General features: G+C 40.4%; 1 protein-coding gene across 1 annotated transcript; it reads right to left on the bottom strand.

Annotated features, from left to right (window-relative positions):
- Window positions 1–35,366: 35,366 nt before the first annotated feature.
- TMEM200A (transmembrane protein 200A) lies at window positions 35,367–121,819 on the bottom strand. Its single transcript, XM_027551523.1, has 2 exons — window positions 120,826–121,819; window positions 35,367–38,357 (listed from the first exon to the last, which is right to left on the bottom strand). Exon 2 carries the CDS (start codon window positions 38,339–38,341, stop codon window positions 36,866–36,868), a length of 1,476 nt encoding a protein of 491 aa, XP_027407324.1. The 5' UTR covers window positions 38,342–38,357; window positions 120,826–121,819; the 3' UTR covers window positions 35,367–36,865.
- Window positions 121,820–144,179: the final 22,360 nt, after the last annotated feature.

Below are 144,179 nucleotides of genomic sequence, written 5' to 3'. Positions count from 1 at the left end.
TCATGTATTGGAGAAGGAAATGGCAACCCACTCCATGTTCTTGCCTGGAGAATCCCAGGGACAGAGGAGCCTAGTGGGCTGCCATCTATGGGGTCGCACAGAGTCAGACACGACTGAAGCGACTTAGCAGCAGCAGCAGCAGCATGCAGATAACCTAGGTAGGACGTAACCCATCTTAAGTTCCTTCTTCCAAGATCCTGAACTTGGTCATATCTGTAAAGTTCATTTTACTGGGGAACATTTACTAGGTTCTAAGGGTTAGAATCTGGAGAAGGCAATGGCACCCCACTCCAGTACTCTTGCCTGGAAAATCCCATGGGCGGAGGAGCCTGGTAGGCTACAGTAAGTCCATGGGGTCGCTAAGAGTCGAACACGACTGAGCGACTTCACTTTCACCTTTCACTTTCGTGCATTGGAGAAGGAAATGGCAACCCACTCCAGTGTTCTTGCCTGGAGAATCCCATGGACAAGGGAGCCTGGTGGGCTGCCGTCTATGGGGTCGCACAGAGTCAGACACGACTGAAGCGACTTAGCAGCAGTAGCAGCAGCAAGGGTTAGAATGTGAACATCTTTGAGGCTTATCATAGTGAATAAAAATCTAATGTGCTGGTTGGAAAAAAAAAAACACAATGATTAGAAATCATCTGTGTTGTTGAGAATGTGGAGATATGAGAATTATCCTACACAACCCCTAAGTAATGATGGATAGAGAGGAAATATAATCAAAGTCTTAAAAACTTGTATTCCCTTTCAACCAATTTAAAAACACATTCCTCTGACTGTTCTGCCATTTTAGGTGCATGGAAGGGAAGGAAGAGCAAGACCATTTTCCTCACTTCTCTCAGGAGGCACCTCATCATTGTTTTCCTTCACTTCTCTTGTGGCTTTGTGGCTTTGCTCCTCATCTTCTCTAAAAAGCAGTGGCATTCTCTGCAGTTCTGTTTGTGACCGTTCTTGCTCTCACCATGTATACCTAAAAATCTGTGGTTTTGGATAATGGCGCTGTGTGTAGTGGTCCAAATTTATTTGTCCCTTTTCTCCACTTTAAGCCATACAAGTTAGAGCCCTGTTTTAACACTGTCCACAGAGTCCATGTGTACTAGTTAGACTGTGTTTGGCTACAAGCAATAGGACACTGAAAGCTTCAAGCAATCAGGATTTTATTACCCCCCAACAAGGAATCTGGGGTAGATTAATTTGGATAATAGCTCAGAGATACCATCTGGCCCAGATTCCTATTGGCTGCTCCTCCTTCCTCAACATGTGGCCTTAGCCTTATGGTGGCTGGAGGACTACTGCACTTCTCAGCTTCTGAGTCCACGTCTCAGGTGGGAGGGACACGAGCCAAAGGACAAAAGAGAGAACCAGCTTGCCTGTCTCCTCTGTAATGTGTTCCCAAAGCTCTTCTTGGTGATTTCTTCCTGATTTTCACTGGCCAGAACTGGATCATATTGTCAGTTCGGATAGAAGAAAGCCTGGGTAGGTGGGTGTTTGGCTTTCTGGATTTTCATGTGGTGGTTAGTCACTAAGTCATGTCCCTTGGTAACCATAAGTTTGTTTTCTATGTCTGTGAATCTTTTTCTATTTTTTAAATAAGTTTATTTCTATCATTTTTAAAGATTCAACATACAAGTGATATCATATGATATTTGTCTTTCTCTCTGTCTTATTTCACTTAGTATGATAATCTTTAGGTCCATGCATATTACTGCAAATGGCGTTATTTCATTCTGAAATTTTATTATTATTATTTTTATTATTATAATTTTATTTTATATTATTATTAGGGCTATTTTACTGGTATAGATATACTCCTCTAATTTATGTAATTATAATTCTGACATATTTCTAGATACTTTGGCAATCATTATCAAAAACTGATTTTTTTCTAGGCATCTATGATGGAGGCAGGATGACCATCAGAGCAGCCTTTGGTCTAAGATAAATTTAGCTCCATTTCAGAAAAAGTTGTAGAGCATGCTGATGCAGATGCTATGATTTGGCTACCCACAGCCACAGCCCACTGCCCTTTCCTTTTTACCCTCTATCATGAGAATCCAGGAGACCCAGGTTTGATTCCTGGGTCAGCAAGATCCCCTGGAGAAGGAAATGGCAACCCACTCCAGTAGTCTTGCCTGGAAAATCCCATGGACAGAGCAGCCTGGCAGGCTACAGTCCATGGGGTTGCAAAAGAATTGGGCACGACTTAGTGACTGAACAACAACAAGATAAGGAAAAAGAATCTGATGTATATGTATATATACATACATACATATACATATATTGGAGAAGGCAATGGCATCCCACTCCAGTACTCTTGCCTGGAAAATCCCATGGATGGAGGAGCCTGGAAGTCTGCAGTCCATGGGGTCGCTGAGGGTCGGACACGACTGAGCGACTTCACTTTCACTTTTCACTTTCATGCATTGGAAAAGGAAATGGCAACCCACTCCAGTGTTCTTGCCTGGAGAATCCCAGGGATGGGGGAGCCTGGTGGGCTGCTGTCCACGGGGTCACATAGAGTCCGACACGACTGAAATGACTTAGCAGCAGCAGCATATACATATATATATGACATATATATATGAGAGAGAGGACTGAATCACAGTGCTGTACACCTGAAACTAACACAACATTGTAAACTATGAGTTTTAAAAATTCATTTATACCATTATGCTATGTCTTGGCACAACACAAAAATGAGATTTAAGGAGAGAAAGGTGTTTCAGAGGTTATCCATATGTACTCTCTTCTTTTGCAGATGAGGAAACAGATTAGAATTTGAAGGGGGGACATGATTTTCCCAGGATCACCTCAGGGTGGGTAGCCGGAGCCCCTTCTCCTAGTCATGAGTCGCCTGAGAATAAGCCCCACATACCAATGTGGAGGATGCTGGGCTCTACATCTTATCTGGGAGTTATACAAACAATGTGTTGTATGAACTCTGTCTTTCTTTTCTTCCATACCTAGGAAATAATTTCATGCAACTACCGCCATTTCAATCAAGACATATCCTATTTATATTTTCATCAATGCAAATTTTGTCTTAAGGGGGAAATTTCAAAGCTAGAAGTGAGGAAATTCCACTGTTAGTGACTCTCTTAATGACAGCTAAAATATGCTCCATAGACTACATATCTACTTGCTAAAAATGTAAATAGGAACATCTTGAGACTGTTTATTTTTAAATATTGAAGATGCTAATGTCTTCCGTGAACCACAAAGTTAATACATATAATTTTTCTAAGCAATGTTTCCATAGTTACTTTAGATTCAGGATCAACTTTGATGTTCTCATATGCTCAATTTTTTTTTCACTCTAATAACTTTTATTATTGTTTTTTTTAATTAATTCAGCACCTGTATGATATGCCATCTAGCTTCCTGTCAGTTATTAAGCAGAATAATCATTACAGTTCTCTGTTTTCTAAAAGAATGATCCAAGCAGTGTCAAAGTACTAATTTCTCCTTTGACACATCCTTTTTTCTTTTTTTTTAAGCAAACTGATTCAATAGTCATTTATTTAAAATATGGCTATAGTCACTGTTGAGAAAAAAAATCAAAACTGTATAAATCGGTAATCTGGGTTCTATTCCCATGTCTGCCAGTGTAGCTGTGACCTCGATGGACTATGGTTGTAACTTCATGTCATTGGGTTTCAGTATTTCATCAGTAAATGAGATTAGCGGATAGATTGACTCAACTGTGCCCACAATCAGTGTTTCAAAGAGAATGATTTGTGTCATCTTTTGATCTTGAATACTGTTCTCATGGTGTCAATCCCAGAAGCTGAACCTCTTAAGAATTAAGGGACAGTAGACTTATTACTGGAATTAGACCTTTCACGGGGATCCCCAGGTGGCACTAGTGGTAAAGAATCTGCCTGCTAATGCAGGTGACGTGAGAGATGGATCCCTGTGTCAGGAAGATTCCCCTGGAGAAGCGAATGACAACCCATTCCAGTATTCTTGCCTATAAAATCCCACGGACAGAGGAGTCTGGCGGCATACAGTCCATGGGGTTGCAAAGAATCAGACATGGCCGAGTGACTGAGCACACAGACCTTTCACAATTGTGGAGAGGGAGAGGGCACTGGGTAAGTGATGGTCTCAAAGGGAGGCAAAAGACAACAGAGTGCCTGACCTGTTTACTTGAGAAGCCAAACACAGGCAGGCACAGAAGAAGCCAGCTGAGGGGGAGCTGTTGGAGGAGTCTATGGGAGAAGTCGATGGGGCCACAGCAAGTGCCTGGAGATAGACTTGGGCCGCAGGGTGAAAAGTTGGTCAACAGGGTGAAAAGTCAGGAAGGACAGTTGAAGAAGCAGCAGAAAAGAGTGAGTTGAAACTGGAACTGGCTGCCACCTCTGATCACAAAAGATCCAGAGAGGGAGGCTGCTGCTAAAGCCTACCCCTCATATTTTATACCCAGTTCTCTTACAGCCAATTCTAACCTGGAACCATCAAACAATGGGAGTTCTAGGAAATACAGCTGCAGTTTAATTAAGCTGATAGCAGAATGATTTAATACAAACCCTGCCCAATAAAGGGATGGGATCTTTGTTCTGACTCTCTCAACTATTTATTCAATCTTGCTATAGTCTACATGTTTTTATAATTACTCTCAAATCCTTGGTGCAGAAAGTTAGGTAATGAACACTTTAAAGAAGTATGGCTATGAAAACATCTGAGGCTTTGGGGACCATGTGGACAATCTCAAAGTGAAGCTTTTGGTCTAGAATTAACCTGACTGCCTGCTCACACCAGCCCCTCCCTCCTCACAGATGCCCAGGCTGTGGGAGGAAAGAGTAGGAGGTTCTGCAGAAATGGGACACAGAGCCAGACGGGGAGAAGAGGCAGTGGGAGGAAGTGGCAGGTGGGGATACAGGATTGAGAACGACAGAGAGGGAGTTCAGGATCAGGGAATAGGAGGTAGAGGAACAGGAAGAAGCAGAGAAGAATGATGAATGTTGGAGAAACGACACTGAATGTACATCTGGCTGATTGTAAGATTTACCTTGGGAACTTCTGTTTTCCATTACAATGAAATAGTTTATATATCCCAAGGAATATGAGTCACAAATATTTTTTAAAAATGATGCACTACACTACACTAAATGTCCACCACCCAGCTTAAAAAAAAGAATACTGCCCACAGTTGAAGCTCCATGGGTACCCTCCTCAGGCCGCCTTTCTTGACCTGGAAAAGAAGCTTCTATCCTGAACCTAGAGCCCAGAAATATGAACCTTTCAAAAACTACAAAGAAGAGTAAATGATGTGACTGAAAAGGGAATGGGTGGGGTTCCACTGAACGCTTCTTTCTCAAAAATTGTCATGGAGTTTTTGTATAGTCTGACCATAGTCCACTGGGTGGGCTGGCAGGGGTCATTCTTCTCACCTGATTAAAGTATGTTACACTTCAATGCCTTTTGCATTTTTCCCTCAGCAAAACTCAAGTCCTAGGGTTATTCCACCTAAGCAAGCAGAGTAACCTTATTTGAAAATAGAAACTGTCTAGAAATTAGAGACATTTGCTGAGATAGTTCTGGTATATAGAAACTCAGTATTTAATAGCCCCATTGAAGGCTGTTTCTTTGTTAATGATAAATTACCAGAACCTCCCTATAAAGAGGGATATTGTTCTGTTGCCCTTTCTGGGACTTCTAGATTAGTCTCTTTGGCTCTTTTTTAGCTTCTTAGGTCTTAAGCAGCCAATAAATAGAAGTCAGTCATAAGGAAGGGCTTTTCAGGTGTTCGAGGGGGAAGGTAAACCGCAGAGAGAAGAAAGGCAGAGGGAGCTGAGGCTGTGACTCCTTGAGGAAGGAACAATATTATGCAATTTTCAATCCTTCCCTGTGTCTTACACTTTGTCTGGCACAGAACCCTTTGTTGAATTGTTGAGCTGAAATGAAACAGACTTAATTGGTCAGCAAAGCCTCCACAGCTTTCTTGTTTAACCATGCTTTTCGATCATCTACTTTGATTCAACACTATTTCCGAACTGCAAGTGGAGTTGAAATCCACAGAGAAATCTTCCCAGCATCACTGTGTCTGCCAAAGGCAGTGATGACTCAGGAGTGGCTGCAGAGAGGGCCCATCATCCTTCAAGCCTCTGAAGATAATTGCCTCCAAAGGGTCAGAGTTGAGCCAGCATTTTCCACCCTACATCTTTGTACCCAGGTTGTCAGAATGCTCTGTAGTAAACTCCTAAGACTAAGTGGACACGGAGGAAAGTGGAGTGAGTGATGAGCAACCACCAACACCAGCTTGACTTGTAGGGAAACCGCAAACTGAAAGCAGAATATTCTGAGTTTGGGCCCCAAGTCTGCTGAGGTCAATGTGGTTATAGAGCAGAGCCAGTATCATTTTGAATCATAACTCTTTGTTGTGGGGAACAGGGCTGTGCATTGTAGCATGTATAGCAGCATCTTTGACTTGCATCCAGTAAATGCCAGTAGTGCTGCTCCCCATTCTCACCTCACCAAGTTGTGACAATCAAAAATACCTCTGCATGTGTGTATGCTAAGTTGCTTCAGTCATGTCCGACTCTTTGCATCCCTATGGACTGTATGTAGCCTGCCAGGCTCCTCTGTCCATGGGATTCTCCAGGCAAGAATACTGGACTGGGTTCCCATGCCCTCTTCCAGGGGATCTTCCCGACCCAGGGATAGAACCCAGGTCTCTTATGTCTTCTGCATTGGTGGGCAGGTTCTTTACCACTAGCCCCACCTGGGAAGCCCAAAATAGTTCTGCTGCTGCTGCTAAGCCGCTTCAGTCATGTCTGACTCTGTGCGACCCCATGGACAGCAGCCCACCAGGCTCCCCCGTCCCTGGGATTCTCTAGGCAAGAACACTGGAGTGGGTTGCCATTTCCTTCTCCAATGCATGAAAGTGAAAAGTGAAAGTGAAGTCGCTCAGTCGTGTCCGACTCTTCGCAACCCCATGGACTGCAGCCCACCAGGCTCCTCCGTCCATGGGATTTTCCAGGCAAGAGTACTGGAGTGGGGTGCCATCACCTTCTCCCAAAATAGCTCTGCTGCTGCTGCTGCTAAGTCACTTCAGTCGTGTCCGGCCCTGTGTGACCCCATAGACGGCAGCCACCAGGCTCCCCCATCCCTGGGATTCTCCAGGCAAGAACACTGGAGTGGGTTGCCATTTCCTTCTCCAATGCAGAAAAATGGAAAGTGAAAGTGAAGTCACTCAGTCGTGTCCGACTCTTCGCGACCCCATGGACTACAGCCCACCAGGCTCCTCCATCCATGGGATTTTTCAGGCAAGAGTACTGGAGTGGGGTGCCATCGCCTTCTCCCAAAATAGCTCTGGACATTGTCAAATGTTCCCTGAGGGAAAAATTCACCTCCAATTGAGAATGCCTGAGTATAGAATGTGTCTACAGCAGTTTTTCTCAAAACATTTTTCTAACCTATTTGTCTCTGAAACACCTGGTATGCTTATTAGAATACAGAGTCCCACAGACCATTCCAGAATCACTGGGACGGTAGCATTTGTATGTTTGATGAGTGTTCTAAGAAATTCTTATACACATAAAATTTGTACTGTATGGTTTTCACTAATATTTGAAATGGGGATTTGTTTTGATAATTCAATAATATTTGGCCTGTAACTAAAACTGGCTTAATGAATTTCCTTTAAATACAGGATTTTGGTTAAGAAGACATTTCCATGTCTCAAGGTCAGGGCTTGTTGATATCCTAACTAATCCTTGCATGGTCCCTTAACATATTTTCTAAAATAAAATGCTGTTGTCTATTTGGCTCTAACATTCCTTACCGCACTAGTCAACATCTCTCCTACTCTAGTTGCCCATCATATCCTGCAAATCCCCTACCACTGGACACATGTATGTAAATTTGGGCAGGGAAATTCCCTGTTATTATGAAAGAAACTCTGTAAAACTTAGTCCCATTTAGTTTTAAGGCTGCAGTCCATGGGGTTGCTAAGAGTCAGACACGACTGAGCGACTTCACTTTCACTTTCCACTCTCATGCATTGGAGAAGGAAATGGCAACCCGCTCCAGTGTTCTTGCCTGGAGAATCCCAGGGATGGGGGAGCCTGGTGGGCTGCCGTCTATGGGGTCGCACAGAGTTGGACACGACTGAAGTGACTTAGCAGCAGCAGCAGTGCATGGAAGGATATAAAAACAGATCTTTAAATCTAGATGAGATGTTTTCTGAGCTTTGAACAAAACTTAAACTTTGGAGACTAGACAATCTCTGGAGATACTTCTGTGGAGACCACTTCAGTCAGAACCTTCTTTGATTCATGGAGGCCAGGTGCTGTGTGCCTGATTAACTCGGGGAAGGAGCTTATGTTATGAGGCTTGGATGTGGCGGTTACTGGGAATGTAGTATACAGACATTCTTTTGGACATCGGAGGTTGAAAGCTGCCCACTAAGGTGTGGGAGAACTGAAAGTAGAACAAAAAGGCTCTAAAAGTTAACAGAGCCTGCCTTCCTTTTGTGCTTAAGGCTGACTCTGCCAATAATAACAGGTAACATTTGTGATGCCTTTACTGCATGTTTAATGGGTATCATCTCATTTAATCTTCTCAACAGCCCTAGGAGGCAGGCACTCTTCTTATTTCCTATGGCAGATGAGAAAACTCCAGTTTAGAGGTGGAACCATGACCTGGATGCAGACCTCTCTTATCAAATCAGTCCTCTCACTAGACACCAAAGAATTAGACTTGAAAAACACCCTGGAGGGAAGAGAGGTTCACAGGCTTCTGTGGGTCCAGCAGTCACTCTAGTATGTGAGCATGGCTTTTGATTTGGTTCACAATCGGGGTTTCTATTGTATCTGCATCATATCTGCCTGCCCAGATTGCCGTGGGTGGTGGGATGAAGGAGCAGAGCAGTCCCAGGGCTGAGGCAGGGACTGGAGGAATGCGAATGGGGTCAGCTGGACCATCCCCCAGGGATGGGCAGCAAGTCAGGCACCCCAGGGCCTGTGGAACAGAAGGCAGTTCTCCCAGAGGCTGCAAGCATGAGCAGGAGCTCTTCACACAATTCAGAGTCCTCCAATTGCTTTTCTTGTGCTCTGCCTTTCTGCTGGAGCCTTCATTTTGTGCCTTTCCCCTCTAAGACACCCTCTTTCATTTGAATTTACTCACTTAAAAATGGAAAGGAAATGAGGATGATTCCAACTGATTTTTCTAGCTCTGTGTTCCCACAGGGAAAGCTGTGTCTCTGGTTCTATGGAGACCCCAGAGGAGTCTGTGAGCTGCCAGTCACCACTGGGGAGAGATTAGGTGAGGGCTGAAAGGGAGTCAGCTGTCAGAGCCGAGTGTCTGAACAGAAGTGACTGCAGGCTTGGCTGTATTTAAAACGGGAGCCAGAGAGAGAACATGTGATGTTCTTATAAGACCACAGAATCTTAAACTCCATCAAGTGGATTAACATTAGAATTATTTATATCGGTATAGTCTGTGCCTCCCTGATTCAGTTATCTTTTCTGTCCTTTGTGTTCGCTCTCTCTTCTCACCTGGTCTGAGAAACTGGTCTGGAAAACTGGTACCTCCAGAGGCAGGAACTTAAGACCTTGACAAGGGGAGTTTTCCAGTTATCAGCACATCGTTACCTGGTTATCCTGCCGGCAATCCCCAAAGTCCCATCTCCTCAAGTCATGTAGAGAATGTCAGTCAGAACATAAAATTGAGATATATCTGTCTTCAGAACCTATTGTGCCCCTAAAGTAGGACATAGGGCTTTCTGGGTGGCTCAGTGGTAAAGAACCTGCCTGCCAGTGCAGGTGACACAGGAGATGTGGATTTGATTCTTGGGTCAGGAAGATCCCCCTCCGGAGGAAATGACAACCCACTCTGATATTCTTGCCTAGGAAATCCCATGGACAGGGCTGTAGTCCATGGGGTCAGTAAGGAGTCAGACGGGACTTAGTGACTAAACAATAAGACAAAAGTAGGACACACCCCAGAGAGGACCAGCACTGGCCAGAGGTCACAGACAGACCTGCCGAGGAAGAGGGCCACCCAAAGGCTCCTTTTCTCCTTCATCCTGTAAGCCACCTGCAAAATCCAAAATGCTGCGATTGAAGGCTTTTCTAGCACTTCCTTCAGGGTCTCTTGACACTTCAGGCTGGTGCACTTATGTTTATTGTTGGGGAGGATTTAGCTCAAATTAAACCACTAATACCTGTTTTCCTTTGCAAAGTGCCAATTGGTGGGAAGGATGAGCTTTCATTCCAAGGCTCTTGTGTCCTGTGCTGCATGAACTCTTCACTCCGTCAAGTATATTCGTGCTTCCATGTTTGGGATGCAGACATGCCCGTTACACAAGGAGAAAAATGCTTAAAGTCGAAGAGAAATATAGGAGGCAAAACCTGGCTTCCACACAGGAAGTGACTTGTTTTCTGCTCACACACACACATACACACACACACACACATGAAAGTGGAAACCTTAGTTTCCATTCATCCAGGAGATAGCAGCCACTACCAGGAACCCAGACACTGGAGCTTGCATTCATAAACCAACATGCTTTTAAAGAATCATATCAATCTTGTTTATTGCAAAGGCTTTGCTCAGGGAGTGTCCACTCTGAATAGCCACTTCAAAGACAAGGTGCTCCCTGTAAGAGAACTGAGCTAATTACATGCATGTCTAATTCAAATGATCTTTTATCATGATGACAGAAGACTTTGAAATCAGTTTGAGATTCTATGGGGATTTTCCATAATGTGAGCACAAAAACGTCACAGAGAAGCAGACCTAATTACTGTATCCCAACACTGGCAGTGTTTCATTGTCCTCCCCATGCCCCCTTATAGGGGAAGCACTGAAAGACAAAATAGAGTCTCTTAATTGTTGAGTTTCCAATTTTGGAGGAACGAGCAGGGACTCAGTATGGAATTCATTTTGTATGGCCCTATTTTCACATTTGGAGATATCCACTGTATCTGAATTATGGAATACAGTAGAAAAATTCAAAAGTTTGAATGTATGTCACCTAGGTGATCGCTATTTGTTTTGTTTTTTTGTTTCCAGTTTTTTTTTTTAATTGTTGCTGTTGCTGCTAGTTTTAGCTAGTTCTTTGGGATCACTTTTCTTTTTTAAAAATTTTTATTGTATTGATTTACAGTGTTGTTAGTCTCAGGTGTACAGCAAAGATAACCAGTTATATGTACACATATATCCTCTCTTTTTTAGATTCTTTCTCCCTGTAGCCCATTACAGGGTATTGAGCAGAGTTCCCTGTGCTGTACAGCGGTTATTATTAGTTATCCATTGCATATATAGTAGTGTGTATATGTCAATCCCAATATTCCAATTTAAGAGCTCTCTGTTTAAAACTGTGCCGTTCGGCTGGACTAAAGTTTTCCTTCGATATTGCACAGTGTCCTCTGAGCACCTGGTGTGTAAAGACTCTCTTCTGAGTGCTCGACTTCACTAAACTTTGTCTCCTCAGCCACCAGGCATGAGGTATGGACACTTCTGAATTTAGTGGAGGTATTGCTCATTAGAGGACAGTCTAGGAGTCCTGGTGCACACAGCAGTGAGACCCCACAAAGTGACTCAATGTTAATGGTTCACTCTTGGTCCACATCCTTTCCCCTCTCTGCCCCCCACCCCCTGCAGCTTTCCCTGCCTCCTATCCCAGAGATGATAAAAACAGGTTTCTAGGAGGATTGTGCATCATTCTGTGGTACCATTGACATCCTTTGGCCAAAGAAAGAGAAGGGGCCAATTTTGTGCATGATCAGGATGGAAGATGCTTCCATGGCACGATTTTTTGTAAAGCCTAAGAGAACTATCATTTTAAAATTTATCAGTCTAATGGGTTAATCGTATATTTTAGAAGACATGCAGGATGAAAAGAACTTGAAGAAAGGATGCAGGGATACTGACATCATTAATTCAAGGGACCAAGAATCTATAATTTTGCTCCAGGCCATCTTTCAGAAAAGACTTTCTTCCACCCTTGAATCCCCCTAGGTGTAAGACAGTCTGCTTGATTTCATTGTTCTGGAAACTCTTTCTAGGAAAATCCTGATAACTGATACAATATTTATGACTTCTGATGAAGGCAGGAAAGATCAGAGACTTTTTCTCATGGACAATTCACTCTTGATTCTTTTTAATTTTGACATAATTCAGAAACTTTAATTCACTGTCTGTTGGGCTTAACTGATATCTCTGTTTTAAAGAATATATAAAGTTATACTTAATATTTATTTTCTTTTCCCTTTAGGGAGTTATACTAGACCTATTCAATCTATTTCCATATATTATATATGTATATATTCTAAATATTATATATTTCCATAATGATATATTATGTATGTTTAAAGTTATCATGAAAATAAGGATGCAAATACCAGGAACTTATTTAGTCAGCAAAAACCCATTGGACCGAAAAGCCTGGTAACATAGAAAAAAAGGACAGAGTTGTCTCAGAACACTTTTGTTTGTAATTCACTTACCTGAATACAGATCAGTAATAATACTTGGAAGTGGTGAACTGGTTTTCTAATAACAGCAATGAGAAATTTATGACTGAGACTTAATGTTTCAGGATTACCCTGCCCTTCCAACCATTGGAGACCAGCCAGTGCTACAGTGAAAACATAAATATTACAGTTGCCATGGAAACCGAGATCACCTAGGAGATGATTAATACCCATAGGGCTAACAGTGGAGGCTGCATTCACATCATTTCTGGCCAAATTAATCATGATCAAACAAAGAGCAACAAACACTTTTATAAAGGCACATAAGCCCAAATCCTCTTTTGCAGACCACTTAAGTATTATTGAAACGGAGCAAGACCCTATGGTCCTTGTCCCCTGTGTCCTCTGCTTGCCTTTTGTCTGTGGAAAAACTTTAGCCAAAGAATAAGTTTAATCGGAGAAGTGAGAAAATGCAGAAACAAAGAAAAACAGTCCAACAGACTAAATAATAATCATTTAATCATTAAGCATAGTCAAGGACCTTTAGTTCCTTCTCAAGGGCTTTAGATAATATTCTGAGCTAATCCTGTGAGCCGTGGTATACATACTGAAACCTCTATCCGGTAGAAGTTAACTACATGATGACCAGACTGTAGCTATGACACAAGCTGCCACAATTCCGAGATTTGACCTCAAGAATATGGGAACAAACTGATCCTAGAACTGAAGAGTAACTATACTTAAAACAATCAGAATGATGCTGATCAGACCAACGAAGAACAACTTCATGATGACTGTCAGAGTTAACGGTTCTGTTTCTAGACATAATCCCCCCACCCCCGCAACCAACTGGCTAGAAAAGCTCTTGACCCCTGATTTCCAGGGCAGCATAGAGGGTTGATCTTTTGACAGGCGTCTGTCCTTTCTCCCCTACCCTCAGTTGCCCACATCCAAAATAAAGCAAATTTCCCTTTCCACTAACCTTAAGTGGCAAGGAGCTGGACCCCACTTTTGATTACATTATCAAATTTTGTTCTCTATAAGTAAAGAAGTCTCCTGGTAAACAATTGTATTTCCATCGACTGAACAACTATTTTCTAGTTCAAATGTAGGGGGTATTTATTAAATGGTGCAGAAAAGGAAGTCCACCTCATAAAGGAAAACTCTCAAGCTTATTTTTCCTATTATTGTTTTCCTTTTGCTATGAAACCTCATCTTTTGAGAATCAGGTGAATTTAAATTATTATGATACTTGAGGTTTTAAAAAATTTCTGACTTTTCCAGAGGTTGCCCTGCTTGAGAGAACTTTACCAGAACCATCAAATACATGATGATGTTATCAAGAAAGTTTATTATGGAAATTATTACTGTGTAATAGTAATGTTCAAAATTCTCCAAGCCTGGCTTCAGCAATAAGTGAACTGTGAACTTCTACATGTTCAAGCTGCTTTTAGAAAAGGCAGAGGAACCAGAGTTCAAATTGTCAACACTCACTGGATCATGGAAAAAGCAAGAGAGTTCCAGAAAAACATCTATTTCTGCTTTATTGACTATGCCAAAGCCTTTGTGTGGATCACAATAAACTGTGGAAAATTCTGAAAGAGATGGGAATACCAGACCACCTGACCTGCCTCTCGAGAAATCTGTATGCAGGTCAGGAAGCAACAGTTAGAACTGGACATGGAACAACAGACTGGTTCCAAATAGGAAAAGAAGGGCATGAAGGCTGTATATTGTCACCCTGCTTATTTAACTTCTATGCAGAGTACATCATGAGAAATGCTGGGCTGGAGGAAGCACAAGCTGGAATCAAGATTGCCTGGAGAAATGTCAGTAACCTCATATATGCAGATGACACCACCCTTATGGCAGAAAGCAGAAAAGAACTAAAGAGCCTCCTGATGAAAGTGAAAGAGGAAAGTGAAAAAGTTGGCTTAAAGCTTAACATACAGAAAATGAAGATCATGGCATCCGGTCTCATCACTTCATGGGAGATAGATGGGGAAACAGTGGAAACAGTGGCTGACTTTATTTTTCTGGGCTCCAAAATCACTGCAGATGGTGACTGCAGCCATGAAATTAAAAGATGCTTACTCCTTGGAAGGAAAGTTATGACCAACCTAGATAGCATATTAAAAAGCAGAGACATTACTTTACCAACAAAGTCCTATCTAGTCAAAGCTATGGTTTTTCCAGTAGTCATGTATGGATGTGAAAGTTGGACTATAAAGAAAGCTGAGTGCCTAAGAACTGATGCTTTTGAACTATGGTGTTGGAGAAGACTCTTGAGAATCTCTTGGACTGCAAGGAGATCCAATCAGTCCATCCTAAAGGAAATCAGTCCTGGGTGTTCATTGGAAGGACTGATGCTGAAGCTGAGACTCCAATACTTTGGCCACCTGATGGGAAGAAGTGACTCACTGGAAAAGACCCTGATGCTGGGAAAGATTTATGGTGGGAGGAGAAGGGGATGACAGAGGACAAGATGGCTGGATGGCATCACCGACTCAATGGACATGAGTTTGAGTAAGCTCCGGGAGATGGTGATGGACAGGGAGGCCTGGCGTGCTGCAGTCCATAGGATCACAGAGTCAAACACGACTGAGTGACTGAACTGAACTAAACTGAAATAAAAAAATTCTTAACAGGATGTTGAGACAAAAAAAAAAGTCTTTGTCACTGGGCATCATTGGTTGAATATTAGAATGTCCTAACTTTAGAGGACAATAAAATTATTATCAATAATGTTTCAGTCATATATTCCTCTCAGAAATTTAAATATCAGAAAGAGAAATAATAACAGAAATAGTTGTGCTTTTCAGGTAAAGAAGACTACATTAGGAAAATAGTATTAAAATTGTTAATGTCAAAGATGATTATTGAGATGCCTGTAATTTACTTTATAGTACTTTCTCCTGGACAAAGTGATATTACTATAGGTATATTAATAGTGGTAAGTAACATGGCTTCTGTAGCAGATAATCTGATCAATCACAGGGTTTAATTCAATGAAGATTTTTTCTCAATCCCTACACAGTCCAATTTTAACTGTTCACTTCATCTTAATGTCACTATTTGGCTAAAACTCAGTTTTTTCCCTGTCTATGTAAGGAAAAACTGAGTTCTTCCCTATGTGTTTCTCTCCCCTGTGAGTTAACAAAACACTTTACTCCTGATCAACAAATCTGTGGAGGTTTTCCCCACACCAATAATTCTCTGCAACAACAGCCAAGTGTACTACAGTTTAACATAATTCTGAACCTATCTACCTGGAGATGGTGTCGGGTACCACAGGTAATGTCTCAGTCTTACAAGACCTCCGTCACCTCCCCCATACACACTTTGGATGCCTGTGTTTCTAACCAACCAGCTGTAGGTCAGAGGTTCCAAAGACCCCCCTGGGGCTCGACTAACTTGCTAGAGAAGCTCGCAGAACTCAGGGAAACACTCAAGCTTACCAGTTTTTGTAAAGAAATGATAAAAGACACAGATGAACAGCCAGATGAAGTGATATATAGGAAGACATCTGGGAAGGTCCTGAGTGCAGGAGTTTCTGTCTTCCTGGAGTCAGGCTATGTCCCCTTGGTGCGGATGTGTTCAACCAACCTGGAAGCTCTGAATGCCCCACTATGGGAATTTTATAGAGGTTTCTTCATGCAGCCCTGATCGATTATTACCTCCATTTTCACCTCCTTCTTTCCTCTCTAGAATATGAGGATTGGGGTTGAAAATTCCAAGCTTCTGATCATGACTTGGTCTTTCTGGTGACCAGTCCCCACCCAGGAGTCACCCAGGAACCCACCCAGAATTGCATCATTAGAACAAAAGATGCTTTTAGTGTTCTTATCACTTAGGAAATCGTAACACTTTAAGGAGCCCTGTGTCAGGAATAAGGTCAAGTCAAAGATAAATAGTAGACTAAGAGATGCTCTTAGTACTCTTATCACTTAGGAAATGATAAGGGTTTAAAGAGCTTGCTGCCAGGAGCTGGGAGTAGAGATCATTACCTATATTTCTTGTTATTGCAATTCACAAAAAAGTGTCCATGCATTTCATGTGTCTCCTTAAGGGGATCCAAAAAAAACCTCACTCCTAACAACCCATACACAGGACATATGGGGCAGAGAAACTTGTCAAATAATGCCAGAGGGATGTAGTCAGCTAAATCCAGAATGTGGAAAACAATATGGGGCAAATGGTTTATTTCCTTCAACAAAGAAATTGCAAGAGGGGAAAAAAGGAGAAATCTAAAGATTAAAGGAAGCTTAAAAGACACTATTCACTTGTAAGGTGTGGATCTTATTTGGATCCTGATATGAGGAAATTGACAGAAAAATCTATGGAACAACTGGCGAAATTTTAATATCAAGTGAGCATTTGATAATATTAAGACATTCCTGTTACGCTTTTGGTTATGATAATGATGTTATCAGATTAAGATGAGATAAGACTCCTTTAGAGATAAATGCTGAAACACTTACAGAAGAACTGGTGTTTCTGGGATCCGCTCCAAGGTAGTGTAGAGGTGGGGTAGTTGCGGTGAGATCTTTGCCTTTTTGTTTTTTCAGTCTCTAGAACCAACTTTGTTAACTAGTATTATGATATTAGAAAGGAGCCTCCATTGTTAAAATCAGTGGCTTTCTAAAAGCAAAATGGCTGTGAAAGATGAGCTCTTATTTACGAAATCTGTGATATTCAAGACAAGGAGATTGGCTGAAACATTTTGGAGTTTCTCCTACACTTTTATGAACAGGTTCTAAAGACTTGAGATACCTTTTATCTCATTCTTCATCTTTTACTCATAGGGATGGTGCCTGAGAATTTTATTTTTCAATATCCAAGATATTGATTCAGAAGATTCTAGCTACATCTGTTCTTTTACTGAATTGTAACCGCAGATGAGTGATTCTGAAAGTATAGTTCATGGGCTTGCCTGGTGTTCCTGTAGTTAAGAGTTTACCTTGCAATGCAGGGGACACACGTGTTCGATCCCTGGTCTGGAAAGATCCTACATGCCATGTAGCAAGTAAGGCTATGAGCCACAACTTCTGAGGGCTTGCATTGCAACTACTGAAGCCAGAGCAGTGTAGAGCCTGTGCTCTGCAGTAAGAGAAGCCACTGTAATGAGGAGTCTGTGCCCATGACAATGAAGAGTAGCCCCTTTTCATTGCAACTGTGAAGACTCACCACAGCCAAAAAACAAAAATACATAAATAATAAATACATAAACCTTTTTTTAGGGGAAAAAAGTACAGTTTGGGGACTTCTGGGGACTCTAGAGACTGGAAAGAGGTCCATGAGGTCAAAATTATTTCCCTGATAATAAGGTTCAATTTGCTTTTCTCATTCTCATTCTTTGATGAGTACACAGTGGAGTTTTCCAGAGACTCCATATGTGAAAGCATCATTGCTCTGAAAACTAGAGGGAGATGTCTTTATATTTATTTAAGTTCTCAGTTTTATCTTCCAATGCAACAAATAACCACAAATATAAGACACATAAACAAAATCTCTTTGGAGTCTTCAATAAATTTAGAGAATGTAAAGGATTCTTGAACCCCAAAAGTTTGGGAACCCCTTCTTTAGATAACCATGTCTGCCTTGAGTGAAATTATCATGGAGGATGTTGAGGGGGTTCAGGACATGCTACCCCAAAATATGGCACCTTGGTGTTTTAAATATCTTAAGATGGAGAAATTTGAGAAAATGGCAGAAACAGGCAGGTCACTGCGATATTCCCCACTCATATTATTTTCCCTGAAAGCAAGAGATAACTGTCCCATGTGAAACACATCCTCCTTGTTTCTGGAGGAAGGGGGAAGGATAGGGAATACTGAGCTGAGAAAGCTGAATAAACAAACTTGTTACTTTATCATTTACTACCCCAGTCCAAACCCCTTTGTCGTGTCAATTTTTCACACATTCATTGTTTCTTTGTCTAATAGGCTATGAAGGCTTCCTGCTCTGATCAGATCTTCAGGTGTCTTCATTTTCTGGTGAAGGTTCCCATGCATATATAAAAATGTATTAAAACATCTGTGCTTTTCTCCTGCTTGTCTGCCTTTGTCAGTTTAATTTCAGACCCAACCAAGGACTCTCAGAAAATGGAGGGACACTTTTTTCTGCTATGGTGTAATAGGAACATATATATTTTGGAAAAAATTTGAACTTTATCCAACTTACAGAACAGTTTTTCCTCTTATTTGCTAATTAATGTCTATCTTGTCACACAACTCAGTAAGAGACTTGCCTTCATTATAACTTGGTAGCAAGAAAGAGACTACTTGCTCGGATCTGTAGCTGTTGGTGAGAACTTCATGGTTATTTGTGCCCATAGCGGCTTAGATCCTCTATGTAGGAATAATGAAAACCATAAAGCTAATGCTCAGGAGACTTGGAATAGAGACTTAGGAAGTTGGAGGAAAAAATAAGGCGAAAGGATGAGAAGAAAGAATGGAGTCCAAACTCAAGAAGAGAGGAGGAGGAGTTTGGGGAGGGGCAGTTCTAGGTCCTAGAGGGAATGCGGAGGCTGTTCTAGGTCCTAGAAATAGCACGTATTCTGGGACTTCAGCTCCTTCATTCCCAGGAATTCCTGGACAAGTTCTCTGGTAGCTAGCCAGCCTGGCTTTTTCTTCTTGAAAAAGAAGTTTCCAGAAGAAGAATAGAGCCTGCAGAAGTATTATTTTCCTCTGCCCCAACTTCTTGCAAAGACTGGGATAATTCAACTGTAGAACCAAGACATTCATCCTACAGTTCATCAAAGTGTCATCAATTATTAATAGTTAAATAGCATAAATTTTCATTTTAGATCTTCTTCTTTTAGAAGCTCAGAGGCTGGAGGAAGTTGTTCCAAAGAGCCATGTGTAGAGATAGGAAGAGGAGAGTCACAAAGGCTGAATTGCAAACAGACATATACTACAAATTTCCTAGGATCCTCTTGGGTTGGGTCAAATAGCCCTCCTTGCCTGGCTTCTTTTTCAAAGTGTAGTTAAGACGATGCATTCCTCTGCTTCTCAAGTTTTGAGAATATTTTGCTTTATACTAAGGGACTTAAAAAAATTTTTTTTTAAGTTCTGAGAAGATCTGTCACTGAGAAAGAAAGAAACAGAGTATACTCAAATCCATTTAAGCGTAGGTGACATGACAATAATTTTTCAGTTTCTGGATCATCTCAGAAACAGTCTTTTCAAAACTGTTTGCATTTGGTCTTCCTGGTCTCATCCAGCCTCTTCACTCTGGGTCCATTGTTTCCACCTCCTCAGCCTTCATGCTGTCCACAGAGGGTGCTGTGCATCTGCAGGGCCAGAGCAGGCATCCAGAGTGGATGGTTAGTGTCCAGAGCAAGGTATGAGCTAAAGGTCACAGCGCAGTGGCTATTCCTGTGCAGCAAAGAGGTACTTGGTTATTTGAGTTTGTAAACTCCTTGAAGGTCAAACCATGTTTATTTTGCTTTGTTTCCATAGTACTAATCACAATACCTGGTGCCCAGTAGGCTCTCTAAAAGTGATTTTTGCTGTGTCTATCTGAGGATAGGATCATGGGAGATATTGCACTTTCTAAGTTATACAGTTTCTTCTTTTTGGGATATGTGTGTTTTTTACAATAATGACTGCAGATTATTTCCAAACCAGTAATGTCATGCAAATAATTTTAGATGTATGAATAATAGTTCAAGAAAGTCTTGAAAGCAAAGGTGAAGCAGTAGCTTGGGGTGCTCAAAGCTAAGGGAAAAACCCTAGACAATGTTGAGAGATTAAATAGACAGAAACTAATAAGGGGCACAAAGAGTAAGAGAAGGAGATGTGGAAGACAGAGCTCTGGTTGGAATCAGCATCCATTGTAAAATGAGTCAGAGAGGTAAATTCAAGTTATGCCTTGTGGGGCAGAAAAGGAAGAGCGCATGAGACAAGTTCAGTTCAGTTCAGTTCATTTCAGTCGCTCAGTCGTGTCCGACTCTTTGCGACCCCACGAATCACAGCACGCCAGGCCTCCCTGTCCATCACTAACTTCTGGAGTTCACTCAGACTCACGTCCATCGAGTCAGTGATGCCATCCAGCCATCTCATCCTCTGTCATCCCCTTCTCCTCCTGCCCCCAATCCCTCCCAGCATCAGAGTCTTTTCCAATGAGTCAACTCTTCGCATGAGGTGGCCAAAGTACTGGAGTTTCAGCTTCAGCATCATTCCTTCCAAAGAAGTCCCAGGGCTGATCTCCTTCAGAGATCAGTTGGATCTCCTTGCAGTCCAAGGGACTCTCAAGAGTCTTCTCCAACACCACAGTTCAAAAGCATCAATTCTTCAGTGCTCAGCTTTCTTCACAGTCCAACTCTCACATCCATACATGACCACTGGAAAAACCATAGCCTTGACTAGACGGACCTTTGTTGGCAAAGTAATGTCTCTGCTTTTGAATATGCTATCTAGGTTGGTCATAATTTTTCTTCCAAGGAGTAAGCATCTTTAAATTTCATGGCTTCAATCACCATCTGCAGTGATTTTGGAGGCCAAAAAAATAAAGTCTGACACTGTTTCCCCATCTATTTTCCATGAAGTGATGGGACCGGATGCCATGATCTTCGTTTTCTGAATGTTGAGCTTTAAGCCAACTTTTTCACTCTCCTCTTTCACTTTCATCAAGAGGCTTTTAGTTCCTCTTCACTTTCTACCATAAGGGTGGTGTCATTTGCATATCTGAGGTTATTGACATTTCTCCCAGCCATCTTGATTCCAGCTTGTGCTTCTGCCAGCCCAGCGTTTCTCATGATGTACTCTGCATAGAAGTTAAATAAACAGGGTGACAATATACAGCCTTGACGGACTCCTTTTCCTATTTGGAACCAGTCTGTTGTTCCATGTCCAGTTCTAACTGTTGCTTCCTGACCTGCATACAAATTTCTCAAGAGGCAGGTGAGATGGTCTGGTATTCCCATCTCTTTGAGAATTTTCCACAGTTTATTGTGATCCACAAAGTCAAAGTCTTTGGCATAGTCAATAAAGCAGAAATAGATGTTTTTCTGGAACTCTCTTGCTTTTTCCATGATCCAGCAGATGTTGGCAATTTGCTCTCTGGTTCTTCTGCCTTTTCTAAAACCAGCTTGAATATCTGGAAGTTCATGGTTCACGTATTGATGAAGCCTGGCTTGGAGAATTTTAAACATTACTAGCATGTGAGATGAGTGCAATTGTGCGGTAGTTTGAGCATTCTTTGGCATTGCCTTTCTTTGGGATTGGAATGAAAACTGACCTTTTCCAGTCCTGTGGCCACTGCTGAGTTTTCCAAATTTGCTGGCATATTGAGTGCAGCACTTTCACAACATCATCTTTCAGGATTTGAAATAGCTCAACTGGAATTCCATCACCTCCACTAGCTTTGTTCGTAGTGATGCTTTCTAAGGCCCACTTGACTTCACATTCCAGGATGTCTGGCTCTAGGTGAGTGATCACACCATCATGATTATCTGGGTCATGAAGATCTTTTTTGTACAGTTCTTCTGTGTATTCTTGCCACCTCTTTTTAATGTCTTCTGCTTCTGTTAGGTCCATACCATTTCTGTCCTTTATCGAGCCCATCTTGGCATGAAATGTTCCCTTGGTATCTCTAATTTTCTTGAAGAGATCTCTAGTCTTTCCCATTCTGTTGTTTTCCTCTATTTCTTTGCATTGATCACTGAGGAAGGCTTTCTTATCTCTCCTTGCTATTCTTTGGAAAACTGCATTCAGATGCTTATATCTTTCCTTTTCTCCTTTGCTTTTTGCTTCTCTTCTTTTCACAACTATTGTAAGGCCTCCCCAGACAGCCATTTTACTTTTTTGCATTTCTTTTCCACGGGGATGGTCTTGATCCCTATCTCCTGTACAATGTCAGAAGCCTCAGTCCATAGTTCATCAGACACTCTATCTATCTGATCTAGTCCCTTAAATCTATTTCTCACTTATACTGTATAATCATAAGGGATTTGATTTAGGTCATACCTGAATGGTCTAGTGGTTTTCCCTACTTTCTTCAATTTCAGTCTGAACTTGGGAATAAGGAGTTCATGATCTGAGCCACAGTCAGCCCCCGCTCTTGTTTTTGCTGACTGTATAGAGCTTCTCCATCTTTGGCTGCGAAGAATATAATCAATCTGATTTTGGTGTTGACCATCTGGTGATGTCCGTGTGTAGAGTCTTCTTTTGTGTTGTTGGAAGAGGGTGTTTGCTATGACCAGTGCGTTTTCTTGGCAAAACTCTATTAGTCTTTGCCCTGCTTCATTCCATATTCCAAGGCCAAATTTGCCTGTTACTCCAGGTATTTCTTGACTTCCTACTTTTGCATTCCAGTTCCCTATAATGAAAAGGACATCTTTTTTGGGTGTTAGTCCTAAAAGGTCTTGTAGGTCTTCATAGAACCATTCAACTTCAGCTTCTTCTGCGTTACTGGTTGGGGCATAGACTTGGATTACTGTGATATTGAATGGTTTGCCTTGGAAACAAACAGAGATCATTCTGTCATTTTTGAGATTGCATCCAACTACTGCATTTCAGACTCTTTTGTTGACCATGATGGCTACTCCATTTCTTCTGAGGGATTCCTGCCGCAGTAGTAGATATAGTGGTCATCTGAGTTAAATTCACCCATTCCAGTCCATTTTAGTTCGCTGATTCCTAGAATGTTGACATTCCCTCTTGCCATCTCTTGTTTGACCACTTCCAATTTGCCTTGATTCATGGACCTGACATTCCAGGTTCCTATGCAATATTGCTCTTTACAGCATCAGATCTTGCTTCTATTACCAGTCATATCCACAACTGGGTATTCTTTTTGCTTTGGCTCCATCCCTTCATTCTTTCTGGAGTTATTTCTCCATTGATCTCCAGTAGCATATTGGGCACCTCCTGACCTGGGGAGTTCCTCCTTCAGTATCCTATCATTTTGTCTTTTCATACTGTTCATGGGGTTCTCAAGGCAAGAATACTGAAGTGGTTTTCCATTCCCTTCTCCAGTGGACCACATGCTGTCAGACCTCTCCACCATGGCCCTCCTGTCTTGTGTGGCCCCATGGGCATGGCTTAGTTTCATTGAGTTAGACAAGGCTGTGGTCCTAGTGTGATTAGATTAACTAGTTTTCTGTGAGTATGGTTTCAGTGTGTCTGCCCTCTGATGCCCTCTTGCAACACCTATCATCTTACTTGGGTTTTTCTTACCTTGGACATGGGGTATCTCTTCACGGCTGCTCCAGCAAAGCACAGCCTCTGCTCCTTACCTTGGACGAGGGGTATCTCCTCAGCGCTGCCCCTTCTGACCTTGTATGTGGTCAGAACATGAAACAAGAGTAAACCATAAATACTTATCTCAGGCTCCGAAATGAAGAAGTGGCTCAGTGGTTCCCCAGGCATGCCATTTGATGTTGGGCAGAGGCAGGTATCTGAAGGAACAACATCTAGAAAAAAAGGCACACACTGTGGGAAACCTTGAAACAGGCAAATGCCTGTTGTGTTCAATGATCAGGAAGGAAAATGAATGGGTGTAGCTGAGCAAGCCAGGTAGTAATAGATGAAGATTGGAGGTATTTAACAAAGGGCAGGCTATGTAGGTCCTGCCAGGGTTGAAAAGCCACTGCAGGGCATGAGGAGACAGGTGACAAGATTCATTCAGCTGCCACGTGGAAAGCAGACTACAATGAAGGATGGAAGTAGGAAGACTAGTTATGTGAGTATTTCAGATTTCCAGGTGAGATATTATGATGAATTGAAACAGTGGAGGTGGGTATGAAATGTCAGGATTATAGATATTTTTTGAAAGCAGAGCCAATAGCATTTGCTGAAACATTGGATGTGGGGAAACCAGAGTCAGTGAAGGTGGTAAGGTTGTGAGTCCAAGCAATTGGAATGATGGAGTTACCAACAACTGAGAAGGGGAAGACTACAGACAGATCAGGTTTAGAGAGAAAAACAGGAGTTCAGTTCTGATATGTTAAATTTAATTTGTCTAGTAGGAATCCAAATGGAAAAGGGAGACTGTAGGAGTCATAGACATGAGATGGTTTAAAAAGCTATCTGATCACTAAGTAAGTGAGGATAGATCCAGAAGAAAGAAGAACCAGGGACAGCCCTAGGGCACTCCAGTGTTAGTGAAGAAAGGGAAAGACCAGCCATGGAGATTTAGAAGAAGGAGCTAATGAAGCAGGAAAAAAAAAAAAAAAATCAAGATATGGTGTCCAAGGAACCAAAGATGAGGGAGAGAAAAACAGACAAGTAAAGCTAGCAAATTAATAATATGATGACTGAGAGTTGATACTTCCCTATTTTCCTTGCTATTACCTTGAACTAGGTCCCAAGGTCTTTCTCTCCTTGCTTCCAATACTTCCCAAACCTCTCTGCATATCACCACAAAGCATATATTCCAAGGAAACCTTCCTCAGTGTATTTCTCTTATTCTTAGGAGGTCTTGTCATGAGTCTAGAAACCAGTTCCTTGGCCTGGTTTTTGAAGTTACTGTGAATGTGAACTCTGTTCCTTTGCAACTTATCTTCTGTTCTCTTCAGTTCAAACTCAGTACTTCAGACAGGCCATGAGTCTTGCAGGCTTTATTCTTCCTGGTTCTAAATCTTGACCGTGGCTGCTATTTTCCTCTAAATGATTTTTCTTGAGATAGTTCTTTGTTTTATACAAATCCTTCAAAGTCTACCTCAAGCTGTTTCTTCCAGAGAGCATTACCTTCTCTTTGATATTCTTTCAGGGTGTTAAGGATAATGCAGTTCTCATAATTGGTTCCCAAGGCCATCAACAGCATCCCAAGAATGCAATATAAAATATTTGCATGTATGCATGCTAAGTCACTTTAGTAGTGTCCAACTGTTTGCAAAACTATGGACTGTAGCCCACCAGGCTCCAGGGAATTCTCCAGGCAAAAAAACTGGAGTGGTTTTCCATGCCCTCCTCCAGAGGATCTTCCCAACCCAGGGATCAAACCCATGTCTCTTTACATTACCTGCATTGGCAGGTGGGTTCTTTACCACTAGCGCCACCTGGGAAGCCCATGCAATACTTGAGATTTTTTTTAAAGTCAATTTCTTTACCTTTTTAATAAAATGAGTAACATCTGAATTTTTTCTCACATAACTTGGAAGAGGGATATTTGCATCTTAAATTTCGATTTTCCCATGCTTCTGGTATTCGCTGTTAGCTCACAGGTATAAAATCTCATTAAGAGCAAGTTTCTATTTCAGGTTTATATCTATGAAATGAAGATAATTTGCATGTTGAGGTAACGCTGGAATTCCTGGGAAACTTGAGAATGAGGAAGATGTGCCATACCAATCACAAGACCTTGGTAAATGGATTATAACCTATGGTTCTCTAGAAACACTAACTGCAAATGATCATTTTGACATATAAATTCATGAAATTGAATTATTATGTACACCAGGGAACTGCTCCATTGATCAAATGGAAATATCTGCTTTATTTCAAATAGAGCTTGGGCATTAAAATTAAAAAGCAAGTATATGGCAGACAGATAATAAAAAGTTAATTTTCTTTTTTTTTTTTTTTTTAAAAGTTAATTTTCAAAAAGGCCATTGACCAGCTCTGCAGGTACTGAATTGCTTTTGCATTTCTAAAATAGCTTTTCTATGTTCTTTGTTTTTGGAAAGATAACCTAGCTTTTGAAATTACTTTCCTTATTCATCCTAGGATTAAAGGACCAAGAATTCCACTGGACTAATTCCTTCTTCACTTCTAGCAACTGGTTTACAGGCCGGTTCATGCTTTATTTTCCAGTAAATATTGAAACTTAAAATTTAATTTAAAGTTAAATTAAAAGTTAACATTTTATAATCACTCATGTATGTTCTCCCTTTCTTATCATAGGGTCTTTGGGGAACTGACCCTTAAGTGTAGGACACTGAAATATAACCTTTATTTTTCACTCATGAAAAAAAATTTAAATTAATTCTATCAGTGTCCGCTGGGATTCTAATAAGTACCAACACTGTGCAAGACTCTGAGGCATCTTGATGAATAAAGTCTGAAGTCTAGAAAATTAGAAATATTGAGAAGAGTCTACAAAGAATATGTTAAAATCAGTTCCAGAATTTCCCAAATTTTCCCATATATAAATAATTCAATGACATACCTGAATTGACAATAACTTCTATTCTGACCAAGAGTCAACTCTTGGTAGACTGTGGCAACAAGAGTGAAAGAACAAAAATAACAAACATAAAATACATATTTTGAGATAGCCCCATTTTCTCAGATGTTCTCTCTTTGCTTCTACTATGAACCCATGGCAGTGCTACTACTCTGTTGCAGAATGGTCAGTATTCATTGTTACCTCTCCTTTAACCTGTAGTCCAAAGAGGACATAACCATAACATTATGTTAGCGAAAGTAAATAATAAAATACACAGATATATTTTAAAAGTTGAAAGAGAATGTGAATAATCCACAGATTAAACACTAAATAAATACTTGAGGGTAGGCTATGCTTGTTGATGGCATCACTGACTCAATGGACATGAGTTTGAGCAAGCTCTGGGAGTTGGTGACGGACAGGGAAGCTGGCATGCTGCAGTCCACGGGGTTGCAAAGAGTCAGACACGACTGAGCAACTGAATGACTGACTGAGGCTGTGCTTGTAGGACTAGGCCCTTTTGGTATAATTTTATAAACACATAATAATTTTGTGTCAGAATTTCTTAGTGCATATCATTGCCAGACCTCTAGAGTAAGAAAAAAATGGTTTATATGAAATTTATTTTGGAAGCTGCTGCATATTTTGTTAGCCAATATAAAATACAAGGTAGTATTCACATGCCAAAGTGAATATATTTCACTTAGATTAGTTCATAATTTTTTCCCTGTCAAATAATAATGAGCATGGTACGCTGTACAGGACAATTATTTATAGCCTATATTGAATATGATCCAGTTTCTAAATGTTCTCCATATTTTTTGCTCATATATATTTTATTTGACCCTCTTAGTGCCCTGAAACAGTAAGAAACTATAATAGTGAACTCATAAAATGTAAGAGCCTTTGAAAGGTATTTCCCTAACTCTTCAGCTAACTGGCTGGAAAGTCAATATGCCGTCTCAAGATATTAACATTATAACTGATAACAGAAGGTAACACATTGGGAGTTCGGAAATGCTTTAAGGAAAAATATATACTTAACGAACACAGAAAATACCTAAGTGCAGAAAAAAGTGATTTTGTTTTTAGAATAATAATTTCTGAACATCTTCTAGTTATTGATGACTCATTAGTTGACAACCTCAAATTAATGATTAATTCGCAAACCCTGAGGGTGACTGATTCAAATGAGCTGTATAACAAACACTATTAATGTGTACTAAAATGTATTTAAAATCAACTAAGAATATTTCCTCACTACTTCAGTGATTAAAAATTATAAGCTTTCTTTTATTCCAAAATAAAGTATAAATGGAATGCCTTTTGCTGGGCATGGGTTTTTAATAAGCAGAAAAAACATATGGCATTTTCTCCTCTCCCCCAAGTCCCATACTTCTTCCTGCCCTCCTCCTTATCTTCCTGTCTTTCCTCTAGTACATGTGGTTTATTGAATATGGATGCAAATGACTCATTTTAGTTCCATAGATCTTGTTCAAAGATAAAATAATGGCTCAGAAGAGCTTAATGGCATAATTTTCATGGCAGAGTTACAAAGTTAATAAATCAAACACAAGAAGTCAAACTATAAAATAGGTATTGAAAATTCTCATTCCAAACACTGTGCTTTCTCTAATGTTAGTCTCTAGTATATCACCACACCCCCAACAACCCCTCCACACACTTCTAAGATGTAATGAAAATTTCAAACTATAGATTCTGGCTGAAATTTTAACCAGTTCTAATAAACCCAAAATCTATTCATCAGATTTTGAATGTATGTTTTTAAAAAAATCTTTAATTGGAGGATAATCACTTTAGTTTTGTGTTGGTTTCTGTCATACAAAAATGTGAATCAACCATAAGTATATATATATATTCCCTCCCTCTTGAGCCTCTTTTCCACCCACCATCCCACCCCTTTAGGTCATTACAAAGCACCAGGCTGAGCTCCCTGTGTTATACAGCAACTTCCGCTAGCTGTCTATTTTACACCTGGTAATGTGTAAAGCTACCCTCTCAATCCATCCCACTCTCTCCTTCTCCACCTGTGTCTACAAGTCCTTTCTCTACATCTGCATCTCTATTCGTGCCCTGCACACAGGTTATCAGTACCATTTTTCTAGATTCCATATATGTGCATTAATACATGATATTTGCTTTTTCTCTTTCTGACTTACTTTCCTCTGTAAGACAGACTCTAGGTTTGCCTCTCTCTCTCTCTCTCTCTCTCTCTGTGTTAGTTACTCAATTGTGTCTGACTCTTTGTAACCCCATGGACTGTAGCTCCCCAGGCTCCTCTGTCCATGGAATTCTCTAGGCAAGACTACTAAAATGGGTTGCCATTCCATTCTCCAGGGGACCTTCCCATCCCAGGGATTGAACCTGGGTCTCCTGCATTACAGGCAGATTCTTTACCAACTGAACCACCAGGGAAGCCTTATATATGTTCATTAATATACTCATCAATATATGATATTTGGATTTCTCTTTCTGACTTCATTCCATGTAACAAGCTCTAGGTTTGCCTACCTCAGTTCAACTAATTTTTTTAAAAAGCTGGATTTGATTTTAATTGACATTGATACTGGGAATCAGTAGTCCTGGATTCAAGTCTTGATGCTGCCATGAACTTGTGTGTTCCACTGTGCATTAACTCTTATGTTCTTATTGCTTCTTGATTTTAGATTTGTATGTTTCTATTAGCAAGTATTTTATCTTTTGTACCACAAATACTGGGACCTTGTCTAGATTGTAAACCATTACACTGCTAACAAAATCTCTACATCTAATTTCTAGAGAATACATGTTCCTGGAGAGTATATAGTGAAGTGAAATTCACTCAGTCATGTCTGATTCTTTGAGACCCCAAGGACTATAGAGTCCATGAAATTCTCTAAGCCAGAATACTGGAGTGGGTAGCCTTTCCCTTCTCCAGGGGATCTTCCCAACCCAGGGATCGAATCAAGGTCTCCTGCTTTGCAGGCAGATTCTTTACCGGCTGAGCCACAAGGGAAGCCCAAGAATACTGGAGTGGGTAGCCTATCCCTTCTTCAGTGGATCTTCCTGACCCAGGAATTGAACCGGGGTCTCCTGCATTGCAAACAGATTCTTTACCAACTGAGCTATCAGGGGAGCCCTTGGAGAATCAATATTACTTGGTAATGAGAAGGAAATAGAAAATTAATACAAAATCTCAAACTACTAAGTAGTGAATTAATAGGGGAAGAGACAAAAATAAAAGTAATTTTCTCAAGCATTTGTGGTACAAAACAATTGCTGAGTCAACCAGTAGTAGAGGGAAGCAAAAAAAGAGAATAAATGAATTTTAAGATTATGGAAAAAGCCAACCTGCGGTGAGAATGACAAGATACTATGTACAGAGGTTTCCTATATCTTCTTTATGGCTTATTTTCTCTTTTCTTATACTATCTTACACACACACACACACACACACACACATATATATATATATGTATATATGCATACATATATTTTACATACAGGTTTACTATATTTGTGTTTCAAGAATATGAATTGACCTATTAACACATGAAGGTTGAGTGATCAAATTCTGTCATGTTAATGAGCCCTATTCTTGGGCAGGTTTGACTTTTATTACTAAAAAAAAAAAAAAGTTTTAATTGAAATACAGTTCATTGAAAAAGCTGGCTTAAGACTCAACATTTAGAAAATTAAGATCATGGCATCCAGCCCCATCACTTCAGGGCAAATAGATGGGGGAAATGGAAACAGTGAGAGACTTTATTTTTGGGGGCTCCAAAATTACTTCAGATGGTGACTACAGCCATGAAATTAAAAGACACTTGCTCCCTGGAAGAAAAGCTATGACCAACCTAGACAGCATATTCAAAAGCAGAGACATTACTTTACCAACAAAGGTCCATCTAGTCAAAGCTATGGTTTTTCGCATAGTCATGTATGTATTTGAGAGTTGGACTATAAAGAAAGCTGAGCGCCAAAGAATTGATGCTTTTGAACTGTGGTGTTGAAGACTCTTGAGAGTCTCTTGGACTGCAAGGAGATCCAACCAGTCCATCTAAAGGAAATCAGTCCTGGGTATTCATTGGAAGGACTGATATTGAAGCTGAAACTCCAATACTTTGGCCATTTGATGTGAAGAACTGACTCATTGGAAAAGACCCTGATGCTGGGAAATACTGAAGGCAGGAGGAGAAGGGGACGACAGAGGATGAGATGGTTGGAGGGCATCACTGACTCAATGGACATGAGTTTGAACAAGCTCCGGGAGTTGGTGATAGACAGGGAATCCCAGCGTGCTGCAATCCATGGGGTCTCAAAGAGTCGGACATGACTGAGTGAACCGAACTGAACAGTTCATTTACAATATTGTGTTAGTTTCAGGTATACAGCAAAGTGACTCAAATATATGTATGTGTGCGTATATATATATATTTCAGATTCTTTTCCATTATAGGTTATTATAAGATACTGAAGATACTTCCCAGTGTTATACAGTACGTCCTTGTTCTTTATTTTATATATAGTAGTGTGTATCTTTTAATCCTAAACTCCTAGTCTATCCCCTCTTTATCTTTGGTAACCATAAGTTTGCTTTCTATGTCTGTGAGTCTGTTTCTCTTTTGTAAATAAATTCATTTAATAGATTTCACAAATAATTGATAACATATAACATTTGTCTTTCTCTGTTTGACTTCCTTCATTTAGTACGATATTCTCCAGATTCATCCATGTTGCTGTAAATGGCAATATTTCATTCTTTGATTTTTAAATTATTATATCAAGATGACATCAACTATTTTTAAAAAGGCACTTCAAATAAGTGGGCCTTTACGCCTGTGCCATCATCCTGGGAGAAAGAGCATATACAGAGAAACCAATTGAATTATTTCAGTTTGAATTCAGATCACAAAGGATTAAAACCATCAAATGGGGATCTAATATCAAGTTTATGTGCCTTATAATTGATACAATGTCTTAAACAGAATTACATGTAAGGTGGGTGAAGGGGAACAGGGCAATTCATTGAAAGTATGAGATAGAGTAATCTATGTATGGCTTTTAGAGAACTAGTGATTAAGACCTTTGAACAAGCTAAATACCGTAAAAGTTGAATATATTCCACTGGACAGGTCAATGTTTTAATATTTAAAACACTAAAAAATTTTGGCAAACTGGTGGATCTTTTTAAGAATCTATTCTACTTTTTTTTAGTTTTTCATGGTGTGTTCCCATAAGGATTAAAAAAGATTATATTTGTACTGCTAAAACAAGTAGCTAAAAACTCATCTTCATCTAGCAAATTGTTAAGTTCTGGCATAATATCCATTCTGAAACAAAGTTTCAGTAAAATGTTTTTCTTTTTACTGATTTCTACTGACTACCAACCAGTCCATTCTAAAGGAGATCAGCCCCGGGATTTCCTCGGAAGGAATGATGCTAAAGCTGAAACTCCAGTACTTTGGCCACCTCATGCGAAGAGTTGACTCATTGGAAAAGACCCTAATGCTGGGAGGGATTCGGGGCAGGAGGAGAAGGGGACGACAGAGGATGAGATGGCTGGATGGCATCACTGACTCGATGGACGTGAGTCTAGGTGAACTCCGGGAGTTGGTGATGGACAGGGAGGCCTGGCGTGCTGCGATTCATGGGGTCGCAAAGAGTCGGACACGACTGAGCGACTGATCTGATCTGATCTGACCACTGTTTTTTCTAAAATTATGTAGATAGAAACACTAATTTGAGCCTGAAAGGTTTTATAATTGATGGTTGCTCCTAAGTAACTATTGTGTTTTTTGTTATGTATCAAAATCAGTAATTCCTGCTTCAAAAAAGCTCTACTACTTTAGTTTAAATGATTACACTTACCTTATCAGTGTTGACATAAACCTAAAATTGATCATACATTGATCACATATGCCACATACGCTTAGGGCCATCTGCCATCACCTGGTATGAGTCTGCTTATGACCCTGCTTATGAGTTTGCTGGAAGAAGGAAATTGCAGTGCACTCCAGTATCCTTGCCTGGGAAATCCTATGGACAGGGGACACTGGCAGGTTAGTCTATAAGGTTGCAAAGAATCAGATAGAACTTACACATACACATATACATCTGGTAATTAGCCGCCGCTGCTACTGCTGCTAAGTCACTTCAGTCGTGTCCCACTCTGTGCAACCCCATAGACAGCAGCCCACCAGGCTCCCCCGTCCCTGGGATTCTCCAGGCAAGAGCACTGGAGTGGGTTACCATTTCCTTCTCCAGTGTATGAAAGTGAAAGGTGAAACTAGTCCACACAAAATCAGTGGGTTAAAAGAACATGTATGTACTCTCTTACAATTCATGAGGCCAGAAGTCCAAAATAATTTTCACTGAGCTAAAGTCAAGGCCAACCAGCAGGGCTGATTCCTAGAGAGGCGCTGAGGGCAGAATCCATTTCCTTGCATTTAGCAGCTTCTAGAGTTTTTCTCCTTGCATTTTTTGGCTGGTGGCTCCTCTCTCCATCTTTAAAGCCCAATCTTAGCATCTTCTGTTCTCTGGCTGCTTTGGTCATCTCAGCTTCTCCTCTGCCTCCTCCTTACAAAGACTTTTTCATAACACTGGTCGCACCTGAGTAATCCAGGATAACTTCCCTTGCTTTAAGATCCTTAATTTAGAGTTGTAAGTCCATTTTGCTATATGGGACATGGACATGTTTAAAGGCCTTTTATTCACCCTACCACAGGGGCATAGGGTGGGGGCAGCATGAAGGTTGAAAAGCTCTTAGGTGATACTTTCAGGCAGTAATAGTTTATTTATGTTGAATGTTCACTATGGGCCCATTCAAGCACCATCCTGGATTCTCTCTGAGCATTGAACCATTTAATATATAACAATGGATCTTTATCCCATGGCACCAAAAACCCTGGACGTTTAGAGATAGAAAGTACTTTATAGTTTATGTTCTTACTCATCTCCACTGCCCATTTGAGGAACGAAGTCTTGAAATAAAGGAATTAGTTAAAATTGTATTTATCAAGATGCAGAGATTAAGTGACTTATTCAAGGTACACAGCGGGGGTAACAATGCCATCGGGAGCATACTGTGTTCTTGTCATCTACTCCAGGCTAAGAACACTCAGCTTTCCTGCTTCTTAAGGGCACACCTCAGTTGATGGGCACACCCCCCAAATTCATATGTTCCGTCCTAACACCCTGTACATCAGAATGTAACCATATTTGGAGACAGGGCCTTTTAAAATGTAATTAAGGTGAAATAAGGTCTTGAGGGTAGGGCCTGAATCCAACATGACTGGTATGGTCATAAGAAGACAGAGACACACTAGAGACGCACAGTGAAAGGGTGGACTTCTGTAAGCCAAGGAGTCCAGCCAAACACCTTGATCTTAGACCTCAGACTTGTGAGAAAATAAAGTTCTATTTTTTAAGCCACTCAATCTGTGGTATTTTGTATGGCAGCCTGAGCAAACTAATATAACCCAGATAGGCCACAGGCCTTAGAACATTTTTAAGCTGGAGGCAGCTAGTTCATGGTCCAGATTTACTAGAAGAAGACATGGGTTTACTAGAAGAAGACATGGAGTTTATGAGTAATCTGCAGTATTTGTAAAAGACTAAGGGAAATGTTCAAAATATAGTCTAACTAAAATTCCAGTTTCATGGCTTTGGGGTGGAATGACATCAAGTCAATATGGCAACATCAGCTACTTCACATTTATCGAAAGCTTTACTTGGCAATATGCATTTTTGATTAATTTAAAATAAAATTATTTGTTGTTTAATAAATTGATTTGTTTGGAAGTAAAAACTCAGGCTTTTTGATGGAGAGGAGATTGAACGGAAATCACTGCTTGAGCTCCCTATTCCTTTTTTTAAGTCTTCCAAGACCCATGCTGTTTAATCCTCTTCAAATTGCTAGAGCTCTTTCAGGGGCGAGCTGAGCAAATTATATTGCTTTAGTCATTTGTCACATCAGGGGTGTTGTGAGCCATTGTTTTCAAATCTAGGAGTATCACTGACATTTGCTGGATGCTATGTATCTGGTTATTTTCCTGAAAGTCAGAGAAATTTTAAGTGAAAATGATCCTCAGTGTTTTAGTCAGGGTTCTCCAGAGAAACCAAACCAATAGGAGATATTAACAGATATATATTTTTAGATATATATACATATATTTATTATGAAAGATTACCTCTGGAGCCAAGAAGTCCCACTATCTGCCAGCTGCCTGCAAGCTAGAGGCCTAGAAAAGCAGGTGGTAGTTCTAGCCCAACCCAAAGGCCTAAAAACCAAGGAGCCTTTGGTTTAAGCCAATGGTACAAGTCCCAGTCTGAGTTCCCAGGAGCACTGATTTCTTAGGGCAGGAGAGAATGATGCCCCAGCTCAAGTAGAGAGAGGGAATTCATCCTTCCTCTGCCTTTTTGTCCTATTCAGGCCTTCAGTGGATTAGATTATATCCATCTGCATTGGTAAGGGCAATTTACTTGCTCTACTAATTGAAACGGTAGTCTGTTTGCGAGACACCTTAATAGACACACTTAGAAGTCTGAACATCCTTTAGTCTGCTAACTTGACACATAAAATTAAGCATCACATCCAAATAACAAAATATCAAAATAGCTTAATTCAATAGATGGATGGACCTAGCTCATTAATCCAAAAATAAAAAAATTTTTAAATGAAAATAAAGAAGCCACAGTACCCAGTGCAGATGTTAGGGTATCAAGCGCCTTCAGTAGAATGTATCTGAAAGTTTGAAAAGCAGTACTTTAAGCAGAAATGTATTTCATTCAAAAAATAATAGCAAATGTATGAAGAGCACACACTTATATTAAGACTGGAGGTTTATTAAATGCTTTATCATAAAATATTAAGCCCACACTATTACAATACACAGGCTCGATGTTCTAACAAGTAACACTGTGCCTCAATCGAGGGAAGTTCATGATGCCAATACAAGGTGGAATTGTGGGGAATTACAAATACAGAGATATTTTCCTTTTCCTCTTCTACAACTGCAATACTGATGTTCAGAAATGTTTACACACTGAGAAAAACTTGTAAAATTTCCTGAGTGTTCCATTAAACAATTTTTTTAAATTAGGTTACCCTAATGGAAAACATGAAAATTTCCTGGTGGAAAATCTATTTTAATATTTATTATCTTCAATAACTGAGAACCATAATCCTAAATATTTATTATGCCATAAGAAAGTCTTTGGAATTATCATAAGGCTTTCTAGAACAAGATAAATTCCAAGGCAATGTACCAAGGACTAAATTTTATTCAACCACCAACTTAGTGATATGCAAAGATAAAAGAAAAGTCAAGGTTAGCTGATTTTCTTCCAAATAACAGGAACTAAGAAATATTAGGGGAAAACAAGGATGTAGGAATGAGTGGATATTAGATGAGGAGAGAGATGGCTAGGGAAAGGTACTGAGACTAGTTAGCATTTACTAGCATATATTTTCATTCATTAGTCAACATTTTCTTCATATATATATAATTATTTCAAGATAGCACTTCTAAACACTAAATTGGTTCATTCATTTTTCAACTCAGTTGCAAAGAAATTTCAATCCAGAATATCTAAAGTTAAAGCTAAGAGCATTTTGATACTTACCCCTAAGAATATCTGGCATTCTCAGCTGTAGCTCTTGAATACATGGTTTCTTAATAAAATATCACTAAAATAGAACTGATGTTGAAAAAATACAACCTACCTAGAGCTCAGGGTACTAGTCACAACCAACTTTACCAATTCATATCAGTTACTTACACAGAACTAAACAAGTTTAACCAATTCAATTATTTAGTTTGAACAGAAGCCAGATATTTTGCCTTTTAAAAATTTAACCAATCCTAAAGCAATTTTTCAGAAAATGACACCTAAGATTTGCATTGAATTTATACTTCCAGTCCACACTTTGGTACCCTGGCTTTTCTAAATTGGACACTTTGCTCTATGTGTGATCATCAAGATGAAAGAATATGATCATCGATCAAAGAATATGTTCATCAATGAAAAAACTTTAAAGTAAAGAAAAGGAACTTTAATTTGGATGGAAATACTTTGTATTCATATTAATAAAAGAGACCATGCTTTTGGAAAAAAATAAAATCCCACGTAGTATACAGAGTATTGCAATAGTAAATAATCCAAACATATAACCATCTCCATTACACAGTTAAGCAGCCAGGTCTAATATACTACAAACCATTTGATTAAAAAGGCTTGTAACCAAAATTTTAACAAGGAAACACCAGTGAAAATAGGTTTAAAATATATATATCCTTGTAAAATAAGATATGTTTTCCACATTAAAACCTTGTTTCAGAAGTTCCCCGCTTCAAGTTGTTACTCAAAAACTCATCATGTTCAAAACTCAAATTATTGTGAGATCTTGAGATCATAAGAAGCTTCTCCTTATTAGTAAAGTCTTTCTTGATTGCAGCCTGGGGCACAAGCAGCCTCTCCATTGGGTCCTCTTTGTTCTCTAGTTTCACATATCCTTTGCTGTTGCTTCGATCCAACCGAGGCCAGCTTGGATGTTTTCGTTGTTCTGCCTGAACGGTTAATGTGGAATGACCCCGCTCTAAGTCTAAGGATTTTGAGTGTGATGACAGCAAATGCAAGGATGTGTTGGAACCAAACTGTCTTCTAGCAGCCCCAGGAGACAAGAGCTGTCCAGCTCCAGGTCCAAGGGCCACAGAGGACTTGTACTGACTTGACAATGACTCCCCAACGGAATTATTCCTTGGGAGCATCAGACTGACTGGCTGGAAAGGCTGACTGGGATTGGGCAAAGGGACCATAAGGGAGTCCATTGACAAATTCCTTGACCTACTTTTGAGGTTATCAGCATCCTCAGTGATGTTATCTATACTGGGCTCATCAATCACACAATTATTAAGTTTGATCACAGGTAATGTAAAAGCGCTGATGGACGATGACACGATTGACTTGGTTTCACATTTCTTAGGGCCACTGGTTTTATCATCAGTTGTCTTGGAAGGAGGCGGATAGAGGCCACAAACAGAGGCAGAGCTGTCAGAGAGCAAAGGTGGCACAAGATGCCCAAAACTCTTACTTTCATTCACCACAAGCTCATCCTCCTCGACAGAGCTGTCCATCCGAAAACTGCTCCTGAAACCTGAAAAAGAAGCAATGGTATTTGCTGCCAGTCTCGAAGCACAGGAGTTCCCATTCTGCTTTACTTCCGTTTCTCCCATTAAACCAGTGTAGATGCCATTCATGTGTTTTTGCTCCTTGATTCTCAGAGTGTGGATGTCGATGACTGTGGAGTAGATGTCCCTCATGTGTATGATTTTGGTTTCTTTGTCACGGTTCTCGTGAAGAATGGCATTAGCACAAATGAAAATGAAAATGCCAATCCCCATTGTGAAAGGGCCAAGCATTTTCATTTTATCAGAATGCAAATGTTGCTCAAAGAAGCGAACCACTACACCGCCTTGGTTCCGGATGACCTGAGTTTCGTTTGTTGACAATGTCGTCTCAGCATCGATAAAATGTTCTTTTTGAGGCCAATATCCAAGGACTGCCATTGCGATTCCTACAATGGAGATAAGGACTCCTAAAATGAGGAAAAAACCAGATGGGGAATAAAGCCGGATTTTGCCTCGAACAACCACAACATCGGCCCGAGGTCGACGCCTGACTGGTTTCTTCTCCTGGGCAGCAGGCGACGGGCTAAGGTTGACATGATGCTGTGATCGGGCAGAGTCTTGCCTTTTCAAGGCAGCCAGGCCAGTTATCACTCCACCAGTTGCTATCATAGCTTGGTCTTTTATTCTGGAAAGAAGAGAAAACGATGATAAATCTGTGTTCTGAGGTACACTCATCATTTCAGCAAGTGTTTCTATATTTTTGTTGTTGCTGTTTCGTGTAATGCAATGGGGCAGAAGAATGTCTTTTTAATCAACATAATTTGGGTAGAAGTTTTGTTTATCAGCTAATATAAAATTCTAGAGATTTCCTTTTTTGGCTGAATTAGTGTTTCTATTATTAGGGAAATGTGAGCTCAAGGTACATTTTCCTTAAGTAACTTTATCAGTTAAAATTATATTTTATTGCTTAAAATTATAAAACGGTTTCCTGGCCACAAGATACACATATTCTTTTTCTCTCTCTCTTAAACACACACACACACCATCCTTCATTATTGTTTTAAAGAAATGAAAATACCCAAAACACCTAATAGGCCCCAAACAAACCTTAGGTTTACAAATAGAATACATTCCATCAGCTCACAGTTCTAACATTACTCTTGCAAAAGCCACCCATGAACTCTCAACTATCAAATTTAATTTCTCCTGCTCAATTCTCATCTTCCTGACTTCTCTGTTTCCATGATATTGCCCGAGCCCTCCTTTCCTGAAACTTGCTCTTGTCCAGCTTTTTTTATGATACTGTGTCTTCATGGCTCTTTCCTGACCTCACTGACTATTTCGATTTGAGCTTATTTTTCCTCACCTAAAAGTAGACAAGCTTCCCCCAAGTGTCCTGTCCGTGGCCATCTTCTGTTTATGCTCTCCCTTGGCATTCGTATTCCCTCCTACACCTTCCACTATTTCCTTAATGCTAATGCGTCCCAAGTCTGTATTTTGAACTGTAGCCTGAGTTTTAGTTTCACACTTCCAGCTCCCCATTGGGGAACATATTTACGCACAATCATGCTTCTCCAGCAAAGTTGAGCTCCCCTCCATCCCCTCCACACAGGCTGGACTCACCTTCTACCCACCACTTGACTTGTCCGACTTTTTCAATGGCCTCAGTTCTTGTGCTTGACTCTTCATAGCTACCTTTAAGTCCTCCTTTTCTTCTGCCTCTTATCCTCTAATCAGGTTCTAAATCCTAAAAATTTTCACTATAGAATGTCTCTGAATTCTACTCCTTCATTCCAATCCTATTCTTCCCAGCTTAGTGCTATTCTTATTAACACTTACTAGACTATTATAATGACCTCCCAACTGGTCTTCCAAACTCCATTTCTCTTCCTCCACAATCAAGCTTAGATTAATTATCTAAAAATATGGTTCTGAAGTTGTTTACAGAGTGGAAGAATAGGTAAAATATTCTCATTACTCACCAACGTTTTAATCTGGGTTTTCAGACCCATGGAATTTAGCTTCATCTCCAACTACTCTCTTTCAGTTACATAAAACTAAAACCGAATCATACTGCCTGAACTCCATACAATGTTTCTGAGACTTCATTAATAGTGTTTCATCTGTCTAGATCCTCTTTTATCTCTTTCACATATTTCACATATTATCCTCTGGCTAATCTATAAAGCTAATATTCCATTTCTTTATAAAGCCTTCTCTGGTTAAGCAAATCCCACATGAGTTCGTGCCTCAGAGCATTTTAGCAAATTTTCTATGGCACTCACCATATTACAGTGTCTTAGTTCTTCCACTACTTGTGGTCAAACATTAAGTTTAACTCTCATTTTTGTTACCAGAAATATTTGATATAATACCTTACACATAGTTAGTGTCAAGAAATATTTGCTAAAATGCTCAGTATGGGAATAATACTTCTCCTGAGATTTCTGTATGACCACAGGATTTTTGTACTAACTTTCCTAGTTTAAAATTTGAACAAATGTAATGCCAAAACAAAAAGCAACATTTTGTGAGTTGGTAAAATATTTGTCATTATTTGTAATGAATAGTTCTCAAGCTGCCAAATCTGGCTAGTAGAAAGCAGAGAATATTTTAAGACCCACAAGGTCTCTGGCAAATTTCTACAAGAGTTTCTTCGTGGTATCAAATTCTGTCTTGTGAAATCAAGCTCTCCTTTTGGATTTCTATTTATGATTTCTGAATTGTGTTTAAATAACATGGTGGTGGATGGTACCTACAGTTTTAGTTAGCTGAACAAGCTGGTGAATAAATCCATCCTTCATTGGAATTATAGCTTGGATTAAAATAGTTGAATGTTGGAAGAACAAACCATGATCTAACCCACAGCTCTAGCCTATGAAGTTTATCAAAGTATGCACACTACAGTTGAGGGCACCCACTAAACCTTGGGTAAAACAAAGCTGTGTCCATCTATGTTTTATTGAACCCAATACCAGTTCGAGTGTTTGAAAAAAAATGCTTAGATTAGATAACAGCCATCTAACTCAGTTATTTCCATTTAGGAGGATAAGGATTTCGTCTGAAATCTTTCTGAATAGAATGAAAACAAGGGCAAAAGGCTTGCATCTGGTTTAAAAGCAACCACGGTGAATTCCCACTCCATATACATTCCGAGTCCTCCCCAACTTGTTAAAACATTTTCTCCTTATGATGCCATTTTCTATTCCTAAAGTTGATAGAGGAAAGGGGGATGGAAGAGAAAAAAAAATATTTTGAGAAATACAGATGAGGAGAGAAAGCTGGAAAAGAGCAGTGGGGGACTGGGTTCTTTTAGGAAGAACCAATGCTGGTTAGCAGGACAGGAAGAAAAAGCACAGGCTGAATAACAGTGTGACTGAGAGAAGGAAAGAAACCTGGAGGAGTACAGAAATTAAGTCCAGAATGAGGGGAAAATAAAAGCTCACACAGTTTCTTCAGCCAGACCACCCTGACCAGCCAGCCAGAGGCACCAAAACGCCCAAGAATTAGCAAGTTCAGGTTGGATGTCAATGTCCTCCCTTGATTCCATTCAAAACAATTCAACACTAAATGAGCTTCTTTCAGGACTCAGAGCGCCAAAGTGACCCGAAAGGAAAAGCAAAAATGCGCACACTCAGTCACTGCTTCAAAGGGCTTGAAAGCTAATGAAGGGGCTGGTATATCTACATAGAACAGAATGTGATAACCCCTAGAATAAAAATTTCCATCAGGCAGGACTTTTACAGCAGGCTTCACACAGATGAGAGCATTCTAACATTCATCAGAGTGAAAGAAAGCAAGTGAATGGCATTTCAGATAAGGTCAAGAAAGAAAGAAAGACTAGGGAACAGAGCTCTGGCTGGCCTTAGCACACAGCACCAAGGGAGGGAACCAGGCTGGCCTAGAGAGAGACGGAGGGCCAGGTCTTGAAAGGTAGCAATAGTCATTCCCAAATGCTTGAATGCTAGACTCATGCTCAGTGGAGTTAGAGGAAGATGCAAAATACATTTGTTGTCATCTTAGGAAAATTAATCTCAACTTGTACATGAGGGGTTGATATTGGAAAATCACAGTTCAGTTCAGTTCAGTTGCTCAGTCATGTCAGACTCTGCAATCCCATGGACTGCAACATGCCAGGCCGCCCTGTCCATCACCAACTCCTGGAGTTTACTCAAACTCATGTGCATTGAGTCTGTGATGCCATCCAGCCTTCTCATCCTCTGTCATCCCCTACTCCTCCTGCCTTCCATCTTTCCCAGCATCAGGGTCTTTTCAAATGAGTCAACTCTTCGCATCAGGTAGCCAAAGTATTGGAGTTTCAGCTTCAGCATCAGTCCTAACAATGAACACCCAGGACTGATTTCCTTTAGGATGGACTGGTTTGATCTCCTTGCAGTCCAAGGGACTCTCAAGAGTCTTCTCCAACACCACAGTTGAAAAGCATCAGTTCTTCAGCACTCAGCTTTCCTTATAGTCCAACTCTCACATCCATACATGACTACCAGAAAAACCATAGAAACCTAGTGAAACTATAAAATCTAGAAGCAGTGAATACACAAGCCTCAGCAGCATCAAACTGCACTGTCAACTTGACCCAAAGTATTCAGTATACACAAAATAGCCTAAGTCTACTTGTTTATTTATTCTGCAAAGCCACATCTCCTCCATTCTACATTTTACCACATTTTTGGCTGGAGGTGAAGGGATGGGAGAATCGGGATCCTGTAAACTACAGCCTTCTTACCATAACAAATCATAGCATCCTTCTAGGTTTTAATAATAATAATAGTAATAATAGCTAACACACTGGTCACAGTCAGGCACCATTCTAAGTGTTTTGGTATAAGAACATACTTATTATCACAGCAGTTCTGGAAGTGGACACAATCTTTATGATCTCTATTTTGCAGATGAGAAAACTAAGGCTCAGGGAGTCTAGGTAAGTTGCCTAAGGTCGCACAGCTCAGAGGTGGCTACAAAGCCTGTGCTGTTACAGAATTTGAGATGACATGGGCCTCCACATTTGCTTTCACTTGAGGTCTTCTTTACCTGCCCATTTTTCTTATTTTGATTCCTGTTTCTATCAGAACACCAGACCCTAAAGAATGCTTTGTACCTTTAGAACAGTGATTGCAGGCTCAGTTGCTCAGTTGTGTCCTTCTCTTTGCAATCCCATGGACAGCCCACCAGGTTCCTTTGTCCATGGAATTTTCCAGGCAAGAATACTGGAATGGGTTACAATAGCCTTCTCCAGGGGGTCTTCCCAACCCAGGGATGGAACTGCATCTCCTGCATTGGCAGGATTCTTTACGACTATGCCACCTACGAAGCCCCCTTTAGAATGGTGACTATGAAACAACTGACTTCCATTTTCATTTTTATTGGGAATAGATGAGAGTGAAGGTGTGTCCTTGGGTGAGCATTGACCTCTCACATCTGTCTAGATCCCTTTCAGGACATGAAGGGGCAGACTCAGAACAAACCAATCACCACCCCAACTCTCCTCCTTTCTCTACCATCCTGGATAGAGTAGGGCTGGGACTTTTCTTAAAGATTCAAGTGAAGAAGTTTTCTATACTGAATTTCACTTTGTTAACCTGGGCACAGAGTTTGTTTTTTAATCTATCTCTCATGATCCAAGGCTTCACCCAAACTTCTGAAACTTGAATTACACCCTGTGAATTTCCACTCGAGACCTCCTCCTAGGTGGGCATTTTTAATTTATATAGATATTCATTCAAGTAACTAGTAAAACTTGGTATCTGGTACTATAGTAGATGTGGGCCTCAAAATATGCATCCTGGCCTGAAGAATATGATGATTAGCAGCTATTTTTTTAGGCGGTCATTCAACTAGTTATAAATAAGTCTAGCAAGAAAGTCAGTTACACTCGGTGCTTCCATATTCTCCCAAGAGATATGATTTTGTGAAATGACAAGCTGACAGATATTCTTCTGTAAGTTACCCAAAACAACAACAACAAAATTAGTTTGGGTTAACTTGTAGCTTTTAGAAAGGCAATGCCAAAGAATGCTCGAACTACCGCACAATCAAGCTGGTTTTAGAAAAGGCAGAGGAACCAGAGATCAAATTGTCAGTATCCGCTAGATCATGGAAAAAGCAAGAGAGTTCCAGAAAAACATCTATTTTCTGCTTTATTGACTATGCCAAAGGCTTTGACTGTGTGGATCACAATAAACTGTGGAAAATTCTGAAAGAGATGGGAATACCAGACCATCTGACCTGTCTCTTGAGAAACCTGTATGCAGGTCAGGAAACAACAGTTAGAACTAGACATGGAACAGACTGGTTCCAAATAGGAAAAGGAGTACATCAAGGCTGTATATTGTCACCCTGCTTATTTAACTTATATGCAGAGTACATCATGAGAAATGCTGGGCTGGAAGAAGCACAAGCTGGAATCAAGATTTCCAGGAGAAATATCAATAACCTCAGAGATGCAGATGATACCATCCTTATGGCAGAAAGTAAAGAGAAACTAAAAAGCCTCTTGATGAAAGTGAAGGAGGACAATTAAAATAAATAAATGTCTATTAAAAAAAAAAAAAAAAGCCAAGGAGGAGAGTGAAAAAGTTGGCTTAAAGCTCAACATTCAGAAAACTAAAATCATGACATCTGGTCCCATCACTTCATGGGAAATAGATGGGGAAACAGTGGAAACAGTGTCAGACTTTATTTTTGGGGGGCTCCAAAATCACTGCAGATGGTGATTGCAGCCATGAAATTAAAAGACGCTTACTCCTTGGAAGGAAAGTTATGACCAACCTAGATAGCATATTCAAAAGCAGAGACATTACTTTGCCAACAAAGGTCCATCTAGTCAATGCTATGGTTTTTCCAGTAGTCATGTATTGACGTTAGAATCGGATGGTGAAGAAAGCTGAGCACCAAAGAATTGATGCTTTTGAACTGTGGTGCTGGAGAAGACTCTTGAGAGTCCCTTGGACTGCAAGGAGATCCAACCAGTCCATCCTAAAGGAGATCAGTCTTAGGTGTTCATTGGAAGGACTGGTGCTCAAGCTGAAACTCCAATACTTTGGCCACCTCATGTGAAGAGTTGACTCATTGGAAAAGACTCTAATGCTGGGAAGGATTGGGGGCAGGAGGAAAAGGGGACAACAGAGGATGAGATGGCTGGATGGGATCACTGACTTGATGGACATGGGTTTGGATAGACTCCAGGAGTTGGTGATGGACAGGGAGGCCTGGCGTGCTGTGATTCATGGGGTCTCAAAGAGTCGGACACGACTGAGTGACTGAACTGAACTGAACTTTTAGCTATATATCAATTATCCTATTTTTCATCCTCAGTGTTCATAAATCAGTTACAATTTTGCTAGCAAAACTGCTAGCTATTAGGATCAGCAGCTTCAACTTCACACAACATGCTTGCTTCTTCACTTTGCAAACCAGGATGCTATTGGGCCATCTCCGGGCCTCTGTGATCATACCCATTCATTGGAGAGCTCAGAAATCATCAGTAGGAATTCAATCTTATTGGCTACCTTTCTTGCTAGAGATGCAGACTCTTGCATTGTTTCAGGGACTCCATTACCATCTACTCATCACCTTGAGCTCATATCCCCTCCAGACCATTTTTATTCTACACATCTCAGCCAAAAACTCTTTCTCCTTGACAAAGAAGATTTCTGCCTGTGTGTTACATTATCAACACTACACCATCTCATCTAAACATCAGGTTTATCCTCTCCTATTCTTGCTCTGATTGTAATTCTAAAAACCTTATTTCTGTTGTCCTTTACTCTTTTTTTTTTAACAAGTTTAAGCACGTCCTAGATTTGCTTTTCATAGCCCTAAATCCGGTTTTTAATATTTACACCCTCATGGAAGGAAGTTTATTCCTGTACACTTAGGTCTTCTGTTAACCATACTGACCTACTTTTTGACCACACATGAGCCTACTATCCACCAGATGTGATTCTAGATGTATTCATATCCTTATATCTGAGGAAGTAACTAGATTTGGAGAGTTAAAAGCTTTAGAAGACTCTGAATCCGGACATTCCTTCTAGCCAACTAAGAACCAAGAATGTTGTCTAAGATCCAACAATGAAGAAGCAGAAAACAAGACTGAAATTCAAGTTTTCTGACTCCAAGTCCAATGTTCATTCTTGGTTAGACGCCTTTTTTCTATTATTTTTCATGCTATCTGCCAAGGCCTCGCACAGTGCTTAGAATGTAATTAGTGCTCAGCAAGTTTATCTGTTGACTGTGAACTGCCTTGATGAAAGCTTAAATACAACTGAAATATGCTAGGTACTAGGGACACAAAGATAATAACACTCAGTCCCTGATTTCAAAGAGTATGCAGTCCAGTGGGAACACAGAGTATACATTTAAAATCGAATGAATGAACAGCTCTGATGAAGTTACAACAGAATGCTCTTCCATACTATCTGGAGGAATCAGGGAGGCTTCCAAGAAGCAGCAGCAGGTCATGGACACCTGGGGCATCAGTAGAAGTTTGCCACACAGATTCAAAGTCATCATTATTTCTCACTGTTTCACAAGGGTCCTTGCTCCATGGGTTTTCTTCATCTTCTCAGCTGAAGTCTGCCTATTATTTTAAATATACTTGATATCGCCTTACTTTTTTGTTTGAATTTTTATTCTTATCTCAAGGTTTAACAAGTTGCCAGACGGTACGGCTATCTGCCAAAGGGAAGTAAAAATTAATCTATGCTTTCAGGACCAAACAAAAGCATTATATAAAAACCCCATGTGGTATCCACAAATGTGACAGATGGAAATATTTTCTGTTCAAGCTAGAACAGTTTTAGGACTTTCTTCCCTGTAGAGACATTTGAAACTTTTTTAGAAGAGTATTTCTAATCTACATACTTCCCAGAGTTGAAAGAGAAAATGCCTATGGGTGACTGATAGCTCAATCATATTAAAGTTTAAAAAATAAGGATAGAATAGAAATCATTTTTTAATGTGTAGCATAATGGTTTCGCACGTGGACCTTGAAATCAGAAAGACAAGACTTTACATCCTTGCTTCATCACTTGATAGCCATGCAATTTTGGACATGTTGTTTTAAATTTTTGTTACATTGGTTCCTCCATGTATAAAATGACAAAACCTGTCCTGAATAGAGAGGATACAGTACACTGGTGGCAGAAGACCCGAGGGAACTTGAATCCCTGCATATCGCTTAACAACTATCCTTGAAAAACTGGTTCATCTTCTTGCAACCTCAGTTTCCTTGCCTGTAAAATGAGGATAATACCGATAGGGTTGTTAATAGGCAGAGGAAATAATACAGTTCAGTGTCTGGGAGCTACGGTCAGCATCTGTGTCTGACTTAAAGATCTTCTTAGGGATAAAGCTAAGTTTTATACATACACACACACACACACATTTATACATGAAAAGGCTTCCCTGGTGGCTCAGATGGTAAAAAAATCTGTCTGCAATGCAGGAGACCTGGGTTCGATCCCTGGGTTGGGAAGATCCCCTGGAGGAGGGCATGGCAACCCACTCTAGTATTCTTGCCTGGAGAATTCCCATGGACGGAGGAGCCTGGCAGGCTGCAGTCCATGGGGTCGCTAAGAGTCGGACACGGCTGAGCGACTTAACTTTCACTTTTCACTTTCATGCATTGTAGAAGGAAATGGCAACCCACTCCCGTGTTCTTGCCTGGAGAATCCCGGGGACGGGGGAGTATATATAAACTGTCCACTATAGTGTTGGCTAAAATAACTTCTCAATGAACAGTAGCTATTATTATTAATTTGTTGTTCAATATTATTAACCCTTTCATTGCTCAGGTAGGCAAACTAAAAACCTATTTTAATATATTGAGTTAAATAATCAGTGATGGGTCACTGCACAGGGGAAGGAAATTATGACTGCAAGTTTGTTCCGGGATTTACAGTCAAAAACTATCTGAGTGGAATCTGTGTATTTTAGTGCTAGAAGCATTAAAAATGTGGTAGTTGCAAGAAGAGTTGAGTGTATATAAGAGAGAGACAGGTGGGAAATATACTACCAAAAGAATAAAGCATGATTTCCTTTTTCAATTCATTCTATTTGTTGAGATTTAGATACATCTGTGTCAAAAAATAATATTAGCAATAATAAAAACAAAGTAGACAAACCCAAACCAGTTCATCTGATATTTTTACTTATTTTAATGACACAATTAAATCAAACGCCTGAGTAATCTGATCAATTCTGCAAGCACCATTCTGTTCCCACTGGGACACCTGAACATAAAACAGACTGAAGATGAAGAATATGGGTTGGGAATATGAGAACTAGGGAAGATATTGATAGAAAGCGAAAATTCAAGAAATGTGAATTTTGTGACAAATTTAAGCTATGATTTTATGTACATTCTGAAGACCTTTGCTGGTCTGCCCTGGAGAGAATGGTTTCTTTATACTTCAGTTCAGTTCAGTTCAGTCGCTCAGTCGTGTCCGACTCTTTGCGACCCTGTGAATTGCAGCACTGCAGGCCTCCTGTCCATCAACAACTCCCAGAGTTCACTCAAACTCACATCCATCGAGTCAGTGATGCCATCCAGCCATCTCATCCTCTGTTGTCCCCTTCTCCTCCTGCCCCCAATCCCTCCCAGCATCAGAATCTTTTCCAATGAGTCAATTCTTCGCATGAGGTAGCCAAAGTACTGGAGTTTCAGCTTGAGCATCATTCCTTCCAAAGAGCACCCAGGACTGATCTCCTTCCGAATGGACTGGTTGGATCTCCTTGCAGTCCAAGGGACTCTCAAGAGTCTTCTCCAGCACCACAGTTCAAAAGTATCAATTCTTATACTTAGTATAGTTAAACTTCCACATGAATGCTGGAACTAAGGGGATATACAGAATTTTTTATAATTATCAACACGATACCCAGAAAAAATGTCACTTTATGGTCAAGTACCTTCTAAACATACAGAAAATGCTAAGAATGTAGAATGCACTTGGAAATCTATATATATTCTTTGTTACTGATGCTTCCATAACCTGCCGGCCTGACAAACTATAAAATATGGGCCTAAACCAATCATGAGCTGTGCAACAATGACATGGAACAATTTTCTCCAAGAGCTACAATCCAGGAAGCCCACAGAACACAAAAGTCTTCAGGAGGCCAAATAACAGCTCCATAATGAGCTGTTAGGTAAAACCCTGCGGAGAGACAGTGGGAGACATTTTCTGCAGGAACAGAAGATATCAGAATTTATTTTCCCCAAAGTAGAAATATACTTCTCACCCTGGACCCCAGTTCTTCAAATCTGAAAAAGTTTTTGTAAGGATTGTAATGACCCATGTTCACTGCATTTCCTGGCAGGATGTGGACTTGGAATTGGTACAAAGAAGCTAAAGAAATCACAAACTTACTAAGGTGCACGAAATTAGCTGAGATACTCCTGGAAAAAGAGCTGAAGTATCTAAATCACAAACTGGACCTTTTATATGGATTCCTCCTCTGCAGGAGAACATATCTGGTAATTTCACTTACAGGTAGCATGACCATGTTTTCGAAGACGGTTTTGGAAAGTGAGACTCTAAGTAGTAGTAATGTCCTTTCCAGTTATTTTAAATGCCTGGAAAATCCAAACACAGGCTGATATTCCTATAAGATGAGGGGGAAAGCTAGAGTGCACTAGGAAGTTTCAATTTCAGCTGCTCCACTTTGAAGCCAGTGTCTTGATACATCTATCAGCTTTGCATGTGACACAGCTGTGCCAGTACCATTAATAAGGCAAAAGGTCTTACCTTCTTCTCTACTGTAAAGAAGGAACATCTCTCACTAGAGGAAAGTGAAAGTGAAGTCACTCAGTTGTGTCCTACTCTTTGTGACCCCAGGGACTGTAGCCTATCAGGCTCCTCCCGCCATGGGATTCTCCAGGCAAGAGTACTGGAGTGGGTTGCCATTTCATTCTCCAGGGGATCTTCCCGACCCAGGGATCGAACCCAGGTCTCCTGCATTCCAGGCAGACACTTTAACCTCTGAGCCACCAGGGAAGCAAAAACACCATTTAAATTAGAGGTGAGCCATGTCATCTTTCAGGCTTCCCAGGTGGCACTAGTGGTAAAGAATCCACCTGCCAATGCAGGAGACAAAAGAGATGCGGGTTTGATCCCTGGGTTGGGAGGATCCCGTGGAGGAGGGTACGGCAACCCACTCCAGTATTCTTGCCTGGAGAATCCCATCGACAGAGGAGCCTGGAAGGCTACAGTGTATGGGGGCACAGAGTCGGACACACATATGTCATCTTTTTAATCCTCAGTAACAAGATAGTACATCAAATTTCAGTAGCTCTAAGCTATGTAGCATTTTAAAAATCCTAGAAAAACACTAGGAAATAGTTCAAAGTCCATCATTCCCTCTAGAGAACTTACTTATTTTTCCCGTAAGTAAAATCTGAGCAAGAATGCCTTTCAGGCAAGATAAAAAGTGGTATGAAGAGAGGCCTTGTGAGGGATGGCAAGATCAAACTCCTCTTGACTCACACACACACACAAAGCAATCTATTAAGCCTGGAAATACAAAAGTCCTTCAGCATTTAGAGGATATGTAATCAGGAAGGGTTAATTTTGAATTCATACTGAATTTGCTTCTGTGACTGGATCCCTAATCTAGCCACTTTTGTTTTTGTAGGTAACATCATGGCCTGCCTCAAGGAGATAGCCTGACCCTGTCCACCAGTGAAGGATTGTATGGAAGTGAAACTAAACATCCCCCTGCCTGAAGTTTGCTGCTCTAGAAGTTATCTGTAAGAAGTAAATGTTTTTTTGTTTGTTTCCTCACCTCCTGTCTCCTCTCTGATCCCTAAAAGAACCATCCAGGCCTTGACAAGTGCTTATTTTGAGGCTCTAGCCTGCCATCTTCTCTGTCATCCGGCTCCCAAATAAAGTCCTTTTGTCTCAATACCTTGTCTCAGATTTATTGGCCTACCCTGCGGTGAGTAGAGCAAGACATTTTCCATAGGTCCTTTAGAGAAAAGCTGCTAATGGTGTGTGTGTGTCCGTTGCTCAGTTGTGTCTGACTCTTTGTGGCCCCATGGACTGTGTAGCCCGCCAGGCTCTTCTGTGTGTGGGATTCTCCAGGCAAGAATACTGGAGTGGATTGCCGTTCCCTTCTCCAGGGGATCTTTCCAATCCAGGGATCAAACCCACATCTCCCACATTGTGGGCAGATTCTTTACCATCTGAGCCATCAGGGAAGCCTCTGCTAATGGTAAATGTATTTAAAGAAAAAAAAAAAAAAAAAACAGAAGGCAGTGGAAATGCATGTAACTATTTCTATTTTCGTTTTCTTCCCCTTCTTCTCCTACTTGTACAGGTTGGTGGCAGGCAGCAAGGGGAATTGGGGAAAACAGATTTTGAAACTTCCAGCTTCAAAAAGTACTCGGTGCCCAATCTGTCTTTCTCTCATCTTTATTTGGGAACTACTTGTGCTCAAGGTATTATAAAAACCCCACAGTACAAAGAGGAAATCTCTCCCACTCATGGTTTCTCTAGTTCCCCTTCCCAGAGGTAAGCCCAGTGTTGGATTTCTCATACTACTTTCCATAGAAGGGGGAGAATTTTTTCTCATTTGGTTTTTTAGAATTGATTTATACAAGCTGTTTATATGCCAAAGAAATCAGCTCTGGTAGTGATATGCTGGCAACCATAGTTAATTTATATTTTTTACTTTTTTTGATTGTATCTTTAAGCAAACAGAAAATATCAGTATGTTGATTGATGGCCTTGAGGCAGGAGGTAGATGCCGCCCCACCCCAGGGTAAAGCAATTGGAGATTCATTCCCTGTGGAGGAAACTCCAAGGAGAGAATAGCAGGACAATTAAGGGAGGTGGCTGGGCTTTGCCCAGACCACATAGTTCTCATTCTCAAGTCAGAAGACCTCCCTGACCACACATGCAGAAAGGCTCCTTGTTGGTCAAACGGGTGTGATGTCAAGAGATGCACGCACACACAAAGGAGGATCCTGAGATCTACCAAATATGGACAGAGCTGTGCTGTGCTCAGTCACTCAGTCCTGTCTGACTCTGTGACCCCATGGACTGCAGCCCGCCAGGCTCCTCTGCCCATGGGGATCCTCCAGGCAAGAATACTGGAGTGGGTTGCCTGCCCTCCTCCAGGGGATCTTCCCAACCCAGGGATTGAACCCCAGTCTCCCGCACTGCAGGGGGATTCTTTATCAACTGAGCCACCAAGGAAGCCCAGATATAGGCTGTGAACCAGGCAAACCAAAATGACTGGCCAAAGAAAAGTCAGAAGGAATGTCCCATATAAGTGATTTAAACTACCACAAGGGCACGTCTCTCCCTCTCTGTGTGTGCGAGTTCACCTGTGTCCTGTGTGACTATCCACAGGTACTATCCTCTCTTTTCCTCCTAGTAAATACCTGCTTCACTACTTTCCTCCCTTGTGGAAATTCTTTTCTGAAGGGCCAGGGCCCTTGTCACTGACCACTGGTCTAGTGGCTAGGATCTGGTGCTCTCTCCAACGTGACCCAGTCTCTGCCTGGAAAGCTAAGCTCCACTTCAAGCCGTGGCAGGTCAAGGCCCCTCATATGATCATTAGAAAGATCTTCAAGATTAGATCATATTTTAAAATTTTCCCATGTTTTCTTTCAATAATTCTATGTTCCAATTCTCTTCCATTTTAATTTTCTAATGTATCTGGAATTTCTTTTTGTGTAAGAACTGAGATAAAGATCTACTTTGTTGAACAGGTAACCAATCTCTCCTTCCTTGGTTTAAAATGCTACTTCCATCACATATTAATTTCATATATTTGTACTATATACCAAATCTCATGTGCATATGGGTCAAAATTAAGACTTACCATTTCGTTCCATTGATTGGTCTATTAATTTGCCAGAACCAAACTGATTTAATTAGCATTTGTATTAAAGTATATATTTGAATATCTGATAAGATTAGCCCATTCTCATTCTGTTTAGCCAAAAGTTTCTTGTCTATTGTTACATATTTTATGTTGCCTATGAACTTACAAATTTGGTTTTTAAAAATCTGGTTAGTAGGTTTATGGGATCATGCCAAAGGAAACTTGGCTTTGTTATACCACTGCAACATTTTATCTAAAAAGTTTTATGTCATAGTTTTTTTTAAACATTGATCTTTCTTATTTTTTGTTACTTATTATTCCTTGGGTATTTTGTCACTGGATTTCTGTTGCACACTGGTATGTTTTCTGTCAGTATCATTTCTATCTTCAGGTAGCTGTTTGGATGTAGGAAGCCTACTGATTTTTATACATTAGTTTTGAACTAAGCTACTTCTACTGAACTTGCTCACTTAGTAATAAAAAAGAAAAAACTTTCCAGTTCATTCTCTTAGGTGTTCTAGAAATATAATTATATCATCCAGATATAGTTTAGCTTTCCTTTTCCCAAGTTTAAATCTCCACTCAGTCATGTCTGACTCTATGCAACCCCATGGACTGTAGCCCACCAGGCTCCTCTGTCCATAGAATTCTCTAGGCAAGAATACTGGAGGGTGTAACCATTCCCTTCTCCAAGAGTCTTCCCAACCCAGGGATCAAACCCAGGTCTCCTGCACTGCAGGTGGGCTCTTTACCATCTGAGCCACCAGGGAAGCCCAAGTTTAAACTTACAATTGCTATTACCTATCTATATCCCCTACCACCCAGAGCACAAAGGCAAACAAGTAAACAACAGGATAAGTGACATCCTTGCCTCTCTCTGGTCTACTGAATGGGAACAACCACTGTTTCACCATTGAAGAATTACCAGTAGATACCTATGTTACTGAGTTTCTATCTAGAATTCCAGGAGACAAAAATTAATGGATTCGGAGCTGGTGCTGGAGAAGAGAGACAGAGAAAATGGGCAAAAGGCAGAAAAGAAGGAAGAGAGAAAGGTGGGAAAGTGGCGGATGAGAAACGTACTGGGGGAGAAAACTATGGATTATTATTGCAAACATTAACTATCTGAAGGCATAAACAACTCCCGTATATTTCCTTAAAGTCCTTACTTTTTTTCACCTCTTTTAAAAAAACATTCATATAAGGACTAGACTTGTCCTCTGAGGGTTGCTGGGATGACTGAATCTTCCACAAATCCTGGCTCTAAACAGATTAGCTAAAAAGGGAAAACTGAGAATAATGATAGGCTACATGAAATGTCAGGAATACGAAAAAGACTGGAAAGAATGCTTAGCAGTAAAAATGATTCAAGAGAGACCTAACCTAAAATCAACGGAGCATAACACCGTGTTTCTAAAAACATTATACATGTGCATTATGATTTTCTACAGGGGCAGGGCATATTGGGATCACGCCTGAAATATTTTTAGCTTCAACTATCTGTTATACTTTAGAATGGTTTGCTTCATTGGTAGTTTCCTGTGAGAGATAGCAATTCAAGAGAAAAATGGACAAAAGACATTCATAGTCAATTCACAGAAGAAAAAATTCAAAAGTCCAGTTAACAACTGAAAAGGGCAGTAGGACGGAGGAACTGGGAGAGTAGGATTGAGATGTATATTACACTGCTGCTGCTAAGTCGCTTCAGTCGTGTCCGACTCTGTGTGACCCCATAGACGGCAGCCCACCAGGCTCCCCCGTCCCTGGGATTCTCCAGGCAAGAATACTGGAGTGGGTTGCTGTTTCCTTCTCCAATGCATGAAAGTGAAAAGTGAAAGGGAAGTTGCTCAGTCGTGTCCGACCCTCAGCAACTCCATGGACTGCAGCCTTCCAGGCTCCTCCGTCCATGGGATTTTCCAGGCAAGAGTACTGGAGTGGGATGTCATTGCCTTCTCCGGTATATTACACTGCTACGTGTCAAATAGATAGCAAGCAGAAAGTGGCTGTAGAGCACAGGGAGCTCAGCTCAGTGCTCTGTGATGACCTAGAGGATGGGATGGTGGGGATGGGTGGGAGGCTCAAAGGGGAGCAGATATATTTTACACTGATTCACTTTATTGTACAGCAGAAACTAACACAACACTGTAAAGCAATTGTACTGCAATAAAAAAGGGGGGGCAACTCAATAGTAAGTAAAGAAATGCAAACAAAAGCTACTTCAGAAGTAAAGTAGCTAATTGATAAACATGGGGGAAAAAAAGAGGGATTAATTATGCCCCTTACTGGTGAGGTGCAAGAAAACAAACTCTAACAAGCTGGCATGAGAGGACAAATTGGTTTTTTTTTGAGGTTAATATGAGAATGACTTTCCAAAGTTCAAATTTTCTTTGTGATGCCCCCATTTCACTTCTAAGAAGACATCCTTTAGAAAGACTTGTAGAAGTACATAGAAAATCATGCATTCAGTGCCACGATAATAGAAAATGCTTGGAAACAACTTAAGACTCATCAACAGAGGACTGTGCTGCATCTGTAGAATAGAGTATTATTCAGATATTCAAAATGATGAACATGGACCAATAAGGAAAAACATTCACATCATATTTTTGAGATTTTATAACAACTGTAAGAGTAAGGTCCTGTTTACATCAAACATACAGATATGTGTTTGGATATGCACTGAAGTGATGTGGGAAGCAGCATCACTGTTAACAAGGTTTATGCTTGAAGAGTGGGGTTGTGGAGAATATGAAACAGAACACTCACTTTCTGCATATCTAATTATTCACCTCTGCATGAAGCATGCATTACTTTTATTTCATTTCCACTGTGGGACTCTAACAACAAAAAAGATCCTGAAACTTGGAAAACAGAGTAAAAGGTAGACCTGCTAGATCTTTGGGTAATTCAGTGGACTTGCTAATTTAAAAGCAGGTGTAATATAACCTTTGAGGCCAAAATGCAGAGCTTGAAAAAGTAGAAAATGGCTAAAATCACTAACTCGACTAAACCAGAAATTCAGGAACGAAAGGTTTACTTACAGTACATCACAATCTTGAAACACAGAAAACAATTCTACCTTTTCTGGCAACACCTGCATTTACTGGATACAAGGCAATATAAAGGATGAATTAAGAATTGGTGTCTGTCTTGAAGAAATTTATAATCTAGAATATTCTCAAGGATAATGCTGTGTACTGTAAAGAAAATATTTTATCAGGATTGATCAGCTATCTCTGTGCCTGGGTTATCCTAACTTATTCACACAACTCCCTTCTGGCTTTTGGAGGTGGTGTGTTTTGCTTCCTTTGCCCAAAGCCCAGTCCTTGCTCACAGCCTTCAGTTACTCTGACCTCTAGTTTTGACTCAGTTATGCAAATGAGCTTCTTACGGAGAAGCACTCTGAAACTTCAAAATTATTATTCTCATAAAGCATGCAGCCACCAAGGCTGGATGGAGATCTTTAGCTTCATTATGAGAGGGAAACTGGGCTGGGGGTCCGGAAAGGGGTCTTCCACTTAACCTGAGTTACATTCATCTTCTCCTAAAGATGATGGAGCAAGACTAAACTTTATTTAATTTTCAAACTCTGCAATGAACTCTCTCTTCTGTCCCCTCAATTTACCATTTCATCCTTCATATGCAGCACAGCTTATGTCTACAGAGACCCATGAATTATCCCAGTGCATGGGTCCGACTTGGCAGGTCCTTACGGCAGGAGCTATGTGGAAACCATCCATGCACTCAAAGGTTACCTCATATATGCCTTTTCCACACTTAATCTAATGTCTCAGATGGTAAAGAATCTGCCTGCAATGCAAGAGACTCAAGTTCTATCCCTGGATCGGGAAGAACCCTGGGAGAAGGGAATGGCTTCCTACTCTAGTATTCTTGCCTGGAGAATCCCATGAATGGAACAGACTGGTGGGCTACAGTCCACAGAGTCTCAAAGATTTAGACATGACTGAGTAACTAGTTTATTAATATTTACATTTAACTTTTCTTCAAGGCATTAACATCCTTGGGGCTTATTTAAGATGAGTTTATGCCAAGGTTGGGCTTTTTGATCAGTTCACTTGACTTCAATCTGAGTTTTAAAATGTCTTCAAGGGAGGGAGGCTCCAGAGGGAGGGGACCCATATATATAATTATGACCAATTCGCCTTGTTGTTCACAGAAGCCAACATAACATTGTAAAGGAATTTTCCTCCAGATAAATGAATAAAATGCTTTCAATCTTGATTTTTTTCATCAAAATCAAATACTAGTAGGGTTATAGTGGTAAATTTTCATTTGTGTACTGAGTATATATATATATATATATTTTTTCTATAGTTACATGCTTATACCACAGATTTTATTTATAGCTTCTTCAAGTTTAACCAGGCATAGGTTGGCTTATTCTCATATTGTCTCCTTAAATTCTCAATAACTGTGAAAAGCTGTTATCAATATCCCCATCATACCAATGAACAAAGAGTCCAAGAACACATGTAATTTATATGTAAGTTTTGATCCCTGGGTTGGGAAGATGTACATGGCAACCCATTCCAGTATTCCTGCCTGGGAAATACGGACAGAGGAGCCTGGAGGGCTAGCGTCCATGGGGTCACAAAGAATTGAACACAATTTAGCAACTAAACAACAACAACTGTTTTGTAGGATCTCCAACTCCAGTTCTGACTATACAACTTCTGTAGCCATGACATCACTTCCTGAAGAACTGGTTGTATCTTTAAAACAAAAACAGTGTAGAGAATTGATCACCCAGCTTATTCAGGATTTAGTGTCCTTTGCTTTAAACCATGTATTTATAGGGTGTCTGGATTATTTTGTTTTATTACTTTTTGAATGATGAAGAGGACTTTTCATCATTTCTTCTTAAAATCTGTGTAAGATAATGAAATCAAGTAATTAAGTAAATCAAATAACATTCCTAATTCTTCCAGTTGAACACAGATTCTGTCCAGAGCTTCAAAGTAAATCTGACATCCTCTGTGCTCTTATCGGGCTGAGCGCCTGGAGCAGGAGGACAAGCAAGTACTGAAAAATGTTCTTGGCACGATGATGCGAGTATTCAAGGGGTCAAAAGGAGATAATGACCTTGGAGTTGGGGAGGAGAAGGAATGAGTAGGAGAGATTTCATAAAGAAGATGACCCTCAAGCTGTCTTAAAAGAAGGGAAGAGCAAAAGCAGACAGGCAGAGGAATTCCCAACAGAGGAAACAGAAGGAAGATAAGCCACAAGTGCACTTGCGCGAATTCAGACTGGCTGGAAGTTTAGACCCAAAAAGTATCACTTTCTGTCAGCAATTCCAAAGCAGAACACAGAATTCAGTGGTAACATACTTAAGCCTTGCTTGTTGGAGACACTAGTCACCATTATAGCTCCTTGCTTGACCTGTGATCTCAGATAGTAATTCCTTCTTATAAAAGACTTGAGGACTATGTCCTGCTTAAAAACTCATTTTAGGATTCATTCAGACTTAAATGGAATAAAGTTGACTAAACTAAACTCTATGGACTTACTGAGATCAAAGTAAATGTTAGTTAAATGGTGACTTTTTAATACTGATGAATCCCAGAAAGAGGGGGAAAAGGTTTATCCTGAATCTTTTCCAAGAGATCTGCCAAGAGGTTCAAATGAGTCATCTGGAGACTCTGGGGGAAAGGATGCAACTTGAGAACAAAGAATAAAAAATTTAAGATGAGAAAGGTATTAGTGTTTACTGAGTTTTTTTAGGAACTTTGTACATATCATCATATTTAATCTTCAGAAAAAGTCTGTGAGGGAGGAAAAACTGTACCATTTCACTGAGGCTCAGAGAGGGTAATTTGCTCAACAGCACACAGTAAAGAAGTAGAAAAGCAAGATTTCAAGTCCAGAGCTGTTTAGCTTGAAATCATGTGATTCCTTCTTCAAATGTACTGCTTGTTAACAGCAACAGAATTAGGGGAAGGAGGTCTAATTGGAAAGGCTGAGAGAAAACAAGGAGATAAAGGGGAGAAAGAAGAGTTTATGATCATGAATTTAGAATGTAGTGAGGAAAAATATATTCTTTAAAGAAAGAACAAAGTTTATCCTTTAAAGAAAAAATATGTTAAAGAATGAAATCATATGCATCTCTGAATTGAATGGCACAGTGGCATGCCCTCAATCACTTCCAAGTGTTGTGATGACAAAATGAGCTCAGCTTCTAACCTTTATAAGAACTAGTTACATAAAAATTATCAAGATGGTATGTGAAAAGTAATCAAGTTTCTCAAAACAAAAAACAAATACCATATCACCCAATGCATAGATGAAATAAAGATCAAATATTCCCCAAAGAAAGTAACAGATGGTAACACTCAATCTATTTAGTTTCTTATGTATCTCATTACTTTGGGGCATAATTTTTGGTATTTCATCTTTTTATTGCTACAGATTGGACTATCTATTTCCCAAACTGAAAAGAATATAAAAAATTGACTCCTATTTACCCTAAACTCATAGATAATATTTTAGTACCCAATCAATATAAAGACTTCACTTTTTACCTAAAGTATCAGATAAGAAGTATAAACCAAGGAAATATCAGCAAAAAGTTTTTTGCGTAATGTTTATACAAAAGTTTTTTCTCTCTTTCTAGAGGGTAATCTGGCAACATGGTTTTCTTTTTTCTTTTGACTATATTAGCACAATGATTTGATCTACTAATTAGGATACATTCACATAAATTATGTAGTCAGTTTTTAAAATGTAAAAAGTCATTTAATGACAGGAAGAAATGTTCAATAAATATGCTAATTAATATAAAAAGAAAAATGTAGTAAGCTCTCATTTATTCAAAAATATATTTTGTATACTACACACATACACCACTGGAGAACGAACACCAAAATGTACACAGCTGTTCTTAATTTACCAACTGAGGTATACAAATGCCCCGCTTGTAACTAGAGATATACACAGAGAAAAGATACACATAAAGAAAATACCCAGATAAGCCATCTGGAAAAAGTTGACTTTATGGTCTCATTAAATGTAACTTGTAGTTTACTAATTTATTAACAAACATTTTTTTAATTTAATTTTATTTTTTAAATTTACAATATTCTAATGGTTTTGCCATACATCGAAATGAATCCATCACAGGTATACATGTGTTCCCCATCCCAAACCCTCCTCCCTCCTCCCTCCCCATACCAAAGATCACTCAAAATCTAGACTTTCTTTTTTTCTGAGAATTTTATTTGCGTATTTATCTTTGACTGTGCTGGGTCTTCACTGCTGCACAGGTTGTTCTCTAGTTGAGGCGAGCAGGGCTACTCTCGAGCTGCAGTGTGAGGGCTTCTCACTGCAGTGGCTTCTCTTGTTCAGAGCTCTAGGGAGTGCCAGCTTCAGTAGCTGCAGCACGTGGGGTCAGTAGTTGTGGCTTCTGGGCTCTAGAGAACAGGCTCAATAGTCATGGCACACGGGCTTAGTTGCTCCGCATCACGTAGAATCTTCCTGGATCAGGGATCAAACCCATGTCTCCTGCATCGGCAGGTGGATTCTTTACCACTGAGCCACCAGGGAAGCCCCTGGACTTTCATTTCTTTAGGCTCACATGTGTCTTTATTCTTAAAAGTCAAATTGCTCTGTTGTTATGCCAAGCTCAACTTCAGAGTTACAACCATGAATTTAAAGCTTGAAGCAGTCAACTAAATGACAAAACTCCTTGTGCAAAATTGCAGACACATTAATTTTATCTTTCACCAATATACTGAAGTGATTCTTTTTTTAATAATTTCTAAAAGGCCGACGAGCTAATAAGCTAGATACCAGGAGTATAACAACAACAACAAAAATGATACATTTCTTAAATAATTAGTTAAAGGGCCCAAATGTTTGCTATAAGGAAACCATCCCTTTACTGACCAAATACAGCCTTCATATGAGCTGGGCAGGCAACTCCCTCAGATTTCTCTCTCTAGAAAGTCTTCTGGGATAAGACAGTTCACAAGAGTAAGAATTCATAATCCATAACAATCAAAACAACATTTGGGTAGACACATAAAATATCAGAAAGAGAAATAATCAGGAACATTCCAGTAGTTCAAAAGCAATATGAAAAAGCAAAACCAGTACCTGGAGAAAAACTAGCACTGGGAAATTTGGGGGCGGGTTGGGGAAGGAGCCCTGGAAGAGTTCAGATGGAGAAGTGTGCTCAACATAGGGCAGCATTAGTATAACTCATGAGCTTGTTAGAAATACAGATTAATGGGCTTAGTGCTACCTACTGCATCAGGAACCCTGGGGATGGGCCCAGCAATCTGTTTTCACAAGCCCTCTAGGTGATGCGGATGCTACTGAAGTTTGAGAGCCACTGAGATGAAGGGATTTTCTTAACAGACCCAGTCTTTACACAGATCAAACAGTGGCAGAGGACTGCTGACTATTTCTTCTAAAACAGATGCTTTTTCAGGGGTGGAAGGAAGCGGGGAAGGGAATGTTGTAATTAGAGAAATATGGCTTGAGGCAACAGTGTCCAGCGGTGCTGGAGGATCAAGAGACCCCACTTTTGTTTCCCTAATGGTCACCGCCAGCCATGAGGACAAAAGAAATGAGAAAGGATAAATACAATTAGCAAAGGATTTCAGGGGCCCGGCACTAAGAAAATGCCCCCTTGTTCTCTCTTGATGCCCAAAATAGCTTTAATTGGGAACAATACCTTTGTTGTACAGTCCTTCTGTTTTTCACTCACAGTTAATGAAGACCAAGTTCCAGATGCTTCTGGGCACTGGGGACCCACACCCAAGGATGACAGAGTCTTCACTGTAGAGAAGTTCACAGGCCAGATCAACGCATTTAAGACTTAAGACCCAACTAACGCACAAAGTCATTTGTGCTAAAATGTAGCCAATCAGCCATCCATCACAATGACCCAAAGAGAGAAAGGTCCCCCCCAAGAAGAAAGGGAAATGAAGGAGGACTCTAAAACCTAAGAAGACCTATTTTTGCCTAAACGAATTTGACTATGATCTGACCTGCCTATCTTCAACTTGGAAGAACCCCTGAACCATAAGCAAGGCTTTGCAGCTTTACATTCAACTTTATATATCCACAATTTTAATACACATTACCTTTACAAGGAATGTGCAGAAACAGGGTTGGACACTCGAAAATGATGAAGTTGGCTCCATAACATGAAATGTATAATTTAAAATTTGTTATTTAGCAGTTTATAAATAATAAATATCCCAACTGGACAGAAAGAATAACTGACTACTGTAACATCTAAGTCATCCAAGGCCTGATGCTGAGTTTGTCCAGCACACTGAGGCATTTCCTTCATGCCAGGTTATGAAGGAATGTGTAATGCTTCCTTATGCAGCTCTATTTTTTCCCAGACACAGGGTTTATTTAAAAATTTTCATTTCAGTTCAGTTCAGTCACTCAGTCGTGTCCGACTCTTTGTGATCCCATGAACTGCAGCACGCCAGGCCTCCCTGTCCATCACCAACTCCTGGAGTCCACCCAAACCCATGTCCATTGTGTTGATGATGCCATCCAACCATCTCATCCTCTGTCATCCCCTTCTCCTCCTGCCTTCAACCTTTTCCAGCATAAGGGTCTTTTCAAATGAGTCAGCTCTTCACATCAGGTGGCCAAAGTATTGGATGTTTCAGCTTCAGCATCGGTCCTTCCAATGAACACCCAGGACTGATTTCCTTTAGGATGGACTGATTGGATCTCCTTGCAGTCCAAGGGACTTTCAAGAGTCTTCTCCAACACCACAATTCAAAAGCATCAATTCTTCAGCACTCAGCTATCTTTATAGTCCAACTTTCACATCCATACATGACCATTGGAAAAACCATAGCCTTGACTAGACGGACCTTTGTTGACAAAGTAATGTCTCTGCTTTTTAATACGCTGTCTAGGTTGGTCATAACTTTCTTTCAAAGGAGTAAGCATCTTTTAATTTCATGGCTGCAATCACCATCTGTAGTGATTTTGGAGCCCCAAAAAATAAAGTCTGACACTGTTTCCACTGTTTCCCCATCTATTTCCCATGAAGTGATGTGACCAGATGCCATGATCTTAGTTTTCTGAATGTTGAGCTTTAAGCCAACTTTTCACTCTCCTCCTTCGCTTTCATCAAGAGGCTCTTTAGTTCTTCACTTTCTGCCATAAGGGTGGTGTCATCTGCATATCTGAGGTTATTGACATTTCTCCCAGCCATCTTGATTCCAGCTTGTGCTTCTTCCAGCCCAGCATTTCTCATGATGTACTCTGCATAGAAGTTAAATAAGCAGGGTGACAATATACAGCCTTGACGTACTCCTTTTCCTACTTGGAACCAGTCTGTGGTTCCATGTCTAGTTCTAACTGTTGCTTCCTGACCTGCATACAGGTTTCTCAAGAGGCAGGTCAGGTGGTCTGGTATTCCCATCTCTTGAAGAATTTTCCACAGTTTATTGTGATCCACACAGTCAAAGGCTTTGGCATAGTCAATAAAGCAGAAATAGATGTTTTTCTGGAAGTCTCTTGCTTTTTCCATGATCCAGTGGATGTTGGCAATTTGATCTCTGGTTCCTCTGCCTTATCCAAGTCTATGTCCCGACCAGTAACGCTGAAGAAGCTAAAGTTGAACAGTTCTATGAAGATCTACAAGACCTTCTAAAACACCCAAAAAAGATGTCCTTTTCATTATAGGGGACTGGAATGCAAAAGTAGGAAGTCAAGAAGCACCTGGAGTAACAGGCAACTTTGGCCTTGGAGTACAGAATGAAGAAGGGCAAAGGCTAATAGAGTTCTGCCAAGAGAATACACTGGTCATAGCAATCACCCTTTTCCAACAACACAAGAGAAGACTCTACACATGGACATCACCAGATGGTCAACATTGAAATCAGATTGATTATATTCTTTGCAGCCAAAGATGGAGAAGCTTTATACAGTCAGCAAAGACAAGCCTGGGAGCTAACTGTGGCTCAGATCATGAACTCCTTACTGCCAAATTCAGACTTAAATTGAAGAAAGTGGGGAAAACCACTAGACCATTCAAATATGACCTAATTCAAATCCCTTATGACTATACAGTGGAAGTGAGAAATAGATTTAAGGGACTAGATCTGATAGAGTGCCTGAAGAACTATGGACAGAGGTTCGTGACACTGTACGAGAGATAGGACTCAAGACCATCCCCAAGAAAAAGAAATGCAAAAAAGCAAAATGGCTGTCTGAGGAGGCTTTACAAATAGCTGTGAAAAGAAGGAAGCAAAAAGCAAAAGAGAAAAGGAAAGATATACCCATTTGAATGAAGATTTCCAAACAATAGCAAGGAGAGATAGGAAAGCCTTCCTCAGTGATCAATGCAAACATACGGAGGAAAACAATAGAATGGGAAAGACTAGAGATCTCTTCAAGAAAATTAGAGATACCAAGGGAATATTTTCATGCAAAGATGGGCTCAATAAAGGACAGAAATGGTAGGGACATAACAGAAGCAGAAGATATTAAGAAGAGGTGGCAAGAATACACAGAACTGTACAAAAAAGGTCTTCATGACCCAGATAATCATGATGGTGTGATTACTCACCTAGAGCCAGACATCCTGGAATGTGAAGTCAAGTGGGCCTTAGGAAGCATCACTGTGAACAAGGGTAGTGGAGGTGATGAAAATCCAATTGAGCTCTTTCAAATCCTGGAAGATGATGCTATGAAAGTGCTGCACTCAATATGCCAGCAAATTTGGAAAACTCAGCAGTGGCCACAGGACTGGAAAAGGTCAGGTTTCATTCCAATCCCAAAGAAAAGCAATGCTAAAGAATGCTCAAAAATTTTTTTATTTAAGGGACACTAAAATAAAGTTCAAGTCATTATTATGAATAAAGTTTGTAATCAATGTACGTCATAACAGTCCCTGACATTTATTTAGTTCTTGTAAGGTATCAGGAATGAGCCTTATTATTTGCATCACTAAATGAATCCTCCGGACAACCCTAATAAATCCAGGTGGTGATCATTAGGGCTGTTCATCAATAGTTCACTTCTCTTTCAAGACCTATTGGCCCATTGTTGGATTTCATTGTCCCAACTCCATAATGTCAGGCAAGAGAGATGAATTGCCATGGTTTGTCAATGTAAGTGGAGAGATATATGCCTTTTTCTGGCAAAAACCTTTAAGAATCAGTGTGTGATTTGCTATGATCTCTTCCCCCCTTGGCCATGATGATTGACAACCTTCTAGATAAAAAACGTCAATCACTCCAGGTTCTCATATAAGGATGATGTGAAAGAGCTACTGGCCAACCCACAACTGACATGAATGAATGAGAAATACATTTTGTTATTTTAAATCATTGAGATTTGGGGACTGTTTGTTATTGTACATGACCTATTCTGGCTGATACAGATAGGTACTACTGTTATTCCAATGTTATACTCAGAGAAACTGAGGGGCAGATGAACTAAAAAATAACTTACTAAAACACACAGGGTTGGTGTCATTGGGAAATGTCTTTTTATTTAATACCTGATCCTTGGGCTTCCCTGGTGTTTCAGACAGTAAAGAATCGGCCTACAATGCAGGAAACTCAGGTTCGATCCCTGGGAAGGGAAGATCCCCTGGAGAAGGAAATGGCAAACCACTCTGGTATTCTTGCCCAGAGAATACCATGGACAGAAGAGCCTGGTGGGCCACAGACCATGGGGTCACAAAGAGTCAGACACAACACAGTAACTAATACACACACACACACACACACACACTGGCTTCAAAACCCAAAGGAAATTCATTAGCTGATTTCTCAAAGATTTCCCCCCTCCTGCCTCCAGTTCATACTTTGCCAAACTGATAAGTGATAATATCACATGACTAATAGTTGCTGTTCGCCAGAACCACAATTCAAAAGCATCAGTTCTTCAGCACTTAGCCTTCCTTATAGTCCAATTCTCACATCCGTACATGACTACTGGAAAAACCATAGCTTTGACGATATGGATCTTTGTTGGCAAAGTGATGTCTCTGCCTTTTAATACATTGCCTAGGCTTGTCATAGCTTCAGAGTCCCTTAGACTGCAAGGAGATCAAACCAGTCAATCCTAAAGGAAATCAACCCTTAAAATTCATTGAAAGGACTGATGCTGAAGCTGAAGCTCCAGTACTTTGGCCACCTGATGCTAAGAGCTGACTCATTGGAAAAGACCTTGATGCTGGGCAAGACTGAGGACAGGAGGAGAAGGGGAAGATAGAGGAAGAGATGGTTAGATGGCATCACCACAACTCATGACTCGATGGACATGAGTTTCAGCAAACTCCAGGAGATAGGGAACGACACAGAAGCCTGGCATGCTGCAGTCCATGGGGTTGCAAAGAGTTGGACATAACTTAGCAACTACATAACAACAACAACAAACAGTAGTTGCTCAGTTTTCTCTCACCTAAAGAGATTAAGCACATTGCCCACTGTGCCTCAGTTGGTATTGACCAAAGGAAAGATACCAACCAGGATGTATCTGACTAAAGCTTGTGATTTTACCACAATGCTACATTGTTTTTATGGCTAAGTGTATCCAGAAAGACCAAACATTTCTGGTCGTTAATAGCTGTGATCTTGAGATAATAATTTAAGTTACAGCTTCAGGTTTTTACTTGTATGAACACTTACCTCTCTTCTTCATAGGTTGCTATCAGCTAGGTTGTTTAAAGGGTTTCTGAACTAAACATCAATAGAATTAGAAGTAGTAAATAATAAAACTTTAGCTCTGAGACATTCCATGGTTTATGCATGGCTCTAAAAAAATGGAAGCAATAACTTTATATTCAGCTCTTTTAGAAGAAAAGCTTTTTATTTCCATTATTAGAGAAGAAAACATTTCTAAAATATAGTATTTCTTTCCAGGCTCCTCAAACAATATTGAACATAATTTAATTTTCTCTTGATGACTCAGAGTTGTTTTGCTTTGTTTTGATTATGAATATCAACTATGACATGGTTTTGTGTGATTCTCTGAAAGCCTTGTAAAAAGTCAAGGTTTTCCTGATGAGCTTATGATCAAGAATGGAAAATGACCTTCTAAAAGCATAATCATGCCACTAGGTGAATATGGTCAGTGCTGCCATGCAGTCAATTTCCGCAGAAGTCTGGAGGAGGGTGAGATGACTCTGCTGTCTGCTAACCCTGCCATTGGGAACAGTGGATTCCTACAACTTCTTTCTCTCTCCAGTTCCTGTTTGGGGCTTTGGTTTTAGAAATGAAAAAGCCAAGCAATAGGTGTATTGAGAGCAATCAAAGTTGGAATAAAGACTTTGAGAATACATACACTTTGGGCTTTATGACATCTTTCTTTTGCTTTATTCTTGATACATCTGCAAATTTCCAGTGAGTCTAAAATTATTATGTAATCATCCTTCATATTTTTGAGAGTTGTTTAGATGACTGGACTGAACAGCTATAAGAAAACGCCTACGGGAAAACAAATCTCTTCTAGATTTTACATTCCATGTGTATTCTCAAAGGGAATCCTTTTCACTTGTTCAGGGCTTACCAATATATTTAAGTTTCTTCATCTGAAAGATTCTTTCTATATGTATCCATACATTGCCAAGAACCCTAGTAGACATGACTGGTGATGATACTTTCAAATAAACTTTTAAAAAGCACCACTCACCTGGGCTCAAATGTTCATTATTTGATTTTTTTGAACTTCATTTGTCACAATTCGACATCAAAAGTAAATATCTGAGTGATATTCATATACGTCTTCCATTCATTCATTTTCATTCACTCAACAAATGCTTGCTGTGCATTCACGATGTGTCAAGCACTCAGCTGGGGTAAGGAATAAAATGATGAACAACTCAGACTTGATCTTCACCTCCTGTTGAATGGAAAAGCTAGACTTTGAATAAGTAATTATGTATTACATGTGTTAAGAAGGGGAAATGTAGGATGGCATGGAAGTGAATGTCATGGTGGCCTATCTTAGTCTGAGAAGTATAAGGATCTGACTTCACATTGAGACAGTGTACGGAAGAGAGGGGAAAACAGCACGTTCTAAGATGCTGAAAGGGTCAAGTACCCGGTTCTCGAAGAAATGAACAGAAGCAGTGGCACTCTGGCAAAGGGATGAGTGAAAAGGCAGTAGGGTCAAGATCACATGAAGTTTCACAGATCGTAAAGCTTTGAACTTTCCCTTAGGAGACAGAGTGAATGGGCTTCATGCAGAGACAGACTAGGATCATGCATGCTCAGTGTTCAACTGTTTGCGACCCCATGAACTGTGGCCCACCAGGTTCCTCTGTCTATGGGATTTTTCAGGCAAGGATACTGGAGTGGGAATACTGGAGTGGGTTGCCATTTCCTCCTCCAGGGGATCTTCCCAACCTAGGGATCAAACCTGAGTCTCTTACATCTTCTGCACTGGTAGGCGGATTCTTTACCATTGAGCCTCCTGGGAAGCCCAGACTAGGATCAGATCTGCATTATTATAAGATTCCTGCTGCTATATGGAAAGGAGGCAAAAACAGTCTTGGAAGAACAGTTAAGAAGCCCAACAGCAATCTAGGTAAGAGATGATCATAACTTGAACCAAGGTGGCAGCTATGGGATCAATGAATGGAAAAACTAAGAAGGCAGTTTAGAAGGTAGAATAAACAGATCTTGGCATTAGAGTAGATGTGGAAGGTAAAGGAGACAAAATTATCAAGACAATGCCCAGTGGCTGGCTTGTGCAATTAGATGTGAATGATGGCAAATTTAGAGAAATAAGGAACAAATGAAACGAAGCTGTTGGAGAGTAAATTTAAGTTTTGAACATGTTATTGGATCTTACATTCCTAAAGACTTATTGTTAATTCACAATGCATATACACACAGACATATACACATGATAATCAAAAGCTGAAAATTCAATCCATAAAATAAGCATGAGGCTTAATGACTATGAATCATAATAATGTTGTTTTCCTTAGTGAAATAGAATCTTGGCGTTTTGACACTAGTCAAATACTACATGATAAATGTGATTCTGGAACTAGTTTCTGTTCTCTTACAATATTATTTATTTCATAACTTGAAAGAGAATCTCAGTAGTAATTAGTATGGAATAATTGTGGAGCTTAATTTACTATTAAGAAAACAACAACCCAAAAAAGCTTGATTCCAAAATAAATGTCTTAATAAAAATCATTGTAATTATGACATTTAAAATGCAAAAAGAAAAAAGGCTGCAATGTCTATAAAATATTCAGTATATGAAATACTTTGCCTTGGAAGAAAAGGGAATTCAGTGTATTATTGTTAACCAAATATTTCCAGTTAATTTTCAAATGATTTGTTTCAATAAAGATGATAAATTTTAATTTCTTTACACACACACAGCACAGTAGCTCATTGACACATCAGATTGCAGTTGCCCTTTTTAAAAGCACAGTCTCAGACACCCTCCAAGAACTGTCTTGTGGGCAGTGGAAAGGAGACATCTAATGACACCTAAGTAGAGAAAAATAGATCTCATGAGCAGGAAAGGGGGGCACATTTATTATAATTATTTAGTAAACTACAAAAACGGGGTTCCAAGGAGTACCAATGTCCTTTCAAAAGTTAAGGATCTATTATGTTATGGCGACTTTGGCTCTCTTTTTTGCCAACTACTGACGTGTAGTTTTCTTTAAATTATAAAGAGCTGACTTCTTCACCAGGTAATGGTGCAATTCTTAATAATGAAGCTTGCTGTTGGTAAGTCAAGCACACAGAATTGAGAAGCACATACTAAATGGTTCATCCCTTTGGCTTCCAGTTTTATCCTGTCCTCTCTACAGGGTGCACAATATTTGTTGTTCCGTCACTCAGTCATGTCCAACTCTTTGCAACCCCATAGACTGCAGCACACCAGGCTTCTCTGTCCTTCATCATCTTCTGGAGTTTGCTCAAACTCATGTCCATTAAGTCAGTGACGCCATCCAACCATCTCATCCTCTCTCGTCCCCTTCTCCTCCTGCTTCAGTCGTTCCCAGCATCACAGCTTTTCCCAGTGAGTCAGTTCTTCGCATCAGGTGGCCAAAGTATTGGAGCTTCAACTTCAGCATCAGTCCTTCCAATGAACATTCAGGATTGATTTCCTTTAGTATTGACTGGTTGGATCTCCTTGTTGTCCAAGAGACTTTCAAAAGTCTTCTCCAGCACACTTTGTAGATATAAATTTTTTGGTGCTCAGTCTTTTTTATTGTCCAGCTCTCATATCCATACATAACTACTGCAAAAACCATAGCTTTGACTAGATGGACCTTTGTAGGCAAAGTAGCACAATATACTTCCAGATAATATTTCTTGAATGAAGATGAAGTCTAAAGAACTGGACTTGGCCAAGTGATGCTACAAGTCACTTCTCTGTGCTCATGAGTCAGAATTCAAGAAAAATAATGTGTGCACACACTGGACTGTGCAATGTACATATAAGGAATTATTTTATGGTATTTATGAACACCATTAATAAAAATTCACCATCTTTACTGAAATGAGTCTTATGAAAATTAAACTAGTAATAATTTGGTAACAATAATACTTTGAATTCTCTTTCCTTCTAAGGTTTCAAAGTGTTTCATATACTGAATATTTTATAGACACAGTCCCTTTTTTTCTTTTTTACATTTTAAATGTCATAATTACATTGACTTTTATTAAGATTTTTATTTTGGAAGCAGTTGGAAGCAACTTTAATGTTTTTTTCTTAATAGTAAATTAAGTTTAACAATTATCTCATACTGTCACTGAAATTCTCCTTTGAGTACAAAATAAGTAATATGTAAGAGAACAGAAATTGGTCCCCAAATCATACTCATCAGTAAGCATTTGGCTGTAGTATAAAGATACAAAGGTTCTATTTGGAACAAGGAAGTTAATGATATTTTAGGGAGATGATATTCAAAAGTTCTAATGTAGCAAAATATTTGATATGTTCTAGGAACAGAAAGAAGGCCAAGTGCTTGGGAATGAAGAACACAAGATGAAGCTAGAGAGATGAGCAGGGGGCTGGTCGTGCAGGTGTATATAAGAATTGTGGAATTTGTTAAGTGTGTTTAAGTGGGTTAGAAAGATGATCCAATATACAGACATCACTTTGGCAGCTGTGAGGATAATGAATCACAAGGTGGCAAGAATGGAGTAAGAAGCATACCAGGTGAGAGATGTTGGTGGGTTGGACTAGGCTTGAGACAGGAACTGCTGAAAAAAACAGAACAGACCACAGCATACACGGATCTATTCTCAATAAAAGAAAAGAAGAACCAAGAACATTTCCAGATTTCTGGCCAGGGTTGGGTGGGGGTGGTTCTGCCATTCACTGACACTGGAAAGAAGATTTGTGCTCAGAGGGCAGTATCAAGAGTCAAAAGTTCAGATACAGACATGTTGAGTTAGTCATTCCCTTCTCCAAGGGATCTTCCCAACACAGGGTTTGAACCTGAGTCTGCTGTACTGCAGGCAGATTCTTTATCTGGGAGTCACCAGGAAGCCCATGAGATGCCCGTGACACGTCAAAAGGCAGATGCCACGTAGGCACTGGCTGTAGGAGCATGAAGCACAGGGGATGCGTACTTGACATCTGCACTTTATGTCACAGGCATCTTAGTGCACAAGTGAACTAAAGGGTAGTCGAAAACAGAGGGGGTTTGAAGGTAGTTATAGGGTCAGGATCTGGGTTGGAAATATAAATTCCATGTCCTAAGTATACATTCCATGTGTAAAACAAAATAACTTAGACCTTTTTGTCTAATTTAAAAGGCCATAAAATCTGATGGAATGTAAATGAGGAACTCGCTGCTACTTGGGATTCTGAAATTTTCATCATGGGTTTTGAACACAAAATTCTCTGAAGACAACTTATTTCTAAGTAATTAAGCATGTGTACATTTTTGAGAAGATAAGCTGTAAATGTGTCCATTTCTCATTGATTGCAGACTTGATTAAACATCAGAGCTTTGCCTTATTAAAATATGTACCTTTACATTAAAAATAAATATTAAAAAAACTGACGCATGGAGACTCATACAATAATTTCTTTTCAATTATATGTTCCAGAGTCTTGGTTAAAAAATATGACTGCAGATCTTCCAAGTTTGGTAAATTATTAGGTAACTTCTAAATCCACACTTTAAAATGTAATTGAACTCCATTCCCCTTCATGAACAATTTATTTCTGAAGTCATTTGGTGAAGCTGAGCAAGACAGAAATCCACACAGAAGTAGAGGAACCATGATGGCCAAGAGTGGAGTACTGGATCCTGGTTAGGATGAGGATGATGTACATTCAGAGGGGTGGCAGCTCCAACCAAGGTGTCAAACTTTGAGTGGAGGAAAGAAGGCATCCCCACGGGAGGTAGGAGGGGCAGGTGTCCAGTTACAGTTTCAGAGCCCAAGTGAAGCAGAGTATTTCTACCTGGGGCTGTGACCCAGCACATGGTATCAGAGCCTGAGGAAAATGATGTAGGACTCCCTGTGGGAGGGGGCAAGATGGTCTGATGTGGGTGTTGAGATCCAGGCAACATGAGGAAGGAGTGTTATTGCACAGGAGCCCAGTGAAGAGGATCAGAGCCCTGATAATGAAGAGGGTGTCCCCAAGAGATAGAGTGGGAGCAGCAGTGATGAGAGATTATATACCTACTAAGAGGGTCTGTGAGCAGCAGCCAACACCCTGATAGCAATGAGCACACCCATCATCCTGATCTTAGTTTCTAAGAATCAGGGCTTCTGGGAAAATGGCTCATTTCAGAACTAAGGCAAGGAAAGTATAAGATGAACTCAAAACAACATGTGCTTTCCAAAAAAGCAAGGAAATGTTCAAAGAATAGTGGGGGTGTGTCAACAGAAAAGTCAGTTTGAATAAGCCGCTGCTGCTGCTAAGTCACTTCAGTCGTGTCCAACTCTGTGCGACCCCAGAGATGGCAACCTACCAGGCTCTTCTGTCCCTGGGATTCTCCAGGCAAGAACACTGGAGTGGGTTGCCATTTCCTTCTCCAATGCATGAGAGTGAAAAGTGAAAGTGAATTCGCTCAGTCGTGTCCGACTCTTCGTGAACCCATGGACTGCAGCCCACCAGGCTCCTCCGTCCATGGGATTTTCCAAGCAAGAGTACTGGAGTGGGGTGCCATCTACCACTAGCCAAATATGGGATAACTGAGCATCAAAATATATGATAGTAGAGATTATAGGGCTTCCCTGGTAGCCCAGCAGGTAAAGAATCAGCCTGCAATACAGGAGACCCTGGCTTGATTCCTGGGTTGGGAAGATCCCCTGAAGAAGAGATAGGCTACCCACCCCAGTATTCTTGGGCTTCCCTGGTGGCTCAGATGGTAAAGAATCTTTCTACAATGAGGGAAACCTGGGTTCAATCCCTGGGTTGGGAAGATCCCTTGGAGAAGGGCATGGCAACCCACTCCACTATTCTTGCCTGGAGAATCCCCATGGACAGAGGAGCCTAGCGGGCTACATGGGGTCACCAAGAGTCAGACACGACTAAGCACAGCACAGCACAGCAGATTATAACCTATTAAACCAGGTGACCATAATAACAAAAACTCACATATTTGTAAATTTAAAGATATTTGCGTAAATTCAAAGCACCCCGCACAAACTACTTATTAACTACAAATGAAAAACAATGTGAAACTTTACAATGACAGATACCTCTTTATCAAGGGATCAAAGTGAGCATCATTATCAAGAGATGAACTGAAATTGTACACTTAAATAACACAGTGAGAATACAGTGCCAAGAAGGGATCCAGAATAAGCCACTGTGGCATAAAAATGATTTTAAGCTAAAGCCATCTGAGTTTCTAAAATCCCTTATCTGCCTAAAAGCAGAGCCTCTCAAAAGAACTAAAAAATTCAATTGTCATAAATCCCATCCCTGGGAACAACTCCAATCTTCTCTTTCAGAAGAAGAAGTTAGTATTACAACCAAACAGTCACAAAACTATTATATATCCCATCTATTCTCCTAATGTCCACTTAGCTTTCAAAAAGTCATTTTTTCCTTAAGTGCTCTTTCTTTCTACTCCCCTTCTAGGAAGTTGTTTGTTCTCCCGGAAGTGTCCCTCTGGCTCTCCCCATTCCCTATCAAGATGGTATAAAAGCTCCAAATCCTAACTTCCTCTTTGAGTCATATTTCTTTCTGAACTCCTGTGCATACGTGCATTAAATTCATTTTTCTTTCCTCTTCTAATCTGTCTTTTGTCAGAACTAAAGAGGGTAAAGAAGTGATTTTCCACCCCCAAACCTGCTTCTTTGATATTCCCACCAAACCTGAATCTAACAAAGAAGCATCAGACAAACCCACACTAAAAGACATCCTACAATAACTAGCCTTTCAAGATCATGAAAGTCTGGGAAAGACTAAAGAAGCATTCCAGATTGAAGGAGATAAAGAGACAGGACTACTGAATCCAACACACGATTCCGGACTGGATCCTTTACTGAGATAACTGGCAAAACTTGGGTAAAGCCTGAAAATTAGATGGTGGTAATGTACCAATGTGAAAGTTTTGAATTCAGTGGTTATAATGTAAGTTATGTAGAAAATGTCTTTGTTTGTAAGAAATGCACATTAGAGTCCTTGAAGGTGAGGATATCATGCCAACAAGTTATTGAATATTTTCAAGTGACTTAGGAATAAATGTTCTTTGTACTATACTTGCAAAAATTCTGTAAGCATAAGATTAAAAAATAAATAAATAAACACTTCCAAAAATGGCACTGTTTTGCTTTATTGCCTTATCCACTTATCCCAACACGGTCCATTGCAGGTTTAAAACAAATTTCTAGTGTCAATGGGAGGTGCATTTTGACTTTTCCAAAACTTCCACTTGACAAATGCAGCCTCCCAACAGTAGCCAAGTCTACAATCCACTGTGGTTTCTCTAGAGCAACAGTGATAACCTATTTTTAGTTGAATAAGAAGGTCATGCCCCCCCAAATTCAATCTTATCAGAATTAAGACATGAGTTCATTAGCATTTCACTTGGGCTTTTGAAATAATCACTCTTCTCATGTTCATTGATTATAATTTAGCTTTGTTTAAGCAAGGAATGTGTCACATGAACAGGAACAATATCTCAATTGTGCATGGGTCTTAATACTATAAAATTATATCAAATGAAGTCCTTTTACCAGATAGACTTCCTAGTACTATTGAACAAATTCAAATAAATAGGAGATCTTTTGTCACATGGTTCATTTCACTTTTAAGCAACTACTATGTATTCTTTTTAAATGAAAACTTACTAGAAAATGCCCACAATTACAGTTATATCATTAGGACTTAATAGAGATATATATATTTAATGTAAAAGTTAATGTTAAAGACATTTAACATTTTATGATTTCACGTATTCTGAATACATTTGAATTTCTCTCAGCCTTTTAGTTGTTACTTACTGAAGAGATCTAAATGTATAAATTGAGAGCAACGCAGTACACTCAAAACCATGAGGTTGGTCTTCCATCCCTCCCTAAATCCTGAACCACACCAGGAATCCCCATTCACAGAGAATTCACAGAAGAGCTCTGATCACAGAGACACTTGAAAGTCTGCCCAGGAGATTAAATAACACTCAATTCTACAACTTAAACAAATTCACTTTAGTTTCAAAAATCTTGATATTCAGCCTAGCATTTTATTTTAAATAAATATAGTGCACAGTTTTGCCGTTAGTCATATTATATAAACTGCAATATGACAGACCTTCTAAAAACAAAAAGGTTAACGTACATGCTTTTCTCATGTTTGAAGATCACAATCTACTTCAAGAACATGATTCACTGTTTTTACTGAAAGTGCCTTTTTATTAAAGAAACAGAGAGGAATTGCTCTTCATCCATAAGGCATAATATTCCAGAGAGAAACAATGCAGCAAAAATCACACAGTGATTTGCTGTGATTAATCCTGTCTTCCCAAATGCTAGGTCATAGGCTTTTAAGATGCTAAATTATCTTCCTCCTTTATCTAACCACCTGCTAGTCATGAGATATCAAAATACTTTATAAGAATGACAGTCAAGAAAAAAAAAATCTCTTCTGTCTGAAGCATTTCCTGTCCATCAACTCATTGAACTTGAGCCAATCCTGCCATGATGGGATGTGGGAAATACATTATTAAGTAGAACTAAGTAAGGCTGGCAGTTCTGCCCTAGTCCCCCAGAAGCCTGTCAGATCCCAAGTAGTTGTAATGATAAACTTGTGCAGAGAAGCTTGGCATGCCCGGGGGTCCAAACTGTCCTGAGATAATTTATTTAAGATTACCTCTGACTTCATAAAACAGTGTATTTCATATAAAGAAAGCATGCTAGTTCAGAGGGTAAAAATGTAAACAACCAGTTAAAGGTACATACTAAAATTTAAAAATAGGCTTTGAGGCATCATATGTCAGTTCATACTCTATGAAAGGCCAATGTCAAAACAGAATTAGAACTAAAAGAGATTATTGGGGAAAACACCTGTGACAGATAAAGAGGGAGGGTTCGAGAAGAAAGAGAGGAACCCACAGACCACCATAAACCCTTGGCACCATGAAAAGAAAGAGGATTGAATAAGAGGAGACTCATGTGTTCGGCTCTGAGAAAGTCTGCCAGCTTCACCTCAAGTGTACTGCTCACTAGAATGAGTCTGCTCTGGGCAGAACTAGCCTGGCCCCGGTTCCTTGCCATGCTCAGTCATCACCCCTGAAGCTCTGTGGGCATGCAGTGGCAAAGCAGAAGATATGGCACCTGAAGGCTGCTGACCAACTACTAATACTCCCACAGAAGTTCCTTCCTGAAAGCAGGTCAGAACAGCAACCTCATCAATGGCTTCAATGCAGAAACAATAAAACTAGCTAAACAGTACACATACACTTACTACACAAGCCTTTCATGTCATTCTGCTACTTGGAAAGCCTTTCAGGGTTTTCCCATTTTGAACATGATAATGTCCAAACTCCTCAGCAAAGCACATATGTTGCTTTGGGTTCTGGACCCTGCTTTCTCTGGTCAACTCCATTCTCACCTCTTCTCCATAAGCATCCCACCTGTGCTCTAGTCAGGCATATTCACTCCTGCTCCCCAAGTGCCACACACCCATTTTGCTTCTCTGACTCTTCTCAGGCTCCTTGCTTTCCTGCTGTGTCTGGTTCCCCAGCCTTATCCAAACCGCAACACCTGACAAATGCATACTGGACCATTCAGAGCCTAGAGTCAGAATTCAGGAAAAGTAGATTAAAAAAAAAAAATAAGAGGCTGGGATCAGAGGATGGAGGGTGGAGACTGGAGCAATGCTAGAATGAATCACGGGGTCTCAGAAGAGGTCTATCATAGACTTTTGCCAGTCCCATGCATAGTTGGAGAAAAATCCTTGAAAAATATCCACCTTGGCAGAAAACCTGGAACACTCTTTTTTGTGTGTCTCTCTGCTAAGTTTCTGAGGGATTCCCTGGTGGCTCAGAGGTTAAAGTGTCTGCCTGCAATGCAGGAGACCTGGGTTCTATCTCTGGGTCAGGAAGATCCCCTGGAGAAGGAAATGGCAACCCACTCCAGTATTCTCTCCTGGAGAATCCCATGGATGGAGGAGCCTGGTGGGCTACAGTCCACGGGGTCGCAAAGAGTCGGACACGACTGAGCAAATAGTAGTCTGCTAAGTTTCTACTTATCCTTCAAGAGTTCCACTGGGTCTGGAAGCCTGTGCACCTGCTTTATCTAATCGGTCAGAGCTCCTGCCTGCCTCTCTCCATCTACAGTACCGTACACATTGGAGCACTTTTTATATTGTACTGAGAATACTGTTTCTTTTTTCTTTTTTAATTCTATTGAAGCACAGTTGATTTACAATGTTGTGTTTCATTTCTGCTGTACACAAAAGTGACTCAGTTATACATATATATATGTATAAATTCTTTTTCATATTCTCTTTTATTATGCTTTATGCTGTGCTGTGCTAAGTTGCTTCAGTCATGTGTGATGCTTTGCCACCCCATGAACTGTAGCTCACCAGGCTCCTCTGCCCATGGGGATTCTCTAGGCAAGAATACTGGAATGGGTTGCCATGTCCTCCTCCAGGGGATCTACCCAACCCAGGGATCAAATCCAGGTCTCCCACATTGCAGGTGAATTCTTTACCAGCTGAGCTTCCAGGTTGTTGTTATGAATGTTCCAGCCCATTGTTATGAATGTTCCAGCCCACTGTTATGAATTATCACAGGATATTGAATATAGTTCCCTGTGCTATACAGTACGACCTTGTTGCTTATTCATCCTACATATAATATTTTGCATCTGTTAATCTCAAATTTCTAATGCTTCCTTCCCTTGTCCCATGGTCCATATCTACCTCCTTACTACCCTAAACTTCTCAACTACATCTTATCAGGCTCTGTGTGCCTGTTCTTTGTAGTGGAAGATAGTTTAGTAACAACACAGGTTTGATGAATGAAATAAATTTATCATGTATTAGAACACAGATGATATGCAAATAACCCATCAATACAGTGGCTATATAAAAATAAAAGGAATTTCATAAATCAGGTTTGAGATGTAGTCTCTTAAATCTGCTCCAAAGGAAAATTGTCATACAGTTTGTGAGAATCAAGTTCCCCTTTCACATGAATCTTTATATACCTTTTCTGTTCTGTAAATGCCATTTGTAGGCCGATCTGCAATATAAACTATTTCTCTACTTTGATTTTTTTTTCTCCTCTCGATTGGCAGCAACTTGAGGGCTATCTCTGCTATTCATCACTTGCTTGCAGCCCCATGGTGGGTGGTGGTTCAGTCACTAAGTCTTGTTTGACTTCTATAGCCCCATGGACTGGAGCCTGCCAGGCTCCTCTGTCCATGGGATTTCCCAAGCAAGAATACTGGAGTGGGTTGCCATTTCCTTCTCCATGCAGCCCCATGATATTGACCAAATTGGGTATTTTCATGAACATAGGTGTAAAGGTATAATCAATGTTAAATTATTGAGATAATTATTTGAATAGAGATATTAGTAATTTAGGCAACAAAGTTCTTGGTTTTGAATTACCTAGATCATTGTTTTAATAATCTTTGCTAAACTTTGCAAATGCAGACAAATATATGTCTTAAGCACAATAATCCTACTAGTAATCTCCTGGTCTAAATGAGAAGACACTATTAATCCTGCTGCCAAACATCTGTGATATTTCAGAGTCTTGATAACTGTCACATTCCCAAGTGAACTGAATCCCTGGAAAAAAGAAAATATTCCATTAGAATTTTTTCCAATTTTACTTCTATCACTATTATTCAGAAGGTATTTAAAATATGTTTAAGCACTTTCTGATGCAAAGTTGTTTCTCCTCCTTCTCTTACCACGTCACCCACACTGTCTTAATATGAGACTTTAAGAGCATAATTATAATTCCAGGAGCCTTTTACATTATGTAAGGGAGTCTTTACGCCATCAATATGAAAATAAAAGGAATGCTTATTAAAATCAGGTACAGTGCACTCAAACCAAGAAAATCTGATTATACAGTCTTGGAGGCTTACATTTAACATTAAGTAGAAAAAGGGGGAAAAAAGAGTCTGTCGTGAGCTTTGTCATGAAGATTAAAGAAAAATAAAAACGTGCAGAAGCCAACCATCAAGAGGTCAAATGAAGCCTGGCTGGGACGCCAAGACATAGAGACAATCAATGTGAACTACTCTAAGCTTTTAGTCTTGAAGGAAAAGAGAAAGGACAGCAGTGAGAAATAGAGACACAATTAAGCAGAGGGTTTTGCCTTTCTGTTTAAGACAGAAGAGTTTTCTTTCTGGCAACAAAACTGACAAAGTGAAATAAAATAAGCTAAAGTCAGGGAATAAAAAGTGAGAAGTTACTTTGGAATTCAGGACATGCATCAGGTATAGCTCTACTGGTAATCATGTATGGATGTGAGAGTTGGAAATAATGAAGGCAGAAAGCTGAAGAATTGATGTTTTTGAATTGTGTTGCTGGAGAAGACTCTCAAGGGTCCCTTTGAAAGCAGGGAGATCAAACCAGTGAATCCTAAAGGAAATCAACCCTGAATACTCTTTGGAAGGACTGATGCTAAAGCTGAAGCTCCAATATTTTGGCCACATGATGTGAACAGCTGACTCACTGAAAAAGACCCTGATGCTGGGAAAGATGGAAGGCAGAAAGAGGGTGACAGAGGATGAGATGGTTGGACGGCATCATCAATTCAACGGACATGAACTTGGGCACTCTCCAGAGGATGGTGAGGGACAGGGAAGCCTGGTGTGCTGCAGTCCATGGGGTCACGAAGAGTCAGACACAACTGAGTGACTGAACAACAACAATGATCAGGTATAGAGTCTCCAACAGCACACCTGGAAAATGGAAATCAGATGAGAGAAAACTATGTGTTAATGTAAATTAATCTCACAAATGTGAGTGAAAAGCCCGGTTTCAGAAGATATTATCATTGCATTTATATTTTTTAAAGACTTTATATTTTATTTAAGGACTTCTTGTAGAATATACTTGTTGTTTAGTCTCTAAGTCATGTCTGACTCTTTTGCAACCCCATCCACTGTAGCCCACTAGCCCCTCTGTTCATGGGCATTTCCCAGGCATGAATACTGGAGTGGGTTGCCATTTCCTTCTCCAGTAGCATTTATATTAAATAGCATGTGAGATTATTACAAAAGATCTTTAAGGAGACATACATATGTGATTAAACTATAAAGAAAAAGGGTAAAATAATATAAAATTTAGGATATTGTTTGGAGGAGATAAAGAAGAGTGATCAGAGCACATAACTGTTCAGAAGTATCAGAAAGGATCTAGTGTTAAGCTAAACTAATTGCGTTTGTTATACAATAATTCTTTATACTGCACACACATTTTATATTTCTTGTGTATACATGTGGAATGTTGTCTATAGTTTTTAAAATCCAATATAAAGACAGAAATTACTTGGTTATGTTATATGTTAATGAAAGGAGCCAAGGTGAATGTTAGAAGTGGAAGCTATGAAAAGAAAAGGATAACCAGTGGAGGTGGACGTGGATCCCAGAAGAGAAATAGTTTAAGGGAAATAGATGGGGAAACAGTGGAAACAGTGTCAGACTTTATTTTAAATCACTGCAGATGGTGACTGCAGCCATGAAATTAAAAGACGCTTACTCCTTGGAAGGAAAGTTATGACCAACCTAGATAGCATATTGAAAAGCAGAGACATTACTTTGCCAACAAAGGTTTGTCTAGTCAAAGCTCTGGTTTTTCCTGTGGTCACATTTGGATGTGAGAGTTGGACTGTGAAGAAAGCTGAGCGCTGAAGAACTGATGCTTTTGAACGGTGGTGCTGGAGAAGACTCTTGAGAGTTCCTTGGACTGCAAGGAGATCCAACCAGTCCATTCTGAAGGAGACCAGCCCTGGGTGTTCTTTGGAAAGAATGGTGCTAAAGCTGAAACTCCAGTACTTTGGCCACTTCATGCGAAGAGTTAACTCATTGGAAAAGACCCTGATGCTGGGAGGGATTGGGGGCAGGAAAAGGGGACGACAGAGGATGAGATGGCTGGATGGCATCACTGACTCGATGGACATGAGTCTGAGTGGACTCTGGGAGTTGGTGATGGACAGGGAGGCCTGGCGTGCTGCGGTTCATGGGGTTGCAAAGAGTCGGACACAACTGAGTGACTGAGCTGAACTGAGATGGACGAATGAACCTTTCAGGGAAGGGTCGACTATTCCCAGAAGTCAGGGAACGGTAGAAGGATGAAAACATGAAAACAAGCATGCAGTGGCTTGAAGCAGATGTGACTGCTGATTTTGCAAGTCAAAACCAGTCAAACATTGAAAATTTCATGTCCGTTCAATATTATTGTTCAATATGTGGAAAGGCTGTGGTACAGAGAGGTGGTAAGCATTGCAGGTTTGTCATCGGGACCAGGAAACAGGAGATGAGGACACCTGAGGAGGATGGTGTGAACCAGCACATGGAGAGCACAAGAGACTCCCAAGAGGACCTCGAGGCAGGGCTGAAAGCAAGCTCCAGGCTGCAAACCTCAACTGAGTAAGGGCAGTGATTTGGAAAGTTGCGGCGTTATCTCCAGCAGCCCTGAGCAATCCACTTGTCAGAGGTGGGTGACTGTTCACATGAATGTGAGTGCACATCCTTTCTCCCCCTTAAAATGACTCTCCTACCATGAGACAAAATCAGCTAATGGAAAGTAAATGGTATGAAGAAATCAAAACAAATTCTGCCATAGTGGATTTAAGTGAGTGGAGCAATTCTTCAAAGTTTCTTTTATAAGAATGATTCACTGAAAAACCATAAATGACCCATGCGTTTGCAGTTCAAATATAAGCTATCAAAGATTATACATTTTTCTTTCAAAATTCAGTAATATTAAATATACATTTGCTTCTTCCAATAACACTAATCATGTAAGTGATCACCAGTGTAAATTAGCAGGGAAAAAAAGTCTTCAAATTAAAAAAAGAGAGAGAGCACTATGTCTGGACACCATTTATCAAAATAATAACAATAATAAAGAAGATTCCACTACTCAACTTGATCTAGAATTTGCTTGGTATGAAAGTGATACCTTCCTTGATCATACATTCTGTCTGAACAAGGAGAAAGGAAATCTGTGATATACTGTCAACAGAATTCAAATAAGTTATTAGTGATCACTACTCTTGAGAGTTCCTTGGACTGCAAGGAGATCCAACCAGTCCATTCGGAAGGAGATCAGCCCTGGGTGTTCTTTGGAAGGAATGATGCTAAAGCTGAAACTCCAGTACTTTGGCCACCTCATGCGAAGAGTTGACTCATTGGAAAAGACTCTGATGCTGGGAGGGATTGGGGGCAGGAGGAGAAGGGGACGACAGAGGATGAGATGGCTGGATGGCATCCCTGACTCGATGGACATGAGTCTGAGTGAACTCTGGGAGTTGGTGATGGACAGGGAGGCCTGGCGTGCTGCAATTCACAGGTTCGCAAAGAGTCGGACACGACTGAGTGACTGAACTGAACTGAACTGAACTGAATACAGTCACATGTCAGATACCTCTCAGCATGGAGGGGATCATCAGTGTGAGGAATTCGACAGATGTTCCATCCATGTATTTTTTGCAAATGTTTTTACCTGGTGCAGCTGCACCTAGTGATAGAAAAAGAGATGCAAGGCAAGGCTGCCAGTGACAGAGATAATATGAAATTAAGCTATAGGCAGATTTGGAAGATGAAGGGTGCACTGATGGGTATTTATTTCTTTATACTTTCCTAAATTATATGATTTTTTAAAGGGAAAAGATTGCTGGGAGAAATATCAATAACATCAGGTATGAAGATGACACCACCCTTATGGCAGAAAGTGAAAAAGAACTAAAGAGCCTCTTGATGAAAGTGAAACAGGAGAGTGAAAAAGTTGGCTTAAAACTCAACATTCAAAAAGCTAAGATCATGGCATCCCATCCCATCACTTCATGGCAAATAGATGGGGAAACAATGGAAACAGTGAGATACTTTATTTTGGGGGACTCCAAAATCACTGCAGATGGTGACTGCAACCATGAAATTAAAAGACACTTGCTCCTTGGAAGAAAAGCTATCACCAACCTAGTCAGCATATTAAAATGCAGAGACATTACTTTACAAACAAAGGTCTGTCTAGTGAAAGCTATGGTTTTTCCAGTATTCATGTATGGATGTGAGAGTTGGACTATAAAGAAAGCTGAGTACTGAAGAATTGATGCTTTTGAACTGTGGTGTTAGAGAAGACTCTTGAGAGTCCCTTGGTCAGCAAGGAGATCCATCCTGTCAATACTAATATTCATTGGAAGGACTGATGTTGAAGCTGAAACTCCAATAGTTTGGCCACCTGATGAGAAGAACTGACTCATTGGAAAAGACCCTGATGGTGGGAACGATTGAAGGCAGGAGGAGAAGGGGACAACAGAGGATGAGATGGCTGGATGGCATCACCGACAGGATGGACGTGAGTTTGAGTAGGCTTCAGGAGTTGGTTAAGGACACGGAAGCCTGGCATGCTGAAGTCCATGGGGTTGCAAAGAGTCAGACATGACTGAGTGACAGAACTGAACTGAACTTTCCTAAATTATATGATTTTTTAAAGAGAAAAGTTGAGTATTATATTCACAAAACCATCACCAACAAAACAGCCCCCTCATTTCCTCTTGGGAAATTTGAACTTTTATCATATCTTTTAGAATAACTTTTATCATATCAATTTAGAATATTATTAATTTAAAAGAACTGGTAAAAATCCAAAATGTCTGAGGATTTTCTCAAAATTATAATACAATTCTAAGCAATAAAAATATATAAATAATGCAGCTAATACATGGAAACAATTTAAATGTCCATCAAGAGATGAATGTTTAAACAAGATGTGGTGCATACATACAATAGAAAACTACTCAGCCATAAAATATAAAAAAATAATGACATCTGTAGCAACCTTTATGGACCTAGAGGCTTATCATACTAAATGAAGTAAGTCAGAAAGAAAAAAACAAATACCCTATGATATCACATATATGTAGTATCTAAACTTAGACACAAATGAGCTTACTTACAAAATAGAAACAAACTCATAGACCTAGAAAACAGATTTGTGGTTTCCAACGGGGGACAGGAGAATGATGGAGTGGGAGTATGGGATTAGCAGATGAAAATAATTATATATAGAATGGATAAACAACAAGGTCCTACGATTTAGCACAAGGAAGTTAAATTCGATATCCTATTATAAATCATAATGGAAAATATGAAAAAGAATGTATATACATATATGCAAAACTGAATCCCTTTGCTGTACAACTGCAACTAACACAACACTGTAAATCAACTATACTTCAAAAATAAATTTTAAAATACATAAATGAAAAGTTGATACAAAAATTTTCCATAAAATTTTTAATCTTCTATATACTATGACCTGCCAATATCTGCAGAGCACCCACTGTGTGTAAGAAACTGTCAGTCCCATGACCATAAATGTCAGAAATACTAATAAATATAAAGTCTAAGAGTAGAGAACTAAGAAATTGTCAGTCCCATGAACATAAATGTCAGAAATACTAATAAATATAAAGTCTAAGGGTAGAGAACATTTTTTAAAGCTTTAGTTGTTTTATTAAGCCCCCCCAAAAATGTAACTCCAACAACCCCCCCAAAATGTAACTCCAACACCAAATGTCCTTTATCACCGTTTTCTTATTTAAATGTTAAAGTGTTAAGTTTTAGCCACTAATGACACCATCACAAGTTTTATATCCTTTCCCTTTTAATAACTGCTGTCAAAAAAAAAAGACCTCTTTGTTACGGGCTCTGGATTTTAACTACCATTATGTGCAGCATTTCCTTTAAATTCAATCACAGGACTTTCCTAGGTGTCCAGTGATTAATACTCCAGGCTTCCAATGCAGGGGATTCAAATTTCCTTTAAATCTAATCACAGGACTTCCCTGTGTGTCCAGTGGTTAATACTCCAGGTTTCCAATGCAGGGGGTTCAAATTTGAGCTCTGGTCAGGAAACTAAGACCCCACATGTGTGTAGCACAGCCAAAACAAAATAAATAAAATAATGGGCTGTAAGGTAAAGGGCACTAAAATTCGAGTTAGAAGATCAGTGCTTAAAAGGAAAAAAAAAAATTCAATCAGACTCTGATCCAGCTAGTAACCTTCTGGTATAACACAATCCAGTCAAGAAATGTGTGATGAGTCTCTTCTAACATCATTACCAGAAAAACCTTCCCCATCTCACCAGTGAATTTAAAAGCAATTGTTCTGAACAGATTCCGTGTTCATTAACTTTTTATTAAAAAAAAAAAAAAAAAGCACTTCCTAACATCAGGTTTCATAAGAGATTTGTAAAAATTACTTAATTAAGCATATAGGAGTCTCAGCCAGAACCTGAAATATTTTCTGAGCCACTTTCACTCAAATTAGTTGTTTATTATAATCACTCCCTCTGCAGAAACAATTTGTGAGCTCTGTTCTTCCTGAGTATGCCTTCACAAACGCACTATTAATGTTTCAGATAGTATAATAGAACAGACTGTCCAGGGCAGGCAACAGGAGCTGCTTTTCCACAGCCTCCAAAATTACAGATTGATTTTGACATGTTTCAGCTGGCTGGCGTTTCCACAAAGGGTTCCAACCACTTGGGAGAGGAGAAAACCACTGACATGACCCTTTTTCCAGGCAACTCAAGCTAGTTGCAAGAATTATAGCCAATCCATCGAGAATGGCTATACAGCTAGTCAGAATTGTTTTGGTGGGGAAAGGGGTAAGGTTTTCTCTTTTTTTCCCCATCCTACACAGAAGGAACTATGAAGATAAATTTGCTGTACCTAATACAATGTACCAAGTGACCAGTACTTTCAAAGCATTGAAATATAGGGAAAATAATGCAAGACAAGGAGAGAAGACTGGTATTCTGGCATAGGTTCTAGCACTGGCCAGCTGGGTGGCCTTGGGTGAGTCACTTAAGTGTTTTGGGGCTTTAACTTCCTTAGCAAGGAAATGGAGGCAATGGGGAACATGAATTTTCAAATCCTGACCCACTTACAAGTTTAGGATTCTGTGATTCACTCTTTACTAAAGGGTCATGAGACTTTTGCAAGAAGACAAGTAAATCACACATGATGCCCTATATTTGGACTTCCCTGGTGGTTCAGATGGTAAAGAATCTGCCTTCAATATGGGAGACCTGGGTTCCATTCTTGGGTGGGGAAGATCTCCTGGAGAAGGGAATGGCTACCCACTTACTCGAGTAATTTTATCTGGAGAATTCCAAGGACAGAGGAGCCTGGTGGGCTACAGTCCATGGGATCCCAAAGAGACCCAACTGAATGACTTTTAACACCGTCTATTTACCCAGTACTATAACTTCTATTCCAAAGAGAACTTCCAACATCCCATACCTACTGCAAGCTCCAGGATGTAAACTCAGCCTTCACTCCAAAGGTCTGTGCGTACCATTTGACATCTTAACAAATGCATAAAAAATGCCAAAAAAATAAATTAGCAAGGGTGCTGTCAGCCAGACATGAAGTGAAAAGGATAATCTGTGCCAAAAAATGTCCTCCCTCGTGTAAAGAAACTGGTAATTGGAAGTAAGAGGAATCCCCCACCTCCAGGAACAGACTGTGCAGAGGCGGGGCGCCCCTGCCAATATCCAAACCTTTGCCAGAAGCAGAGGCAGCGTGGGGAGAGAAGAAAGCTCTTCCACCCCCGCTACTCCGACTATTTACAGGGAAGCATTCCAACTTCTGGCAGGAAGCTGCTGGCAGAAGTAAGTATTCCCTTCTGTAGGAGCGGAAGGGATTTCAGTGTGACAGTTGTGCAACAGCAAAATCAGATCAAGTCTTGATAAAGGGTCTTTCTTGCACATCAGTTCAGCACTTCCCTTGAAACAGTCCCAGGCTTTACAGACTCTAGACTGGGTAGAGGGCAAGGGTGGTGGCTCCTTCCACACAAAGCAGTCAAGAGCCAAGTCTTCCGGGGTTGGTAAAAGGTTTCGGAAAAATGGACATTGACTTCAAACGCTAACAACTGGCTTGAAAATAGTTTATTGAATCCCGAAACACAACCAGGGATGTGATTCACTGCTATTTCACCTCAACGATGAAGTGGTGTACACATAACAGGAGTGGAAACTGCTTACATTACCCTAATTGAAGGGCAGCATGTGATACTCAATCTGTCAAACAAAAAAAATGAAGAGAAATCCTCCCCAAGAAGATGAGCTGACAATTCAAAAGATAAAACATGATTAGAGATTTTCCCAATATAATTTATAAAGGCACATATTTGAACAACAAAGAAATGCATTCCTTGACCCAACCAGAACAACATGGTTCCTTCAAGGAAATCATGGATTAAAATGGTTTATCGTTGCTGTTTAGTCGCTCAGTCGTGTCCGACACTTTTGTGACCCCATGGACGGTAGCTCTCCAGTTTCCTCTGTCCATGGGATTTCCCAGGCAAGAATACTGGAGTGAGTTGCCATTTCTCCAAGGATCTTCCCGATTAGTGACACTAAATGATGTTTTGGTCATCTTCTTAGTATTGAGAAAGTATCCTATGCTTCCCCACTTTACATGTCAGGTCTGAAAAATAATCTTCCTGAAAAAAGGATGTACTTTTACGCACGCACACAGAGGATGTGCTGAACATTCATACTTTTGATGCTGTTGTAATTATTAAAATCAAATCAGAAGAGTCCCGTTCCTCCCTGCAACCGGGCCCCTGTCAGATCAGGGATATTTCAGCTGCACCGAAGACTGCGTGGGCTTCCTTCCTTCTTCCCTCTGGAGCCTGAGACAGAACTCTAGCTCATCCCCGGCTATCTGATGATTTGAGGGGGCCAGCAGGGTTGCGGAGGAGTGGGACTGCCCATGGAGGTGCACAAAAGAGGCACTGTTCCCTTGCTCTGCCCAAATTCCCGCTTCCTGGGCAAACACTGCCTGGTTCTGTCCTCAGCCAGCATTTCAAGTAGAGAAAGATGAAGGTTCCCGAAGAACCAGGGCTGCTTCTGAGCAAAAGATGGAGTGGACTCAGAAGCCTGGGACAGGTGCTCTTGCAGTCCAGGGGTTGTTCTCAAGGTTCTACCATGCCGCCCTCCAGACTTGGGGACCACATGTACCCCGCAGAGTGTCCATTTCCGAGCATGTGCTGTGCTCTGACCCAACCCCCTGGCTAATCCAAGGATTTGAGAGCCTCGGGCCACGTTGTGGGCAGAGAGTATTAGGAGGTAACATCAGTTGAGAGTAATCTCTTAGCAGAACAGTTTGAGTTAAAATAAAGGGATTGAAAAAGAGAGAGAGGAAAAAAAAAAAAAAAAAGGACATGCTTTTAGCAGCAAACTAGTCAAAAAAACACCTAGGTAGAAAATGACGAAACACTGGCATCTTTTGTGGCTCAGGCCATGTGATCCCAAGGCAGTCTGGTCCGCTGAACGCGATCTTTGATCAGGCTCTTTATATGAAGCTGTTACTGGCACGGGAGGCTTGGCTATGATGTAAAACATCTGCCCACTGCACATGTGCCTTTGATGTTTGAGCTGGTCATTTCTGGCCCCCAGGCAATGACGTGACCCCATTTGTTGAAAAATTACTTCATTTCTGTTGCCGTAACACTAGGTATGTACCTTTTTAAATAGTACTCTATTGTAAGAAATGATTCACTTTTTCCTCTGAGGTTTCTCCCTCATGAGATCAAACTCCTTGAAAGCAGGGACAGTAAAAGAAGGTAGCATGCCTTAACCCCCAGGCCCCTAGGTATTCCACCCTCTATTATCTATTACAGATGAGCTTTTTCCGTCAAGGCTTCTAACTCGATCTCAGCTTTAAGATTCTGTATCTACTGGCCACTGTATTCTACCCATTAGAGATACCTACATGTTTTCTTCACTCTTAATTTTGCTGCTTAGTTCTGTCAATTTATTCTGATTCAGTTTTATTCCTGCAGTTCTATAAGGCTGCACTGGCTGATTCAGTCTTATGGAATCATAGCTTTACTAAACTATAAATGGTTTTTAAATCCTACTGTGTGCCAAGAGATGAGCTACTCGCTATAGAAACCGAAATGAATGAGAAATCAAAATGAGTACAATGTCAAAAAATCACAATTTAGGGAATTATGGGGCTTTGAATGAAAGATGAATAGATGTTAGCTTAACAAAGAAAAGAGGGAAAACAAGGAGGCAGGAACAGCTGCCAGAAAGGTATGAAAATATGAGTGAATCTGGCATGTTGGAGTTTGAGTGCTAAAGCATGTTGGGATACCACCCATCGTGAGCCTAAAAGATAAGCAGGTCACCGAGGGCCATCTACATCATGCTAGAGAGGCTGACCTTCATTATAAAGGCCGTGAAAGACACTAGGAAGCAAGACAATGAACGGACAAGCTGGAGATGAAACTGGAAGCAAAACGGCTGGTTTTAAGGACAGCTGTAATAATCTAAGCAAGAAAGGATCAAAACCTTCATGGAAGCCATTGCACTTGAAATGGATAAGAATGGACCATACTGAATAAAATGACAGGTGGGATTAACAAAAGGGATTCGTAGGGATTTGCTGGGTGGCAACAGGGAAATGGTAAAGGGAGGAGTAAGAGATGAGAATCATTCTGATTTCTCATTCATTTTGGTTTCTATAGTGAGTAGCTCATCTCTTGGCACATAATATGATTTAATAACCACTTACAGTTGAGTAATGTAAACATAAGTAAACATGGAAGGCATGTTTTTAGACAATAACAACACTTCGCATTTATTAAGCAGTTCAGGCAATATTTTTTAAGTGGCTTACATGCATTACCTAATTTAATCTTCTCAAGAACCCTGGAAGACAAGTATCCATTTATCAGATGAGGACAATGGTGCAACAAAAGGAGAAATCATCTGCACAAGGTCACTGAGTTATCAAGGAACAAAGGAAGACTCTGACTGCAAAGCCCTGCTCCAGAAAATGGACAAAGAAGTAAGATCATGAGTTCAACTGTACCCACATGGGGTTTTTGTTTCAGGAGTTTGTGAAATATGTAAGAGAAGATATCTTAGTAGGGCTAGGATACATGATTCTGGAATTCATTGGGAGGTTCTAAGCTAAGAATTTAGGAATCTTCAGGGTATAGGTGGTCTTTGGAACCTGGGGGTGGAAGGTGTTATGAAGTTTTTAAAAGAGGTGGAGAGAAAGAGAGGAGGAGGAACCTTTGATCTCTGCCTGGACCTTGATGCCTAAAGTCTCAAGTAGCCAATGCCACTTAGAGTGAACACACTGAATAATTCTGTCAGCAATCAGGGCATGGGAAAAGGAAGCTTGAGGAAAAGGTGGTGGCACTAATGGTTTCAGAAACAAGGCTTGAGGTTTTGGTGAGTCCTTGCCCTTTTGGTCCAGAAGAAAACAAAAAATCCATATAATGAACCAATACAATTACTATAATTACTGAGTAGTTCTTTAAGTGCTTTCCTTTTCTTTCCATATTCAGTGTACTTCTGCCTGGTGTGGGACATGGGTTCAGAGAAAGACACAGTGCTGTCCTCTAGGGGTTGGCAGTCTGGTGGGGAGTAGGCACAGGCAAGCTGTTAATAATGATTACACCCTGGTGGCTCAGCTGATAAAGAATTCACCTGCAATGTGGGAGATCTGGCTTCTATCCCTGGGTTGGGAAGATCCCCTGGCGAAGGAAATGGCTACCCACTCCAGTATTTTGGCCTGGAGAATTCCATGGACTGTATAGTTCATGGGGTCACAAAGAGTTAGACACAACTGAGCAACTTTCACTTTCACACATTCGAGACTGTTGTATGACTGTTGTATACAGTGATTTTTCAACTGTGGGCAATTTTGTCCTCAGAGGACAAAGGCAACATCTGGAGATATTTTTTTATTGTTCAACTTGGTCTGCTCTTAAGGCTGAAGTTCCTGGCAAGAGGTGACTCAGTGGTAAAGAATCCATCTGCCAAGAAGGAGATGTAGAAGACGGGAGTTCAATCCTTGGGTCGGGAAGATCCCTGGAGGAAGGAAATGGTAATCCACTCCAGTATTTTTGACTGGAAAATCCCACGGACAAGAGGAGCCTTGGGGGCTACAGTCCAAGTGGTTGCAAGAGTCAGACATGACTGAGCACAGCACAGAAAGAGAAGTAGAGACTACAGACGTAACTAAACATCGTACAATGCACAGGACAATCTGCCACAACAAAGGATTATCTGATTCAAGCTATCAATAGTGAGAGGGCTGAAAAACCCTGTTGTAATGAGGGGGAGCAGACAAAATCCAGGGCAGACGGACAAAAACTCAAGGCTGCCTTGGAGGATCAAGCAACCTCAACACTGGAGCAGATTCCAAGAGAAGAAACTTGCCAGGAAATGAGTGGATATCTGATCTTAGTGCACCCATGTCCCTTGATGAGCAGTATTCCTTTTTCTTTTTTTCTACAGTCCCAATCCATTACCAGCATTTATTAAGCACTTACTATATGCATGGACAGAGGAGGCTGGTGAGCTACAGTCCATGGGGTTGCAAAGAGTTGGAAACGACTGAGAGACTAACGCATATGCAATGCAATCCCCCCATGATATGGAGGAGAAATATTCATAAGAAAGATGGGTTCACACCCTTAAGGGTATAAAGAATACTAACTCTTAGCAAGCTTTTTCACATCGTTCATCATTTAAATCTCAGAGTAATTCCTGTGAAGCAGGTAGTACTTGATGCACTTTGTAAATTCAGAAATGGCTCACTGAGATTAAATGACATACTTCAGACCACACAGAAAGTGGTGATGCTACTCCAAACACTGACACATCCTGATCCTCCTGCACCTTCTGCTCTCTGCATGACAGCACCCTGCAGGATGTGGGTCACACTCACCTGACATGACAAAAGACACCTATTATTTCACCAAAATGGGACACAGAAAGTTTGCTCTACAGCTACAGTGAAGAACTTCAGAGTGCTTCTTGGTTAAAACTAGATGACCGCGGGGGTAGGGGGAAGGATAAGTTAGGAGTTTGGAATTAACAAATACATACTGCTATACATAAAATGGGCTTTCCTGGTAGCTCAGCTGCTAAAGAATCTGCCTGCAATGCAGGAAACACCAGTTTGATTCCTGGGTCAGGAAGATCTGCTGGAGAAGAGAAGGGCTTCCCACTCTAGTATTCTTGGGCTTCTCTGGTGGCTCAGTTGGTAAAGAATCCACCTGCAATGTGGGAGACCTGAATTCAATCCCTGGGTTGGGAAGATCCCCTGGAGAAGAGAAAGGCTACCCACTCCAGTATTCTGGCCTGGAGAATTCCGTGGACTGTATAGTCCTTGGGGTCTCAAAGAGTCAGACACGACTGAGTGACTTTCACTTTCACACATAAAATAGATAAACCACAAGGACCTGCTGTATGGCACAGGGAATTATACTCAACACCTTGTAATAAGCTATAATGAAAAAATCTGAAAAAAATATATATATGTGTGTGTGAGTGTGTGTGTGTTACTGAATCACTTTACTGTACACCTGAAACTATAATAACATTGTAAATCAACTATGAAAGAAAGTGAAAGTGAAAGCCACTCAGTCGTGTCTGATTCTTTTTGACCCCATGGAATTTCTCCAGGCCAGAATACTGGTGTGGGTAGCCTTTCCCTTCTCCAGAGGATCTTCCCAACTCAGGGATCAAATCCAGGTCTCCCGCACTGCAGGCAGATTCTTTACCAGCTGAGGCACCAGGAAAGCCCTTAAATCAACTATATGTTAATGAAAATAAAATAAAATCTTAAAAAAGAACACACTAGATAACTGAGAGGTATAATAAGATCTCGTTTCTCCAAACAACTGAGATAAAATAAAATAAAATTATATGATTTATAATCATGTCTATCAGGCCTGAAATCTTATAATCAAAGAAAATTAAATTATAGTCAAAAATAGTTTGAAGGCTGTTGGGCATTTAATGTTTTACACTTTTTTGGAAACTAATAAAGCATTCATAGCATTACTTGATGAACAACAAAGAACAAGTTCCTTCACTTTAATAGAATATTCTTAGGTAGAGAATTGTTACTTCACATGGTCCAGTGAGAATCAAGGGAGAAGGTATGAACAAAGTACCTAGCAAGGTCCACAGAGTACATACTAACAAATGTTAGACATTTTCCTTCACAGAAAGATGAAGTTCAAGTTCTAAAGTGATTACCTCATACAGCCCTTTATATTTGGAAAGGCCACCTTTCACAGGGGCCATTACAGTGAAGCTGGCTTGGTGAGATGCAGTTCCTGCTCAAATGTGCATCCTAAGTTGCTTCAGTCGTGTCCGACTCTTTGTGATCCTACGGGCTGTACTGCCCACCAGACTCCTCTGTCCATGGGGTTCTCCAGGCAAGAATTCTGGAGTAGGTCGCCATACCCTCTTCCAAGGGGCTCTTCCTACCTCAGGAATCAAATGTGCATTTCTTGTCTCCTGCACCGGTAGGCAGGTTCTTTACCACTAGCACCACTTGGGAAGCCCAGTCCCTGCTCCTAGCTTTCCTTAATCCTGCTCTGCGAGCTTACACCTCCCTCTTCCCTAAACGGTACAGACACTGACATATCTACTTCCCTCATCTTTATTCTCAGCACAGGCCTTCACTGCCCTTTTCAAAATCTACACTTAGCATTCTGAACAGCACACTTCAGTAGAACATGCCCTGGGCTGGGAACCAGAAGACCCTTTCCCCACTTCTCAATCTGCTTCCTGCTTTCACTAATATTCTACTAATATCTCGCTGTATGACCAGATCCTAATTCGATTTCTTTGTTCTCCGATATGTAAAAATTAGATGAATTTATTAGAAGATTTTCTATAATCTATAATCTATAATCTATGATAGACTATAGTAGTATTTTCATATTTTATTTTATTTTTATATTCAATATAAAATATTAGATGAATGATGAACAGGTTTTTTATAAGCATTTTTGTCTTCTCCTTAAATACAATGATCAGTGTTAAAATTATTGCCATTCAGTGATATGCTGAATGACATGAGTCATATGGTTTTGTAAACATATATACCTTTAATGGTTGATGTAACTTACAGAAACTGAATGTGCAATTTATGCTTTCTGTAAGGATACTGAAATGCTTCCTTTTTTTAGTCTCAGTAATTTTAGTGTTTATAATCGAGTGATTCAAGTATTTTTTAGGTACTGGAATTATTTTAAAGATCAAATATATGCTTACATATTTGATTTTTTGATAATTTTTATTTCAATAAATAAATAAATTTTATTCATTTTAATTTTATTTTATTAATTATAATTATTAATTGTTATTGATTATTATTATTAATATAATAAATATCATTATTTGATTTTTTAAACATAAAAATTAATTGCCTTTGTTTCTGGTAACAAGATTAAGAAAGCATGATTACCTAATCATGCCACTTACAAAAAAATTCATTAATAGGAAAAATAGAAAAACTATATGAACTTAGATTATGGAGTGAAAACACACGTCGCAGCAACAGATGCTGCACTTATCCAGGCAATGAGTCGTCACACTCTGAAGACATGATTAGGTCCCAATTTCCCTGAGTACATATATAATACCTCTCTTGAGAATGCATTCTGGGGATTATTTAATTTAGGAAATATCCAGGTAGCTAATTTCCTAATACCATTATTTAAATGTATTTCCTTTTTAATTTTTTTTCTTAAGGAGGAGATATCTGATCCTTATATTTGAAAGCATTTAATATAAAACTTTCTCTTCTCCAGAATAGCTCTAGTTCCTTTCGCATTTTGCAACATCTTAATCAGGCCTTATGGCTCACCTAAACTTTGATTTCCCTCATATCCCTCTTCATTTGGACACCACTGAAGTGGACACAGTAATCTCCATGGGCCATCCACGAGGGTACAGCAGAAGGTAGTTACTGACATTTAAAGTTTCACTCTCCTCTTTGCAGAGGGGAGTGTGCCTTTCTCCCTTCCACTCCCATACTACTCACTGTGAAAACATCCACCTGTGAGAAAAACTATTCAAGAAGCAGAAACTAAATTTTCAGTTCTCTAAGACACTGGCATACCTACTCCTCACATCTCTGTACCCTTTCCTACTTTTACAAAGGCAAACAGGATTTTTGAAACTTCCAAAGAGAAAACCCCCAGCAATTGGACAGGGCTCTGAGCTACTCTTGTCAGAAAGTTTAAACTTGAATATTCCCAGGGCTTCCCAGATGGCACTAGCAGTAAAGAACCTGCCTGCCATTGCAGGAGATGTGGGTTTGATCCCTGAATAGGGAAGATCCCCTGGAGCAGAAAGTGGAAACCCACTTCAGTATTTGTGCCTGGAGAATCCCCATAGACAGAGGAGCCTGGCGGGTTACAGTCCATTGGGTCACAAAGAGCTGGACACGACTGACAAGACTTAGCATAACACATTCCCAAGTCTGGCTGCCAAAGAGCCTCACATAATTGTTCCAAGAAAACATAGTTAAGGGTATGGAAACTGTGTTATGATTTTGCTCTAGAATTCCCTCTACAGATTTGAGTCCGCTCGGCTCAACCACTTGTAAACAAACTTGAAAAGTCACGTGGTTGAATCCACTCAAAACACGTAGGGTCACCTACCCTTTTATTTTTTTTTATTTTTTATTTTTTTTGTCAAGTAACTTTAATAATAAAACAATAGCAAGTAAACTCTTAAGACATTAAAGAAAGAACAATAAAAGTGGAGAGGGAGTTGATCTAGGGTTGGGATCCCACAACCCAAGTTGATCTAGGGTTGGCTTCCCTGGTGGCTCAGAGGGTAAAGCGTCTGCCTACAATATGGGAGACCCAGGTTCGATTCCTGAGTCGGGAAGATCCCCTGGAGAAGGAAACGGCAACCCACTCTGGTACTCCTGCCCGGAAAATCCCGTGGACGGAGAAGCCCTTAGGGGTTGAAAAGAGTCAGACACGACCGAGAAACTTTGCTTTTCACATTTTGGGATCCCACAGAAAAAATTATTATAGGTTTTGGTAAACTTAGAGACTTGAGTCACCTACCCTTTTAAAACCCTTTGCAAACAAACATCCCTTCTGATACAAAGGAATTATGGGCTTCTAATGTATTTTTATTATAAATACAATAGGTCTAGGGGACAGTTACAGATAGGTAACTGCCCCTTCTTTCTTTTCATGCATTTCAAAGTCTTGCACCACCAACTTCACCAAAGATATACTATCACAAGATAATAGAAGAGGATCATAAAGGTCAAATCTTCTTATAATCGATAATTAAAGGGCCCTCTTCTACCCACTCATTTTAACAGCATTAAAGGATTATCGATGAATGAGCTGTGTTGTGTGACTGCCTTCATCAGAAAGGAAAGGTTTCCGGTTTAGAAATAGGTCCTCCAGAAGGGAGTGCCTGGGAATCCTTCAGGGGAATCTATAAAAGGACTTGGCTTTCAACTGCTGCTAATGGAGAAATAGAAATGTTGACTTTTGAGCATGGTTTTAAATTAACAAGACAAAATTTGCAAAGCAAATTTATTATAATATGTTCCAAGGTCATATCTGCTGAGATTACATTTTTACTAGTTTCTTTTTTCTTTCTTTTTTGGATGGCGGGGGTGGGCAGTGAAAAAGTATTTCAATGCCAATGACCTAGAGTAGCTTTTAAAGACCTGTAGTTTCCTTTCTGCCCTAAAATGTTGATGTTCAGAAGGGACAGAGATTGGGCACTGTTATATCTGTAGTGGGGGCAGTAGAATTGGAATTCTCCAAGCCAGAATACTGGGGTGGGTAGTCATTTCCTTCTCCAGAGGATCTTCCCATCCCAGGGATTGAACGCAGATCTCCCACATTGCAGGTGAATTCTTTACCAGCTGAGCTACCAGGGAAGCTTGATGAGGCTAGAAGGCTTTTCTAATCACTTTCCCAGATTCTCTCTACTGTTCTGAAAAGATCATCGATTCCCACGTGCCAGTGCTTATGGCTGACAATACAAGATTTCCTCAGCGGCTGTAAACAGCAGACTGTAAATGTACACGATTAGGGCCATCATAGCTTGCTCTGACACACAGAATCTGGGTCCCGTGCAACTTTCATCTCCATCAAAACTTAGCCACTACCCTTTCAGCACAGAAGATTTCAAAACACCCAAGTGCCATGGATATCGCACACCTTTCCTCTGAGCTTTGGTGAAGAAACAGGACAGGGTGGAACTACTGTTTTACTTTATTAGAGATCATTTCAAGGATGGGAACCAAATCCTGCAGAAACCCCCAAATCTCTTTTAATACATTAGATACTGAAATACTTTCCCATACTTTATAGACATTTTTTACCAATGACTATACAGTCACTGTATAAATCCAGATACAAACACAAGTGAAATAAAAAATGATAGAATTCTAGATAATGTAAATTTAAAAGCCCTCTGCTCACAAATATATTAACAGTTTTCCTTAGAATAGCAATAGGATTTCAGAAAAAGTGGAATTTCTTCCTCAACTGAAGGATAATTTTCTCAACTGTTTATTTTGCATTTCAAAGCACAACCAAAGGGCAACAGGTCACCTTTAAAAACTCATCTGAAAATTCTTCTTGCAGTTTATTTATAATAATGTGAGATTACATAGTGTTATGAGTTCGTTGATGCTAAGGTTTTCAAAAGGAAAAGGACAGGCAAGATCAGTGGTTGAAAGCTTATAAACCTCCTTTAATCTCAAGCAGAACATAATGTAATTTTAAAATTACAGAAGTGCAAAGAAATTAATTTTTCCTTTCAACAATGAGCTTCTAATTAAGGGTATTTTCTTTTGGGGAGGAATGAGGAACAATCCTGCTAAAAAAGCCTCCCCAACAAAACAATCTGTAAACTCGTTTATAGAGTAAGTGTTTTTCCAGAGTAGTGGTCTATCTTTACTGTGTGTTAAAAGTATTTATTGGAGAAACTTTGATTTGGCAAAATAATACAACTGTTTTATATAATAAGGTTAACAAAAGAAACAGCCTGCCAAATCCCTGACAATAAACTGTTAGGAATTTAAAGGAACTCTGTTAGATCCTTGGAAGAATAAACAGGATATAAAAATAATCATAAAAAGCCACCTTCAGGGTGACAACAGCCCACCAGGGCCCTGACTTCAGCCCACACTGTCGCTCACTCCCCTCCAGGCACATGGTCCCAGTAGGGAGCCCTGGTCCCCATCAAACCTTGCAGTGGCTTAAGGCTAATGGAAATCCAAAGTTTTATCATGTGGTCTCTGTAACTGATAATTCCCTCAGACTGCATGCATGGAGCATAATGTTAACAAAGAAAATCCCATTTCTAGATAAAGACATTTTTCTTCCATATTTATATTCAAGAGATTGTATTAAACCTGATTGATAGTCTTCCTGTGTTTCTGTCTACCACTGGATGAGATGGTAAAAAGATACATCCTTTTACAAAAAAGATAATAAATCTACTTCAAATGTTAACTGTTGTAATATTAAAAGAAAAGCAAAAAATAATGCCAAAGTGTCTGACATGGTGAACCTTCTAAGAAGAGAAAAAAATTCCATCAGAACGCCTTAGGGAATGGCTATCTGCCCTCTGACAAGTTAACAAGCACGATCTGATCATCACTTTAAAGGTTAAGCTTCATTTGAAAAATACCAAAGTGTCCAATGATACAGCTGAAAATCATGCTTTTCTTTCCCAAGACTGCAAAGAAATTGCAAAGTTTTAAACATCAGAAGAATCAATATTTCCTTTTTAATTAATTAAAAACTATAATTTAGAAATGCAGGTAACAGACCATCATGTGGTCTTTAGAGAGGTATGTTTATCAAAACTTAAGTAACAAGACAGATATTTATAGTAAAATAAAATCTTTCATAAATAATAAACTTATTTTATATACGTACTCATAAAAACAACTTATAATGTTGAGAAAGTAATTAAGAAATGATTTCTTCTTTTTTCACATTTTTTAATAAATTATTCCTATTGAATTCTTTGAGTCCATTGGCCCTCAAAATTTTAATATTTGTCAGAATTATTCAAAAAATTTTTAAATACATTAATAATCCTTTGTACTTATAATGAAGACAGTATTCACACTTTTGGATATTCATTTTTATCTCTATGCCAACAAAATGTGATTTACTGAAACACTAAAAATTAAAACTGAAGACATTTATTGGGTTTTGAACCTGACAGCTCATAATTTATTGATCAGTGTTTTCAGAGAGATCCAGGAAGTAATATCTAGATACACAGCTGAGTTATGAACTATGTTTGGGAAGCAGATTATCTGTCACCGCCAGGCATACCAAGTGTTCAACTTTGAATTTTACTAAGATAGCTCCATGGATATTTCAAAACATCAAAATGAAAAAGGCCAAGAAAAGGCCTGGTTATCTATTATCATTTAATACTCTCCATCTGGCTGTGAGTTGGAATGCCAGGACGCCCAGACTTGCTGCCTCATACTGTTTCATTCGACTCAGGATGCCACTGCTGACTTCTCAGCTATGAGGAAAAAGTCAACCTCTAAGTCTAGGGTAGCTCTTCCTCTGAACTAGTTAATACCTTAGACTTGATAAGACCTGCCCATCAATCAAGGTGACATTATCCCACCTGATGCTACAGGCACCTCTGAACCCCTCAGAGCTTCTGTCTTAATTCAACTGAATTATACCATCCAAAAACTAGAGAGGAGTCTTAAACACAATAGATAGAATACCACATCTGGCCTTAAGGAGCTCACACCATTCATCAGGTAAGTGGGTGCACTTCTAGTCTGGAGTCCCTACGGGGCCAGAGCAGGTGCCAGGAGCCTGGCCACAGGAGAAACTTAATAGCAGGACCTTAGCAAACTTAGGAGAGAAACTTCCCTGCCCAGTGTATCTACTTTGCCCCTGCCCCCAGAAGAGAGAGAGAGAAGCTTCCTGGGGATGGGAAGGAGGTGCTTCTACTGTTTTTTTTTTTTTCTGAAGAATAGTTGACTTTCCTAAAGGAAATTAACCCTGAATATTCATTGGAAGAACTGATGCTGAAGATGAAGCTCCAATACTTTGGCCACCTAATGCGAAGAGCCAACTCATTGGAAAAGACCCTGATGCTGGGAAAGGTTGAGGGCAAAAAGAGAAGAGGGTGGCAGAGCACGAGATGGTTGGATAGCATCACCAATTCAATGGACATGAATTTGAGCAAATTCCAGGAGATAGTGAAGGACAGGAAAGCTTGGCATGCTGTAGTCCACTGGGTCACAAAGAGTCAGACACAATTTAGCAACTAAACACAATAGTTCATACAATGTTGTTTTAGTTTCAGAATTTCAGGTGTACAGCACAGCAAAACAGTATTTTTATAGATTATGCTCCATTATAATTTATTATAAGATAATGGCTATAATTCCTTGTGCTATAGAGTATATCCTGGTGGCTGTTCTATGTTATACACAGTAGTTCGTTTGTAACTCTTCATGGCATACTCCGACTTAATTCAGGGCTGCAGCCCTTCTTGAGACCCCTGTCTACTGGTCTCCAAACTGCAAGTGCTCAAGCCAGTAATCTTAGAGCTGAAGTAGTTCCTTTTTTTTTTTTTTTTCGGTAATATTGCTGGTGATAATACCACCAGTGGAAGAAAATAATTCCCCTTTCACTCTCCATTCAACTCTTTTTGTTGTCCTGAGGGAGACATTAGATCCACTTTTACTACTCATGCTCTTAGGTCTGCAACAGAGACAGCAGAGAAGTCACTCTTTATGTATCAGTTTTAACCGCTGGCATGAGCAAAGCATCTCAAAGGTGCTGGAAAGTACAACTACTCTCCCTGGAAAGGCAGGGGAAGACTACAGAAGAGGTGCAGTCAAAGTGTGTCTAGAATGAAAAGTGTTTCCCTCACCCCAAGAAAGAATTTCAGCTTAAGTAGCAGGCAGAGAAAACAGCTGTTTGACACAGAGCATATGTGCACACTGGGGCATGGTGGTGGGAGCCAGTGGAGAAAAAGGACAAGTAAAGGACTGGATTATCTACTGCCATTGGATACTCCCCCTCTTATGGGCTTCCCAGGTGGCCCAGCGGTAAAGAACCTGCCCGCCAATGCAGGAGACGCAAGGGACATGGGTTTGATCCCGGGTCAGGAAGATCCCCTGGAGGAGGAAGTGGTAAACCACTCTAGTATTCTTGCCTGGAGAATCCCATGGACACAGGAGCCTGTCAGGATACAGTCCATAGGATCGCAAAGGGTCAGACACAACTGAGCACGAGTTGAGGAGACAGCGCTCCCCCTCTGGCCTCATTCTGGAACGCTAGGGCGCCCACACTGGCTGCCTCATACCGTTTCCACTTCGTGCTTCCCCCTGTGCCAGACCCTTTACCTATCTCACCATTTATGACCCAACTACCTTTCTAAGGAGGTTACCCTGTCCCAGGCTAAGCAGAGTGAACTAAGACTCAGCAAGCTTAAGTAACCTCAACAAAATCACATGACTCTTGGGGGCAAAGTTCAAATTCTCCAGTGACTATCAGATTATCCCTGGCAATGGGACTCTTTTTCAAACAAAATCTGATTTAAACCAACAACCCAGATAATCAAAGGTTGACTGTATATTTAAAAATATCTTTGAACTGAACTGAACTTGAAGGGGAGCCACCTCAGCTACATAGCCAAGTTGTAGGGATTCTGGAATGAATGGAAGAGAGAGTGCAGATAAGACAGGGCATCCCACTCAGATATGGGAACCAGAGTATCAAAGGTTAACCTTTAATTAGCAATTCTCAAATCTCATTGGCTAAGCTATAAAAATAAAGGATGCCTTCAGTTCAGTTCAGTTCAGTCCCTCAGTCGTGTCCGACTCTTTGCGACCCCACGGACTGCAGCACACCAGGCTTCCCTGTTCATCACCAACTTGCGGAGCTTACTCAAACTCATGGCCATTGAGTTGGTGATGCCATCCAACCATCTCATCCTCTACCATCCCCTTCTCCTGACTTTAATCTTTTCCACAATCAGGGTCTTTTCAAATGAGTCAGTTCTGCGCATCAGGTGGCTGGAGTATTGGAGTTTCAGCTTCAGCATCAGTCCTTCCAAAGAATATTCAGGACTGATTTCCTTTAGGATGGACTGGTTACATCTCCTTGTTGTCCAAGAGACTCTCAAGAGTCTTCTCTAACACCACAGTTCAAAAGCACCAATTCTTCAGTGCTCAGCTTTCTTTATAGTCCAACTCTCACATCCATGCATGACTACTGGAAAAACCATAGTTTTCACTAGACAGACCTTTGTTGGCAAAGGATGCATACCTGTGTGCTAAGTTGCTTCAGTCGTGTCAGACTCTTTGCGAACCTATGGACCATAGCCCACCACTTGGTCCATGGGATTCTCCAGGCAAGAATACTAGAGTGGGTTGCCATGCCCTCCTCCAGGGGATCTTCCCCACCCAAGGATCAAACTCGAGTCTCTCACGTCTCCTGCATTGGGAGGCAGGTTCTTTACCACTAGCACCACCTAAGAAGCCCAGAAATAAAAGATAAGAACCAAATAAACCTTTCTGGTACTTACACTTAAAATTTTAAATGGCTCTCTCTTTCCACAAACTGCTTTTTAAATGGGTACCTCAACAGAAAAAAAAAAGTTTGTCTCCCGCTTTTCAGGAATAATATGCTGTAATGTGTGTCTAACACTGCACAAGACAGCTGAGGGACTGTCACTCAATTTACTGCAGTCATACAGAAAAAAGTGGCTGACATTCCAAAAGCACTGCACTTGTAGGAAAGCTACTGGAGTCCCCAGCACAGTATCCCATGGGCTGAGAGTTATCTTTCACTCAACTTCTGCACCAGACATAGTTATCCAAGGGGAGTCAACCTCCACAAATTCTTACAGAAGTCCTCTCTGAAGCTGAAAGCAGCCCTACTTCCCTCTTCAAAGATTATCAGCAATGGTTCACCCAAAGGCACAGATTTAGGGGGAAATTCTTTTTTTTTTTTTTTTTTTGGTTAAGAGCAAGCAATAAGATGGATCATCAAATATAGCCAGCAAGTACATAGTACTGCTTCTTAGGACACACTGCTGTGAAGGTCTCATATAACTACAGACACTTATGCCAAGACACCTAAAACCATTGGTAGGCTCACCTTCTAAGCATTCAGGTAAGAAAAGAAAGGTGCCCGAGGAGGTCTGGAGGATTCTCACTGATCCAGGGCATCCTGAGGAAACTCCCCAAACACTCAAAGTCCAGGAGAGTTTTTTATTATATATTTTTCAATCATAGGTTAAGAAAGTACTATGGACATAATACAGGCTTCCCTGGTGGCTCAGTAGTAAAGAATCCGCTTGCCAATGCAGGAGACATGAGTTTAATCCCTCTTGGTCAAAAGGATCCCCTGGAGAAGGAACTGGCAACCCACTGTAGTATTCTTGCCTGGGAAATCCCATGGACAGAAGAGCCTGGTGGGCTACAGTCCATGGGGTCGCAAAAGAATCGTAGGCGACTTAGCGACTAAAATAACAATGGACATAATAAGCACTACTAAGCGCTTTTATAAACTCCTCTTATAAATAAGGTTATTCCTGAATCTTAAACAGTCTTTTAATATGATGAAACATATTTTAAAAATGAAAAGACTACATTAGAAGATTAGAGAAAATGTAAATGTAGTTAATCCCTTCTAATCTGAAAATGCACACACAGGATGGTTTTCAATTTTTGTACATTCGTTTCATGTACTACTAGTGACTTTCTACTGTGTCTTTTCCTGTAGGAAAATACAGGAACAAAGATATGATGCTCCCTCAGGGTCCACTGTCACATACAGGACGGGCTAAGCTCCCAAGGGGAGAGGCCAAAGGCAATCTCAATTAACAGGTGTCTTTTCTCTTCAGTTTTAATGAGCTAAAATGCATTTTAATAACAAGAGCCAGGGTAATCCTCTGAGTCTTTTGCTAGTTATCCAAGCAACTTGCTTTTACATGATATATTTTCCTCATATGGTCCTGGAAAAGAAAATAGCTTAAACTTCTATTTGTGGTTTTAAAAAAATGCCTATCACGTAGATAATATATTAAATATGATGTAGTAATGGTTTAAAATAAAGTTATAAAATAAATGTCCTAGGGAATGTAATGTACAGCATGGTGACTTACAGTTAATAACATTGTATTGCATATTTGAAGCTGATGAAAGTAGTTCTTAAAAATTCTCATCACAAGAAAAAAAAGTTGTAACTATGTGTTGTGATAGATGCTAATTTAGTAAGACTTATTGGGGTAAGTATCTCACAATACACACATATATTAAATCACTGTGTTGTCTACCCAAAACCAATGTATTACACGTCAATTATATTTCAATTTGTTAAAAGTATATATGCAAATACTTTACAAAGTTCAATGCTAAGTCACTTCAGTCGTGTCCGACTCTGTGTGACCCCATGGACAGCAGCCCACCAGGCTCCTCCGTCCATAGGATTCTCCAGGCAAGAATACTGGAATGGGGTTACATGTCCTTCTCCACCTACTAAATTGGAAGGCAGCCATGGAATTGATAGCAGAAATAGAAGAGTAATGAACATGATAATGATGAAACTGACCTTCAGATACGCTATTCTATCATCATTTTATTGTGAAGGTATGATTTGAGCATTTATTCTATTCTAATTTAATATCAACAACTATGCCCATGGAATAAAAAAAAAAGATTTTCAGTAACTTCTAATCTCATCTCACCCAAAACTTACAGGCTACTCTATGGTTGCACCGGTAGGTTAAATTGGAGAAAGAGACTGAACCCAAATCTTCAGAAAGGACTCAGTAAGGAGCATGTGCAAACAAACTTTTTCACTAATATCATGTGACTTTCATCAATGACATCACACCCCTGGCTTTTCTCCTTCTTCCAGGGCTGCTATTAATACTTCTCTGTATGTTTCTTCGACCACCCTTTAAGGTGGAAATCCCAAAGCATGCTCCTCAGTCACCTTCTTTGTTCAGTCTCTATTTCTCTGCATGACTTTATTACCAACTACAGGCTAAAGACTCTCAAATTTAGGTGCCCGTTCTAAATTTATCATCTAAGCTCCACACCCATCTGTCCAAACGCCTACTTGCCCTTTCCTCTGAGATATCTCACCTATAACTCAAATGTTATGTGTCCAAAACTGAACACATGAACGGAACTTGGGAAAAGTCTTCCTCACCTATGTGAATGTTACCACCATCCCTGCTAAAGTCCTGGAGCATCCTGGACCACAATTTCCCATGTGCTATCAGTTACCAAGCTCCACTGGTTCTGCCTTCAAAACCTCCCTTTTCTCTCTCCACTTCTTTCATCTCTGCCACCACCCAATCCAACGCCCTGTTATCTCCTTTATGCATTCTTGCTTCCTCCAGCCCCTTCACCAGAAAACTCCTAGAATGATATCCAAATGCGATTCATTTGTCAACCCTCTTTTTCTCAAAGCTGGCTCTTCGGATTTCCACTTCCCTCAGGACACTACATGATGCCACTGGCCCAGCTTACAACTTTCCCTTCCACTCTCTCTCCTAGGCTCACTTTGATCCAATAACACAGCTTGCTCCCTGTTTCTCAAAAACAACCCAACTCCTTCCTTTTTCAACCTTCCTGCCTGGGTTTTTCTCTCTGGCAAGGATCTTGTCCAGACAAGCTCCTCTGGTCTCTGGTCCTATCTTAACAAGACATTTCTCAGGGGAACTTTCATTTCCCCTCTGACTCATGACCCTCTCTCCTAGCAGCCTGTGTCTTCATGTTACAAACCACACTTACTACTTATGACTTATTATTATTATTATTTGCCTCTATTACTACAGTACAAGCTTCCTGTTGCCCCTGTGAACACAGCTCCCTGTTCCCCCAGCATCACACACAGTCATACCGAGAACACAGCAGTTGCTCCATGGGCACCTGTTGACCAAACAAATGCTGATGTTTATGGGCATGCTTATGCTGATGCTGATGGGCATGCTCCAAGTCACTAACCCTGACAGTTCCGGTTCTTATTAGGTAGCTAATCTCAGGCCAAATTTCACATTGTTTCTCTTGCTTAACCCATGTGCATCACCCCTTTTCTCAAGAGTCAAGATCAAGAGGAGAAAGGCCTGGATTTTAATCTTGTATCTGCATCAAATACTTAGCAAGTGAACTTTAGCCAAAGTAGACGGGTTCTCCAGTCTTCAGATTTCTTACTGTATGAAAAAGTCTCCTCAGGGCACTGAATCTGTGAATGCATACTGTTTTCTATCCACAACCAAATTTTGCTCACACCCAAAGTAAAACATCCTCTTTGAAATTCTCTGGGTTATCCTTGATTCAAAGTCTTTGTCAATGGCACTCTCATTTGATAACATCACTTTCAAGAATCTTGAGTTGGAGTTCAGGCCCATCAGGCAGTGCATACGGGAGATGAACAGGCCTCCACTCACTGCATATTCCTTCCTGAAACTAGTTAATTCTATTAGGATTGGGCCTAACAAAGCTTCGGGTAGGTTAGGATCCTGGCAGGTGCTTCCTTGCGTCTCAGAGTAAAGTCCAAAGTTCCCTCAAGGTCCCAAGGCCCTCTATAAGCCCGTGCATTGTTTTAATCACACCAGCCTCTTTGCTATTCAAACATTCCAAACCTACTCCCACCTCTCCTGCTGCCTCCTCTGGCCTTTGCACTTCCTGCTTTCAGCCTGGAGCTCTCCTCCCACCCAGACATTCTAATGACTCCTTCCCTCCCTTTCAATCACGTCTTTGCTCGAATTTCAGACCTGATCCCTGAGGCTTTCTGTGTCTAGGCTATTCTACCCGCCCCTCTACCCCCATCCCAGTGCTCTCTGTTCCTGAGCTGGGCTTCATTCTTCTTAATATTTGTCATTACAACTATACACACATTGGCTATCTCCTCCAACTGGAATGTAGGGATCATAAGGAGAGGAACTTGGCTTTGTTTTCCATTATATAGCCAGTGTTTAAATGAGTAGATACTGAAAAAAATAGTTATTGAAAGAATGAATGAGTGAATGAACGAATAAAGCAATGAATAAGTGATGCTCTGCTAGCAACCAAGAAGGCAGCAGAGTCAAGAATCTGCCAATCTAAAGCTGCAGGAATATGTGGGGACTTGCCCTAGTGGTCCAGTGTTTAAGACTCTGTACTTCCAATGCAGGGATATGGTTCAATCCCTGGTCAGGGAACTAAGATGCCATGTGCTGCACAGTGCGGTCAAAAAAATAAAATGAAGCTGCAGGAGTATGTGAGGGTCAGCAGGAGTGGAGGCCATGGGGTAGATCCCAAGGCTTGTGAGCCAAGGGGGCGGGCTTCATGGGGCTTGGTGTTGAAGCGAGGAGGATGTTGCAGCCAGTGCCAAATGAACACTGAGTCACTGACAGCCGGGAATCCCCACGGGAATCTCAACAGAAATGAGAATCAGGACGCAAGTGGCCCTGTTACCTAAAGATGGAAGGCACATGCTGCCTTTTTCATCTTTGTCTTCTTTTCATAATCTGTCTTTGAAAAAAACACTTAACCAAATTCTACTTCTGTGAAATAATGCACAGCTTCACTCACTACTCTCTCCTTTCCCCAAGTTTAGACTCAGGGACACTACCCAAAGATCATCTTTCAAAACTCTCCTCTTTGCTCTAAGTACTGACCAGATTGCCCACTGGACTGTGAGTTCCTATGCCTGTTAACTCCCAAAACTGACCACAATGGACGGCACTTGGCACACTCTCCATAAATGTCTGATGACTCAGAGAGGATATTTTGAACTCAATCTCCTGGAAGACACTGAGTTAAACATTCATTAACAAACATCACTAATTATATGCTATCACCATCTATATTCCATTCTGTGGGGGCTGGCAGAAGAGTTCTGAACAGAGGTTGGTTCAACAATTGGGAGATTCATAAAATAAATAAGGAATGTGCTTATTTTCACATGTGCTAAATAGAGTGTGAAAAAAACAACTGATACTAGCAAAATCTTTATCTAATGTGTGGACTTTGCAGAGATTTCCACCTATACTGTGTGGTGAGAGGTATTTAAAGAAGATAATTATAGCTGTGTATTAGATATTTATATTCAATATTTTAACTGTTAATTTGACTCTAATTGAAAACCATTAATATTCATAGTACAGTTAACATGTTATCTAATTTTTTTCCAAAGATATTATTTGGTCTTTTCATAAAAATACTGTGATTTCAATGTGATTCTATATCCTAGGATGATATTTTACTGACAGTATAGAAGATTCATTATAACTGATTCAGCAAACATTTACTGAATGCATACCATACACAAGTCACTATGCTGTACTGTGCTTCGTTGCTCAGTCGTGTCCGACTCTGTGACCCATGGCCTGTAGCTTGCCGGGTTCCCTTGTCCATGTGGATTCTCCAGGCAAGAATACTGGAGTGGGTTGCCATGCCATCCTCCAGGGGATCTTCCTAACCCAGGGACTGAACCCAGGTCTCCCTCATTGCAGGCGGATTCTTTACCATCTGAGCCACAAGGGAAGCCCTAGAATACTGGAGTGGGTAAACTATCCCTTCTCCAAGGGATCTTCCAGACCCAGGATTAGAACCAGGGTCTCCTGCATTGCAGGTGGCTTCTTTACCAGCTGAGCTACCATGGAAGACCCACTATGCTAGGAACAGTTGTTTTTTTTAAAAAAAGCTTTACATAAGAACTTCGTGGCAGACTCATTAAGCTGCTTATATTCTTTGGATAAATAAATATTTGTATTTATATTAAAAACTTTTTGAAGGGACTCATTTGAAAAGACCCTGATGCTGGGAAAGATTGAGGGCAGGTGGAGAAGGGGATGACAGAGGATGAGATGGTTGAATGGCATCACTGACTCGATGGACATGGGTTTGGGTAGACTCCGGGAGTTGGTGATAGACAGGGAGGCCTGGCGTGCTGCAGTTCATGGGGTTGCAAAGAGTCGGACACGACTGAGCGACTGAACTGAATGCTGTTTATGGAGGGTGATATACTGTTAAAGGTGGATATACTGTTTATGGAGGTGATGCTAGTGATAGAGAACCAGCCTGCCAATGAAGGGACATAAGAGACATGGGTTCAATCCCTGGGTCTAGAAGATCCCCTGGAGGAGGGCACGGTAATCTACTCCAGTATTCTTGCCTGGAGAATCCCATGGACCGAGGAGCCTAGCGGGCTATAGTCCATAGGGTCACAGTCAGACACTAGTGAAGTGAATTAGCGTGCACACACATATGCGTACTGTTCATGGAATGTTTTCAGCCACTTAGTGATACAGGGCACACCTTGAACAGAACAACCCAAGAAGTTTCTAAGTGCGAATGCCACTTTTGTTCTCACTTCCAATACGATCATCACAGCGAGGAACTGCTTAACATTCTTAATCTCAACCCCTGTGGTTAGGTTTTTAATTTTTGGCTGCATCCTGTGGTGTGTGGTACCTTAGTCCCCCAAAAAGGGATCAAGTAAGCGTCCCCTCCATTGAAAGGCAAAGTCTTAACCACTTAGCCGGGAAACTCCCTCAACCCTATTTTTAATAAATGACCTCAAATATCATGCTCCCAAATAAAAACTTCCTAATGGTTTCCCAGTGCCCTGAGAATAAAGCCTACTTCCCCTTCCCAATGTGCTTCCTCGGTGGCTCAGTGGTAAAGAATCCACCTGAAATGCAGGAGCTGCAGGAGACGTGGGTTCAATCTGTGAGTTGGGAAGATCTCCTGGAGAAGGGCATGGCAGGCCACTCCAGTATTCTTGCCTGGAGAATCTCACGGACAGAGGAACCTGGTGGGCTACAGTCCATCAGGTTGCAAAAGGTTGGACACAACCGGACATGACTGAAGTGACTTAGCATGCGTGCACACACCCCTTCCTCAGTATGCAAGACTGGTCTTAGTTCAAATGTCTCAAACACAGAGAAGTCCTTCCTACCCTTCGATCTACAAAAACCCAGGCACTCTATTCATTAGATTTCCTTACTTTCCTCACAAGCACTTTCTACTCTGAAGCAGACCTGTCTTTCCCACTTAGACGTACACTCCACCACAACCTCTGTTTTGATGCCTACCATATCCCGTTACCAGCATGTAACATTTATTGAATCAATTATTAATTAATGAACTTCCTACAGAGCGTGGGTACTTTGGGTACTACTTTATGCAAGCTATGAGGACTTTTATATGTCTCATCAGAAAGCAACCAATAAATGTTTAGGTCATGATTTCCTCCCCGTTTTTCTACATTACCATGTATAAGATGACCTCACATTTGACCAAAATGGGTCATAAATATGATTCAACAGCAACTACTAAATGAATCTCACTAAATAATGATTTGGTGAACAAATGAATGAAAACAATTTTGCTCAAAATTACTGACTGAGATCCACAAAAGAAAATGGAATCATAACACTATAATAATTTCCCCCTCCAACTCTTAGAAGAAAACCAGAAGTATTTTTATTGTAGTTGTAAATTATTTCTGCAGCAAAATAGCAGTTGTGGAAAAACTGAAATTGGAACTCAAAAACCACCTCAAACTGACTGCGGTGGTAAGTTCAATAGTTCCCTTGTAGTCTGAAGCAATGTTTTGGACAACAAAACTCCCCATGGAGGTTTGAGTAAGCTCCAAGTTCCTCCTTCTTGTGGAATAAAGCAAGGTTTATCACTCTGAAAACAAGACACTTTGATATGGTTGGCTAGTCTTTGGGAAAGGGAGTAAACCCAGAAAGTTCAAAATTCAGGATCTTTGCTTGACTTGTTTGGGGGGGGGGTGGATCAGTGACTAAGAGGGCAGAGGGCTTTGGGGAGGGGGTATCTCTCAGGTGTCCACATGCTACATTAGGGCACAGCCGACCTCACATTGTACCCACCTGGGTCGCCTGCTCAGAGAACAGCGTGAACAAAATAGACACAGACCCATGCTCCCTGGCTGACAGCCCCTTCCAACAGTGTAGGGACCACAAGCACAATGATCCCAAATGTTCCAGGAGTCCAGGAGTCCAAGCACCCAACCGCCAAACTACAGGACAGAGTTGGCAGAGGATTTTGGCCTGAAAAGTGGGGCCTTTATCCAGCCTCACCTTCACTAGGAGGTGCTCCACACAAAGGTCTGAAGAGTGCCCTTACAAGATGTGCCTGCCTGTCACTGGCTTTAAGAAATCATTCACAAACTAATGTTCTCTCTGTCATGGGCCCCTATCTGGATATTCAGGGCCACTCTGCGAATAATGTTTTTTAATGGAGTGACTCATCGCAACATCTGACCAATCACCATTCTAAAAGAGAAGTCTTGGTAACAAAGGAACAAAATCAGCAATTGGCAAAACTGCTATTCACTTAAGAAAAAAATAAGTAACCCCTCATGCAAGCAGGTGAGAGGGGATTTCTGTGCACTGGCAATCACAAGTTTACCTACTCTGAAAATCCGTTTGGCAGTAAGTACCAAAGGTCTTAAAGTATTCTTACTCTTTGACCCTGGAATGACCCTTCCATGGATCTTCCTTAAAGAAGTAATCTGAAATATGAACAAAGATTTCATCAAAATGCCAGTTATAATACCAGATATTTGGAAACAGCCTAAAGGTCCAATTTTAAGGGAATAGCTAATAAATTATGGTAAATCATGCAATCAAATATTATACAACATTAATAAAGCTTTCCGAGAAGCTGGAAAATATTTAGGACATAAGGTTAAGCAAACAGAGCGCATTTAACTATGGAAAAACTTCATTAAAAATAAAGAAGAAAAATGCCAAAATGTTATGGGTACTTCTGGGTCATGGGATTATAGGCAAACTTTCTCCCTGATTTTTAAAAATACATAATGTATTTTCCAAAGTTTTCATTGGAAGCATGTATACTTTTATGATTAGAAATAATAACATCCTTCAGAAATGCTAAGTAACCCTGCTGCTGCTGCTAAGTCGCTTCAGTCGTGTCCAACTCTGTGTGACCCATAGACAGCAGCCCACCAGGCTCCCCTGTCCCTGGGATTCTCCAGGCAAGAACACTGGAGTGGGTTGCCATTTCTTTCTCCAGTGCATGAAAGTGAAAAGTGAAAGTGAAGTCACTCAGTTGTGTCTGACTCTTCTCGACTCCATGGACTGCAGCCCATCAGGCTCTTCCATCCATGGGATTTTCCAGGCAAGAGCACTGGAGTGGGGTGCCATTGCCTTCTCCGTGTTAAGGCTTAGATATGGTCAATTACATCCTCCAACCCCATTGAAGGCACACACACACACACACACAAGCTGTTAAGTGGTCACACCAGTAGAATACAGATCTTTACCGAATGGGATCATACTAATGTTAGATTGGTTAGGGTTACCTCTAATTTGTTAACATGTCTGACCTTAAATTCATGGGAATCCCAGGCTCCACCTTCATATCCATCCCTGTAGATGTGAGGGCCATAGATTAGTGCCACAAATCCACTGAGTTACATACCAATAACTCTCTCTAAGGGTAATAATAGGCATAGTTCATAAAGCACCCAGCCTTGTCTCATAATTACCAGGTTGATCATTTTTAGTATGATTTAACAGTTCCCAGGAGCCTTTAAACCTAAATGACCATAGCCTGGTGTTAACCATGTAGATCCTCTCCATAATTGTGGGAGTTTTCCTTTTAATAAGTAACCCTACTGTATTACAAATGCTTGCACATGTATGTTCTCATTCTTTCACTGAGCTGATCTGATACTTGGTTTGCCAAGTGAGCCAAAAATGCATGCCTCTTCTATGCTAAGATCAGCTTAGAGAGAGGATGGAGAATCTTGAATTCATACTGCATTTCAGCCCAAAGATGCTGATTCTCCAAACTGCAAACATACCTCAGCAGTTGCCAACCTATTCAGCACCTCTGTGATTAGCTCACTGTTGGCAGAAGAGCCTGCTTTTTCTCAGCATCACTTTCATCCCCAAAGTCCCTGTTATTCTTTACCCATTCTCATATCTCTACCAGTTTTATTTCAATGCATCATAATCACTGATTCACATGTGGTTTTCTCAATAGATTATAAGATTCTTGAGATCCTTGTTATCTTGACATCCCTGGAATCTTACAGGGTACCTAGTAAACAGTGAGAACTTAATAAACCCTGTTAACATTAAGTACAATTTTACAGAATAGGAAGAAAATCACCTCAATAACCCTCAAAGAAGTATTCACTAACAGGCTCCTATTGTAAATGGGTATCTTGGTCAGTACATAAAATCAGATACCCTGTGGAACGTAATTTCCAGTTTATGAAAGAGCACAAAAGTAGAACAGGCATCTGGGAGCTGGCCCTGGGGCTCTCTTGTTGGATGGAAATGATTTCACAGAGTATCAACACCAGATAAGGCCACTCTGTGACCGTGATGGATCAGGACAAAAAGAAGACCACTGTGTAATCTTATCTGAACACAAAAGCACAAATATCCAATCCCCTAAATGACCAGTAGTCTCCTAATCTGGCTAATGAGTGTTTGCTGCATCTTTGCCAATAATAGTGTTAGCCTCTCTAGTCTTGCTACTTCTAGATAAGACTTATTAAGAAACAAACTCATAAGATTATTTCTGCTTCAATGCAAAGTCCTATTTCTTTAAACCCTCTTTCAAATCACTTACAAGACCAACTCCTATAATCACTCATTTCTAACATTTACTGCAATGCTCCATGTTTTCCTGGACTGTACATTTTCCTTCACTGTAACAAGTAGCAAACATAACCTGTTCAACTACAAGTCATTTCCCGGTGGTCTCTGGCTACAGGATATTTATAAGTTCCTGGTCATGCTACCTTGGGCTTCCCAGGTGGCTCAGTGCTAAAGAATCCACCTGCCAAACTGGAGACGTGCGTTCAATCCCTGGATCAGAAAGATCCTCTGGAGAAGGAAATGACAACCCGCTCCAGTATTCTTGTTTGGGGAATCCTATAGACAGAGGAACCTGGTGGGCTACAGTCCGTGGGGGTCGCAAAAGAGTCAGATACAACTTAGTGACGAAACAGCAGCAGCAGCATGCTACCTGGAAACCCCTTCTGTCACATGCTCATCAGAACTTGCCTCCTCTAGGAAGCCTCCGCTGATCTGTCTTCCAGGCTCAGACAGTTCCATTCTTTTTAGTTTCCATAACATTTATGTTCAACTGCTCCTAATAAGTTTGTACTTCATAGTACTGGCTAGCACTGTGATCTTGATCACTGTCTGAAAGATCCCATCAACTCTAAAATCATACTATTCTATTGTGCTGCTTTAACATTTTAAACATGACTGTCTCACTTCTCCAAATGAGCTATGGAGTCTCAAAAATATGTCTCAAATATTTTTTCTCATGTACCTTCTCATTCCCCTTCTTCTTACCATATGTATACACAGTTCACTGCACACAGCAAACGCCTACATCCAGTCAAATTTACACAGTGACCAATTTGACCTTGTATTTGTTGGGAAATGATATATCACTCATATTTCATCAGTAAATAACTCTACAAATATTTCATCATTTAGAGCATCTTCAAGTACGGACATTTATAGCTGGAGTGTATTCTACATTCTTGCGACATTGAGCATGTGCTAATGCTCTTCCTCTATGTATCTATTTCTTATTTATCATATTTCTGGGAAAAGTACCTGCATGTATAAAGGTAAATTCAGGCCATAGCAGCTGGCAAAGGTCCCTTCTCTTCAACTGAAATCAGTAACTAAAATTAAGCCCTCCAAACATCTGACTTGCTGACGTATCTATCCTGCGTAATGATAGAGATCCTGCACTGAGGGGAAAAATCTACTAGGTTATTGAGTTTTCTGCCAAAGCCAGATACAGTCCTGCTGGACAAGTCTGTTCAGATGACCTGCTCTCAGCTCCCATTCAAATGTCTAAACGTTCAACTCACAGTCTCCCTTTCCAATCATATGCCTCTGCTGACTTCCCCAAGTCTATGGCCCAAAGTTGAAATTGACCTTGCCCTGCCGGAACCAGGATGACTCCCTGAAGACTCAGGATGAGATTGAGCTACAGATAGATTTCAGTTTCCATGACAGCTCCTTCAACTTCCAGTCTGGCTCCAGGAGCTCGGGCAAGTAATTTAACCTCTCTAAGCCTTCATTTCCTGGCTCAACAACCAAAAAAAAAAAAAAAGCCACAATACATCTCCTCCCAGGACTCTAATGAAGATTTGGTGAGATTATGTATAGAAGGCACATGGCAGGTGCTCTACAAATGTTAGCTCTTTTTTCCCCAATAGTGCCTGACAACTAATAGAACTCCGTCTCCCTCTAAGGAGCTGCCCATGCTGTATTTGTATTGACTTCCATCATGAAGGATATTTAAAGCGAGGCAGATGGCAGAGTTCCTGGCCTCAGATCAACAATCAAGCTCTAGTTGTTCTATTGATCTGCCCACCTGTTCAACTTCCTGAGCTGTTCCTACCCACGTTCCTCGCCGCACCCAAATCCCAAGCCAAGAATCTATGCCTGTGCCTTTCTTACTCAGGCACTAAGTTTGCTACTGAACCCCGATGCTCTACCTCTTCACCCCAATAGCCTCCATTCCATCCCCTCTGTCTGGCCTGTATTCCTGGCAGTCTGGATGCCCATTGGATGGTCCAGTTTGGCACTCATCCTTCAATTTGGCCTGATGTACTGGATTTTTATCTTGACTTTGAGAGACAGTGTTGCATAGTTTAAGCACAGGCTTTTGTTTCAGATTGCCAGGGTTTGAATCCACTTAATGACCGTATAACCCTGAGCAAGTCATTTACTTCCCTTACTTTCTGTTTTCGCATCTTAGAGGGCTTTTACGAGTAATGGATGTAAAGCATGTAACATGGGACCTGGCACAGAAGTTAGGTCTTTGATAAATGTCAGTGCTACACATATAAAGGCTTTGCCCCCAGGATGTGTGGTGGCTACAGGACGTCTCTCGATACAGCCCGTTTGCTATGAACAAATGTACAACACATAGTCACTTCACCTACTGACCCAGCCTACCTTCTGGTCTTGTCCCTCCCGATTTGTTTTATCCTTCCAATACTTCTGTCAACACAAAGGCTCCCTAGTCCTCATCAGACCTTCATAAAGTTGCTCACACAAGCCAATATTTTATTGGGACCAATCATCTTCGGCCTCCTAAGCGATAACCCTAATCTCTGCCCACTGCCTCCTCTCTGCCCAGTTCCCACAATCTCAACAAATCTGTTTAAAACAATAGTTGTATGTTCATCACTTTACTTCCTCGTTCAAACTGTCACTGTGTCACTAGATCTTGTAATGCCCAAAATAGGGGGTCTCCAATCTCATGATCCCAGGATGACCAAGGCTTTTGAAAATAAAATCCCTAGGCTGAAAATAGGGCACAGGGTGTTTCCTAAAAGCACATGGACATGGATAAATGGTGGGTTCCTCACTCCGTAATCCTCTGGACCCTATTACCAAACTCTAGACATGGAAGGAATTATTTCATCTCATGACTTTGCCTTGGCTGGGAGGAAGGTCCCATTTCTGGATTTTGCATGGCCTTGGGCATCTGAGTTGCCTCTACACACAAACTTCACATCATTGTCCAGGAGGCTATCCCCAAAAGGAGGGAGCAATCCTCCCCAGTAATAGACATGCTGTTTTTGATTGGCAGCCTCATAAGTTTGGAGGATCTATAAGCTCTTGACAGAACCGTCAGTCATGGTGCCCCTCCCAGTCCTTTGCCCCACTCCACCACCAGCACCACATACAAACAGGGTTGGGCACGCCTTCCAGTCCAAATCTATTTCAGCAGAACTCTTGGTTGGACACGGAGACTGAGTCAATGACCGCCAAGCACAACCAATCAGAGACCTTTTAGAAGACTTCCATAAATGGGACCTGGAAGAGACAAGTCTTCTCTTCTTATGGATCAAAAGCCCAGGAATGCAGGTTTGGAACCACCAATGCTCACCTTTCTCAGCATGTGAAACACATGGAAAGGGGCCTCAGAATGAAGCCAATTTGGAAAGAAGAGAAACTGAGAAATGGGGAGAGAGAGGGTGTGTGTTCCAGCCATGAGGCTCTGTGTTCCAGCCATGACTAAAGCAAAGTTCACCTTTGGACTTTCCAGTCACATGAGCCAATAAATATACTTTTTTTTTTTTTTTTTTGCTTAACACAGTTAAATGTAGGTTCCTCGCGTGCATAACCAGATGAATCCTGATAACTCTCTTCTGCAGGAACACAGGGTAAAGGGGAGGGGACTTGACCTCCATTAGTGTACTTTATGTCTGGAGCAGAGTGACAAGGACACTGTAGAAAAGAACTTACATGTCCACATCTTCCCACTTTGCTCACGCTCCCATGAATTTTGTGTAATTTCACCTCTGGTGACAAAATTTCCAAAGAATAACTTGCTACTGGAACATATTCCATTGATTAATAGTACAATGGCCCAAGAATGCCCATCTTTATATGAGAATTTTCTTTTTCCAATTGCACTCAAAGTTTCTGGAAGAGTCTTATCCATGACTGTAATACTCAAATCACCAGAATTCCTGCTGGGGATGGGAAGGGGAATGAGATGAGGAGGAAGCCCTGAACAGGAGTAATCAAACTAAAGATTAACAATCAGAATTTCAGATGTTTCAGGTCTTAATATCACAATTGGAGATTCTTAGCTTCCAGTATAGGCTTCCCCAGTGGCTCATCAGTAAAGAATTTGCTTGCAATGTGGGAGATGTGGATTCGATCCCTGGGCAGGGCAAATCCCCTGGAGCAACCCACTCCAGTATTCTTGCCTGGTGAATTCCATGGCCAGAAGAGCCTGGCGGGCTACAGTTCATGGGATCACAAAGAGTCAGACACAACTGAAGCAACTTAGCACGCACACATCTTCCAGAATATAACCTAAACTTTTCCTCATACATTTGAAACTCCACTAAAATCTGATGCCACCCATATTTCTGTCTCCTATTTACACAAGGTTTCCAAAGTGTGTTCTAGCTTCTCTTGTCTCTACAGATCCTGCAAAAAAGCAATGGAGCATACTGGCACAAACATGCTCTGCGAAATTAGTCCTGGTTTCATCACCTTTCTACTTGAATAACCTCTTGGAAATGTAAAGAAAATCAACTGCCATTATTTGTGAAAATTCACTGAAAACCATCAAGGACTAAGTGAATGTTGCTAATTCATTATTTTGTTATCTATTTTGAACTTGTAGAATCAGTGATGGGCCAGATGTTCAGTCTCCTTGACCTCCTACTATCATGGTCATTACTCTTTCCCAACGTCCAATGCAGTCTCCAGTCTGTCTTCTCCCAACCCAAACTCTGCTCACCACACCAGCCCCACCACATCCTGATTTCTCTTCATCATGCAGCATTCTACAAAGAGGATGAAAAGACCACAGTCCAAAGTCCTTGGTCTGCCAATGAGAGCAGAGAGACTGAAAAGCCTAGAAAGGTATCCAAGGCCACATAACCAGTATCTCAGCCAGGATAACAACTTGGGTTTTCCAGCTCCCCATCCAATGCCCTTGGAAATCCAGTGTGGACCAGACCCCTGATGCTCAAGGACCATTGCAGATGCTCAGTGATCTGACACATTTCCCAGTCCTCTCCCTGTCAGCCTGCAAACTCCCAGGAGGAGAGGCTGGTTTGCCACCAATCAGCAAACCTAGCACCATGACAAGGGTTCACGGATGTTTTCTGAATGGCTGGACACATACCAGATCTTAGCAGACAAAGCATATCTTAAATCCTGAAACAAATACCCTTGACAAAACTGCAAATCATATATCCCTTAATAAAATGAAGGGTCCATCTTAATGCAGACACATTTTTTCCATCTCTACACAAGTTCTTTTCCCAAACGTGCTTTGTTTGACTGAACTCCTCATGCTGTCTCTCATTTAGCGAAAGTAACATGAAATGAAATTTATTTTAGAATTGCCTCCTCTTTTAGACTCTACATTCTATATGATAAGTAATAGGTATTACCATGAAGACTTAATTTTATCGTCTACCAATTTTGTTGAAGAAACATAAAAAAGTGACATCTGTTCTTATCTTTGTTCTTATCTATTTTCTTAAATTTCTGTTCCTTTATGCTGAGATTTATCAAGGGAATAAGAAAATTTAAATAAACGGTTTGAATCCTCTCCCCCTATATGCTAGTAGTTATCTTTGTCCAGTGAGCTGTTGTCAAAATGCTGAAGCTACAAAAGTTCAAGTATAGCAATCTCTTGGAATGTTCGAAAGCATCACTAGTAATTCCTCTAAATTGGAATAAAAAGAGCAGCCATGACACTTTACAGTGACCTTTCCTGAAGAATCCCTTCCAGAAAGCCTTTGGATATTACATATATTTCCCTGAACCTGACTCAGAAGCAACAGGTTAAATCTCTCTGTCAGCTGCCTGCAAACCATACAGATGCTCCCCACACAACTCTCTTTCACTGAAAGCTTCCCCAGCCTAGGATACAAAGCTAATTATAACCAAGGTTACAAATTATAGTTAAATCATCTCACAATAATGAGCTCTATACTAAGACTTCATTAGAGAAAAATCATTCCTAACACTTCAGAAGATATATTTTAAGAGTTAAAAAAAAAATCTCAAACATTAATTTACTTAAGAGAAACATTATTTTCTGTTAAAAACAACTCCTTCACTTAAGCTGTCTGAGAAGCATGAAACTAAAGTGTTTCATGCTTTAGTGGCTGCTTCTGTATAGGGAAAAAGTGGTGGAAAAACAAAGTAAGGTTTGAGAAGTTTTGAAGTTCAGCCTACTTTTCACAAAATGGTGATATGTTCCGGTATTGGTGGCCAAATAACAAACTGAAGGTCATTTTACGTGTTTCTGTAATGCAAGACATGACAAGCCAGCAAAGTTAATAGCTTTCACAGAGCTGTTAATATTTGTTCATAATTTTGTAAAGAACTACAAAAAGTGTACCTTAGAACTTGGTTTGACAGCAAAACCTAAAGAGTTCAATATTCTTACTGACAAATAAGAACAATTGTCGATTCCTGAAATGCTTTCTGTTGTCCACAAGTACTTTTGAAGGTCTTTAGGAAAAAAAAAAAAAAGGTAATAAACACTTAGGTCCAACGTACATAGTCCAATACCAGGCTAAGGTGTACTTGATCTGACTTTAGTGAGTAAATTACATATATGGGAAGCATCTGACTTTCTGGCATTGCCTATGCCTGGTACTGAAAAATGAATTATTCTGATTATATACACCATTCACACACACAGACACATACTTCTCAGTCGAAAACTAGTGGCAGTAAATACCCACAGAGAGCCTGTACCTACAAAATGTGAAATGCTGGCTTGGGCAATTAATTAGAGCAAAAGAATGATTAATGGAGCAAATCTTGCAAACGCTCAGCCCTTTCTCTTAAGGACAGATTATATACGGAGAAGAATAGCGCTGAATTGGGCAAATAATTGCTTCGCCTCTCCATTTTGTCTATGAAGATCCTACCACATACAGATTTTGCTTTAGGAAACCCTGACCACACTTTGCTTTTGCCAAGAACTACTATAAATTAATACTGTGGACATCTTTACAGAGAATGCTGACTCTGGAACGGAGACAAAGGAGGGTGTAGCTTGGAGAAACCCAGCCAGCCGCTCCAAGGCTCCGGGGTCCTGGGAGGCTGCCCTACACCGCTCCTCTTGCGCTCCGGGTACTGGGGAGTCCAGAACTGATGGCGGGTTTGGTTTATTCCCCAAACTTCAGGAGTCAGTGTTTATCCTAACTCTGGGGGCCGAGGTGGCGCGGGGAGGGAGAGGGTGGTGAAGCAGCGCCCCGTTTCAACTGCACCGATTGCCCACCCACCTTCCCATCCCTGGCAGCGTTCTTTTCTTCCCTCCTCACCTGTCCCGAGCGCGGGGCCTCGGGGGTCCAGTCGCCTCTCACGGCTCTCACTCCCGGAGCGGGTGGGACGTCGGGCGCCTCCCGAGCAGAGCGCAGGAGGCAGCGGGGTTGGGGGCGTCAGCAGAAACCTCCGCAGCCTTGGGCAGCCGCGGTCTCCCTCCCCATCCCGGCGGGGCTCGGGCAGCGGACGCGGCGCGGCCACCGCGGGCGGATGAGTCAGGCGAGGGGGCGGACGGCGAGGGCTGCCGGAGGGCCGAAGTGGGTGGGGGCGGCGGCCTCGGGGCTGGGGGCGCGCCGCTGGCTGTGCCAGCCGCGGGTCGCCGGGCCGCCGGCCGCAGCCATAGGGCTCACGGAGTCCGAGCGCTCCTGCCCTCGGTGGTCACCCGGCGCCGTGCGCCGGGCAGCGGACAGGGACTCTCAGCCGCACAAGACAAAAGACTCACGGGGGCTGAGAGGAGAAAAGTTTTCAGCAGTGCTCAGATCCCCACTGAACGGATCCCCACCGACCTCACGCTCCAGTCGCAGAAAGAGGAGTCTGGGGGCGGCGCGTAGGGTGCCGGGCGGGCTTCCAGGAGCGTGGCCACGCGATCGCGACCCGGGTGCGCGCGAGTCTCTCGCTGCCCACGACCGGTAGGAACTCCCCAGGCCCTGCCGCCCCCACTCTAGCCGCCAGCCTCCTCCTTGAGGATGCAGACAAAATCCAATCCCCCTCCCCCGGACTCCCAGACCCCAGGAGGCGTACCCTGGCCTCAAAGTTGTACTTGAAGTGCAGGGATCACCGCAGACAAAACCTATCGTTGGGAACAAAATACCCGCTTTCTGGGGCTCTTCTCCCTGCTGGAAGCCCAGAGAGTGGAAAAGAATACACCCACCAGCCGGGCGCGCCTCTCACTGGAACCCCAGGATTCGGAGCCGGGGTCCCACCAGTCCCTGCACCAGTGGGGAAGCCCCGGCTGATTCTGGGTATTCCTGGAGCCGACGCTGCAGGACTCTCGCTCCACGCCCCTCGGACTCTCTCTTATCAGACGCTGCCTGAGCTGGTCGGGGTCCCCCTGGCGGGCTGCGCGAGCGCTGCGCGAGCGGAACCAGACCCGGCGTCTACTATCAACACGGCCCTGGAGCGCCCACCCGATCTAGCACCGAAAAGAGCCCCGCGAGAGTGGCCCGATATGAGGGTCATGGGCAGGGCGGACGAGGGCGAACCGGATCTTTGAGAGCTTCGGGGAGCAGTACTTAGGTTCAACTGTAAACGTCACAGCCAAGGAGGAGTATGGGTTAATCTTCCTTACCCTCAAACATCCAGTAAGTGGGGACTGTCCCCGATTCACAGAGAAGAAGGTTATCTGACGTGTGCGTGTGTGTGTGTGTGTGTGTGTGTGTGTGCACGCGCGCGCTCAGTCGTCCAACTCTTTGTGACCCCCATGGACTGTAGCCCACCAGGCTCGGTGGAATTTTCCAGGCAAGAATACTGACTTGGGTTGCCATTTCCTCCTTCAGAGGATCTTCTGATCCAGGGATCAAACCTCGGTCTCCGTGTCGTCTGCATTGGCAGGCGGATTCTTTACCACTCTGCCACCTGGAAAGCTGCTAAAGGTTATACTAGGTACCTCCTATTTGGCAGAGACCGAACTGGTGATTGTATATATGCAGGTCATTCAGTAAATAAAGTTTTATGTAAAACGGGATTACCAGATAGTCCACCCACGACCCTGCCATGTACAGAGCATACAATCCCCCAGCGCTAGGTGTAGGGTGTACCTGTGGGTCTCCTGAATATATTTAAGCTAATGACTGGAAGACAAGTATGGCATTCTAGTGCAGTGAATTTGTGTCTTTCAATGTGCAGTCTGCTGATTTCATTTTCAACAAAAATTTGTTTCTGGATGTGGGAAATGTACGAGAAAAAGAAGAGAATTCCATGAAAAACTTTAACATTAAAAAAGAATCTTGGATATCAGATTTGGCAATGAGGAGAGACTGCTGTAGAAATGGATTTCTTTGGTACACTTTTCCTGTCTTGACTAGAAGCATTGGGAGATTTGACACTTTTAGTAAAAATTTCACAATCAAAATGTTAAAAACAAAACTAAACACTAAAGGGGTTGGAAGTTGGAAGGGGTAGAGAAATGAGTCACCCCTGTAAACCATCTGTAAGTTTTACTTTTGCCCCACCTGTCTCTATACTTTTTAATCCACAGCCACCTGCTCAACTTGCTTAGGTGTTCTCACACATTTGTGCAGGCATCCCATTCAAGGGCTGTGATTCCAAGGGGCCTTCCTTTTAGTTGTAACCTCTTCAATTCATAACAAAGTATCTTGAAACCACATTTTTCTATACAGCCCCTGAGAGATATTTCCTAATTATGTTTCCTAGTGGCTTCCTAGGAAATGAAGAATGGGCACAAGTGATCAAGATCATCAAACATCACATCCTAAGACAAGTAGTGGCACATTTAAAATGGTCATCTAACCATTTCACATTCTGTAAGACTGAACCTGCCTCAAAGATGAAGGCCTTGAAAGAGGCATCGGCACATTCTTTTGGTCATAAATACTGATGATTCATTTTTGAACTTAGATTTCAGTGATCCAACTTAAAATAAACTATGTAAGATCACCAAAGGATAATTATTTGCATTTAAAAGAATTACTATTAGTCCCAGAAAAAACAAGGATAAAATATTCTATAGAGGATTGTTTGTAATTCAGTAGACCAAGCAACTTCCAAGATAAATTCTTGGCATTCTCATAAACTCTTCCTTGGCATTGAGTGCTCAAAACAAACTCAGGTAAATTATTTAATCTCTGCTAATGGGCAATATCTCTCCATGTTGAAAAAGAGCAGTGAAAATACCATGCCTGTAATGGGTTTTGAATTTAGCTCCATATCCTCCTTTGAGGTAATGGATGGCACCTCTCACCATCAAGCTGCACTGCACTTCACACATAATATTTTTGGCAGTGTCCTTCTGAGATGCATCAATTTGCACTAGAACAAGCCCGTCTTACAAGAGTGAGTAATGGGAGCAAAACAATCACTATAATTCAAATTCAACTAAATACTAATCAAGGGAAATGAACCCTCATTTCTCCCAACCCTTAAGTAGGAACAAATCTATTTCAAAGTATTCTGTATTTCAAAGTATTTTATTTACAAAGTATTTTTTGCAAATTAAATGAAGTAATACATGTAAGACTCTTTTAACATGTGACACAGATCCTCATCACATTTTTGGTTACACACACACACACACACACACACACACACACCCAAGCTTGTCTTAATGCTATTAATAGAGTAAGATGCTTCCTCTGGAATTTAGAATTAGCTTGAGAAAAATGTTGAAATATGCAAACCAACATTTTTGTTCTTGGTACACTACAAATGTACCAAGAATTTACAAATGTACCAAGTAAGCCCAATGGATGGCAACACATTTTAAATGAATTGATTTTGAAAACACACATTGGAATGGAAAAGAACAAGTATTCTTAAGTAGATCATGTAATAAGGCTAAGGGAAGACTGGTGAAGTTTATGTGGGATGGTACTCATTTGCTTTTGCCATTAATTGTAGCCCATAACATCTCTAGATCTGAGCAAAAATTCCTCAACCAGAAAATAAAAATATCTTCAATGGCAAACAAATGGAATTGTTTGCCAGATTCTTATCTGAATTACTCTGCTCCAGCTGTGAAATAGATTGATAGTCGTAAAGCCCCTGAGGAAGCTTTGCTGTCACCCAGAGTAGCCAGCAAAGTAAGGGGTAAAGAAGGACAAAGTCAAAGAAAATTGTCTATTTGAGTTTATCCTAAAAATATGGTATTAGGTAGAAAGAATCCAGAAGAAAGTAAAAGATAGCAGAAATATATTTAAAAGTAAAAATTTTAAATCATTTCAATTTCACTCTTCTTTTGAGTAGCATTTTGCTGTATTTTAAATTTTTCTCTCTCATTATGCATTGGCTAATAGTTGAGTAGATTTAGTGGCAGAAAGACGCTGCTAATTTCTGTTCATCAAATGTGCAAGTTAGATATCTCAAATAGATACTTTATAATATTGAAGCTAATGCTATTGCTTAAATATTTTATGAATTCCCTATTTTTCCTGATTAGATTCTTTCTACCTGAGGAGCAGTAGCAGCATCCCTTTTTAAATTGCAGAAGCAGATATGCTCTCTCCTTTCTAAAGCCCCAGTTCTTTCCTCTGGATATATTTGCACGTACCTAAAGGGTACGTACAAATCCAAGAAGCAGTTGTTTTTTTTTTTTTTTTTAATAGTCTGTCTGTGCATTTTGTTACAAGAATCTACCCACAGAAGATATTAGAGATTTGAGAGAAATGGCAGAGGTGGCAGTGTGGCACGCCGGGTCCACTGTCCATGGTACTGAAACAGTCAAGCGGCATTAGCACCTGGCTACTCAAAGTGTGGTTGCAGGTTGGGCAACACTGACATCACTGAGGAGTTGTTAGAATAGTAGGATCTCAGCCCCAACCCAAACCTCTTGAATGATATTCTTCAACTAACAACATCTTCAGGTGATTAGTCTACTTGTTTAAACTTGAGAAGTGTTGCCCTAGGACACGATTTCCACCACCTTTGACTTCCCTGGTGCTCTGCTTATATCACCCCTCATTTCAGTTCTCTCCAGATACACACCCCAAATGTTGCTCTTTTAGCTACATTTTTTGGTTATGGTGGCGTGGTGTTACCCAGAGAGCACAGGCTTTGAATCAAACAACTAGGTTAAAATCTTAACTTGTACTGACCATTCTAAGCTTCTTGGCTCTCATTCATAGTGTCAATAATTATAGTATGCCCTTATAATGCTGTTTTAAGAATTCAGTGATGATAAAATAGTATTTGTAAAGTACTTAGCCTGTTACATAGCAGATATTTAACGTGTCTCTCAACCACTGTGTGAAGGATGCCTTCTTAGCATAACACTCCTAGGCATAGAGAAAATTTATTGTAAAACAGTTTAATCTCTGATTTCTGCTCAATTAAATCAACAGCATGTCACTTACATATTAAATTGATAATATTTGATAAAATTGAAATTTTAAATGTACCAAATCTTTCAGTTTAGAGTTTTTACAACCGTAATTTATGATCTGGAGTAAAGAAAGATAATGTCTTTCTTGACAATTATATCAGATATGTTTTTTATTAAATTTGAATGAGATAACTTGGCATTTTGATATAAAACATGTTTACAAATATCTGGATGTCTTAATTATACTACCAACAGAAATGTGCACATCACAGAGCTGACTTTGTAAACGTAATCATTTACAATTATGTATAGATCTTAATTAAGTTACAATGCTGGTAAAACAGAATGCAACTTAAATTGTGGTATTTAGAAGCCCTGAAGATACCCTTTCACAGATTCATTTTATTTTATTTTGCATTCTTTTTAAAATATTCTTTACTATTATGGTTTATCACAGGATATTGAATATACATTAGGACCTTGTTGTTTATCCATTCTAAATGTAATAACTCGCATCTACTAACCTCTAAACTCCCAGTCCATTCCCTCTCTTCTCCCTTTGAAAGGGGGAAGTCAATTCTCTATGTCTAGAGTCCTTTTCTGTTTTGTAGATAGGCACATTTCACACATTTATTTTAGAACATGAGGAAATATTGAAAAATTCATTTTTTGAAAGAAATGTCAAATTTGATCATCTGTTTTATTATAATAGTCATTTGATGAATTTTGACACTTAGGATCATTGCTCATTGTGCCACTGATGATCTGAAAACACCTTTTTCTATAAATGAATGAACTATAATGAACTTGAGCAGGTCAAATTGTCTCTTAGGCACTACATTCAGTTTTTAAAGTTGCTAGAAAACAACCTTTAAAATACATTGGTTGTCATTCCTTTCAACTCCTTCATTTTTAAATTTATGAACAGAAGATAAGTACCTGTCTTGGGATCATATAACCAGAGAGTGGTGGAACCATGACCAGAACCCAAGTCTTCCTATTTCTATTTGGTGTTTATTCAACACTTGTAAAACATGATAATTATATGTTGGGGGCCAGAGTGAGGTACTCCGCCCGTGGCAAAGGTCATGAGGAAGGAGGCTGGACATACGCAAAGGCGAGATCAAGCCTCAGGAGTCCCCCTGGAAATCCTCGAGCATTTACCCCCATAACCAGAGCCTGCCTACTTTACTACTTTGTGCTCTCACCTACACCTCTGACTTTACGGGGGCTGTCCCCCACCACCTCTTTCGGAGAAGGAGTTAACCTAGAGCTCCTAATCAAAACTCCTGGGCGTGACAAGAGTGTTTTAACCTACAAACTCCTCTGAAGGTTCTCTAGCCTGCCTGACAGGCTTGTCCGGCCACATGTGATTGCTCATAGCCTCCCAACTGTGAGAGGCACGAGATGCTTTAAACCTTCTAAAAACAGGTTCCTTAGAAAAGTTAGAAAAACTATTAGTATAAGTATAATGGGCTGATGAGAAATTGTGTTGGTGAAGGGTTTTTCATTTGTTGAGCCAATGTTTGTTGCTAAGTCTCCGTATCCCCTGCCCTTACACACATTAATGAATATATAGAAGAAATAAGTATTAACCTTTGGTATTAATCATGTTAGACCTTAGGCTAAGTAAATTCTTTCCTTAACTAAAACCCACTATACCCTCACCCTGTAGGAATGTAACTTTATTTGGGTGGCGTCTGTTTTAAGAATAATCACCCCTGGAGAAATAAGTGTCCTGGTTGACTGACCGCTGTCACAAGGAGAGGGTCATAAATTGTCAGCAGGCCCCCTGGCCAGAAGATGATGTAACACCCCTAAGACCTCTGTATACATTTGTATGAAGCACCTGGCTTTGATAAAAGTCAGGACTGCTGACCCTGCGTGACTTTTGCATAACATCTCAGTGTATAAAAGTAGACCATGGAAAATAAAGAATTGGGATCAGTTTCTTGAAATACTGGTCTCCCCATGTCTCTCTCTCTCTCACTCTGGCTGAGTCTCCATCTGGAGCGTGGAACCCACCATGCTTACTAATCATGCCTGGGCTTCTAAGATCCGACCAGGGAGGCCTCAGTGTCTCCTCTCCTTTGGGAGAATGGAAGGACGCCTGTGGCCTACGTAAGTGGTGCAAACTTCTTGTCTTGAAGTTTTTTTGGTCTCCCGCGTAAACCAAGCTACTCAGCCTCTTTTCTCCACTGAATTTTCCAATGGAACTATCCTCATTCTATTACTCTTTACATCTCTAATTAATATCTAATTGAAGCTATTGTATCCTGACCCTCGCCGACGCCATCCCCGCTTCGAACACCCTGGATCAGCCGGGGCTGGACCCCGGCAATTATACACTGTTTTAATGTGCCAAGGGGATTGAGAAATGTCAACATATCCCTGAAAGTATATACATTTCCCTAGTCTTACCATACCTCCACAGCAAAGGAAACAGCCTTGTAATAAAATAAGCCGAACTTCAGTTTTAGTTTGTTCATTTCTTCATTCAGAAAATATTCACACAATGTATTGGACATTATATTCAGCTGCTGCTAAGTCACGTCAGTCATGTCCAACTCTGTGAGACCCCATAGATGGCAGCCCACCAGGCTCCCGTCCCTGGGATTCTCCAGGCAAGAATACTGGAGTGGGTGGCCATTTCTTTCTCCAGTGCATGAAAGTGAAAAGTGAAAGTGAAGTCGCTCAGTCGTGTCCAACTCCTTGCGACTCCATGGACTGCAGCCCACCAGGCTACTCAGTCCATGCGATTTTCCAGGCAAGAGTAGTGGAGTGGGTTGCCATTGCCTTCTCTGATAATGATACTAGAAAGAATACATTCACCCAACCATTAAAGAAGAAAGCCAGAAAAGGCCATGAATTACAAAATGCTTATATTTGCAATCAATCAAACACAAGTCAGACATCACAGATTCACATCATAAATTAAAAAACAAAACAAAAAAAAAGACAGAGATTACTAGTTGTATTTTCTTAGTACCAGCCAGTCTGTAAGATTCTCCTTTACCTCACTGAGTGGGTGATGCGTACATGCAGTGACACACGCAAACAGAGGGGGCTTATTTGATTGTTTCCCATAGGTTTTCAATTACCTTCACGATGCATGCAGTCAAAGCAAAGGAAAACTCATTTGGGAAGGGTAATTGCAAAAGCACCTTGCAGGTATTTCAACAGAGAAAGCTAGTGAAGAAAACTGATCAATATTTTTATCTCATACATACTCTTGCATAATTTTTGGACCAGAGAACTGGTCTGAAAAATGAAGGGATTCAATCTTGTCAGCATAGTGTGTGAGAAAGTGAAGCATCTTTGTGTCCATCATCCATCATTCAGCTAGGCTCCAATAAAAATGAGAGTCAGAGCTCTTTTCTTCATGTTTGTGACCTGAAATGTTTGGCATTTTCATAAGCATATGATTGTAGTATGAAAAGTATCCTAACTAGGATACAAAATGGTAATATAAAGTAAGGGTCATCAGAAATCATTCAGAAGCTATAGTTCAGAGACACTGACATACAAGATCTTGGTCTTAAAAGAAAAGAAGGCTTCAAAAGGTTGATGAAGGGGGAACAGGATTCAGATAAGGAGAACTGTGCGTGCAATTTCCAGAGGAGAAAACAGTATGGTACATCCAGAGGTGTGTCAGTAAAACCAGTGTGGCTGGAGTGTGGCAGTGAGCCAGAACTATCAAAGGGGGTTTGGAGAGACAGGCACAAACAGACCAGCTCACAAAGGGTCTTGCCAGCGAGGTTAAAGAGTTTAAGTTTTAACCCGGAAAAATTAAGGAACATTCAAATATTCTTATGGAAGCAGTGGTAAAGGGTGGTTGGAAGGGATGGGGGACTCAGAAGCAGGCAGATGAAGATGTTAACAGCTTGGGTAAGGGAAGATGACAAACTGAACTAGGATATTGGAAACAGGGATAAATTGGAGAAATTTGGAAAATAAATATCTTTATTTACAGTCTCTAGCTCTGATAGTGCATGATCACAGCAATGTGTTGCCTTTTCTCTTCATACTACTTCTGCTAAATAAGAAATGAAGACTAAGTGTTCATTGACTGTTTTCACCAGTCTAATTCTGTGTCCTCAAAAACATATGATTAGACTTCTCTGGTGGCACAGTGGATAAGAATCTGAATTTATCAAAAACTACATGCCAATACAGAGCATGCAGGTTCAATTGCTGGCCCGGGAAGATTCCTCATGCCACAGAGCAACTAAGCCCAAGGACCACAACTACTGAGTCTCCCAGCCTAGAGTCTGTGCTCTGTGGCAAGAGGAGCTATGCAATGAAAAGCTTGCATGCCGCAACTAGAGAGAGTTCCCCACTCACCACAACTAGAGAAAGCCCATGCAAAGCAATGAAGACCCAGTACAGTCAAAAATAAAATATAAATAATGAATAAAAGTATATGATCTGTTTGAGTTAAAATTCAGATATATGTATATATATATATATATGAAAGCAATGGATTGCAGTATTGTCCCTAGTAACAAAAATATCACGGCGAACCTTCATGTAGTATTTACTATGAGAAAGGCACTATTTAAGCATTTCATATTTATTAATTCTTTGCAACAAGTTCCCAGATTAAATGCTAGTCTTTATCCATTTACAAATGAAATAACTGAGAATTAAGAAGGTTGAATAATTTACATAAGTTAGGAAGTAGAGGAACTGGGTTTATGAGCCCATGTGGTCTGTTGCCGGAGTCTGGGCTCTCAAGAACTACATTAGCTTTTCTCAGGGAAAACTAGAAATCACTCTGTGCTCATCACTGGTTAAATTATGATATATTCATATAATGTTTAATATCATGTAGCATTAAACAGGAAAGGTCTATATCCAGCAATATGGATAGATATCAAGAAGACACTGGTAAGTGAGGAAAGAAGTTGTAGAACATCTCAAAAAGAGTGATCTCATCTTTGTTTAAAGTGTGTGTGTGTTTGTGTGTGTGTGTGTGTGGTATAAGGCATGAAAGGATGCATACTAAAATATTAGAAGAGGCTACTAGTGGGGAATAAAATCAAAGAGTGAAAAAAAGAAAGTGAAAGTGAAAGTCACTCTGTTGTCTCCGACACTTTGTGACCACATGGACTATACAGTCCATGGAATTCTCCAGGCAAGAGTACCAAAATGAGTAGCCTTTCCCTTCTCCAGGGGATCTTCCCAACCCAGGGATCGAACCTAGGTCTCCCGCATTGCAGCAGATTCTTTACTAGCTGAGCCACAAGGGAAATACTAAAGATTGAAAGGATTCTTCTTATTTTACACAATTTTGATCTTAAATTGTTTTATAGTGACCTTACATCACTTTTATAATAAACATTCAAAAAATGACAATAAAAACCATTGAGACCTTTCACTTCTCTACAACTGTGGACCTAGCAGCAGAATGGATCTTACTTATAAATGATAGATTTAGGAAATTCACCTTCATATTTTCTTTTTTTTAATTTTATTTTATTTTTAAACTTTACAAATTGTATTAGTTTTGCCAAATATCAAAATGAATCCGCCACAGGTATACATGTGTTCCCCATCCTGAACCCTCCTCCCTCCTCCCTCCCCATACCATCCCTCTGGGTCGTCCCAGTGCACTAGCCCCAAGCATCCAGTATCATGCATTGAACCTGGACTGGCAACTCGTTTCATACATGATATTATACATGTTTTAATGCCATTCTCCCAAATCTTCCCACCCTCTCCCTCTGCAACAGAGTCCATAAGACTGTTCTATACATCAGTGTCTCTTTTGCTGTCTCGTACACAGGGTTATTGTTACCATCTTTCTAAATTCCATATATATGCGTTAGTATACTGTATTGGTGTTTTTCTTTCTGGCTTACTTCACTCTGTTTAATAGGCTCCAGTTTCATCCACCTCATTAGAACTTCTCCAAACCTGGCATGTACAAGCAGCCACAAATTTAAGAACCAGATTTCACTTTACAATTCATCAACTGAAATACAAAATGTCTAGAATCCTTTCTGAGATCTGCAAACTGGATTGAAAGCTTCCTGAGCTTTCATTCTATCTAAAAGGAAGTCCCAAGGAATCTTCTGCAAATGCAATCAAGCTGCAGCTTCATTGTATTTCCTTCTTGTATATGTGCTAAAGAATAATTTACTTCAAATGTGGAAAAAGGCAAAGTAATGGTTGCCTAGTTTTCTGTTATCTTGCTAGCAAGAGCATTATCTACTTATATACTTTTCTGGTCCTATGGGAGAACAGAACTTTTTGCTATAGTATATTTGAATAACAACCATCATATGATTAAAAAAAAAAAAAACAGAAAGTGATATGCTATTGCTTTTAGAGAAATAAATCCTATTAACTAGCCTTATCCCTAATTTAGCATTTCTTTTCCTATTAACAAGATAAACCCCCATTCTTCAAGTGTTTGTCAAATCAGCTCTTTTGTCTTCCTGTAAGCTTCTCATTAATTAAGCAAAAGTTGACAGGTGCCAACAAAAAAATTGAGAACAGTGCTTTCACAAAGTTTACCAAATACAATCATGAACAATGCTCTTTTACAGTGTTTTATAAAGTGTATAGTGTGAAAGAAGGTTTTCCTTCACAGATTGATTAATTACCCAATAGAGAATTTGAAATTACTTTTTTAACCTTGAGAGAGAAGACACATATTAGAATATTGGAGCTCAAAGAGTTTAACTAGCCCAGATTCTGACATCTAATAAACGTGAGGCCTAGAAGAAGAATACACGTTTCCTGTCCATCAGAGAGACCCCAGAGAAACTCAAGAGGTAAGAAGTAGGTACTTCAACAACCTTACTATGCTTTTGCCCAGAGAAACATGAGGAAAATGGAAAATTAACATTTTAACCACCTCCAACAGTACAGTTTTTCAACAACCACAAACCCAAGATATGTAAAGTGTTAGTCCCTCAGTCATGTCTGACTCTTAGGAACCCCATGGACTGTACTGTAACCTGCCAGGCTCCTCTGTCCATGGACTTCTCCAGGCAAGAATACTGGAGTGGATAGACAGTCCCTTCTTCAGGGGATCTTCCAGACTCAGGGACTGAACCCTGGTCTCCTGCGTTGCAGGGAGATTCTTTACGATCTGAGCCACCAGGAAAGTCCTAAACATATAAGTTATATCACAATTGATCCTTTTGGCTGAGGCCCATTAATATGAAAACTCTAAGAATCTCAGAATGAAGACATGCTGATATAGGTACATCTCGCATTCTTTGCTGCTCACAGAAACCATGAATTCCAAGCAAAATAAAAGGTCTACTCTTCAAAATGTTTAATTTCTAACTCAGTGAGCATGAAGATCCCAGACATCTTGCAATGATAAATTCTGAGAAGAGATTTTCATTTTCTTCAATGACCTTTTAGTATAGCTGTATCACCTTATCCCTGATTTCATGTTAGCATTGGTGTTGAAAGAACAGGCAATTGGGGCCCTTCTCATTGGAAATAATTTGTTTTCATAAACATGAGAATTGGTGGTTACCTGTGGCAGGGGTGGGGGTTCTATGTATAGTAAGAAAAGTCATAAAGCAAGCAGTTTCAATTCAAAACTCCTTAAGTTGTGAGTCATACTTGGGTTTTAAAAGATAATAAGGAAAACCGTGTGCTGAAATAATTTTAATGGACTTTTACTCATAAAGACTTAATATCTTTATTCATTAACATAGCTCCTTGACTGGAGTTGACCCCCACTTTTTCTTTCCCAAAATGACCATATTAATTTTTTTTTACCATATTAATTTTTAATCAGATCATTTTATTGCCTAAAAACTTCTATGGCAGCCTATTACAACAAGATAAAGTACAAAATATTCAGCTTGTCCTAACAACCTAGTGTGTTTTTGACCTTTCTAGATTTCTCTGTTACCCAGGGCACTAATAGAACTGCCTTACTTATTGTCCTAATATTCAGCTTGGAACAGGGCATGATCTGTTACCCAGGACTGATACTGAGAGTTTTCTAGTCCCTGTTATGATCGTCTATTCTCTGTCCTTTTTATTTTTGAGCTCCCTTTGTTCATATGTGAAGTCAAGCAGCCCAACTTTTTTTTTGTCATTTGGGGACAACTGATGAATTCTCACATCATTGCTGGGAAGGAGCCTAAAGCTCAGTTTCTGTGTTTACTCTTTCAAGGAACATGTGCCAAGAGCCTGCCATGAGCCAGGTTCAAGGACTCGAAAGCACTCTGAATGTTGCTTCTCCAAGGGGGTTGCTGGAGACTTGGAGTCTCTGCCTAGCCCCACCTCTTCAAAACAACTCAGGATTCTGCCTAAGGTTTGTCTCAGCCTAAGGGGTTCTTATTCACCAAGGTGAATACAGTTATCAACCTAACACAGTTCTTCCTGTTTCGTCCCAAGCACTCCTTTCAAGATGAGGACACCCTCCCAGGTTGGAGAAGCTGTTTCCATGACTGTCAGACAGGAAATCCCTCAGTGGATGGCAGCATGTACTCATTTCCTATTGATGAAAAGAAACGGTGAGTATTTGAAATTTTGTCTTTTTCATCCCAAGGCCCCTTTTCACAACGCCTCTCTCCCTGGAGGGGGGCCCCCTGTACCTCCATAATGCCTTCCTGTTCCCTTCAGGCTTCTTCCATCTTTCCCTGCCCTCTCCCCACCCAAAGAATTCACCTTAGTTCAGCAATCATTCATTAAGTGCTTACTAACTATTGGGCCACTTGATCATGGCCTAACTTTAAGAGATTTTAAGGAGATTGATTAATTTGACAGAAATGTATTCACAGCACAATTTTAGGTCAACAAAGAGTCCCCCTTTTCTTCATTTGTGTACTAGTCTGAGTTTGGGCTCAAAAAAAATGTGCAGAAATATTGATAGAGGAAATGCAAGGGGTGAGCTGGGCATAGTGGGGGCAGGTGTCCTGAAACGGCAGAAGGAAAATTTCCTAGGCCAAAGTAAAACTGACACAGTCTATCTCTGTTTCTTTCCTTTCCCCTTTTCGTTTCTCCCTTCCTACCTTCCTTCCTTCCTTCATTCCCTCCCTCCCTACCTCCTTGCTTTCTCCTTTCCTTCCAAATATGTATGTATTAGGAATGAAGTGTCAGTAGGGAGGGAATATCTATCAGAACCAGAGAAAGTCAGAAGCCAGTGTCTCTGGAGAAATATTGACACATAATACATTAAAAGAATAAAATTGGGTTACCAATTAGATTTCGGGATTTCATCAGTGTTCCAGCATATAGATGGATAGCAATAGATATGTAGCAAACCCCTGGGAGCAAAAATAACAGAATGTCAGTAGTTTTTCTTATTGCTGCTGTTACTAAGTCGCTTCAGTCGTGTCCGACTCTGTGCGACCCCATAGACGGCAGCCCACCAGGCTCCGCCGTCCCTGGGATTCTCCAGGCAAGAACACTGGAGTGGGTTGCCATTTCCTTCTCCAATGCATGAAAGTGAAAAGTGAAAGTGAAGTCATTCAGTCATGTCCGACCCTCAGTGACCCCATGGACTGCAGCCTACCAGGCTCCTCCATCCATGAGATTTTCCAGGCAAGAGTACTGGAGTGGGGTGCCATTGCCTTCTCTGATTAGGGGTAAATTTATATATATATATATATATATATATATATATATATATAAAACCAAATTTTCTGCAATGAACATTTGTTCCTCTATAATAAGAAAAGTAAATCATTAATAAGATAAGGAAAACAAAACCCAGAAATAGTTTCCTCCCTGAGTGTTGCCTGCTGGCATGGGAAGTCCAGCAAGCCCCTCTCTCAGGGGATTTACTGGGGTAAAGAGGTGCCATGGCTCTTCATTGGTGATTTCTTCTCAGGCTGGCATTTTGTCTCCTGCCTTTTCCCACAGAACTCCTGGCCTCTAACTTGCTCAGCTCCTACTGAGCCACCTGTCCTTTGCCCTCGATACTGAACTCTCCTCAGTGAATCAGCATTCATCCTCTGACCCTTAGGAGAAGAATACGTGGACACATTTTGAACCTAACAGTATCAGAGAATTACGGCTATAGGATACATTTGGCTTTGTGGCGATACTGCTGAGACGAGCCCTTTATTATTTCTCCACCCGTACATTGGCATGTTATCTGGGGGCTGGTCAGAAGTTTCAAAAAAAGTCCTCTGTGACTAGAAAGCATCTCTTCATCTCTCAGTCATGACTTATAATACAGGTAATTCACTTAAGACTCCACATTGTGGAGATTTGGGGCTGACTCAAGGGGTGTCTAGGAGAATGAATGTTCATTGCAATGAAATCTTTTCTAAGTTAAAAAGATTATTTGGCAAAATTCTGAGAGCTGCTGATAACGCATTGAAATTACCTTTTATGTTAGAATCAATATAAAATTTCACAAAAAAACCCAAAGTGCATAAAATCAATAACAATAATCCCAAAGTAATTAAATTCCATCATCATTTCCAAAAAGTTAAGTCTTCTTCCAAAAGCTTTCTAAACTTCCTTATTTGATTTTACTCTAGAAGAGTCAGGTTTTGTTCCTAGTAGTTTTGAATCAAGACCCTCTCTCAACATGGTCTGAGTTTTCTAGATTCACCAGCAACACTGCTTACCAAAGCATGGTCAATATTTACTTTTCTTTTATGCTCTAGAGATGAATATTTCTATAACTTTATAAAATGTTAATAATTTTGTTATTTCTACCTTGCAAGAAAGCTAGTTAGCTTCTTAGAGTAAGTCAAGAAGTGTTAAAAATTAACTAAAATGTTGAGTTACATGTGAAACTTACTACATAATTAAGAATTGGGTTAAATAACTTTCTTTTTTGATTTTTTAACAATAGAGTCTCAGATTTTAAGCTAACATTAAAGAAAAAGATCTATATATTTGCAGCATTATGGGGACTCTGTCAAGATGATATGGCATTTCATATCTTTAAAAAGAAAGAAATTCTTGCGAAAATCAAAACATGCCATGGTTTGCAGAGCCTCTAAAGTGAGTTTTAAAGAGATTATCTTTAATTAACCATGAATGTGATTGTAAGATATTAAAATTAATAGCCCAATTCTTAGCTAAAATTAATTGAAAATGATGCTTAATGCACAGGTTGCTTAGCAATTACATTTTTATGTTTTCATATTAATTTTCCAAAGTGGCTGCTCAGTTTATGCATGATAGCCAAAAACAGCTCATTAGATTCCAAACCAATGTTTTTCTGAGTTTGTAAGCAACATCTTGTTATAAAAAAAGGTTCTAAATCTCTGGTTCTTAGCATTTTATTTTCTTCATTATTATCTATTAGACACAGAATCAAATGAAAGCTATGCCTTCTCATTCCAGAAAAATACACATGCAATTATATCAGCAGTTTTCCCCTATGCTTAGAGAGAATTCACTGTCAGCCTGATATCCTGCAGGACCGTTCAATTATCCATAAACCTTGGAGGTTAAGAACCTTGTCCAAGAGTCAGGTCAAGGTTTTATGTAAGATCAAAAGGCATGTCTGTATCTTTGCTTTGTAGGAACTACTTCCATGCCAAGTTTAATCCATCGGTAGAATAGCAGGAAGGGTTTATGAATATTTAATATTTATTGAGCTACATTTCTAAAGGTGTTTGTGTGTGGAAAGCACATAATTACATATTTTAATATTTCAGCCAGTCAGAAGGTTAGAGAAAGTAGAGATGACATAGTGAAATGCCATCTTTTCACCATTTATTTCCTGAAAAGGTTCCAAAAGATCATGTTTCAATGAGTTTAACAACGTGCTATGATACCAACCTAGATGGCACAGTGGTAAAGAATCATTCTGCCAATGTAGGGGATGCAAGAGACACAGGTTCGACCCCTGAGTAGGGAATATCCTCTGGAGAAGAAAATGGCAACTGGTTCCAGTATTCTTGCCTGGAGAATCTGATGAACAAAGGAAACTGGTGGGCTATAGTCCAAGGGGTTGCAAAGAACTGAGACGACTGAGTGAACACAATAGCAACAATGATACCAACAACCTTCCACTCACACATGCTCCCATCAACACCAGGCGATGTGCACCAATTCCAAGACCAATCCAGGTCCTCGCTCACGCAAAGATGAAAGTCACTCCATATGACACAAAGCTTTGACTGCAAACACACCATGTTCCTAGTCTGTGCCATGGAATCAATCTACAGCCCTAGAATATCTTCGTTCACCCATATTTATAATCTAAATGTCTTTGGAATTTGTAAGCCAGAGTGGGCTTCAACTAACTAAAGTGAGCTTCATTTGTTTGGCTCATTTGGTTTTCTTCCATTTCTTATCCAACAAATCTCAATAGGCTCTTAGGTGGAAAAAAAAAATACAACAAATAAAACTAAACTCTGAATTGAAAGCAAGAACTCGGCATATCTACTACATCTTTATTCTAAAAGTCTTTAATGTTTGACCATTTTGCATTGTCCATAGAATAGTCTAAGTTGTTAACCAACTGATGAATGCTGATGTCGTGTGTTGTGTTGAAGGAAGAATGATGGACAGCATTAGTTATCACCACTTAGCTTTCCTTTCTTTCTTGAAAACTGTCAAACAGTACACAAACAAATCTTAAGTGGGAGTTTGTGGTATCTAAGGTCGGTAAGGCTCAGTCATTAGAGGCACCTAAACCTTTGGTACAAATGCATTGGAAACCTTTTAATGCTTCTGGCATCAGCTTTTGCTTCCGGACAGATTCCACTCAAAGATGACACACCTTGTCTGTCTGGAGGCTTGACTTCATCAGGGAAATTAAACATCCTCAGAAAAAAAAAAAAAAAAAAGGCTTAAGAAGCAATTGAACACAATTTGAAACAACATAACCTTGAACTTAATCATAAAGGATGCCAGATGGCCGGCTACAACAGCAAGAAACTAAGGTGTTTGAAAGAAAGTCAGAATGATGTAAATATGTAATAAATATGATCAGAACATCAAATTTAATTGTATGTAGTGTTTTCTTCTTTTTTTTAAGAGATCCTAGGAATTTTTGTAGAATTACAAGATGAGGTTTGGAGAATCCATCCTGATTTCACCTTAAATCTTCTTTCTACTAAAATGATTAGTGTTTATGCTTAGCAGAGTAATGGCTCCTTAAAATATCTGTGCCCCAATGCCCTAGAAACTGTGAATATCTTATATTATATAGCAATGAAGAATTAAGATTGTGGTGGAGTTAAGCTTATTAATTAGCTGGCCTTGATAGGAGGAGTTTATCCTGCCTTATCCAGGTAACCCAATGTAATCACAGAGTCCTTGTAGGTAAAAGAGGATAGGAGAGTCAGAGTTAGAGAGAAATCTGAATATGCTAAGGCTCTGGCTATCAAGATGAAAGGGGCTACAAGCCAAAAAATGTTGAAAAAGGGAAGGACATTGATTTTCCTCTACAATCTCCAGAAGGAACCAGCCCTATTAACACTTTAACCCAGTCAGATTCATTTTGGACTTCTGGTCTCCAAAATTGTAATAAATTTATGTTGTTTAAATCACTAAGTGTGTGGTGATTTGTTACAGCAGCAATTGAGGGTGTAGGACCATGATTTATACCTCAGTATGTACCCAATCTTTAATGCAGAGCTGGTAAAACAATATGTATTCAATAATACAGATTATAATAAGTGCTCATGTAAGACCACTACTTTGCAGCATGTAGGAGAATACAGTGAATTTTTCCTCTGAATATTTTTGAATAGAAATCGCTATGAGATACCTATTTTACTTATGGAAAATGCACAAATACAGAACCAGCTATGAAAAATGTTACTTCAACTCACCTGGTATATCCTCTATAGTTGTAAGTAGTATTCTTCCTCTCTTTTGAAGAATAAAAATTTCCCAGAGATAGTCCCACATACTGAGCTGTAGCCCTTGAAGACAGCATGATTCAGTGATTAAATACAGACAAATCAAGATTCCAGTCCTGGCTCTTACCATTGTGTGTGACCTTAGCAATCTGAACCTCACTTTCATCCTCTGTGAAGCAGAGATGCTGTAAAATATTTCAAAGTTATTTTTTTAATTATTAAAGAGATAATTCATGTAAAGTCCTCAATAAATTATATTAATAAATGTTAGCTTTCAGTTTAATAGCCAAAGCATAGATATCTACTAACATGAGGTATTTGTTGATAATGTTGGTTACAAAGTCCCAGGTTTGATACTGTTTGAGTGAATAAAAGAATTCATGATTGTTTTACCTGGTTTGCTTAAGTCTATAATATGGGGTCGCAAAGAGTCAGACATGACTGAAGTGACTCAGCACACATGCGTGCATAACATGTAGAGAGTACACTGTTCTTCACTGAGCAGAACGTAGGTGAGGGTCCTCTCTCAGGAGGTTTCACTAATGGGCTTGTCTCCCTGGGGGTGATGGATGCAGCTGAGCCATCCCCTCCCCAGGTGCTTGTCCTGGTGACAGGTCATACACATCAGAGAGTTGCTCAGTCAGGTTCAGGGCTGGCCTCATCATCACTTAGTATTATTAATCTCGCTCTGCACATTGTTTTCCCTGTCTGGAATATACCTGCCTATGAGTGGAGAGAACTCCCAGCCTTGGCCTCATTTCCATCCCCGCTCCCTGCCCCTGGAACATGACAAATGCTGCTAAGTAGCTGCCGGCTGACCATTTGGCTTGCCTGTGAGAATAGAAAACCAACTTGAGAAAAACAGCAGCTGGGGGTCTGACCCTTTGCTACTGTTGGGCCTAGGCTTATCCCCTACCACCCAGAGACAAAGGTGATTGGTGTTTCCACGTGTTTTGGAAAAGGTTCTACATCTTTTAAATAAAAAGTGTTGATTGATAAGTGACGTGTCCTTTTTACAACTGAGCATGCATATCATGTGTCTGCTGATAAGAGCTTTGTCTACTGTTAATACAGCGTGGTTGTCAATAAGTCGCTGTGTGTCTCCAACGGCCACCCTGATGTGCAGTTCACTCTGGGAGTAGGGGAAGCTAGGCTCTCATTCTGGGTCTGTCACACATTGCATATATGGCTTTGAGTAAAGAGGGAGAAGCTAGCATTGTTGAATATCTTCTGTGTGTCGGTTTCTGGGTAAAATACCACGTGGGCACGTAAATCCTTTAAATCTCCCAACAATTCTATAAGATTGGTATAATCATTGCCATTTTGTGGATGAAGAAGCTGAAGCTCAGAGAGTCTGTAACTTGCCCAAGACCCTTGAATTAGTAAGCAACAGAATTAGAAAGCTAACTTAATTCAGCTCATTGTAAAGCCCCTGCAGTTTCTTCCATACCACGTGGCCTCTGGAACTTAAGTCATCTCATCCATAAAGTAGAATATATGGACTAGATGGGGCATCTACATTTTCTCAGTAGAGAACCACAAGAGGTCAAAATCCAATGCTAAGAAGGCCATAGTCTTTCTTATTTTTCTTTCTCTTCCTTTTCTTTTAAAAACATTTTCTTTAATGACATGCCCATGCCTTATTTAGAAGTGCTGCAGGATTATACACTGAGATAGTAATTTGTTTAAATGTGTTTCCTTTCCCCCTTCTTCTCCTACTGCCTGTTTCAAGCAGTGGGCAGGGCTATGCTCTTTCTACTCAGAAGACATGTGTGGCAGGTTGGAAAGCAGAAAACCCTTGAAATCAGAGAGTTTTCCTAGTTTTTGTAGATGCCTAAACTTATGATAAGTGCTCCAAGGATAGATGAAAGAGAAAGGAGTGCCTTTGAGGTTAACAGAGGGAGGTGGAAAGATTTCAACAGAAACGGAAAAGAACGGAGATCTGGATGCTGGAACCTGAGCAGAGCTCCAGGGCAGAGCCCCAGAAAAGTGACAGCTCCATGGAGGGGTCTGGATGTCCTCTGGTCCCATTGTGGCTAGGTCCCAAGCGTAGGCTTTGCAGCCTCCGTGTGGCTTAGAAACAGAGCACGTGGGCAAAAAGCCTGAGGATAAGATGACCACGTTGAACTGGGATGAAACAGTCTTCCCTCAATTTGTCATTACCACATACACTTCCTTGAATCTTAGTGACTAAGACTGAATTTCTCCCTTGTCTGTATAGGAGCTTAGAATAGATTTTATATGAATTTAAAATAATAAATAAGGTGGTATTTCCTGCCACCAGAGTTTATAGGCTGAATCACACCTGCTCTGCAGTATTGGATGTGACTCAAACATGAGTCAAGTGCATATGGAAGCTTTATTCAAACTTATCTTCCTGTTGTTTACAATCTGTCATAAGGTCCCCCTTTCACAGTGTAATTTTAAAAGAATTAAATGTAAGCTACTCAAAATTCTACACTAAATTATATTGAGCTTCCATTAGAATTGCTAATAGATCTAAGTCTATTTAACAATATAATTGCCAATAGTCACTCATGAAACCATCAGGCTGGAAGGGCTCAAGATGCAGCGCTAGTTCATACTTAGGCTACAACACACATTTCAGAATCTTGGCTACTTCTGGAGATAAAGCAGACCAATGGGATCAGGGAAGAACACATAGGCATGTGAGTAGTTGTGATCAACTTCTAAAGTCTAGATCTCAAGTGCGTGGTAAGAGCACAAGGTTTTCCCTTTATTATGCATATTTTATAACCTGCAAGTACATAATAAATACTTTTTTGCATGTATCAAATATATATTAAAATATCTTTAATGCTGAAAACCTCTACCAAAAACCAGGGATTGACATCTCCATTTGAATATGTAATGTGTCTCTCAAATTTAACTTGCCCAAATGTAAATCTTGCTTTTCCCTCCAAACTCTTCTTTACTCAGTCTTTTTCTTCTCAGTAAGTAGCACCACCTTCTACAGCATTGGTCACTCTAAACAAAAACAAAATTAGGACCCATATTTCATTGTCCTCTCCTTCCCCTTCCATATCTGAATTCTTACACTCTGTCTGTCAATAAAGGGAAAGGGAAAGTGAAGTCGCTCAGTCGTGTCCAACTCTTTGTGACCCCATGGACTGTAGCCTACCAGGCTCCTCCATCCATGGGATTTTCCAGGCAAGAGTACTGGAGTGGGTTGTCATTTCCTTCTCCAGGGGATCTTCCTGACCCAGGGATCAATCCTGGATCTCCCGCATTGCAGGCAAGACTATCTACCATCTGAGCCACCAGGGAAGCCCCTGTCTGTCAGTGAAAGTGTAAGTGAAGTTGCTAAGTCATATCTGACTCTTTGCGACCCCATGGACTGTAGCCTACCAGGTTCCACCATCCATGGGATTTTCCAGGCAAGAATACTAAAGTGGGTTGCCATTTCCTTCTCCAGGAGATCTTCCACACCCAGGGATTGAACCCAGGTCTCCAGCATTGTAGGCAGACGCTTTTACCGTCTGAGCCACCAGGGAAGTATTCTGTCTGTCAATTCTACCTCCTAAATCATTAACTTTGCTCCATTTCTACCACTACCATCTTAATCTGATCATCATCATATTTTGTCTGGGCTACTGCAGTAGTCTCCTAACTGGTTTCTTGTTTCCACTTTGACATCCCCATAAACCACCCTCCACATAACAGTCAAAGATACTTTAAAAAATAAGTCACACCACAAGTAGATCACATCAAGCTTCTGTGATATATTCTTGTCCAATACTTGTTACATAGTCCTCGATATGGTAGTTACTAAAAATATTTAATATCTATGGTTTTTCATATACAAATGTGAGAATTGGATCATAAAGAAGGCTGAGTGCCAAAGAACTGAGGCCTTCAAATTGTGGTACTGGAGAAGGCTCTTCAGAGTCCCTTGAACTGCAAGGAGATCAAGCCAGTCAATCCTAAAGGAAATCAACCTTGAATGTTCATTGGAAGGATTGATGCTGAAGCTCCAATACTTTGGCCACCTGATGGGAAGAACTGACTCATTGGAAAAGACCCTGGTGCTGGGAAAGATTGAAGGCAGGAAGAGAAAAGGACGATAGACGGTGAGATGGTTGGATGACATCATTGACACAATGGACATGAGTTTGAGCAAATTCTGGGACATAGTGAAGGATAGGAAAGCCTGGCATGCTGCAGTCCATAGGGTTGCAGAGTCAGACACAACTAAGTGACTGAACAACAACTATTCCATACAGATGTAGATACCAACTAATTTAATAAATCTGTACTAAGCCTTAGGTCAAGTTGACAATTTATCCAGCCTTTGTTTTGAGTCTTCTTTGATGCACAAGTTTGATGGCTATTTTTATTAAATTCATTTTCTTGAAATAGTTATCTGGTTTATTGTTCATTATAATTTATAATTTGCTAGCTACTAAATATGGATCTTCATGTTTCTTAGTCCTAAATTCTCTGAATTAAGCTTTTCTATTTCCTAGAGAAAATTGATGTCTTTCTTAAAGCTATAAATTTGAAATTAAATGATAAACTGAATTACTAAGTCTAGTTATAGAATCTAGAAGAAGGTAGTATCTTTTTACCAGCA

This window comes from Bos indicus x Bos taurus, chromosome 9 (assembly GCF_003369695.1).
Source record: "Bos indicus x Bos taurus breed Angus x Brahman F1 hybrid chromosome 9, Bos_hybrid_MaternalHap_v2.0, whole genome shotgun sequence".
NCBI lineage: Eukaryota > Metazoa > Chordata > Mammalia > Artiodactyla > Bovidae > Bos > Bos indicus x Bos taurus.
This window is presented reverse-complemented; position numbering and strand designations above follow the sequence as displayed.

Coding starts and splice junctions, on each gene's coding strand:
- TMEM200A (XM_027551523.1), bottom strand. CDS start 38,341: ATGATAGCAACTGGTGGAGTGATAACTGGCCTGGCTGCCTTGAAAAGG.